The following is a 133995-nucleotide window of genomic DNA, read 5'->3' as shown; positions in this document are numbered from 1 at the left end:
ATATGATTTTTAATATAAATACATTAAAAATTATATGATAATGAGTGAAAAAAATATATTAATTTTTAATATTTTATTATTTTACAGAAAATAAACTACTTTACAAAATTATTATTCATATAATTTGACAATATAATGGATATTTTTAATTTTTCAAGTTTAGTTATTGATTAATATATAAATATAAAAAATAGATTAAAAACATGAAAATAAAATTAAATAGCATAAATTTTATTAATTTTTAAATTTTTAAAAAATCATATTGTTTGATAGTCTAATAAAATTATTAGTCATGATAAATTTTAAAAACAAACTAAATTAGTTAAATAATTTATTAAATATATTTGTGTATTGCACGTTAATTTATATGTGTTTATTAAATTATTTTATTTAAAATAAAATTATTTTTTAAATGAGTAAAAACAAAAATGATGTGCTATGAAAGAATTACCATCTTAAAAGCAAGATTTAAGTAGACATTTAGAGCAACCTAAATGTAGACTTATTTCTCAATATTAACTCATCGATACAAATGACTTGTGCACATTGAATAACAGTAGTTAAAGTCTCAAATAAACCTTTCTTAAAACACAAAGAAAAAGAATTTATTATTTTTCTTTTAAGTAGATGGTCAACAAAATTATAAAGTGCAATTATTAAAGTCCTTTCTTGAAACACAAAGAAAAAGAATTTATTATTTTTCTTTTAAGTAGATGGTCAACAAAATTATAAAGTGCAATTATCAAAATTTTTGATCAAGCTATTGCATGCAATTAATTATGTTGTAAGTGATATTATAGTAGGAGTTTATAGCTATTAAAAATATTGTGAATAATAATTGAAGCAAAATGAAATTGTTTGCCTCTTTATTGAGTATCATTTTATGTGTGTGTGTATTTGTGTGAGCAAAGGGAAAAAATAATACAAAGAGATAAAAGAAAAGAATGGTGACGATTATAAGATCCATGACATATGGACCTGCACCAAAGATGTGATTCTCAACAACTAACTTCCTCACTTCTCTTCATCATGCTGCTACTCCTCATCGGTGGTTCCAGACTATTGTTGTAACTTCATGACTCCCTCACCCCACAAGCTGGAAGGTGGAATATATCCAACATTCCAAACTTGGGAAGCAAAGAGCACAATGCAGGAGCCTTGAGTCCCATGGTAAACATGTTAGTGACTTGAAGATTAGAAGAAATAGTTAGGAGCTTCATCAAGCCTTAAGCCTACTTATGTCTTTTCCCTTACTACGTAGAAGTTTATCTCTAAATGCTTTGTACATTCATGGAAAACCAGGTTAACTACAATATGTAATGCATTTTTGTTGTTGCAAAAAATCACTGGCAATTTGGCATTCTTAACATGAAGATCATGGAGGAGAAAGGTGAGCCATTGGAGCTCATAGGTGGCTATTGTTAAGGCTTTATATTATGCTTTGGAGGATGAGTGTGAAACTATGGCTTGCTTCTTGCTCTACCATGACATAAGGGAGCTTCTAAGGAAGAAACAGAGTCTGGAGATAGATTGACGAGAGTTTGAGCATCTTGCCTCCTCAGCATCAATAAACCCCATGGAGTTTTGAGTCCCTGCTAAAGAGTATGCCACGTCCAGGGGAGCCTTTCAAGTAACACAATACGCAATGGGCTGCACAAAGATGGGCCTGAGTGAGGGACTGCATATATTGACTTAATTGCCAAGTTGCAAAACATACATCTAGTCTCATTGTGTTTAGGTATAGCAAGCAGCCTACTAGTCTTCTATAGGAAGCTGGGTCTAGAATGGACTTATCTCCCTCCTAGGTCAATCTGAAGTTGCAAACTAATGAGCTATGCATCAATTTTGAGCCCAAAAGTCCACTTTCTATAAGTAGATCAAGGCAATATCAGTGCTAATAGATTAATATTCCCATTTTGGAGTGGGCCACTTCAAGGCCCAAGAAATATTTGAGAACACCTAAGTCTTTTATTCTAAAATTGTTGTCTAGTATATGTTTGATGTCATCAAACTCCTTCAATGAATCTCCTGCAAAAAATAATGTCATCAACATATACCATAATTATAGCGACAAAATTTTTAGTTGATTTGATAAATAGAGAATGGTCACTAGTAGACTGCACATATCCATGTTTAACAAGCAAATTAGAAAGCTTTTCAAACCATTGGCTACTAGCTTGCTTAAGTCCATAAAGGGACTTAAGCAATTTGCAAACTTGAGTAGGCCTTGTGGTGGTGACCCTAAGTGGTGGTTGCATGTAAACATCCTCATGCAAATCTCTATGTAAGAATGCATTATTGACATCAAGTTGGTGGAGATGTTGTAACTCCCTAAATTTTGTAATAATATTTTGAGTATTAATAGAAATATGTGAATTGATATTTGAATATGCATTTGACTTGTGTGGTGATGTGTATATGTGTGTAAATACGTGTGGATGCATAAATATTTGTATATTATGATTGAAAGATGAATCTGGACTTGTATTTGGATTGGAAATGTAGGTTAAGTGTGTATTACAAAGACATTCTTGCTATAGCAAGAAGATCATGGGCAAAAGGTGTGATTTTGTTGTGTTCTTGCTATAGTAAGAAGGCAACAGAGAGAATGTATTTTATGGGTGCAGTCTCGTTGTAGCGAGAAGGTCTCGCTGTAGCGAGATTTTGCAGAAACCAAAGTGCAGAATCGTCTGAGAATTTCACTGCAGTGAGAGATGCCTCGTTATAGTGAGAGTATCGCAACCCTTAGAGTATTTGAAGGGTTTAGGATTTGAAAATTCATTTCTCATTCCTTTCTTCGATTTCTCTTTGATTCTCTCAACCTTCAACTCTATTTCACCGATTAAAGTGCGTCCAAAGTTGTTTGTGAGCAAGATTGAAGGTTGGGATCACGTTTGTAGCTTTTAGATGATAAAAATTAGTGTGAGGAATGTTTCCATTGTTGAGTTTCGTATTGGGTCTTCATTCTAAGGTAAGGGAGACTCTACTCTATCTCATTTTGTTAAATTTCATTTATTTTACTATGTGTGACAATGTGATTGAGATAGGATGTAGGAATATGTATATTTTGATGGATATTTCGTATTGGGCATGACGTATTAGACGTTATAGTTGATATTGTGTGTGATGAAGTGACATGATTATGGTAGAGTTTTTATGAAAATTTGATATTTGAGTGTAATGTGATTGAATGTAGGCATATGTGTCATGTGTGGAAGTGAATATCATGAGGTGAATGTGAATGTGGGTGAATGTATGTGTAGACTTGCCATTGATTGATGTTGAATAATATAAAATGGGCGAAAATGTGTGTGAATGACATGTTGAATATGATTGTGTTTGAATATGTTGGAAAACTATGAATAGTTCAATGATACATTAAGGGTGTAAAAGATAAGGGTGGTAGAAATACCTTAGGGAAGAAAAGGGTGGTGGTGACACCAATAGTGAGCGTGGGTGCACCACAAGTCACACACTCTTTTCTTGACTCGGTCTCTGACTAATACCTTTGCTTAGGGCTCAATACTACACACGTTGTATCCGTGGACCGAGAGCTATCTGGCGACCATCTATGGTATGAAACTGAGTAAGTCCTAAGGTTGAGGGCATCAGGAAACTATGATCACAGTGCCACAGTGAGCATGGCTAGCATGCAGTGAGCATACATGGGTGTTGTATGTGGATTGTTGATACTGCAGTGAATGCACCCGTATATGAATTGTGTGGAATGTTTCAAAGGCATGAGTTTTTGTGGTTTTATGAATGTTTTGAGATTAGGTTAATAAAGGTATGAAATGTGCAAGGTGAGTGATGAATTCACATTTTATAAATATTTTATTTGTCTTTTTATAGATTTTTAATAGAAAATGGACTTAAAAATTATAAATAGTATAAAAATCTCATTTAAGTCAAATATTATAGCTTTCTTAATTTTTGTCTTATTTACACTAATTTTTGGGAATATATTTTGCAATTTTGATCATTTGAATAATTATGCAGGAAATTCCAGACAAATTCCATGGATTTTTGGCTATTTGGAAAATATGAGGTGAAAGTAACTACTTTCAGAAGTGATAGTGACCACTACAACAAGCTAATTCTAAAGAACAGACCAAAGTGACCACTTTTAAAAGCAATAATGGACACTACAGAAGCCTAAAACATAACAGGTTGCGCGTAGCTACTTTCAAATCCATAGTAGCTATGCGAACTATTCGTAGTCACTTTCAAATCCATAGTGACAACTTCAGAGAAGAATGACAGGACTGGGAGGCTGTGCATAACTACTATCGTTTTCATGGTAGCTACTATGAATAACGATCACTTCACTATAAATGGATTTTTGGAAATTAGGGTTAGGGAGCTTTTTACACTTTTAGATTTTTGCCATTTTGGGAACACTTGGAGAGCCTAGGTCGGCTTTGGGTGATAGCCAAGGGTCCAACCTAGGGTTTGAATTCTATTTCTTCTTCACTTTTCTTTAGTTTTTCATCTTGATGTTATTGGTTTCTCTTTACTTTCATTTTGTAATTATTAGACCCATCCTCATGGAAAGCTAAACTTTCTTGTAATCCTTAGTAAATTCATATGGATTCTTGAATTCCTTGGCTTTTGAATGTTAATATAATTGCTTTTCTTTCATGAATTTCATTTTCCTAATCTCTTGAATTGAATTAATGGTTGAATAAGGGAGACATTGCTTAATTAACCCTAATTCATTTTAATGAGATTCTAAACTTGAATTGCTTAATTCTGAGTTTATTTCTAAGGTTGCATAATCTTGGGATAAGAGATTGGAGTCCATTGAATTGCTTAATTTGTATAGAAATATAAGGTTGATTTTCGCTTATTAAATTAACCTAATTCTAGGAGGAGAGAAAGAGTATTAAATCTTGAGAAAAATGGAGATAGAGTCGACATGAATGAACTAGGGGTTACTAAATTTTATTGATTGAACTTTGCAATTTAATTTTCTGCTTGAGTTGATTGAACTTGAAATCACAAAACTCCTTTTTTACTTGCTTTCTGAATACATTGCACACTACATTTTTTATATTTAGTTACTCATCCAATGATTCATGGGAGACGACCTAGCTTAGCACCCTAGTATTACATTAATTTCTGTTTATATTTTGATGAGGATTCGCGACAAATCTTTCGATCATCAGTGAGTCTCTATGCTTGTGTGTGATAGTGTAAAGTACTCACCCTTATATCTATTTTTCAGGTGACCAAGATGATCAGCATCAGATTCAATGAACGGGAGGGATGGAACAGCTATAAGACTTAAGATATAAATTTTGAAAATTGTGATGTATTTCAAATTAGTTTTTTAGCGTTGATTTTGATGCAAATTTGTAACTCTCCCTTATTTTGAAATACTTTATTAAAAACTATATATTGAGAACAATTTGAATGGAATTTTTTTATTATTTCCATTTTATTGCGAAATTAATTTATTTGAAAATTAAATTAAGGTGTTACAGATATCAATTCTTGATAGAGGCCAAGGCAAGTAGTAGCCTAATTGTTGTCATTTTTGCTACAGGGGAGAAGGTATCAAAGTAATCCAACCCTTTACTTTGTGTGTATCCCTTGGTTACTAAGTGAGTCTTGTACCTTTTAACTGACCGATTTGCATGACGTTTGATTTTATAGACCTACTTGCACCCAATTGGAGTAATATGAGAAGGAAGATCCACTAAAGTCCAAGTTTGATTCTGCTCTAGAGCAGCAATTTCTGTCGCCATAACCTTGTGCTAACATTCCAACTTGGTGACCTCAGTGAAATTGCCTGGCTAAATTTCTGTGATGAGTGCTATGGAATATTGAGATAAGAAGGGGAAAGATTGTTGTGAGAAACAAAAACATAGATTGGGTATGGCGTAGAAGAAGAAGAAAGCAAAAAACCTAAAGAACCGAAAGAGATGGGCCCAAGTGGCATGGCAATGGCATTGTAGCAAACATTGTCTTTTGGGTGCCGAGGTGGATGTCATAGACGTGGGCTTAGAGGCTAATCTGAAGTGGGGTTGGAGAGGGAAGACGAATGTGAGCTGTGAGTTGAATGCGTATCGAGTTGTTGAGGAGCAAGGAGAGATAGAGGTGGGCTAGGTGTTGGGTTTGCCTAAAGGGAATGATTGGGTGTATGGTTGGCATGGAGTTGTGTGGGTGGACTAAGGTCACCTGTATATGGGCTTATGGGATAGTGAAAGGTGGGTTCGGAGAACATGACATTTTGGGTAATAGAAATCTCCCAAGATTGAAGATTGTAAAAACCAAAACCCTTAACATGTTGTCTATAACCCATAAAAAATGCCTTTATCAAATTTGTGTCTCCCATTATGAAGGGTTGCATAACACAAGAGCCCAAAAGGTTTTAAATCATCATAATTTGGTGCCATGCCAAGCAATAATTCAAAGGGAGAGGAATTATTTAAAACTAGAGTGGGTACACAATTGATCAAATAAACAGCGTGTAGAATTTCAAGGACCAAAAACATTTTGGTAGGTGTGACTAGAATAAAAGGGCCCTTGCAACATTAAGAATATGTTGATGCTTGCGTTCAAAACAACCATTTTTATAACATTTTCAATTTTTTATTATAAATAAATAAATTTTTATAACAAAATGGAAAAATAGAAGAATTTTGTTCTTTTTTATATATTTAAGAATTGAATAAAAGTAAAACTTGCATTCTTCTTATAATTATTTTGTAAGATTTCAAACTATTTAAAACTTGCAAAGGAATAATTTTGAGATTTTAAAGTGATAAATAAAATTTAAATTTATGTCTAGCAAATTATTTTGTTCAAAATGCATGCATATAATTCTGAGACATAATCAATGAAACTTCAAAAAGTATTAATTATAACAAAATTTATTAAAGTATATGAAAATTTTAAAATTGACATTTAAAGTATCTACAAAACTTTGTTAACTTAAAATGTAAATCTAATAAAAATATTACAATTCTTCAAATTATTTTAATCCCTACAGAGTAGTCTTTTTTTTACAAGGTTATTGGATTTTGGACCTAGGACGGACCAACCACCTTTATCTCTTCACTTTCATTACCTGAAAAATATTAGTAAAGGTGAGTACTTCCCATCCTACTAAATCTCTTATTCGACAAAAAAAAGGTATATATATAAACATAATACCGAAAATATTATCTAATATATATGTATTGGATTAACAATAGCATTCATAGCATATAAATCATTGTCACAGCAGAGCACACACCTAAAAAATAAATCATCTTTGCAATTATTTATGACATACATTTTCATAATAATCTGTATATCATAACACATGTATTATACCACATCAATCAATATGTACAATATAAGTGTCTTAATCGCACCCGTAGATGTATTACAACACATATATCATAACAACATCAATCGATATGTTACATTGATTTGTGTGGTCTAATGAACATACCTTCTGTGAGCCCAAACAAATATTTCAACTTGTTTATTAACGATTTTATAAGAATGACATGGGTGTATTTTTATCAAGCAAAGCTCAAATTTTAATGTCTTTGAAAGGTTTAGAGCTATGGTGGAGTCTCAAAGTAGCTGAAAGATTAAAGTGTTGAGATTAGACAACGAGAAGGAGTATACCTCAAATGAATTCAATATGTTTTGGGTTGAAGTTGTCTATACAATAATGTATCTCTTGAATAGGCTTCCAATAAGAGTTGTTCAAGAGAAAACACCAATTAAAGCATGGATAAGAGTGAAGCCCTCTGCCAAATGCTTGAGGATTTTTTGTTCAATGTGTTATATTCATGTTGCAGTAGCTAAAAGAATCAAATTAGATGATAAAACTAAAATGAGAATTTTCTTAGGCTATGTTGCACACTATAAAGGTCATTGTGTACAATTTCAAGTCAAAACAAATTATGATCAGCAGGGATATTCAATTTGATGAGAATGGATATTGGGATTGGGAAAATAATGAAGTTCAAAGAAATATAAAGTATGAACAGCACTAAGATACAAATGATGATGAAGTTTAGATTGCTGAATTTGATTCCCTAGTGCTGTAAACAAAGTCTTCGGCTAAAATTTAAGAAAAATGCAATTTTGTTATGAATGAGCCTTTTAATTTTGAAGAGGCTTTAATGCAAATAGAATAGAAAGATGTAATGAAGGAGGAGCTTACTATGATAAACAAAAATGGTACTTGGGAACTTACTTCAAGACCCAAGGACAAGCATGTTATTAGTGTGAAGTGGGTTTATAGAACCAAGTTGCATCCTCATGGTTTTGTTCACAAACATAAAGCTAGACTTGTTGTGAAGGGATATTCTCAAATGGCTAAAGTTGATTATATGGATACATTTGTGCCTCTTGCAAGGTATGAAATAATTAGATAAATTATTGCTTTATCAGCTCAATATGAGTGAAAAATCTCTCACTTAGATATCAAATCAGCTTTCTTAACTAGAGTTTTAGAGGAAGAAATTTATGTTGAGTAACATGCTGGTTTTATTGTTATAAAGCATGAAGATAAAGTTTATAGACTTCACAAAGTCTTTTATAGGTTGAAACAAGCTCCAAGAGCTTGGTACAACAAAATTGAGTCACACTTTTTGCAAAATGATTTCAAGAGGAATCAAAATAAGCCCACTCTTTAACAAAATAAGCCCACTCTTTATGTTAAAGATTGTGGCAATGAGAAAAAAATTATTGTTTCACTTTATGTTGATGACTTGTTGGTTGTAGTTGATGATATTGATGAAATTGACAAATTTAAGAGGAGTGTGTTGCAAGGTTTTGAAATGACAGATCTTGAAATGATAAAATATTTTTTAAGAATGGAAGTACATGAGCTCAATGATGAAATCTTTCTCTCACAGAGAAAGTATGCTACTGATTTGCTCAGAAAATTCAAATTCGAGAGTTGTAATCTTGTTTTAACTCCCATTGCTATTAATGAAAAGCTTTCAAAGAATGATGGTGATGCAAAGACTGATGTAACTCAATATAGAAGTTTAGTTTGCAACCTTCTTTACTTGACTGCAACTAGACCAGATTTAATATTCTCTGCTAGTTTGCTTTAAAGGTTCATGCATTCACCAAGTTTAACACACTTTGATATAAGCAAAAGAGTGCTAAGATATTTGAGAAGTACAACTGATTTTAGTATTTGGTACTGCAAAGGAGATGAAAGACTTGAAGGTTATGTTGATAGTGATTGGGCTAGTTCTATTGATGATTCAAAGAACACAATCGAATTTATCTTTTCACTTGGAAGTGGGGTGTTTTCATGGAACTCTTAAAAGCAAGATATAGTTGCTTAATCTTTAGCTGAAGTAGAGTATATTGCTATAGCAACTATTTCAAATTAAGCTATTTGGATTAGAAAGGTATTGGATGAGTTAAATCATATACAAGAAGTCTACAAAGATATGGTGTGATAGTAATTCAGCCATTGCTATTGCCAAAAATCCAATTCAGTATGGTAGAACCAAGCATATTAATGTCAAATTTCATGCGATAAGAGAAGTTGAGAAGAGTGGAGATGTTCAACTGATGTGTTGTAGGTCTGAGGAGCAAATTACAAACATTTTTACTAAGGCACTTCCATGTGCTAAGTTTTAAGGAGTTTTAAATTAATGGGCTGTAAAACTTTTCTTAGTTACCATTTATTGTTTTAATCATGTTTACTTATTACAGTATGTTTGCTTGTGTTAGTAAACAGTGTTTTGATTGGCAGTTTTAGTTTACTTGTATTTTGGGAGGATTTGCACTCCTAATGTTAGTGGATGCAAGGCCTTTTGCTGACAACATGTATGAGTATTATGATGAGCTTGTATTTCTGATGCATTTACACTTAAGTATCAATGCATAGAAGCAAAATAGTATGGTTATGCAGCAAAAACAAAAATAGCTTTGTTCTTCCTTTTCTACTTTTATCCTTACATGGTTTTATATTTTATGGTATTTGTTATATTCATTTAACAAGTTTGAACCATCCCTTCCGTTGTTGCTTCTAAATCATGGTTGCTACATCAAATGGATGTGAAAAATGTTTTTCTTCATGGTGATCTCAAAAATGAAATCTACATGAAGCTGATCTCTAGTATAACTATTTCCTTTCCCAACAATGTTGGTAAACTATGACATCTTCTTTACAGGCTCAAACAAGCTCCTAAGGCTTGGTTTGAGAAGTTTCGTACTACTTTTCTTAATTTCTCTTTCACACAAAGTCAATGTGATAATTCTTTCTTCATCTATAAGTCTTCCATGGGTATAGTTCTCATCTTGGTTTATGTGGATGATCTAATCATTACAAGAACTGATAATGGGTTGATAACTATGCTTCAAGAAGTGCTACATTTAACATTTTGCATGAAAGGTCTTGGATAACTCATTTTTTTTAGGATTAGAGATACATCATCTATCCAATGGCATATTTTTAAACCAGCTTAAGTACGTTTCTTTTGTTTTTAGAAGTATGTTGCATTGTTTTTATTCTCCTAACTTTTCTATCTTGATATAATTTTTTCAACCAACATTGCTGACTAAACTTTTTACTTATAATTTTCATCTCAGATGCAAATTGTAATCATATGCACTATCATAGGAAATACCTTATTATTCTTGCAGTGGTGAGTACTTTGATACTCTCCACAACATTGGTAGTGGTAACGTCTATTATAATGAATTTTAGTGAAGGTAACCGTCTTGTTGGTGATATAATGGGATTTTATCAGATGGATCAAAGGTCCCAATTAAGAGATTAAAGTGGTCAAGCTTTTAGATGAAAAAAGAGTTCTATTCTTAAATTGGAAGGGTTGCAAGGCTTCATCATCCAAATCTGGTGGCTATGATAGGATGCTGCTATGATGTCATGACCACAACATCATTTGAGTTTGTAGCTAATGGGCCCTTCGATAAATGGCTACATCACGTACCAAGGGGAGATTGTAGATTAGATTGGGCTAAGGGTGAAAATTTCAACAACTCTTTCTCAAGGAATGGTGTATGTTCAAAATATACTTTTTCTTGATAATTTTATGTATGATAATCTAGAAATTTTTGCTCTACTAGTCAAGATGCATGTTTTTTTGCTTGATTAATGAAAAAAACTTGTGATGTAAAGTGAGTTTCATTTTTTATTTGCTGAATTGTGGACTTTTATATGTACTCCTTTGATATTTTTATGCATTCCTTGTAATTTGTATTGCATTACTACTTTCAATTATTTGTAAGCTCCAAAGCACGAGTATGTGAAAAAAATGAGCGTACCGATGCCAGGTACGTATCTAATACGAGTACGCGTTGGGTACGTAGTCGAGAAGATTTTCAAAAAAAAAAAATGTATACGTCATAGGTACATAATGGGTACTCCTAAGGTACATTTCGGATACGCGTACCCATTAAAAAGATGTCATTTTGGTCATTTAAAAAAAATTAAATTTGAATAAATCCTCGATCTCTTTTCCCGTTTTCCCCTTCATAAGTCATGTGCCCCAATCATAGAAGCTCAAGCCCTCAACTCGACTTGAGAAAACTACAGCAGTTAGGAAAGGAAGGGTTGTCATAGCATCGATGAGTTTGCACCTTCGAGTGAAGATCCCCACCTAGGTCTATCTATGGGAGAAGAAGGGCTAAGCCAGTAGTTGCTTTTGCAGTCTTTTTGGTCGTAGTCCCAAGGGCATCTAAGCTCTTTCCCTCTCAATCTAAACCGGTGAATTCTTCCCTGAAGCTGAGCCCAAGCCCACCTCTACATAAACCATAGTTCACTTCACTCAAGCTAGGTATTGATTTGATCTCTGCCCCATTATCCGATGGATGGGGTACTTCACTGCTTTAGTATTCTAATTTTCTCTCAATTGTTCGTGCTTTACCGTTGAGCCCCTACCTTGCATAAATAAACTAGTTTGCACCTCTAATTTTCTCTTCTCTAATTCTTTGTTAAAGCTTCGTTCAAGGTTGAGTCCAAGGCTATTATGCTTCTCCAAGCTCTATTTATGTTGTTCTACTCTGTTTAACTTGGTATAAGTTCTGCCCCCTTTTTCCATTCGTTGTTATTGTTGGTTGTTGTTGTGCTTCAACTTAGATGTTATTAGTTCTTGAAATGTTAGTGTTGATGTTCTAGTTAGTGTTGTTTTCTTGTTTAGGTTGAATGCTTATTGTGTGATTGAATGGTTAGGTTGATTTGTCAAAATGTCTTTTTCACACTATTCTAGTAGTGGGTTTGCAAATGCCTCTTCCAATCCTTCCATATTCAATAATAGTAAATTTGCTTCTGAAAGTGTCAAGGGTCATTGTTCTCTTTCGTCCTATGTGACATTGTACAAAGTAAGAAAGATAGAGGATGGAATGCTAGATGAAAATGCAATTTACAATGGTTCTTACTCTAGAGTTAAGAATCATTTGTTGAGGGAAAAGGGACACAGTGTAACAATTTATACAAAAGTGTCAAATGAATGTATTAAAGAAATGAAACAAGTTGAGAGAATGGCCATTGAGAAAGCTAAACCTGTGCAAATGCCTTTAACTACTGGAATAACAAGTTTGAATCCACCTGTGGATGGGAGCAAGAGAAGAAGAGGAGGACCATTGAAAAGGGCGTTTAACAATGAGGTTAAAGATCACTTAACTTGTGAAATTGCTAGAATGTTTTATTCAGTCAGTTTGTTATTCAATATCGCTTGTAAATCCATACTTTGTTAGTTCCTACACATTTGCTGCTAACACTCAGATCTTAAGTTTTCTTCCACCAGATTACAATGCTATAAGAACTTTACTTTTGCAAAAGAAAAAGACTAACATAGTAAAGTTACTCCAACCTATGAAAAACAGTTAGCTAGAAAAGGTGTGAGCATAGTTAGTGATGGTTGGACTGATGCACAGAGAAGACCACTAATTAACTTTTTGGCAGCATGTGATTCCGATCCTATGTTTTTGAAAGCTATTGATGGATCTGGTGAATACAGGACAAGAACTATATGACAAACCTCATTCTATCTTATAACACCCTACATTTCTACATTTTAAATATATTCATTTTGATAAAATCTTAGAAAGAATAATAAACATTTCCGTATAACCATTAATTAAATTTACAAAAATAAAACCTCCCATAACAGTAAATTCATATACAAAAAAAATTTAAGATAATTGCATGAAATATATTACAATTTAATATTTATATATCATTATCTATAACATATTAAAATTTAGACCAGTCATACTCATTCTCATATACTGAGGACCTGAAACTAATCATCTATGTCATGCCAACTCTTAATTTTCATCAAGTCCTCAACTGCTAATTCATCATTCTCGCCAAGATAGGCATCACCAAAGTCCGCCACTAATTCTATACTAGGGAATCTTTCAAATGTATAACTATTAGGTTTTCGTAACAAATTATGATCATGATAAATAAATATATGATTCATGATCCGAGAAGACCTTTCTATTCTTTGGAATAGATAAAAACTAAGAGATTGATGAATTTGACCACTGGTTGGAAAATTAAAAGGAACTGCATAATTATAGATTACTTATAATGTGTATTCTCCATCATTTTCAAAATATACTTTAAGATGTAAATGTACAACACGTCTATATTCCCTGAATACATAATTTAATCTACTACTAGCATAGACATCCACTATATCAATTTGCACAGGGTGTGTTATCATCTTTACTACATACAGAGTAGTGTAAGGATGAACAACTATTCTACCTTTCCAACATAACACAATTCCACCATATCACTTATCATAATAATTATAAATATGCAATAATCATCACTTCATATCACATATCAATTATTCTCTTCCTAACATATAAATTCACACAATTTAATTATATTCTTATCATTCCATTTCTAAATACGCACTTTTAGTGCACTGTGATCTTAGTCATTCGATGCCTCCATCAGTTCTCGAGGTCTTACTCAATCATGTAAATATTTGTCAGTTAATTCATGCAATACAGATACAACGTATGCAATCACGAACCCTTTATAAAGGCATAGTCAGGAGTCTAGCCGGGAAACGAGTGTGAGGTCTTGTGGCGTATTCCCACTCAACAATAATATGCGCATAATTGCAAATGTCGCTCACTGCCCTACATTTTCCTAAGATTTCCTTATTGTCTCTGGACTCTATACTCTAGTGTATCTCTATAACTATTTACACCAACCCATTCAACTCTCATATTCATTCCATCATCCAATCATAAAATCATGCTTATTAGCACTTAGACTATTTCCATATTGCTCATCACTTACTCATGATTTCAATAATCATATCATTCAACAAATTATCGATGACACATTCATCATTTTTTGACATATCTCAACAATAAGGTTATATTACATCCAGTACATTCATTAAACTTGTTGGACGATAATCATATGCTTTCTCAACATACATTTCAGACATTTCAAAGCATTTTACACACGCCATATTGAATACACTACAGATTGAAGTTTTACATACCACTAGGTGTTTCTGATGTAAATTAATGATATATTGAATACAAAGCTTCTGCCTAAGGCTGGGATTTTAATTTGCTCATTTAATTATGAAGATAATCAGCAACTAGGGAATGCAAAAATAAAGTCTATGCATGAAAATATTCAGTGTAAACATAGGATGGAGTTCTTGTTTATCTCCTTTCTGGTTTTGCTCTTTTGTAGAGAGTGTCATGATTTTTGGTTGGGTGGGCTGACTGTGAGTAGGATAGTTGAGATAATTTAGTGCAACAAACTACTGTAAACTGATTGTGTTGAGTGTAATATTCTATTAGAAAATAAAACCAAGTTTAGTTTACGACAACTCAACATTATTTATCAAATAATTCCAAGGTTAAGAAATTCAAGTTAAACATTAAAGCTTGACATGTGAAGATTCATGAAGTTTTTAGAAGATAAAAGATGGTCAAATGTTGTGGCTCTAGTTAGCAAATGTTTAATTTCAAATTGAATTTTGAATAACCAAGTTCCTTGACAAAAACTTAACTTTTACCATGTATGCTTCGCAATTATGTTATTTAATTTTATATATTATTTTAATCATTTAGTTTGACTATATAAAGAGCATGACATAAATTGTGATGTAGTGAAAAAATTGAATGAATGAAATCTTGAGTATTTGTGAATTTGTGATATCATATTCAGATACCTCCATTATAAATGGGATAATATGACACTGAAAAAATTATTTTCTTGGAAAAAAAATGAAACATAAATTAATTTTACAGTTTATAGAATGATCTTTCTGTTGCTTCTGCTACTAGTAAAAGAAATTTACAATTTCATATTATATCTTGACTTCATTGACTGTTCACCTAGGGATACTTTTAGTATTAAAGTTTGAGAGGATGACTAGGAAAAATGAAAAGTTTTGATCTAATGACGCACTCAATATGCGTAAGAAAAGCTTTTTATGCACGCCATATTGAATACACTGCAAGTTGAAGTTTTACATACTACTAGGTGTTTTTGTTGTAAATTAATGATATATTGAATACACAGCTTCTGCCCAGGGCTAGGATCTTTAATCTGCTCATTTATCTATGAAGATAATCAGCAACCAGGGAATGCAGAAATAAAGTCTATGCATGAAAATATTCAGTGTATACACAGGATGGAGTTCTTATTTATCTCCTTTTTGGTTTTGCTTTTTTGTAGAAACTTAGTCACGATTTTTGGTTGGGTGGGCTAACTGTGAGTAGGATAATTGAGATAATTTAGTGCAACAAACTACTGTAAACTGATTGTGCTGAGTGTAATATTCAGATACCTCCATTATGTTTTGGCCTGCATAGGATGTTTTACCATGACACAAATCCATGGGGTACAGAGGTGTAGGAACCTGTTCAATTTTTTAGTGATCAAGGATACAAGGTTCGCTGCATATTTGGCCCAATACAGTGAGGACTAATTTTTATCATATCTCACAGCTAGGTGTTGTTACATGGTGTGTATATTTTAGTGTTTTCAGCTTTGGAGCTGACAAAGTGAAAATCTGGTAAAATGCAATGAGACATACAACAGCGAAATGAACTGATATTTTTAATAGTTAGCAAAACCATATTTTACCAGGAAAAGACCAAGAAAATAATAAAAGCATTTAATACTAAATAGGATATTTTATTTATCAAATCCATTCAAAACATCATGACATCTATGAGGTCAAAAGACCATTATTATTATTCTCGAAAATTCTACACATACTCCTAGCACATACTAAAATCTAGTTTGTAATATTTAACTGTTGATTGTTGATTCACAAATAGCCTCGACAGCAAGCCTATTCTGTGGCACTTTGCATCCAGTAGGTCCAAGCATTTTTTCAGAAACCTGAACGAAGCAACTCTGTTTGCCAAGACAGTTCTGTCATATAAAGAAAAAATCCAAAGTTAGATTTTCCTTTACTTTTTATCCTTGTATCCATCTAAACATGCATTTTAACATTTTTTTTCCTTAAAAAAGAAAAATGTACTATTTATTGATTCCTTAAATAATGCACCAGTTATTCTGATTCCTCTGCACATCAGAATCGCACGTCTTCAACGAGTTTACGACCTAGCACGAACGATCCCACCGATCCAACCGTTTCGTATTCCCAGCACCGACTCAGCACGGAAGCATGGATGGAAATCGTAGAATCGTATGATTCTACGATCCAAAACACGATTTTGACTACCTTGATCTGAATATTACACTCAGCATAATCAGTTTACAGTAGTTTATTGCACTAAATTATCTCAACTATCCTACTCACAGTCAGCCCACCCAACCAAAAATCATGACTACGTTTCTACAAAAATGCAAAACCAGAAAGGAGATAAATAAGAACTCCATCTGGTGTTTATACTGAATATTTTCATGCATAGACTTTATTTCTGCATTCCCTGGTTGCTGATTATCTTCATAGATAAATGAGCAGATTAAAGATCCTAGCCCTGGACAAAAGCTGTATATTCAATATATCATTAATTTACAACAGAAATACCTAGTGGTATGTAAAACTTCAACCTGCAATGTATTCAATATGGCGTGCATAAAAAGCTTTTCTTACGCATATTGAGTGCGTCATTAGATCAGAACTTTTCATTTTTCTTAGTCATCCTCTCAAAATATAATACTAAAAGCATCCCTAGGTGAACAGTCAATGAAGTCAAGATATAATATGGAATTGCAAATTTCTTTTCCTGGTAGCAGAAGCAACAGAAAGATCATACTATAAACTGTAAAATTAATTTCTATTTCATTTTTTTTCCAAGAAAATAATTTTTTCAGTGTCATATTATCCCATTTATTTAACACAGACCCACAAACAAATCTGAATTACAAAGACAAATGGATATCAAATGAAGCACTTTATCACATCCCAAATTTGAGTTGCCATAGGAAATTCAATTGGCACCCAGAATAATAAGATTAAATGATACTGTGATACAATCACTAATCAAAGGCAAATGCCATGCACAAAGTATGTGTTTCCTCTATACCTAAGCATCCTAGTGCCTGCTCCAACACACCACATATGGCCCTGTAAGTCCAGATGTCCCTTCAGTCCAGCCATTTCCCAAACAAACTTGAAAAGCCCAAGCACTCGGTCCAGCTGCTTCACACTGCGCCCAACCATTTTCTCACTATCTGAAGTCAAAATTCTTCCCATAAACAAGCGAGAATCGCCATCCTTTCCATTTGCATATATACCACCACACATATCTACCTCAATGTCTGCAACTCTTCCATAGAGGTAATACAGCAACAGAGTGAATAAGCACCGCGACGAGTAACCCAGTGTTTTGGAAAGCTTCTTTCTCACCAGGTTCTCTTGATGTTGAGCTTCCTTATATCCAACACTGTTGTCCATTACAACGTCCCTTATTTGCAAAAGCCCTTCTTTCATGACCTCAGCCTTTGCTACACGCAACTTCAACCATGCTTCACTTCTACAATTCTCAATAAGATCATTGAACATGACGAGAACATCTTCCCATTTCTGGGACTCGGACGAATCAACTGTTTTAGAAGGTGAAAGCTTCATCCAAGAAGAAGACTCAGGATCAGCAAAAACAGCAGTTTGAGTCAGACACTTCGAGCAGCTATGAACAATTTGGTGACCCAATAAAGCACGTTCGCTTAACCATCCCCGAGAACCCAAACAATCCAAGTCAACAGCAAAACTATTCAGAACTTCTTTAAGTGCACCACTCCATATACGGTGCTGTGTAACCTGAGGGCACACTCTTAGACGAATCAACTTCCTTTGCTGAGCAGAAACACTGAGAAAGTTGCTAACTTTGGTTAGTGAATCAACCACCAAAGGTTCTCTTTCAGTTGCTTTGCCAAATGGGGTGAAAGGTTCATGTTGTTGTATGTTTGTGGTGGAGGTGGAGGCCAGAATATGTTTCATTTTGTGCTGAACAAATGGAGAGCCAACAAAAACCCGAACAAGGGATTTGAAGGTACCCATCTCATGCTCCATTTTATCATCAAAAACAGTGGAATTGGTATTTATATCAACGAGTCTCCCATTAATTGCATCCACATTTGCAAGCAAATGGGCCAACTCCGTGACCTTTGGAAACTCATTCTGATACCACTGCAAGTCCAAAACGTCCTTTGGAGGGTGATAAAACGTTGAATTCAGGTAGAAAGGTGATGATTTGTTGGCTCTGAAATGGGATTTTCCCAACTCCCAAAATCTACAAGCCATTACCGCCAACTTGGTACGGTTACGTGTGTTATGAGACCAATGACTGTAGAAAAGGTAACCGTTTTCTCTGAGGCATTTTATCAAACATGTTGCAGTGGTTTTCCAGCTAACGTTTTACTGATGTACCAAGGTAAAGTAGAGGTGTCATTCATTAGTGACCAGCTATACAGAAACTATATTTGATAGAGGGAGGAGACATACGCCAGCATTAATGAATGAATCGGGGAAACCCTCAAGGAACACCGTAAAATTTGATCACTGTTATGCATATAGCTGAGTCATTTGAAGAGAGCATTTGTTGCCTCTTATAAGATTGCCTTCACTGAAAGCTTCCAAGTGAAAATATTTCTGGTCTAGAAAAAAAAAAACTGACAATTTTATTTTTCAATGATTAAAAAAATTACTTAATAAGCTCTGGTAAAAAAAACCTGATAATATTTTCAAATAATTATAAAATTTTAATTTCTCACAAAACGTGTATTGGAAAATGGGTAAACCAAGTTTGCATCAGATTCTAAACATGTAGCCAAAAGTCCAATAACTTAAAAAAATAAACTTTTATATATATATATATATATATATATATATTTATTGATAAAGATATAATATTTGTTGTTTATCAAAATTGCGTATGAAAAACAGGGTTATAAAATTATTTTTTTTTATTTTTAATCATAATATTTTTCAAACAAATCAACCTTATGATTTTAACCTGAATCTTTCAATTCAGCCAACCATAGCAGGCGAATACAAGCTAATCTAACAACTTAGGATTATGCATAAATTTGGTCTTTCAAATTTTTTTAACTAATTAATTTTTTCTTTTTAAAATAAAAAATATTATTTTCTATTAATTTTCTTCAACTTAAATCCTTCAAATTTTTATGTTTGTTTAAAATTTGTATGGGATTAGAATGAATTTAGAACATAAAATGATTTTAAAAGCTGAAAAGGTAAAAAAAAAATTAACAAATTTTAAAATTTAAATGATTTTACACTATGTAAGATTAAAACTTACTATAAAATACATTTCTAAGATAGTGGAGATGTCTATGTGACTATATGTTTTCATTTTTCTCTCTATGTGTTTTTATTTAATTTAATGTAAATATATAATAATTATTAGTTATAAAAATTAAAATATCAAGTATTCAAAACATCACTCTGTGTTGTTCTTTGAATTTCTGATATTATCAACATCACCTTGTGCTTGCCAATGCATTTAGTTGTGGTCTTTATTTTTTAGCTATTATTTTCAATAACTTTTCATCCCTTTCATTTGTATTCCATATTTAATAGCACCACATAGTTATAAATTTTTATCCATCAAATTTTTATCTTTGATGTAACTATTATGAAATTAATATTTTCATTGATCTTGAATTACTTAGTTCTCACAACAATATATATGATTCTTACCCAATTAAGAGTTTAAAGAGCCCTAACTTGAATATATTATTTCTTGATGTTACCTCTTTTCTGATGTTGTTGAGCTCTTGGTATTATTTTAACTCTTTCTTCTTCTTTTAGCTTATCTATGATGATTGAGAGAAAGTTCATTTTTTGTAATTACTGTGTGACCATGAGAGTGATAGTCTAAGTAATAAAGAACCCATAACCTCTATTTGATAACGCTCTTTTATTTTATCTGAAGGGAGAGGGGAGGATTTTCTTATAATTATATTTTTAATTATACTCTCAATGACTTTATATTTTATATTTAACCACCATCACATTAAATCATTAATTAAAATCGTACTATAAGTTATATAGGTCACTATAATAAGATTATTAAAATAATCTAACACACAGTGACATTCATTTTTCTTGGAGAGAATTTGTCATACACAACTCAAGAATTGATTAGATATCCAAATTTTGAGGTTATTTTATGTGTTTATTCTTACTTGTATTTGATCTTATTATTTAGAACTTTGTATGTAGGGATGAAAATAGGCTAAGTTATCCAATAAGCACCTAACCTTTTTAAAGCCTAACCTATTTAATTAATAGGCTTAATTTAGACTTTTTAAAAGCTTAATTAATTAAATAGGCCAGAGTTGAGCTTAGAAAAAAGTCTATTATGTCCGCTAGAATGACTTATTTAAAATTCATAAAATTTATAATAATATATTAAATAATTTTATATAAAATTATAATATAATAATATATAAAAATTCAATTGACTTCGTTAGAAGTATAATTTGACAAAAAATCAAACGTAATAACTTATGAAAGTATTTTTAAAAATATTTGTAATCACTATTTTTAAAGTATTTTTATTCTAATAATATTTTTCTTTATTTTAAAGGTTGATGAATAACATAAAGAGATCTCTTTGAAAATCTGATGTCATATATGTTTCTTCCCATATGCTACGAAAAAATATTGTTATTTGTGTATTTGCTAATTTTAAGTCTGAAACTTATTTAGTTATATAGTGTTTGTTGATTTAATGTGTAAGACTTTATGCTACTAGATATACTTAATGATTTATAAATTGATGTTCATTTTATTGTATTTTTTTGTATGTGTAGAGATTTACTTATTTAAATTAAATATATGGTTTAAAAGTGATAAATAAGAATATGTAATTTTGTTTCATTTTTTTAATAATTTATTTAGATATAAGCCTTATGACTTTTAAAAAAATATACTTATTTAAATGATTTAATAGTCTATTTATAAGAAAGCTTAATAACCTATTGAATGTCTCAATATGAAATAGGTCATTAAAGAGACTAAAAGGTTAAATCAGGCTTTTAAAAAGCTTAGGCTAGACTTAAAAAAAAGCCTATGACAAGTAATAGGTCACGTTTAGGTTTCAAAATTATTAAATAAGTCAGACCTACTTATGCAAAGTCTAGTGTAGCCTAATCTATTTTATCCCTTATGGTCTTATAACATACAAATGAAATAATAAATTTTAAATCGCTATTATAAGTTAATTTTAATCATTTTATGACTAAGAACATGAATGAATTGTATAATTGATTATAATCTTTTCAATTTTAAGTCATCGCTATTATCATAAGAAATCACATTCTGATTGGTTGAAAGTAATTAATATAAAGAAAATACTCTTTTAAGTACAAAAGGGAGAAAAGAAATGTCTTTTCTATTTTATGTTAGCACAAGAAATCGTTTTTACTTTGTTCACTAATTTATTGGCCCCTTGAATAAACAATATTCTTCAATAGTTTTTAGTAATAATCTAATTTTTTTTCGTCACCTAAATATGTTTATTGTAATATTAAATATTTAGATTCATGATTTTTAGTGTCATTAAGATTTATTATCATATATTATAATAACCTTAACGCCAATCGGAACTACTAAATTCAAATAGTTTATATAGGGATGGGACACCCTAGACACCCTTTACCCGTTTATTTATAGAAACTATTACAACCATTATTAATTTATTAACTACAAAACTTATTGTAGAGAAGTATGGTGCAACAGTGGTAGAAAGAGCTGTAACTAATAACACATAATAACATTGAGGACTAACAAACCCATTCTTAATGACATGTTTGCATTAGACAAATAGCCTATTACAATTCATGACTCATTCTATTTAGAATTATAATAGTTACAACATGCTAAAATTAAAATGACAGTTGTATGACAAAAGAAAACAATTGTTTGTGTGAGAATATATAAACCTCAATTCTAACTTGTTGGTATCAATCATCATACACACATCACCCTTTCCTAGCTTAAAGAAATATCATGAGGTTTTTCATTCTCTTTTGCATCACCTTAGCTTGCAGTTTTCTTAGAAATGTTATTTCACAGCCTAATCCTCTCTCATATGAAGCCATTTTCAACTTTGGTGACTCTATAAGTGACACTGGAAATGCTGCTACTTACAACCCAGCCATGCCTAACAATAGCCCTTATGGATCAACATACTTTAAACATCCCTCTGGGCGTATGTCAAATGGACGACTCATCATAGATTTTATAGGTACTTTTTACCCTTTTCTTGATAATATCTTAGAGAATCTTTTTTTTCCATGACAGGGAGTCAAAACAACATATCTAAAGAATCACCGGCTTTTGTTGAATAAATCACTAACTCACATCCATTTTAATTGTAGCTGAAGCATATGGGTTACCTATGTTGCCAGCCTACCTAAATCTCACCAAAGGACAAGACATTATTAGGCAAGGAGTAAATTTTGCATATGCTGGTGCAACTGCACTTTGTAAGGATCATTTCATACAAAAGGAAATCAATACACCAGAGGCAGCTGCTTATTCATTAAATGTTCAGCTTGATTGGTTTAAGAAGATCAAACCTTCCCTTTGTCAAAACAAAGAAGGTTTTGTTAAAATTCATTTCATAAAGTTTCTATCAAATAATTGAAAAATTTTCATTCTATCTAACAACTTTTATTCCTTTCAATAACAGAGTGCAAAGATTTATTCAAGAAATCATTGTTTCTGGTCGGAGAGATTGGTGGGAATGATATTAATGCACTTCTACCATATAAAAATATTACAAAACTTCAAGAATTGGTTCCACTAATTATTGAAGCAATAACGAATACCACCATTGTATGTTCTTTATTTCAAATTTAATCAGTGAAATGTCTACTTCAATATGGATAGTTTATTTAGACTTTGATTTGAAACATGATTGATTAGAAATTGAATTTTGCTTTTATTTATTTCTATTTGTTAGAAAATAATAGAAGAAGGAGCAGTAGAGGTAGCAGTGCCAGGAAACTTCCCAATTGGGTGCAATTCTGCTGTTTTGACAATAATGGATAGAGATAACATAAAGGACTGATCAATTCGGGTGCTTCACTGCTTACAATACTTTCATTCAGTATTATAATGGACAACTCAAACAAGCCATAGAGACTTTAAGACAAAAGAACCCACAGGTTAACATAATATATTTTGACTATTATGGTGCTGCCAAACGTTTATTCCAGGCTCCGCAACAATATGGTAGGTCGTGTTTTTATTTTCTTTCATTATATGAGCAATAACTACAATTTTACTACAACTTATTTGTATCGTGAGCATCAAATTATGTAATGTAGGTTTTTCTTCTGATAAGAAAGAGATTTTAAGAGCATGTTGTGGAAAAGGTGAACAATACAATGTTGATATAAATATATTTTGTGGAAGTATTGCCTCCACCGTTTGTTCAGATCCTTCAAAACACATAAATTGGGATGGAGCGCACTTTACTGAAGCAGCATATAGGCAAATTGCAAAGGGACTTGTTGAGGGCCCTTTCGCAAATCCTTCTCTTAAATCCCCTATTTCAAAGATAGCGTGATTTGAAGCATATGCTAAGAAAAGACTTTTGTTGAAAAATATTTTAATGAGAATAAGTTATGTCAGTATCTTTTATTCATGTAATATTTTATATGATATTGAGGAGTTTCTCACACAAAAGAAGTGCAATCAAAATAAAATATAACTTAGAATGAATGCTCATGGATCAAGACTTGCATGTTGTCTCATTAGTACTGTTATAAGCATGAGAGGCAGATGCATGTTGTCTCAATATATTCTTAAATGCAAACTTACATGCAAAATTTCATATTTGGTCATATTTTTATTCTTTTTAGATCACTAAAAGAGACACCTATTCTGACCCTCTATTTTAGGTTAGTTGATTTGAAATTGCATAAGAAACGTAACGAGACTTTTAGAAACAATGCTAAAACAAGTATGTTTCACATTTGTCATAACCATTATTGAGAAAATTAGATGAATTGATCTGTTTGCCCTAATTCAGAATCAACTCAATAGTTTATATGTCCAGCCTTTTTTTTTGTTATATAAAGTTACCTAATCACTTGATTATAATCTGGTTGAATTGGCAAAAGTAACACTAAAAGTTTGCTACTTATTAAGAATATTTTTTTATCATATAGTGATCAGAATTTTATTGTTACTATTTATGTAGAAAAAAATTAATGTCTAATTTTTTGATAAGTAGTGATTGATTTTGAGACAAAAAATTAGATTAATAAAATAGAAATTGTTTGCTTAATCATTTATTAACCAAAAGAGTGACCGATGTTGTAAAGAAAATTAGTAACCCATTTTCTATTCTTATAAGTGACTATTTTTCAAACTAGATATTAATTATAAGATCAAAAATTGGATTAATAAAACAAAAAATGTCATGTAATAATACAACAATTAATTTCTTCAAAAAAGTTAGTGCCTAAAATTTTGGTGACTCTATAAGTGACACTAGAAATGCTGCTACTTACAACTCAGCCATGCCTAACAATAGCCCTTATGGATCAACATACTTTAAACATCCCGCCGGGCTTATGTCAAATGGAGGACTCATCATAGATTTTATAGGTATTTTTTACCCTTTTCTTAATAGTATCTTAGAGAATCGTCTTCAATTCAAGGTAAAGGAGGACTCTACCCTATCTCATTGTGTTTGAATGTCAAGTAATTTACTATGCATTGTCATGTGGATGGTTTATAATGTGTGTGTTTGGTAGAATTGATTGATTGTTGTGAAATTGTAATGGAAAGATCGTGTGGAACTCTGTACTATCGATATTGAGAAATATTGAGTATGATGAAATAAATTGTTGTAGGGATATTATGATAAAAACTGTATAATTGAACCTTGTGTGGTGAAATATGAGCATATGTGTTGTATGCTGTGAAATAATGTGGGCCTCTGTGCCGTGTGGAATATGAATATTGTATGTGGCTAAAATTTGTGTGAAAAAACATGCTAAATGTAGTTGTGAATATGTTGTGAATGGTTCAATGATACACTAGAGGTGTGAAAGATGGGGACGGTAGAAATACTTTGAGGAAGAGAGGGTGGTGGTGACACCAACAATGAGCGTGAGTGCACCACTGGTCGTACACTCTCCTCTTGACTAGACCTCCAACGAACACCTTTGCCGAGCGACTCGTGACTACACACATTGTATCTGTGAGGCCCGCGTAACTGGCGAGCATTCATGGTGTAAAACTGTAATCACAGTGCCACAGTGAGCGTGGCTACATGCAATGAACACACATATGTATAAAATGTTGTTGGTGTAGTGAGTGCATCAGTTGTGAACTGAAATAGAATGCGTGGAAAGTGTTGTTTGTGATTGATTATACTTGTGTAGAATGTGTTAGAAATTATGTGAAGTGTGTGAGGTGAGTCTCTATGTTTGCGTGTGTTGGATAGTGTAGAGTACTCACCCTTATATTTGTTTTTCAAGTGACCAAGATGATCAGAACTGGGCTAAGTGAAAGAATTGATGATACTGCTATAGGGCTTAGATTTTATTTTGAAAATATGATATATTTGGATTAGTCATGTAGCAGTTACTTGATCAAAATTGGTAAACCCTTATTATTTTAAAATATCTTGTCGAAGCTATGCGTTGGGAAAGTCTATTTAAAATAAAAAATTTACTATTCCTATTTTGTGAAATTTATTATTTTAAAATTAAATTTAAGGTGTTACATTTCTCGCTTGAGCGATAAAGCTCCAGAACGCCCTTTTCTACAAAGTTCTATCTCGCTGAAGCGAGACCTATCTCGCTTGAGCGAGAAACTGTGCACCAAAATTTCTATATTGTATCCCACACAAGGGTACAAAAATTGAGGGTGTTACAATTGAGATAAATGGAAAACAAAGAAGTATAAGTAGACAATGCAAATGGATAATTTGGCATACGATAATCACTACATCGATAGCACATACGGTGGTACAAAGATGTGAACAAAGAACTAAGGTAGTCAACAAAGAATTGCTTACAAAAATTTAACTTGAAGAACAGTTACACGTGAAATGCTCTTCAAAACATTTTTCAATTTAAAAGAGTTAATTCATATGTCAAGTGCTCTCTAAATGAGGAGTTTTAGAAAGTAGTTAATTTTTAAATGCTCTTTTAAGTAAGTTTTATAGAACGATTTTATGATAATGGTTCTCTAAGTGCTTTTAGTGCTTTTTAGATGTCAATTCTCTTTCTCTATTAATTGCTTTATAAGTTTGTAAATTATGAAGTCTAATCTAACATAGTGAGATGTGATATATCTTTGATTTATAGGAATTTATAAAAAAAATTAAAATTTTATTGAACTTAAAAAAAGTAAAACAGACTCTTATTACATTTTATTACTTTTTTTTAGGTATTATATATTGGAACAAGATCTTCTCACACTAATGTAATTCTAAAAACTTTTATATTCAATTTGAGTCTTTCATTTAACTTACATTTAACGGGTTATAATTTATTACTTCATTGACTCTTAAACGTAAGTTAAATGAAAGGCTTAGATCAAGTGTAAGAATTTTTTTGACTTACACTAGTGTGAGAATATCATGCCTCGTGTATATATATATATATAAAACAAAAATTTAAAATGATAAACATAATTTGAATAATTAAGAATCTACCGGATTAAATGTTAGTAATTAAAGTAAAAAATTAAATTATATGTAAATTAAAAAATTAAAATGCAATTAAATCTTTTTTTTTTATATAAAAAATATAACCTTTATTTAGAGGAGTGAAATATTATGTTATAATGTAAATAGATCATTCTATTTTTCAGGAAATAAAGAAACCACTTAATGGAGAATACTTGTGAAAAGCAATATAAATTAATTCCATTACGGCCATTTCATTCTAATTAATTAGCAGTTTGGGTATTTCCTGGAAACTGGGAGAATTGACCAGTTGCACCACAAACAAAGCACAAAATTGAAATGTTTTGTTATAGTACTAATAGTTGAATATTCTATTCTTCTAAACCAAAAGAAATAAAAATAAAAATAAAAATAAAAATAAAATTGAGAACCACGCAAGTATTCCTAAAGTGGATTCCGTTCATATTAATATAGACTACTTCAATTATCAAAGTCAACTTCTTTAGATACATTATATTAGTGATATGGTTCATGACATCGGAGCAATAATCAGGCATTGCCCATGCTTTCTTCAGTTTAATTATTCTTTCCATGGTCATTGTAATATTCCGTATTAAAAATTTGTTTCTAAAACTTAAAATTAGTAAAAAAAAAGTTAATAAAATGACTTTATAAGTAGAAAATAATTTATGTTTTTGTTTTTTTATTTAAAAATAAATAACTTGCTTCTAACCTGTGCGAGAGAAATTTTATTATTTTTTATACTAATTTTTCTCTTATAAAAATTTTCTAAAAATATATTTTAACAGAACCTACGTTATTAATATATTTATATTTATGATTATCTGTTTTCGGTCAATTAATTGAGTTAATTATTTTTTATCTGTTTTATTTTTCTAAAATGTTTTTCTGTCTCTTTTTTTTCTCTCTCCGTTAGATGTTATGATTTTTTAATTAACTTATTTATGAATGAAATATATATTTATTTATAAGTGTTTATATAACAATGTTTTTTGATACACATATACACTTAAAAGAACATTTGAAGAAATATTGTTTATCATAAGATGTTTGCTAATTTGATACAAGACAATGCATATTTTAAGATATTGCTAATATTTAGTTTACAACAATTACTTGTTTATTGATAACTTTTATTGATATAGTATTTGAATTTATTGACAATAAAAATCTATTTAATAATAAAATAATATGTTATTATTCAATTTAATAATTAAAATATAATTTTTTAAAACCTTTTAAAAAACCGTGTATCTCACGGTACCTACACTAGTATATGTATATATAAAGTAGAAACAAATGCTTAGAATTCAAGCATGGCAAAGATGGGAACTGAACTTAGAATTGATTCCACTGATTATAGGACCGAACTTCTTTCTCCAACAATAGCTGCAGAGAATGTGTCTATGGCTAGGCAACCTTCATGGAGGATCAACATGGATCAGCATCGCTTACCAGAAAGGCATATGGACTCTCATTTTGGCTTTGGATTCTTCCTAAGGACACTCAGTATATAATATAAATTGATCACTTTGTTATTTTACTTTTTATTGTTTTTCCCTTTCAAATTGCCCTTTTCTTTTCTAAGATAGTATTAATTTGTATCTTTATCTCTCAGAGAGACAAAGGAAACTTACTGATTATTACAAGAGACAGGAAAGGCTTCTTAAAGGGTATCAGGAAGTGGACTCGTACACTGACTTGGGCATGTTACCTGAAAATTTAACTGAGGTATGAGGGAAAAGATGAATTCACTCATTTATTGCCATTTTTTTCTTTAAAATTGTAGTTTTCATGTATATATGAATGGGAAAAAATAATTCTCAGGATGAGTTGAAGGAACTTGAAAGGGGTGAGAAGGTGGCAATATATGCATCTAACATAGGGAACATGGTGCTCTTTGTAGCAAAAGTGTATGCATCCATTGAAAGTAGATCACTGGCTGTCATTGCATCAACTTTGGACTCACTCTTGGATCTCTTGTCGGGATTTATACTTTGGTTCACTGCTTATGCTATGAGCAAACCAAATCATTATCAATACCCCATTGGCAAGAACCGGATGCAACCTGTGGTAATTGCTTCTTTTGTTTAGAAGACACTTATTTTAAATCTAAGATTCTTTAGTAAATTAGGAATTGAATGATTAATTAAATTTCCTGCAGTCTCTCATGGTTGTGCCTCTATATAGTTCACTAAAACTTATCACTGGTTTGCTCTCTCTAGCTAGTTGCTTCATAACTTAGAAAATTTGTCATATGTGGGGTTTAATACACAGTTCATCTCTAAATATGTCATTAACATTTTACATGCCAAATACTTAGTTCTTAATAAATTAAAATTACATATGTGACTTTGTCGGTGACTGACCCACAAATTTTGGGTCGTAGAAGCAAGACAATTTCTCATATTTTACATTAAAAAAAAAACATATGATAGAAATTAAGATGCCAAAACAAAGGTATAAAGTTAAATACAATAACCTAGAGTGAAAACTTAACTGTAGTAGCAAGTGAGTTCATCCTTCTGTTTTAATTCCTTAAGTTAATTCAGTTGTTTAATTGTGAAATATGGAGTGTGGGTTATGGTACATCATCGCTTTAATGCATTTTCTTACTTTTTTTTTTATTTTCTTATCCCTTTCGTCTTCCCCTTATAAGATCTATTGTGAATGTCTAGTTGAGAAAATTTAAAAACTTTACATGTGAGTTTAAAAGAATTAAGAATAGTGATCACGTTAAACTTTTAATATAAAAACTAGAGTAAACCATGTGTGATGTTATTTCTCAAAAGATCAATAAAAAATAGAATGATAAAATTGATTTAGAGATTAAAAAAACGAATTTAGGTATTTCTTTGACGTATTGGGAGTTGAATACATTCAAGCAGGGTGGAATCGGTCGTATTTTTCATTATTATAAGAATGATAGCTTCGTTTCCAATTTTTAAAAAAAAATTTAAAGTATATGCGTGACTTTTTTAAGATTCATGAAATGTCTGCTAAACTTTTAATTTTAATCATTCGTGTATGGTTATATGGTTCAAATTTAATGTTCTCATAATCTTATAATAAGAATTATTCTCACTATATGTATGTAAAGAGAAATCTATTAACATTTAGCGTTAAAATTTATATTATTTAATAATTTTTTTATAGAATACGATAGTGGTTGGTGACTAGTTCAACTATTGACATAAAAGCAAATTTGATATGTATTTTATCATATTATTTTATTTTAACACGTAATAATTATCAAAATTTGAATAATAAATTTTAAAAATATTTAAATTATATGAAATTTTATATATAAATATTATAAATTTATGCAACAATTTAATAGGTCAATCTCATGTTATATAAAAAGTTATTAAGCAATATAAGTATTTAAATTTAATACATGATGTGAATGAATCCTAACTTGTAAATAATATATGTAATTCATCACTGCTAGATCATCCATTATATCTCATTTTCTCTTAAGAGTATCACTAACGTAGACATTGTTTTTATTAAAATGTTTGGTTATTCGACATACAATTTATTTTTCTCAATTGTGCACGTATATGGTGAAGATTTTCATTCAATTTTAAATTTTGTTTACATTTGCTTTGTGTGCGCAAAATATTGACAGGGGATAGTTGTATTTGCATCAGTCATGGCAACTCTGGGATTACAAATATTATTTGAATCAGCGAGGGAACTCATCGCAAAGGTATAGATGTAAAGCATAGCTTATGCCTTATAGATTCTATGCTTTATTTTACATATGCGCTAATCTGTGCTTTATTTTATTGACAGTCTCAACCTGATAGGGATCCAGTGAAAGAAAAGTGGATGATAGGGATTATGGTCACAGCCACTTTGGTGAAAGTTTTGCTCATGACTTATTGTCGCAGGTTCAAGAATGAAATAGTGAGAGCCTATGCTCAGGACCATTTCTTCGATGTCATAACAAATTCAATTGGCCTTGCCACAGCAGTACTAGCCATCAAATTCTACTGGTGGCTTGATCCTGTTGGAGCCATCCTGGTTCGTCCTTTTTTAACTCTTTTTAACAAATTGCACTAACCCTTTTAGATCTTTAACATGTTATATCTTGTTTGTGTTGAGATATAAAATTTATTAAGAAAATTTTATAACAATTTATTTAAATAAGATATATCAAAACGTATATTAAAATATGTCAAAAAAGAGTTATAGTTGTCCATAAATTATTGTGAACCTGTCTTTTGTACTCCTTTTCTATAGTTAGACTGACTTCTCTCAGTTCATATGAAATCAATCAAGAGATCTATATTAATGGGAAAGGTACATGGTGTTATACTTAGAAGCACAAAGAATTTTAAGTGATAGTCATATTATATTATAACTGTGTTAAATATGTATTTACGTCAAATAATTGACACTTCAACTACTTTTTATTGCATTGTTATAATGCTTTCTTAAATTTTATACTAATACTAATTAAAATGATATAATAATTAGATTAATTTAACATTTTATTATGTCTAGAATGATTTATACTCATTTTGAAAATAAAAATTCTCTCTTATACTTCAAAATTATTATTTTATGTTAGTTTCAGATTAATTTTATGGATTGTATATAACATATCATGTCATATGATTTTAAAACTTTACTGTATATTTGCCAATGTTGTATTATATTTTATATCTCATGCCGTCTCTGTTTTCCAAGTGTTATGTCCTATGAATTTAAGGAGATTTATGTAAGTATTGAATATTATGGTCCGATTTGGATAAATATCTCAATAAATATTTATAAAAGTGAAAAGTTAAGTGGTAAAATGAATCAGTTTTTTTATAAGTACTTTTTTTTTCTATTTTACAAATAATAATGCAAAGCTATGACATCATAACTATGCAGATAGCTCTATATACGATTAGTAACTGGGCCAAAACAGTCATGGAGAATGTGTGGTCATTGATTGGTAAAACAGCCCCACCGGAGTACCTTGCAAAGCTAACATATCTATGTTGGAACCATCACAAGGAGATCAAGCACATAGATACAATGAGAGCCTACACATTTGGGTCGAATTACTTTGTAGAGGTAGACATAGTTGTATCAGAAGAAATGTCACTTAGTCAAGCACATGACATTGGAGAGACACTTCAAGATAAGCTTGAAAGGCTCCCAGAAATTGAGAGAGCGTTTGTTCACATTGACTTGAATACCACTCACAAGCTGGAGCACAAGCCGAAGGTGATATAGATAGAGACCCAACAAAAATTAGGAAATGTTTTAAGAGTGATTAATGATGGATTTGGATAGCATATAGTAGATTTTAGTGAGCTTCTTGTGTAATATTAATTGTCCATGTAAAACACTAAATGGAATTAGCTTGGTATCTGTCTCAATCTCGGGTAGGGATGGGTACAAACAAACTCGTTATCTATATATTCTTCATTTAACATATTAAGTATATTTTATTTTCTTTCATTTGGGTTTAGATAAAAATATGCATTTTTATTATTTTATAATAACTTATTCGTAAATGAACCCATAATACTGAAAAGTTGTTGAAAAAAATTAATATCATGATATCTGCCTTGCTCCTGAACTCGCCGTCTCCAATATACATGCGTATATTAGCTTAAATGCTATTGAAATACATGTAAATAGAAGAAGAAAAATATATATAGTGTAGTACCATTGACAAAGATGGAGTCAAGGTTGGGTTTGATAATGGGGAGTGCAGATCAAGGACTAGCAGAGGGAAATCCAACTCCGCCCCGTCCCGATGCCATCACTTAATTGAAACATAGAAAAACGAAGATTGAATAAATTTACTAAATTAAATATTATAATTTTTAATATTTAAAAATTTTAAAATGTAAATTAATATTAGATTATATATATATATCGAAAAAAAATCACTTGATATAAAAAGATTCCTAAAAGACTCACATTTTTCATGATACTCTTAAAAATGTTCTTATTCTAAAATTAGTATTCACGGTTCTTTACATGTTTTATCACCAATTCTCAATCACCTTTTCTAATGTACTAGCAATCTCAATGTCACATGTTACAAATACCTTTACTTAATTAGGACACCTAATGTGATCCATTAGGCACATTTCAAGAAAAACATATAGAACAATTTTCTTTTTTAATTATATACATGCAAAAATCGTCACTCAGAGGCTACCAAAATTTCAACAAAATTCCCCAAGTGTAGAGTAGAAATCCAAAACCAGACCTTTATTTCTTACCTTAATGAATTTTACTAATTTATTTATCCATTATTTTCATAATTTATAATGCTTCTATTAATTTAACTTAACTTGTATACACTAAAAGTTAAAATTAGACTGTGTAATAATATGAGTTTCCAAATTTAAGTATTTAGAATTGAATTAAAAAATAGTAAAAAAATTAATGAAAATATTACTCATAAAATACAAATTACATAGATAAAAGTTAAAAAAAAAAATATCAATAGTTATTTGTGATCATAAAATACTTATTAAATTAAAAAAAAATTATTGTATTACTATACGATTAACTAAAATAAAAACATTAAAATAAACAAGTAATCATACAAGAAAAGATAAAATAAAAAAGTATATATATATATATATATATATATATATATATATTAACGTGAATTAAACACATGTGAAGAAAATCATTGGAGGTATCAACGAAGAGAGAGTAGATGACATGATTTTTATCTCGTGAAAAAATATTAAAAAAGACCTAAAAAAACTTTAAAATAATTGTTAAAAGATTTAAATTTTTATCAAGTTAAATAACATCGTGAAATATTCTTGAAATATTTAGTAGAGATGGACTTCGTAATATCTATTCAGATCTCGGTTAAGATGGTGAGTAGATTGAGCGGGTGAATTTAAACGGATTTTAACTAAAACAAATATGTTAAATTTGACCTCTCATATTTTATGAAATTTGCATTTGAACGATATTTGTGATGTTAGTGTTTTTCTCTCTAATTTTTAGATGTAACAAAGCAAAGTAACAACTATTGAGTGTGTGAGAGAAGTTTATATCTGACCAGAGAATAGAAGTCATAGTTAACGAAGCCTGGTCTGAGTGGAGCAAGAAAACAAAAGATAGTTCAGTTCGGAGGAGGAGAAAAAGCAACAAAAATGAGCATTAAAGCTTGAAAAACATGTGGATATGAACATCCTTCCTTGACAGAAGTGAAAAAATAACATAAAATGTTGGAAAGGACCGGTAAAAATCTCTAGATATGATGGCGAGGTGAATGATTTAGATATTTTTTTACTATTAAAAAATAGAGATTGAATTGGCGAAGTTTTGTTGATTGAAACGTTAAGCTATTGAAAATGAGATGCTGATCGAGGTTAAACTAAGAAGCTATGAAGATTGAAAAAGGTGGGCATAGTACAGGGTCATCATTTGACTCTCTTTCGAAAAATGAAATTACTTTGTCATGGATTGTCCTTGTGTGTGATTCAGCTCTCATAGGCATGCATTTTTCGGTTCGGATCGGTTATAAAAATTAAATACAAAATGGCATCCGTCCGTATATACCCATTTTAATCTGATACCCGCTCCGACTCACCTGTTACAATTTTCTTTTCTTTTCGGCCACCGCAGGTTCAATCAGGAGGCTTAGCTTGTTTGAAGGAGTGACTCTAACTTCTCTAAGCGTGGCCTGCTTGTTTGATGTTTCACAAAGGCAACAGGAAATACTGATGACAACAGGAAATGCCATAATTAGACTAACAACCAAAATAATACATAAGAATACAATGATTTTGAATTATTTGGCCCCTTCTCCCTCGAAAACCATGACAATTGAAGCAAATTAACCATAAATATCATAACACCATGTCTTGTTTAACAATTGAGAAACAGAGAACACCAATAGTAAGAGAACAACTAATTACCATCATATTGAGACCCAAGTTGCAATATATATCGTCACCAGAAGACCCAAAGAGAAACAAAAAACGGAAGTATGTCCGAGGTTACGAATGAGACAGAATAGCAACTGAGTTGAGAACTGAGACTCCCACAACTTATGCTTAAAAGTCAAATAACCGTAACTCTTATGTAATTATGCATTAACAAAGCTGTGCCAACATGTTTCAAAAGCTAGATAACTAGAATTGTAATGCTGGCATCTCAATAAGTGCAACCTCTCATGCTTTTATCTGCATATCAATTCAATCAATGCCAACCCATCCTGTTAATCAAGATTATCCCTCATTCACAAATAGTACCCAAGATTTTAAACTGCAGTCACAAAAATTGCTGGTAAGCAGCCAATACAGCCTCAATTGCCATTGAAAGACTTCCAAAATCACAATACTGCAGTTGTGAACCATAGTAGTAGTATCATAAATACACAGCACACAGATTCATTGAGGCATACAAGATAGCAAGCGATGCCAAATGAAGCCAAACTCTAGGCATGAGATAGTAAATTTCACAGCATGTATTTTGGAATTCCCCACGTTATACCCATATGAAAAATAGTGAAGCCAAAACACCATGGTCGTCAGCACCCTCTGCAACAAGACCATATCATGTTACTAAGCAAAATAAGAAAATCCAAATTCAACAAGGAGGATTTTGTTGCAAAAATACCAAACAAAATACGTATTCGAAGAGTCATTTACATTTAAAATATCAAAAGCACATCAACCAACTACATCACCTAATTTACAAAAAGTCCAAATAATGTTTTTTAGAAAAAAAAGAACCTCTCTCATTCACTCCAATATTTCTCATCACCCTCTTTTCCCTCTCCCTCGTCACTCTCGGAACCATCCTCAAACATGCTCATCTTGAATCTCATCACATCATCCACACAAGCACTCCTAAACAGCCCCACATCCACAGCACCAGACACCATGTGATATCCACGTGACCTCATATCCTTCGCCCCATCATGCGGCATCGCAAAACCAGACAAGTAAGCCCCGACCTCAACGTCGTCGTTTCGGCTCCCCAACACTTTCCTCTCCGCCTCCCTCAACACCTCTTTCACCTTCTTGTTCCCTGGGTCCCACAAGTACCCCAAGCTTGCACTAAGATCCAGCGGCCCCATCTGCACGCAATCCACGCCATCAACGGCTGCGATCTCTTCAACATTCTCCACCCCCTCCTCCGACTCCACCTGGCACATGATCAAAAGCTCGTCCAGGTAATTACCGACGTATCCTTCGTCGATGCCGTAGTTAGATGCCCTAACGACGGGGTGGGCCGAGCCGCGAAGCCCGGCCGGGGGGAACTGGCAATAGGAGACAGCTTTTTGGGCCCATTGAGCTGAGTCGATCATCGGGAACATAATGCCCTGAGGGCCCAGATCGAGGGCCTTCTTGGCCCATGCGGCGGAGGTTTCAGGAACGCGGAGGATCGCCGCGGTCCCCGAAGCGGCCAGCGCGTGGAGGCAGGGGAGCGCATCGCTGATGCCGCCGTGGCCGTGTTCCATGTCGACTACGACGAAGTCATAGCCGGAGAGGCCGGCGATCTCGGCGAGCGTGGGGGAGAAGGAGAGGAGGAAGAGGCCGTAAAGGGTTTCGCCGTTTCGGAGGCGGGATTTAAGGTTTCGGGGTGATGCGGCGGATGTGACGGTGGTGGTGGCGGCGGCGGCATCGTCGGTGGAGGATTTGGGAATGAGTGGGGTGTGGGGTCTTGAGGAGGATAGGGATTTGAATTTGGAAATGGAAGAAGGGGTGAGAGAGTGGGGTCTTTTGAGAAGGGAAGAGAGGGGTGTGATTCTTGTTTTCGTTATTATTGGGGGCCTGAGAGTGCTCCCTGTTATGCTCCCCATTTTTTCGTTACTCTTCACTCTCCCCACAACCCCAGTGCAGGTCACTCTGTTGCCTGTCTCAGATTTGTTTTTCTTTCCTTTTTTTCCTTTTCAGATTTGTTTTCGAGTTTGTAGTGATTCTGACGGTCTCGGGTCATAGTTTGTTTTATAACTCTTAAGTCAAAATTTATTAAATAATGTGTCCCTCCTCTGTAATATAACAAATCTCATTCATGTATTTATAACTTTTAATAAATTTCAAATAGTAAATAAATAAATTTAAAAACTACGCTACTTCACTCCTCTCAAGGAAATAACATGAGTCAAACTAATACACAAACTGGGATCTCTTGTGGAATGGTAGCTGAGTCTAATTGCAGCCAAAATTTTCTTTTAAAAAAAATCATGTCGTACGCTTTTGTCATGTAAATAAGTTGAAATTGTTGTGAATTAGTTGAGCTTAATTTATTAAATGTTGGGTTAAATTTATTTAAATAATAAATAAGTTTTAATTTAAAATTAGACTTAATTATTTAAATAAATTAAGTTTAAATTTTATAAGTTTCACATATACATATAAGTTATTAATGTGAAACTAAAATTTGAGCTTAACTTTATGTAATATATTTGATTAAAAATTATGTTATTATTATGATTATTATTGTGTGTTTTATTTACCTAGTTCTAATTTTTAAAAGCTATATTTAAAAAAAAGTGACATTAATTTTAAATATATATATATATATATATTATTTTTATAATATAACTTTTTAAGATTAAATTTAAGTAATTTTCATCATCATCTACATAAATTTATATTCTAATATAATTTTATTTTACTTTTTAACATAAGAGTATTTACTAAATAGTAAATTAAGAAAAAACCTTATTTATAACTTATAAAAAAACACAAATTATAAATAAATTAATGAAGAAGTTCAAACATTAAAATTTTTAATAAGTCAAATTTAAATTTGTTTAAATGAATGAATAAATTTAAATTTCTTTTATAAGTCAAGCTTAAGTTTTAATTATTCTCAACTCTGCACTTTTATCATGTACAAGTTTAAAGTTAACTTAGTTGCTTATAGACTCATAATGTGAATAATTATTCAAATATTACTAAAATATGTATACATAATTTTTGATAATAGAATTATTTAATTTTTTAAAATATAGATAATTGTTCATCATGTTTTCAATTTAGTTGATGGATTTATAAGATAAAATAAGACAAAAAATTAAGTGAATTAAGATTAATTTTTTCTTTCAATCATTATTAAATTAATAAACTTACAGATTTTTTACTTTTTTTTTTTTTGTCTTATATAACTATTAAGTTGATAGCTTAGAGAAAAGATTACTAACATTACGTAACTATTAGGAGTATTAGTATGAGTAATTTGTAATTATAAAAAAATTAAGATTGAAATTAAATTAAAAATAAATATAAAAAGGTATAAAGATGAAACAAAAAATTATAGGTTCATTTCAAATAATTAGAAGTTGCATTGTATTCTTAATCTTTGAAATTTCAAAATTAAATTTATATAAAATATAATAAATGAAAAAAATATCTAAAATTAAATAATAATAAAAAGTTAAATAAAAACTAGTTGAACTCTTGGTTGTTAACATTATTGGTGGTGGCAACATCATCTTCATCTAACCTAAAAGAGTCATTTACGTCATTTGATGGTAAAGAGCTCTCAAAATTAGGTAAAAAAAATATAAGGCCAAAGTTTGAGGATCCTGAAGCTTGCATGTCATTTGAGAAGGTTATCACATCAATAATGATCTTTTTCTACATTTTTCTAAACTTGCTTTCTTCTTCTTCTTTTTTTCCATCTCCTCCTGCTTATGTTGTATGGACAACTTAAGCTATCAAAACTCTCTTAACTCTTGTTCCATAGGACCACTTGCTTTTAGAGTTGTTAAAGGAGTTTTATTTGTTCTTGGATTAGTTGTGTTTGCTACTACAACTTCTAGTCAAGGGTATGCACATGCTCTCTGAAGGCATCATCTCTAGTAGCTGAGTCAACGATGAAAGGTAAAATTCTACTATCAAGATAGTACCTCATTCCATATATATAACCCTTATATAAGTGTCAACTCTTGAGTTCAAACATTCTTTGGAAGTGCAGGGTTATCAACATTAAAGATTTGATATACCAAATTAATTCTTTTAGGATTAAATTGGCAACGTTAGAAAAAAAGTGATAAAAATAAAAGAATTTAACTTAACCAATAAAGTGTTAGAGAGAAATATAATTGAAATTTCATCAAATTAATTCTTAAATAAGATTAATGCGATGTTAAAAAGACTATTTTGTTACAAAAACATCGGCAGACTATAATACAATAAAGATTTAACTCCTTAAAGAATCAATTTGGTGGCTCAAATGTTTGAAAATACTATTTTGTGGTTCTTAAGTTGGAAATTTTCACTGTGATAGTTCAAAGATATGATCAATGTGCCATTCTCATCTGAACCATTTGTTGTTTTATTGGCACTGTTTTTGGTGGAACAGATTCCGATCATTCAAGACAGATACGAGGAGTGAGGAATTTTTACTCTCTACCTTTTAGAAGTTTTTTCTTTCTGTGTGATTGGATCATGCTTTTAGAAGTTGCATGGTGAACTCAAGACATGCTGCCCCTGCAATATCTCATCGCTGGTAAAGCATGTGATTTGTAACTTCAAAAAATAGCATGATTTTCTTCATTCTTAGTAAACTAGAAATTAATGTGAGCAATATGAATGTCATTATTTTGAGGCATCTTTTTTAATTGGAGAAGGTAATAGTTATTTGCCAGTTCAGTCACTTTTGTTTCTTCTCCGTTAATCCATCTTCAAATTGATTCTCCTTAGGTGCACAAAACAAGACCCAGATAAAATAACAAGTGAAGGGATACAAAGTAATTAAGTAGTTGGAATACACCCTATTTGGTGCACCACTAAGTACATTACCCTACTCATAGGATAAATAAATATTTTCTAAGACAATAATGACTTGCTTCTTAAATTGAAACCTAAAACTATGCACAGATGAAATGTGAAATAAAGATGAAAAAAATATAAGAGAAAGAACTAGAATAAACAGAAATAAAGTTGGTAAGATATGTTGTTTGAAAGAATAGAAATAAGAGTACAAGAAATAAAAGAAAATTCACTTGTTTAAATGGCAGAAAAATAAGGTAAAAAAATATTTTATTATTTAACATTAATAATGAATATTTTATCATATTAAATTAGTAAATTAAATAGGTAAAATTTTTAAAATAAAAAAAAAATTTTAATTTTTAATTAAAATTGAATTAGAAAACAAAAAAGAAAATGCTCTTATTTAAGAATTATAACCCATAAGGTTAACCATTGCAATTTTCCATATCAGAGCTAAAAGGATTATAAATTATTTATCCAAAAAATAATTTAATTTTTCAAAATTTTTTAAAATTAAGTAAAGAAAACTCATTTTTCTACTTTTATTTAACAAAAAAAAGAGATAAAAGACAAAAAAAATCATTTTCAAAATTTTAATAGAAAAATTATAATTCATCTTCATAAAATTAAGAAAAAAAATTCAAAATCAATTTTGATTAAAATGTTAGATTTAAAACCAGTTTTGGTTAAAACAACATATTTAAAATGAGTTTTGGAAAAATTAAAATTTTAAAACTAGTTTTTTTGAATAAATATTCAATTTATTACTAAAATCATATTTAAAATTTTGTTTCAGAAAAATAAAATATATTAATTTTAAATTTAGTTTGTATAATTAGTTTCTAAAATGAACTTGATTTGATTTATGCAAATTTAATCTACGCATAATTTTAGTCTTTGTATTTTGACTTATACATGCTTTTAGTTTCTCTATTTTTAACTATTCATGTTCAGTCTTTATATTTTTTTTAATTATTCAAATTAAATATTTTATTTAAAAATTTTATCTAATAATTGATAAAAATATTAAAAAAATATAATATATCATTGAACTATATAAATTGATGATAAAAAACATATAAAATAATTAAATAAAAAGTATTATAATTTACTTTATTAAAATATTTTATACATTTTATTTTACTAATTTTTACAAATCAATAAATATATCATATCTCTATTATATATTTGTTAATTAATAAATATTTTTTTTAGAAAAACTTAAGATAAGTAGTTTAAAAAATTAAAAAAATTAAATTAGAAGACAAAATCGTATATAAATTAAAAAAAAAAAAAAATCAATCGTAGGTGAAGGAAATATTTTGTACCTGAGCTCTTACAAAAATGAGCCCAAATCGTAAACCTAAAATATGGTCCAAACAAGCCGGAAGCAAGCTTACAAGTTGATTTGTGCAGAAAGAGGGTAGAGTGTTTCAAGTGAAGAAGGGTAAAACTAGGAGAAGAGAGAAGAGAAAGAGGTTTTGTTGTTATTGAGGTAGCAATGGCACATCAAGGAGAACCAATGAAGCTACGATGGGGAGAACTCGAAGAGGACGATGGAGAAGATCTTGACTTTCTTCTGCCGCCAAGGCAAGTCATAGGCCCTGACGAAAACGGCATTAAGAAGGTCATCGAGTACAAGTTCGACGACGATGGAAACAAGGTCAAGATCACCACCACCACGCGCACCCGCAAACTCGCCAACGCCCGTCTCAGCAAACGCGCCGTTGAGAGACGCTCTTGGCCCAAGTTCGGCGACGCCGTCCACGAAGACGTCGGTAGCCGCCTCACCATGGTCTCCACCGAAGAGATCCTTCTAGAACGTCCCAAGCCTCTTGGTTCTCCCTCTCTTCCATTCTCTAATTTTTTATTTATTTATGTTATTTTAAATACGTTTCCTCCACTGCTTATAATGTCTCCTTTCTAGGGATTCTGGGTTTTTTTTATTTTATTTTACTAGAAATTTTAGAATTAGTTCCGTAATTGATTATTATCTGTGCCTCTGGATTGTGTTAATGCGGTTGCTAAATGCTATTTGCTCGTGCCATTCTTGGATTGCAGGATTAGAATGTAAAACAACTATAATTAGGATGAATGATTTTTATTTGCATGTTTAATTTATGATTCACCGGAGGACATGATAAGGGTCTATTTGTTGCATTATTTTGGCCTTTCAATGTGGTTTTGTTAAACGAACGTTATATAATCTGCCTACTTTGGAGAAAATAAATTAATGGGTTTTTCTAATTAACTCTGGTTGTGTTCATGAAGGTGTCGATTTAAACTTGACCCCAATGTCTGTAGTATAGTACATAGGTACCTCAAGATTCTTTGAGTAATTGTAGTGTTGCTCAAATGGAGGATCACAAGATTAGTCTACCGTTGACGTTTAATAGCTCTGTGATTGTAAACAGGTGCAAAAACGGAAGAGCCGAAGACTGCTGGAGATCCGTTGGCTCAGTTTCAAAAAGGTGCTGTTCTCATGGTCTGCAGGACTTGTGGGAAGAAAGGTGATCACTGGACTTCAAGGTGTCCATACAAGGATCTTGCCCCACCGTCTGAGGGATTTGTTGATAAGCCTGCGGCATCTGATGTTGTGGCTGCCACAACTGGTTCAACCAAGGCAGCGTATGTGCCTCCTGGAATGAGAGCAGGTGCTGAGAGGACTGGATCAGATATGCGACGTAGGAACGATGAGAATTCTGTCCGGGTTACAAACCTCTCCGAGGACACAAGAGAGCCTGATTTGCTGGAGCTGTTCCGTCCTTTTGGTCCAGTGAGCAGAGTATATGTTGCTATTGATCAGAAAACTGGCATGAGTAGGGGGTTTGGCTTTGTTAACTTTGTCAACAGGGAAGATGCACAAAGAGCTATCAACAAACTCAATGGATATGGCTATGACAATCTCATCCTTAGAGTTGAATGGGCGACCCCCAGAACAAACTAAGTTTGCTTTAAAATGGTATTTTTGAAGGCCTATCTATTTTTGTAATCAGAGTCCTGTACTGTCTGCTTTCTTTGAGATAATTTTTTATTTGAAAGTAATTCACTCTAGATCTCTTAATGGATATTGATAAACACTTAAACAGGTATCATTCTACTTTTTACCCTTGCTTCTACTCTTATAAAGTATTATTTTGAAAGTGAAAATGGTTGATATTAGTCAGGCTGTGTGCGAAGGTTTGACTGTATGTGAAATAAAAATGGACTAAACCATCACACAAAACCTGAACCATATACAATCTCCTCGTTTTATTTATTTTTTTGGGCCAAAGTAAAAGTCACAGTTAACAACCAAATAGACACAGAGTCAAGGCAAAATATAACATCGTTTGATCATTTGCAGTCAGTAGTACGCACCAGTACATGTACTAGAGAGGGGAGCAAAAAGTTAAAAACTGGTCAACTTTCTGCTGTGTAAAATTCGTTAACTGAAATGGGCGGTGAGAGAGAGGGTTCTTCCTTTACTTCTTGTTAGCTACATTGTTTTTATGATTAATATTTTTTAGCAAATATTGCTATTAGTTAAATACTAAATGTGAGGTGAATCAAGGTGAAGGTCAAGATGCTTTTATGCAAACGTTATCTTTACGTGTTGAATGAAAAGAAAAGCACTGCTGTTATAAGCATTGAATATAATGCATTTAGTGATAATTAGGGATGGCAATGGGTAAAGTACCCGATGGGTACTCGCAAAATTTACCCTCAATGGGTAGGGTATTTACCCGCTACACGGGTATGGGGAAATACCCGCAAATTTCCATGGGGATGGGGGCGGGTATGGGTACCTAAGTACCCACCCGCCCCATACCCGCATATATTATTATTATTATTATTATGCTACTTATGTGAGGGAGGCCTTAACTCAAAAGCCCATAATGGGAAGGAATTATGGTTAATACTTTATGTTACTCAAGGCTAGGTCTCTTTTATAATCATTGATAATTATATAATTATATGAGTTGCTCCACAATTTGCCTATCGAGAGTTGTTCTTTAGGAGTGTAACTTACAGAAAGATCTCACCATCACTTCTTATAGAATTCAGAGATCAAGTACAACAAATTTTGCAAGTCTTCAACAAGTAAGCCTAAAACTCTATTATAATTATTATTGATATTTCTAATTATTTTTTATTGTTCTAATTTCATATATTATAGTTTGAATAATTTTTTACTTATAATGGAGGAACTAATAATTTAAGAAAACAAGAATCTAACCTACTTTTATATTTTAGAAAGTTTTTGTGGATGCTTTTGTAAAATTTTAGTCAAGATAAAGATTTTACTATTTATTTTATATAATTTCATGTCTTATATTTTTTACTCAGTTCAGACTTCTTTTATAGGTCATATTTATTTTATTTTATAATACTATATTTTCAAAAAAATTTCTATGCAAAATAAAAGGTTGAGAAATTTAATATAAATATTTATGTTACTCAAATAAAAGAATGCATATTTAAATATATAAAAATCTATCTAATTAAATTTATTTTATAAGATTAACATAAAAATATATTTATCAATAAAGTAAACCATAAAAATAATTTTTTTTCATATTTTTAATAGAAAAATTTATTTACTATTTTATATCGTTTAACTAGACTAATACAATTTAATTATTATATAGTTGATATGCGATTAATTTTAAAAAAAAAATTATTTCTATATGAAACATACAAAATGTTTAGAAATTTAGTGATTAAAATTATGTGATATTATATTGACTTGGGTTAAATAAATTTTTTTATTTAAGTTCTTGCTTTGATATAGGTAATAACAAATGGAAAATGTACGTGAAATAATTCCTTCAAAGGAATCTGAAAGTAGCTCTTCTCCAATTATTTTCATTACTCCCACACAACCTGAAAATGTTCCTAAAAGTACACTTAATGATTCTGGACCGAGTGACAGTTCTGATATTAGAGATCAATCTCAATCCTAGTCTGATACACTTCTTATTTCGGTGGATGGAGATGATTGTGATGCAACTCATGATGAAAAAAAAAGAAAGATGTCGATTGTATGGAATCATTTTAAGAAAAAAATTATTAATGGGGAAGAAAAAGCTATATGCAATTATTGTAACAAGCAACTGACAGGTAGAAGATCAGATGGAACAAATCATTTGCATAAACATTTTCAAACTTGTAAGAGAAGGGCATATAAGGATATAAGACAATCAATCTTATTGAGAGAACAAAAGAAAGTAGACGGATCATCCACCTATTTGAGTAATTATCACTTTGATCCAGAACAATCTAGAAGAGATCTTGCTTCTATGATAATAATTCATGAGTATCCGCTTTCTATAGTAGACCATTTGGGCTTTAGAGCATATTCTGAAGGCCTCCAACCTTTATTCAAGGTTCCTAGTTGAAACACAATAAAAGGTGACATTATCAAAATATATCTGAATGAAAAGTTGAAGACTATGGGACTCTTAGAGAAGATTGGAAGTAGAATTGCTTTAACAACAGACATGTTGACAGCTAGCAATCAAAAGAAAGGGTTTATGGTTATCACAACTCATTACATTACTGATGATTGGGATATGCAAAGTCGCATATTGAGGTATAATTTTTGTGATCATTATATGATATATTTATTTAGTAATTATTTGCATTATTTCAATTTTTTTTTATATATGTATATAATTTATTTTTACATTAATAGGTTTGTATATGTGGAATGTCCACATACAGTAGAAGTTCTGTCTAAAGTATTAATTGAATACATGCTAGATTGGAATATTGATAGAAAGTTATCTACCATCACTTTGGATAATTGTAGTACAAATGATTCTTTTGTTGGTTTGTTACTAAACAAACTTGATTGTTCTTCTCTTATGCTTGATGGTCAATTGTTTCATATGAGGTGTTGTGCACATATTCTCAATTTAATTGCTCAAGATGGTTTAAATATTCTTGGAGATGGTATAGAGAAGGTTAGAAGTAGTGTTGCTTTTTGGACAGCTACACCTAAAAGAGAACAAACCTTTAAGGAAGCAGCACGTCAAATCAAAGTTTCCATTACAAGGAAACTTGTACTTGATTGTAAAACAAGATGGAATTCTACTTATCACATGCTTGTTGTTGCATTGGCTTATAAAGATGTTTTTATTCGTTTGAAAACAAGAGAGCATATGTATACATGTATCCCTACAACAAATGACTGGGAAATTGCTAAAGAAATTTGTAGTAGGTTGGAAGTCTTTAATCGTGTGACTGAGATGTTTTCTGGGACACAATATCCTACAACAAATATTTTCTTCCCATTGGTTTGTGAAATAAAGTTATCTCTGCAACAATGGCAAATTTGTTCAATTGAGGCTATTAGAAATATGACTACAAAAATGGTAACCAAATTTGAGAAATATTGGTCTGTTATACATGGAATCATGGGAATTGCCATTTTTTTGGATCCAAGATATAAATTAAAGTTGTTAGAGTACTTCTTTCCCAAGCTCTATGGAAGTTCATCTTCTTTTCAAATTAACAATGTGAAAAAATTATGCTACTTGTTGTTTGAAGATTATCAAGCTAAAGCCATGGGAATAGTAGAAAGTTCAACTGAAAAGTCTAATGAGACGGAAATGAATTTGGATATACTTAATGTTAACAATTTTTTAAGTGATTATGATTCATTTGTTAAAGATACAAATGATATGCAATCAAAGTCTGAGTTGGATATCTACTTGGAAGAGAAGGTATTGCCTAGAAGTGCTAGTTTTGATATCCTTGGGTGGTGGAAATCAAATGGGATCAAATATTGCAAAAAATTGCCAAGGATATTTTGGCCATCCCAATTTCAACCGTTGCTTCAGAGTCTGCTTTTAGCACAGGAGGTAGATTGTTGAGTCCTCATCGTTCTCGACTCCATGAAGATACTTTAGAAGCACTCATGTGCGCACAAAGTTGGTTGAAACATGAAAATGAAGGTATTGAATACTCTATTAATATATTTATTTAATTAAATATTTTTGTTAATTTTAATTTGATAGCTTAATTATTGATTTTCTTATTATGTACTTGTATGTTTTAGTTTCTATTGGTATTATTGGACCAAAGCAATATGTAAACTTGAAAGATAAACGTTTACAGTCATTTGGAGAGTCTGATTCTGATGAAGAGGTAAAATAGCCTAACTATACTATTTTGACTTTACAATAAATAATTAACTAATGCTATTTTTTTAGGTCTTGCAGAGTGACAATACAGGAATATAAAGTTTAGGAGTTGGTTGTTTTACAAGATCTTGAAGATTATGTGTGTAATTTTGTTTGATTTTTAAGTACTTTAGTTTAGAAAATTGATGTCTTAAGATACACTTAACACTTATGATCTTTGAATATTTATTTTTTATTTATACTTAAACTTTGTTCGGTAAAATTATATAAGCATATTTTTTTTATAACTGTTTTTTTTTCTTAGACATGCGCGGGTAATAGGGGCGGGTATGGGTATGCGGGTACCCAGAGGGTACGGGTACGGGGACTAAAAGTACTACCCATGCGGGTATGGGGCTGGGTACGGATATTTTTTTAAAATACAGGTATGGGGATGAGTACTATAGTACCCTACCCATACCCTACCCATTGCCATCCCTAGATAAATTTTTTTTTTTTTAAGATTTATTCTTTAGATTGTAAAGATATTAGAATTTAGTTTTTAAATAGTAAAGATATAAAGATGTAGTCTTTATTGTCAACTTTCTTTTTGTTAATTGCTGACTTTCCTCTAATGAGATGTTTTATCTTTTGATGGGAGAGTAAATTGTTCTGACTTAGTGACTTGAGAATCATGCCCATACTTTCTATTTTAGATCTTTTAGGGTTCCCATTATCCCCTAACGAGCCTAAATCTAATTTTTACTTATTAAACTCATGGTACTTTTTATTAGCAGTATAAAGAACTTACAAAAATAAATCACTTATATTAAGTTTATACATATATAAGTAACTTGTATAAATGTTATAAATAATATGTAGCTCATCTTATATTATTAGTAATATAAAATTTCTAACATAATCAATCTAATAAAAATCAACATTAAAGATTACTACATATCATTGAGATAAAATTTATATTTTAATTGAAAAATGACACTTAAAAAATATATGGAACGTATAAAAATAATATATATATATATATATATATATATATATATATATCATTGTCTTGATTTGTAAACTTATCTTCTATATCATCTATCAATATCTATTTAATACTTTTTATTTATTTCTATCTTTATCTTCTTATCTTTCTTTGGGTGTATACATCTTAGAGGGTATCTGTAACTATTTTCATAATCATGATTTTTGACATTTATCAGAAAAACTGACAATCAATTTTCATCATTCCTAACCTAGTCCTTATAACACTTGCAACACAAATTTATGATACCAAAAATTAATTTTAAGAAATAATAATTCACCCTAATTTCTTCAATTAGAGAACTAAACAGCCTACCCCTGCATTGGTCGTTTCCCTCGTCGGTCAATTTCCGCAGTACCGGAGCTTGATGCTGTTGGAGAAGTAATATTTGTGCCATAATTGCTTAAATAAGAAGTGTATGAGTCAGAGTCATCAATATCGTAAGCAGAAGTTCCAATAGTAGAAGACATTTCAAAAGTCCCATGACTACGAGGTACACTTCTTTTGTATCTAGAACTGGGTATTCTTGGTCTTGTTGGTTCGTCCATATAGCCTTGTTTCTTCGACAACATCATCACCACACGCCCCATTGTTGGACGCAATTGAGGATCACCTTGAGTGCAGAGTAGACCCAATTTAATACACCTTTCTACTTGTTCAGTCACCACTGTAGATGCCATTATAGGGTCCACTATTTCTAAGGCCCTCCCTTTCTTGTATTGGTTGTATGCCTGTATAAGAAAAGAAAGAAAGAATTATATTGTGAAAAATGTTAGAGAATTTAAAATTAAAAGTTTGATTAAAAATCGTGACAATGTATTTATTTAAGTAATTTTTTAAAAAGTTTATTATTTATTAAGTCTTTAAATAATGTTTTTAAGATATTTGTTATCAAAATTCTTATATTGTTTATATGCACATTTTATACAAAAAAAGAATTGTAATTTTTTTTCTATTTGTTTCCATTATACCATATATTTTATTTTATATAATAATGTACAAATATAATTTCTTGAAAGGCAAAGACTATAAAGTAAAGTTATGAATGTTTGGTATTTGACACTGTGATGAAAACAAAGATCACAAGCAAATGCTCGAATAAGTTATGTCATGCTTAATTGAGACCTAGAGAATTTCACATATTTCTTATGATGTGATACACAAACTTTTTTTAGCGTTTAACTAGTAAGTATTTCTTATTATGAAATAGTAATATATATTCAAGTAGAAACTTTGTTTAGAGGTTAGTTTTAAGGAAAAAAAGGTTTATTAGATGAAACTTTTAGCTTAGGAGTTTTTAAATATAAGAGAGAGCCTTCATAAATTCTTTAGTACATTTAAAAAATTCATGTTTTTAATTTTCTTTTTAAATTTAAATTTTTTATAATTTTTATTCTTTTTCCCTTCTCATTTTTTTTATCTTTTAAATTATTTTCTCTTCTTTCAAACTTTCAAACAAAATTTAAAAAAAAACAAATATTGAGTTATTATTCCCATTGCTTACATAACATTTTCATTTATATCTTTATTACGTGACATCTATTATATTTTTAAAATAATATAAATAATTTTTCCTTTTTTCTTAGTATATATGTAAGAAAGATGTTAGAAAATTATATTTGATTTTTTTTTCTTTTAAATATGTTAGGAACCATAACAAACAAATAGTGATTGAGTTGGCCATTACATTTTGTCTATGGAAAGATGTCTTAATATTATGTCTACTAATTAAATACACATGTATATTCTCACTTTTTAAATTTTTTTCATTAGTTCTTGACATAGTAGTCTGTCACATAGCTAAGTCTCTTATTTAAATGGATGCTTGAGAAACATTAATTTTTTTGGTGACTTGTCAATACATAGGGTGCTAAAATGACGTCGTTAACACATAAGATCAAGATATAATCTGACTATTTATGTCACTATCTTTGTTGCCATCTACGACCCTCCCTTACCTATAATGTTTCCAGTCAACCACACCACCTATTCTCTCTGTGTGCTCCTTTTACTCTCTTCAACCACCATCAAGACCCAAAATATAGGAACATCATTCAATTACTAAGAGCTCATACATGATCGGCCAAAGTTGCAATTCCTGCCATCTTTCTCAATGTCCAACTACTAAGAGCTCACAAATCACAGGGGCAAAGTTGTTGTTTTTGCCATCCTCCTAAACTCATCCACCAAGAACTAAATGTACATACTCACCCACACCCATCACGAATTGCACCAGATCTCCTTCCTTAGACGTGAACCCATCCACCATCGTTCACTTCGTTGAAATCTCCATTGGACCATCTTATCCCAAGTCATTGAAGAAGGAAAGAGAGTTACAACACTTGTCTCAACGTCATGATTCAGAGGAGAGAGAGAGAGAGAAAAGGGAGGTGGGGGGGTTTAGGACAAGTGGTGGTGTAGGAGGTGGAGAGTTACAACCAGGGACAGATTTAATAGTATTAAAGTGGAGGCAATTGCCCCACTATATTTTGACTTTTCTGTACTAATATATATATATATATATATATATATATATATATATATAATATTTCGATGTCCCCTTTAATATTTTATTTTCCCCCATACTGTCACAGAAACATACGTCAATCACTTTTTGTTACATTGAAGAATTGCCTACAAATTTTACTAAATTTACTTTAATGTCACTCAGTTTTATATCTCATAAAACTTCTCCAACAAGCCAACTAAGTACACATAACAAAACTCACATTTTGTATCTTACGTGCACGTGCCTCTCTTTCTAATTCTTTCACTTCAATTGCTTTTTCTCAAATATTAACAAGGTTTCTTCCTTTTCACACAAGACGCAATAAGTCAGCAACACAATTGCTCTTATTCTCTTAGATTCTGTGATTTTTTTTTTTTGTGTCAAAGCTTCAGTTTTAGATAAACAAATTTATATCCAACAAGCTGTGAGTTGTTCAACAGTTGTTCCAGTGCATTTGTTACTTTTTTATCACTATATTATTTGCATATTTGATTTGTTCTATTTTATTAGTGAATTACTTGTATTAGTTTATTTATTATTGTTATTTTTATGTAAAATATTATCATCTTTATTATTGATTTTAGTTTTGATGAACATGAAATTAATTATAATTATATTGATTTTATTTCTAGCAATGGAAAGATTTTTCAAAAGAAAATTAACATCAGAATAACCATCTTCTCCTCAAGCACTTGATGAATGTAGAAGTAGAACCAATAAAAAATAAATTGGAATTTGATTTAGAAAAACTTCCTAATGATTTTGGTTTGAGGCCAAAAATGTTAGATTATTGTCCAAATAATAGAGACAAAATTAGGAGATATTATTTGCAAAAGGGTCCTTGTCAACCAAAAGAAATTAATTTTTCACAAAGGCAATTTGGGGATATTGTTCGTAAATTTAATCCAGATTGGCATTTAAAATATGACAATTGGTTAGAATATAGTCAAAAGGAAGATGCGGCATATTGCTTATGTTGTTATGTTATGAGATCACATGTTGGTGAACATAAAGATAGTGGTGATGCATTTATAACAGAAGATTTTACAAATTGGAAAAAAAGTGACAGGTTTCAAGTTCATGTAAGAGGCCCAAATAGTTCTCACAATCAAGCATGGAGAAATTGTGAAGCTCTAATGAAACAAAAGCAACATATTGATGTTGCCATATGTAAACAGTATCATCAAATTAAAGAGGAATACCAAATTCATTTGACTTCAATAGTTGATTGCATTCGATTTTTATTGTGCCAAAGGTTGGTTTTTCGTGATAATGATGGGTCAATGTCTTCTTGTAATAAAGGGAATTTTCTTGAACTTCTGGATTTTCTTGCTAACCACAATGAAGCTATTCATAAATTTTTGAAGAATGCTTGTGGAAATCTTAAGTTAAAAGCTCCTACAATATAAAAAGATATTGTTAGAGTTGTTGCTAGTGAAACCACTACAGTTATACTTGAAGATCTAGGAGATAATTTATTTTCTATTTTGATTGATGAATCTTGAGATATCTCTATTAAGGAACAAATGGTTGTGGCTTTACGTTATGTGAATAAGAAAGGGCAAGTTGTGGAGCGTTTTCTTGGTCTTGTTCATGTTTCTAATACTAATGCTCTATCATTAAAATCAGCTTTTGAGTCACTATTTGCAAAATATGGGCTATGCTTATCAAGATTATGTGGAAAAGGATATGATGGAGCAAGTAATATGCAAGGTGAATTCAATGGTCTCAAAAGCTTGAAATTGAGGGAGAATTGTTTTGCATTCTAAATTCATTGTTTTGCTCATCAACTCCAGTTAGCTCTTGTTATGGTAACAAAAAAGCATGTTGAAATTACATTATTTTTAAATTTAGTTGCTAATTTGTCTAATGTTGTTGGAGCATCATGTAAGCGTCAAGATATTCTTTGTGAAAGTCAAACTACAAAGGTGAAAGAAGCATTAGAAAAAGGAAAAATCTCTAGTAGACGTGGCAAACTACAATCAAGAAAGCAAGGGATACTAGATGGAGCTCACATTATGGTATATTACTTAATCTAGTTTCTTTGTTCTCTTCTATGATTGATGTGCTTGAATGCTTGAGGAAGATGGCATTAGTTTAGTTCAAAAAGTTGAAGCATGTGCTTTGTTGAATTCTATGCAATCTTTTGAATTTATTTTCATCTTGCACTTGATGAAAAATATTTTAGGGATTACTCATGAGTTATCTCAAGCATTACAAAGAAGTGATCAAGATATTGTAAATGCTATGAAATTAGTTATAGTGTCCAAACAAAGGTTACAAGCTATGCGGGATGATGGTTGACATTCTTTACTCATTGATGTTTCATTATTTTGTGAAAAGCACAATGTTGTCATTCCAAATATGAGTGATACCTTTCAAATAAGGCGCAAAATGGAAAAGTATCTAATTTACATAATTTTTAAGTTGAATTATTCTATCAAGTAATTGATCAATAACTTCAAAAGTTGAATAATCATTTTACAAAAGTGAATATTGGATTGCTTCTTTGTGTAGCATGCTTAAATCCAAGAGATTTATTTTCTGTATTTGATTAGGAGAAGTTGATTCGTCTTGCTCAATTTTATCCTTCAGAGTTTTCTCCTGTTGTACTTTTGACACTAGATAGTCAACTTGAAAATTATTTTATAGATGTATGCTCTGATAATGCATTTTCAGAACTAGGAGAGATTAGTGATGTTTCTATAAAGCTTATGGATGGTAAAAAAAATGTTGTGTATCCATTGGTCTATTTGCTTTTAGAGTTAGCTTTAATACTACCAGTGGCAACTGCAACAGTTGAAAGAGCTTTTTCTGCTATGAATATCATCAAGAATCGGATGCGAAACCGCATAGGGGATAAATGTTTGAATGATTGTTTAGTTACTTATATATATAGAAAGAGATTTTTTGTAATATTGAAAATAAAAACATTATTCAATATTTCCAGAATATGAAAGCTCGTAGAGAACAATTATGATGTGTATTTTTACTTTTAAATATTATGTTATATTTTTAATGATATAAAATTTGTACATATTGCCCCCACAACCCAAAAATTCTAGATTCGTCATTGGTTACAACACTTGTCTCAACGTCATGATTCAGAGGAGAGAGAGAGAAGGGAGGTGGGGTTCAGGACAAGCAGTGTTGTAGGAGGTGGAGCTGGTAGAGAATGAGGAGTAGGAGGTGGTAGTAGTAGTTGAGAACGTAGGATGAAACTTAGACTTAGACATGACAACATTGGCATTGATGAAAATTGATTAGATTAGTCATAAACTTGTATGAAACAATGTCATTTTAACATTTTACATGTTATTTAACATGACATGTTAGTAAAGGTTAATATTTTTTAGCTGTTATTTAACGTGAGGACCTACTGCTTAATGGTTTGTTATGTAAAGGATTACGAAAATACTTTAAAAAAATAAGAGACTAATACGTAGAATGTCACCTTTTGAGAGACTAATTTATGAGTTTATTTAATAAAAAAAAAATCTAACTCAACCAAATTATGGATAGGAAGTCAAAATCTAAACAACGATATTATTCATATAATTGATAGCCGACAAGTAATAACTATAATTATATTAAAATATAAGCTTTGTAGTTAACGTTTTTTTTACTTGTTAGTTAATATGAGAATCTAACATCCTAATGACTTGCTATGTTAAGAACTGACAAAACAATTTAAAAAAGGTAAAATATTGATATGCATGACTGTCATCATATAAGAGACTAATTTGTGAGTTTACTCAATAATAAATAAATAATCTAACTCAATTAAATTGTAGACAAAAAGTTAAAATCTAAACAACTATAATTCCTAACATTGATAAATGACGGATAATAGTTATAACTATACTAAAATATAATTTTTTTTTATATTTATTTATTTTTAATATTCCCTCTCTTATGTTTTTTATTATTTTAATAATTTTATTTTAGTTGTTTTTGTTATCATTTTATGAAATTAATAAAAAATAATATTATTTTATAATTTTATCTTTAATAATTATTTTTTTAATGAAAGTGATAAACAAGATTAATAAATATAATAGATAAATAGTATAATAAAAGGTTTAATAGTTAATAACTTTTATAAATTAAAAAAAAATAAAAAATATATATATATATATATGATAATAATACTAATAAATGGGAAGAAAAATAAGAATTATTGTTAAACTATTATTACCAAGTCTAGGAGATCGAGTGCATGGACGTCCAAATGAAACGAGGAATTTCGGTGGCCGGTGATAAACTCCAACACGAAAACCCCATAGCTAAATACGTCAGCCTTCACAGACAGATGTCCATGCATCAAATACTCGGGAGCCATATAGCCGCTGCATATTTATAGATTAGTTGACTATTGACTTGTGTGGAAGGATGAAAGATTCATACATACTTGGTTCCAGCCACACGTGTAAAGCCATGGGTTTGGTGTTGGGGAAAAAGGCGTGCGAGGCCAAAATCAGCGATCTTTGGGACCCAGTTTTGGTCAAGTAAGATGTTACTGGCCTTTATGTCACGATGGGTTATGCAATTGGGCGCGTCTTCGTGGAGATAAAGCAACCCTCTTCCCACCCCACTCATTATCTCAAATCCACGTTTCCAATCAAGCACTGCTCTCTTGTCTGATCCTGCATTGTTTTTCAACACATGAATGTTTGTCTCACCCCAACGTTATTTTAACGAGATGTTCAACCAAACTATAATAGGATTATGGATCTTCATTGATGATGTAACACTCGTCTTAGGAGATGTTTGGTGCATTGACGAAAGCTTTGAAATTTTAAGAGAATTTATTTTGTGCTTCTCTTAGACTTTGTTTAGGAGATTAGACCCAAAAAAAGAAAAAAAATTTGAAAAGTAAGAGAGAATGAGGGAAATGAGGAGAAATAAAAGTTAATACAAAATTTTTTAAATTGGAAGAACTTAAAAATATAAGATTAAAAACGTTTATAAATTATTCTCCTCTTATAAAAAACTTTCAAATATAGCTAAATATCACATAAATTTTTCTTTTTCTTCTCTCAAAAGTCAAATTCTAAATAAAACCTTCATGGCCAATATGCTAGTCTTTTACTGTTTTCCTTTCATAAACTCCAAAAGGAAGGTAAAATAGTTTTTTTGAATCTCATTTTAAAAAAGGAAGCGTGGAGTGCTATCTTTAGTATGAGTAGTTACAAGATTCATGGACCAGATGAATTTTATCATTTTTCTATAAATCTTATTGAAAAGTAGTTGAAGGATGATAAATCTCTATAGGTTGGTAACTGATAAATTGGTATTTTGTAGAGTTGTTAAAATAGGTCAAAGCCTGAGTCTTACCCAGTTAGCCCCTTATATAGCCATATATTTTTAAAGTCCTATAGTTAGTAGGTTTACATTAATCTTAAGCTCCAAAATAAAGAAAATAGTGGGTTAGGGTCAGAATTAGGATGAGTTAGCCTACTTATTTTATAAAATAAGTAATAACTATTATATAATTTTTTTATAATATTTATTAAATTATTTTATTTAATGAATTAAAAATTATATTTAAAATGTAAAAAATAATTTTAAAAATAAAAATATTTATTTAATATATTAAAATTTTATCATAAAAAATAATATCAAATATAATATTATAAAATTAAATTAAATTTAGCTTTTATATTTGTTTAATTTTATTAATTAAATTTAATATAGTATGTTAATAATTTATAATTTTAATTAAGAATTCATAATAAATATTTTTAATTAAACAATAATTAAATAATAAAATATTATTTTATAAAATACTATATAATAATTATTTTAATAAATTTTATCAATTCTAGTATATTTAAATATTCTTTAATAACTTTTAATAATTATAGATTCATTATAGATTAAGTTTATATATGGTATGGTTATTTTTAATATAAATATAAATATAAATATGTAGAATCTTAAATGATTAATTTTAATAAATTTTATATAAATATATAGGTATAGATAGATTTTTATTAAAAAATATAGTTATTAATATACAATTAAAATTTAATAATTAGTAAATATTTACATAAATTAATATATAAATAAAAAATAAATTATTAGTTAATTTATTAATTTATATATAATATATAAGTTTGTATTTTAATTTATCATATAAATATTATTTTTTATATTACATACATGTTATGGTGTACTTAATTTTATGTATATTTACGAGTTTAGAATAATAAATTAATAAAAAATAAAACTAAATATTTTATATTTTTTAATTTAATAATTAGTATTATTTTTATTATATATTTTTTAAATTTTTATATTAAGTTTTATCATAAATTTTTTATTAAGATAAAAGTTTAGAAACATAAGTTATTTTAATTTAAATATAAATTTTATTAAATTAAGATGAGTTAAATATTAAATTTATAAATATTAATTAATTTTTACTATTTTTACTTGTTACTTTTTTACATTAATAAATTTTATAATATAAAATTTTCTGTCTATAATTTCTACAATGAAGATATTTATTTACTTTTTTTAACATATTAACTTTCATAAAGTTGATTTAACAAATTTTATCAATATTATTTTTTGTCATCAATTTTATGTGTTTAATGTAACTTTATTTATTAAATATAAGATGTTTTTACACAAATAAAATATGATAATCAGAAAAAAAAAATATTTTTAATAATTTTATAAAAATAAATCAAGAAAAATAATAATATAAAAATTTTATAATATAAAAAAATTTATAGTTAATACTCAAATAATATTTTAAAATTTATTTATAAAATTATATAATAATCATTATTTTTATTAATTTTATTTAAAAATAAAAATCATTATAAATATTTGATATTATATAAATTTTATTTTTCTTTCTCTTTTTTTAAGCAATTTTGAACTACAAGTTTATACTAAAAAATGTTATATAAAAAAATATTTTTACTAGATATTCTAATAATTATTGCAATTCATATCAAATTTTTTTAAATCTAACTTTTTTAAGAACATGTTAGGTTATGATTTGATGGATTTTTTGGCCCTGAGCTATATGGGATAGGGCTAGGGCCGGGTCAAATGGGGATTTATGTTTCCTTAAATCTAAAGTGTAGAAATAGAGATTTTTGACATAAAAAACTTAGGATTATTTTCAAAACTAATTAAATACAATTTATAGCAAAAGCTCTAAACAGAATTATTTTTTGAGAAATATTATGATTTTACTAGTGAATATTGGATAATGCCAAAGTATAGGATATACGACTTTATTATTACTAAGTGTGTATATTAGATTGTATGATTGAGATAAGTCCGAAGGTGTCCGATCTTTGGCACATTCTATTATTTATGTGATATAAAATTGTTTGATGATTTTTCTGTGTTAGATGATATAATAAATATGGATGTTGTATAATAGCTAAAGTGTGTTGAAATTGGTAGATTTATATTAATGATAATAAATGTTTGAATATTCTTGGATGAAGAGAGAGTATTATAGACATAAGTGAATGACGTAATATGATCATAAAATTATAAGATGTGTGATCATAATGCGTGAATCGTAACAGATTGAGAGATGTGATTGTGATATAGGTATTGTGATACATGGTGTACTATAATACATGTATTGTAATATATTGATTTATATAATCATAACTCACAAATTATGATATGCTGATCTACAAAATATATGTGGGAAAGAAAGAGAATGATATGAGAAATATTGAAAATAAGTATAGATAGTCACAGAGATACACTAGGGGTATGAAAGATAGGGCGATTGATGAAATGCTTTTTTATGAAATGCGTATAATTAATGAAAGTAGAGGGAAAAGATACCACATGTTTCACACTCATTTCCTGACCTTAACCACTAATTACACTTTTGCTAAAAGGGGCCAGATTGGGGCAGCTATCCAATAACTGTCTATACTATGAAGTCCTCAAGGGATCCCAAGGGCAATGATTATGAAATGATGATGAATATGAAATAGTATAGAAATTGTATAATTATAATATATGTGTTGTAACATATTTATTGATGTTATGATATATGTGTTATAATACATCGATAGATGCGATTAGGACATATGTATTTTGACATATAGATTAATGTGAAAATATATGTTATAAATATTTGCAAAGATAATTGATTTATTGTGCGTGTGCTCAAAGTGTTATTGTTAATCCAATGTATATTAGATAATATTTTTGGTATTATATATATATATATATATATATATATATATATATGTATGTATGTATGTATATATCTTTCTTTTGTCGAATAAGAGATTCAGTGGGGCGAGAAATACTCACCCATACTTATATTTTCAAGAAGACCAATGAGAAGGGAATAAAGATGACTGATCCATTCTAGGATCATAGTCAAGTGACCTTGTGAAGGAAGACTGCTTTGTAGTATTTGAATTTATTGAAATGTGTAATGTTTTATTAAGTTTTCATTTCAAATAATAAGGTTATGTAATCATTTAATGTTAAATTTAGAATTTATACCACTTTGGTAAATTATGTTGTAAACATCAATTTGAAGTATGTTGATATGACTAACTGCTAACTATTTTAAATTATAGATTGTATTTATTTTATAGAAGTTTATTTTGCTAAATAACAATGCCGTTTGTATTTCAAATTTTTACGTATATATCATGAATTAAGTAAATTCTAGAAATAAAAATGTTAGCTTGCACTCTATTTGCAAATTTAACTATTATAAATACTTCCTTTGAGAATTTTGAATACCTTCAAGTTTTCACAAATTAAATTGAATAATAGAATAAAAGTAACTACAATATTTGCATTTCTTCACTACAAAGTATGTTGCAAATTAAGGATGTTACAAATTGTCTTGGACCTTTCCTATATGATTTGATATGTCCACTTTAGAGTAGTTTCATCCGACATAGAATTCTTCGGTTGCTTAAGAAATCTTAAATTGCATGCAAAGAAGTAAAACTAAAAAAAGGAAGAGTAGGTATGAAGAGTAGAGATTTTTTCTAACAAACTCTTGTTGATTTTGATATACCATATCACATTGTGTCACTTATAATGTGGTATTTGTATTTTCTTCATGTCCATTATATGGAATGATGTTCAATTTGAACGCTTTCAACCAATGAGGGGTCTCAGAAGAGGAGGAGGGATTATGAAATCACATTCATTTATTCAAGAATGACCCCAATATCACTCATATTTTATTTGTTAATATCTTCTTTTTTTTTTTGTAAAGCTAAAAACACATAGGTCCAAAATGTTTGTTAGGTTCGACGTTTAACAGTAACTCAAAAACGTAAAACAACAAGAACGGAAAGAAACTTGTTGTATTTTCTTGAGAGAGAATCCAACCCATTCTATTTCTTTCTTTACATATTTATAAGCTTTATAGAATAGAGCACCCGAACTACCAAAAAAAACCTAACAGAAAAAACTGTTTTAAGTAGTTACAACTAAAAGTATGATTTAAGAGTCTAAACATCACAATTCTCCACCTAGACTCTAAATCATGGAAGTTCTTCTTCTTTAAATGAAAAATTGATGAGTTCCAAACAATGTTTGAACTTTGACTTTGGCAAGGACTTTGTAAATACATCTGCAGGATTATCCTCTGAAACTATCTTTTCGATCCTAACCTCCCCAGACTCAACAACGTCTCTGACGAAGTGTAGCCTCACATCAATGTGTTTAGTTCTTTCATGGTAAATCTGATGATCTGCTAAGTGTATTGCACTTTGACTATCACAGTGAATAGTCACACACTCCTGTTTAATACCCAGCTCGCCTATCATCCCTTTTAACCATAGAGCCTTCTTCACTCCTTCTGTGAGTGCGATATACTCTACTTGGGTGGTTAAAGCCACTACTGATTGCACACTGGCTTTCCAGCAAACTGCAGTCCCAAACAACGTGAATACATACCCAGAAGTTGATTTTCTGGTATCAAAGTTACCTGCATAATCAGCATCCACAAACCCCTCTAAAACAGCTCCGCCATGGGTAGTCCTCCTAAACACCAGACCAGATGCTGTTGTCCCCTTCAAATATCTCAGCACCCACTTCAAAGCCTCCCAATGAGCATGTCCAAGGTCTGCCATGAATCTGCTAACTACACTCATTGCATGCGCTAGATCCGGTCTTGTACACACCATCCCATACATGATACTCCCTACTCCATTCGCATATGGAATAGTCTTCATCTCCCTTCTTTGTTCCTCTGAACTTGGTGCTTGGGAAATTGAGAGCTTCGTGTGGTGTCCCAAAGGTGTACTCACTGGTTTAGATTCATGCATCCTATACCTCTCAATTACCTTTTTGACGTAACCTTGCTGAGACAGACGCAGAGCTCCTATCTTCTGATCTCTATGTATGTCTATCCCAAGTATTCACCTCGCGGATCCAAGGTTCTTCATTTCAAACTCTGAGCTTAACTGCTCCTTGAGCTCATCTAACTCATGTTTATACTGACTGGCTATAAGGATATTGTCTACGTATAAAAGCAAGAACAACACTGACCTTTCTTCTTTTTTCTGAATATAGACGCAACCATCGTAGCTGCTCCTCTGAAACCCCGTCACTCTGAGGAAATCATCAAACCTCTTGTACCACTGCCTTGGACTTTGCTTCAAGCCATACAATGATTTCTTCAAGAGGCACACCTTTCGTCTTTCTTTAACAAACCCTTCCAGCTGCTGCATGTAGATGGTCTCCTCAAGATTTCCATGCAGAAACACTGTTTTCACGTCCAATTGTTCTAACAACAGGTTGTACTGGTTAACAATTGACAAAAAAATCCTTATCGAATAGTGTTTTACCACAGGTGAGAAGATTTCATTGTAGTTTATCCCCTCAACCTGTGAGAAACCCTTAGCCACTAATCTCGCCTTGAATCTCTCTTTCTCCACACCCGGTATCCCTCCCTTCTTCTTGAATACCCACTTGCAGCCGATCACCTTCTGACTTCGTGGTGGATCAACAAGTGTCCATGTGTGGTTCTTCTTCAGGGATTCGAGTTCCTCCTCCATGGCCTCTTGCCATTTTTGACTTTCTGCGCTTTCTGTTGCTTCTCTGGAGTTTTTAGGTTCTGCACCTTCTAGCTCTTCACCTGCAACCAACGCATGACAAATCAAGTCAGCATACCCAAACCTTTGCATAGGTTTGCTTATCCTCCTCTCCCTATCACACGTAAGCTGATAGCCTGAGTCTGGGTCTGCACATTGTGGTCTTCTCGAGTAAGAGGTAGAAGGTTGTGCTCTATCGTCTGATGCCTTATCATCTGATGCCTTATCGTCTGATCCTGCTCCAGCATTAGGAGACTCCACCTCCACGTGAACTTTCTCCTTGCCCCTTTCAGAATCCTTGTACATCATAGCCATTTGAGTCTCATCGAATATGACGTCCCTGCTAATAAAGCACCTAGCTTCACCAGCTTCCAACCTCCACAACTTATACCCCTTCACTTCTTCAGCGTATCCAATGAAGATACACTTCTCTACTCGTGCCTCCAACTTATCCTTCTTAGCGTGTGCGAATGTCAAAGTGCCAAATATCCTCAGATTTTCATAATTTGCTGGCTTCCCACTCCACATCTCCATGGGAGTCTTAAACTTCAGAGCAGATGATGGACTCATGTTTATCAAATAAACTGCAATGTTTGCAGTTTCTCCCTAGAAAGACTTAGGCAACCCAACTCCCAGTAACATGCACCTTACTCTTTCCAAAATGGTTCTGTTCATCCTCTCAGCCAGACCATTCTGTTGTGGTGTACCTGGAATTGTCTTATGCCTCCTTATTCCTTCTGTTCTACAAAACTTATTGAACTGCTCAGAGATGAACTCTAGCCCATTATCTGTCCTCAGCACCTTCAATTTGGTTTCCAATTGATTACCTACCATGGTGTGCCACTCCTTAAATCTTTGAAAAGTTTCATCCTTGCTTTTCAGAACATAAATCCACACCCGCCGTGAGTAATCATCTATAATAGAGAGGAAGTATAACGCTCCTCCATGAGTCTTTGTTCTCGTTGGACCCCACAAGTCCGCGTGAGCATACTCAAATGGTCTACTGAATACATGCTTATCGGTCTCAAACTTCAATCTATGAGACTTACCCAGAATACAATGATTACAAAACTCCAGCTTTTCCATTCTATCATCTCCAAGCAGCTTCTGTTTGTTCAACTCCACCAAACCTCTCTTGCTTATATGTCCCAGCCTCAAATGCCACAATTTCATCTTGTCTTGCATCGTTTGGCTAGCAACAGATGCATGAGCGATTACCATAGATCCCTCCAATAGGTACAGGCCATTCTTCTTTACCCCCTTGGCAACTATAGACGCTCCCTTTTGAATCTTCATCACTCCTTGTTCGATCTTGGTTGTCAAACCTATGAGATCAAACATACCCATAGACAAAAGATTTCTTTTGAGCTCTGGAACATACCTCACTTCTTGCAACAACATCTCCCGATTATCAAACATTTTTAGTCTAATCGTCCCTATGCCTTACACCTTACAGGCTTTATTGTTCCCAAGGAGAACTATTCCTCCTTCCTTCAGCTCCAAGATCTCGAAGAACTCCTTTACTGGGCACATATGATAGGTGAACCCTGAGTCCATGACCCAACTCCTTTGTGTATCAGACTCAGATGCCACCAACACTCCAGCAGACTCATAATTGTCAGACGCTACAGCTACATTAGCAGTTTCCCTCTTACCACGGGATCTCTCACCCCATTCTTTCTTCGGCTCTGGACAATCGGCAATGAAGTGACCCTTCTTGTGACAATTAAAGCATTTGTTGTTTGCTTTATCATCAGATGGTTGCTTTAATTTCTTCCCATTATTTTTCTTTTTCTTTTTATCCCTCGACTTTGATACATTAAGACTCAACCCACTATCTTTTCCCTTCGACTCTTGAATTTTCTGTAACTCCTTAGTCCGTATTGAGGTTTGAACCTCCTCCAGGGTAATGGTTTGTTCCTTCCCGAACAGCAAAGTGTCCTTGAAATGCTCAAACGTCTTGGGCAAGGCGTTGAGAAGAAGTAAAGCCTTGTCTTCATCCTCAAGTTTTACCTCGATATTCTCCAGATCATCCAGAATCTTGTTGAAATCTGCTAGCTGCTCCACCATCGTTCTTGATTCACTCATCTTGAACGAGTACAGTTGTTGTTTCAGACATAGTCTATGTGCCAGAGATTTTGTCATATATAATTACTCTAATTTCAACCACGTCGATGCGGCGGTATTCTCCTTAGCGACTTCCCTAAGTGCCTTATCTCCAAGACACAAGATTATGGCACTTCTGGCTTTGTTGATCATGTCTGTCTTCTCATTCTGAGACAGAGATGCAGGCATGTTCGACTCACCCTTCAAAGCTTCAGCGCATCCTTGCTGTTTCAAGATAGCCTCCATCTTTATCTTCCATAAACCGAAGTCATTATCGCCGAAAAACTTCTGAATGTCAAACTTGGTGGCCATCAGTAAAACTTAAAAGTCTTTCTTTCGTTCTTGTTCCCATAAACGGCGCCAATTGTTAGGTTCGACGTTTAACAGTAACTCAAAAACGTAAAAGAACAAGAACAGAAAGAAACTTGTTGTATTTTCTTGAGAGAGAATCCCACCCATTCTATTTCTTTCTTTACATATTTATAAGCTCTATAGAATAGAGCAACCGAACGTACAAGAAAAAAAAACTAACAGAAAAAACTGTTTTAGGTAGTTACAACTAAAAGTATGATTTAAGAGTCTAAACATCACAATGTTAATCATTGTAATGTAAGAATTTTGTGATGCCTCTAGTCTTAAGATCAACTTTGATAAATTCAAGACAATGTGTTTGAAGGGTTCCCTCGCCAAAGCATGATACTTTTTATGGACTCACTTCCATTCATTTTGTTTCAAATCTAGGAATCTACCTTGGCTTTCTTTTTACCAAAGGTAGACTGAATAAAATAACTTTCCTCATTTACTTGAGAAAATTCACAAAAAGGTGACAACTTGAAATGGAAAACTATTTAACGATGGTTGGAGGTTATACTATATAAGTAAAACTCAATTGATAGACATTAAAGATTTATTGTGATAATAATGTTATGCTCCTCAACCAAGGGGTTGAGACCTATGATATTTTAAAAGTTTGTTAGAACATGAAAATTGTGAGTTCTTTTAATATACTTAGTGAGAGTTTATTTCTTATGTCATTTTGTTGGACCTATTATTTTGAACATATTTGGTGTTTATTTTAAACATATTTTTTATTATATATCTTTGTATATGTGTGCATATTTGTTATATCAATTACCAAATTTAAAACTTAGTATTTTTAGAATCACCGTGCCAATGGCTAACACTATAGTGAACTTTAGTCATAGTTGTAATTTTGAACTCGGTGTTGTTGAGATCACTATGTCAATGGCCGATGCTATTTAGAGCAGAAGTCTTAATCAAAATTTGAGTTTAGTGTCATTAGAACCACTATGTTAATGGTCGATATCATTTGGAGTTAAGGTATCGTAATCAAATTTTGAGTTTGGTGTCAATGGGATCACTATGTTGATGATTGTGTCATTTGGAGCTAGAGCATTATTATCAAATTTTGAGCTTGGTGTCGTTAGAATTACTATGCTAGTAGTCGATGCCATTTAGAGGTATGGTACAATGATTTTTCAAAAGATCATGTAATTTCTCTAACTTTAAGAAATTTGAGATAAATTGTAACATATTGGAATGTTATTTTCTTGCTATAGTCCATATTAATGACTAATCTGTTGAGTTAATAATATTTATAATCATGGAAAGTTCTATAGCAATTATATATCAATAAATGATATAATTGTTGTGATTTAATATTCTTTGACTTTGATTGGATACAACCATATTTAGATTATGCTTTATGCATGTGTTTTTAAAATGTGACCACATTATAAAATTAGTGATGAGTTCGAGAGTCATTTTAAAAACATGCTTTTTTAATTAAAATTATACAATTAATTTTTTTTTCTAGTGAGAGAATGTTATAATTATCTAATAATTCTTTCTGTATTGCAAAATTATTGTTTTATTTTTAATAAAAATGTGCTAATTCACAAATCAGATAATGTGCAAATAAATAAGTCTTTAAGTGATCCATTTGTTTAGACTTGAATATCTATAATTGATTAGTGTGAATTAAATTATAGGTTTAAAGATAAGTACAACGACTTTTATTATAAAGATTATTATTATTATTAGTAGTATTAATATTTATAATTTTTTTACTATTTTAATTCATACAATCTTATGTGAATAATTTTTTACTTATTCCTAAAAGTAGAAGTGTGCTACTCTTACAAACTAGTAATATTTTAGATTATTCATTCATATGTGTAATTGAAATGAAAAATAGAAAGTAAAAAGATAATATTTAAATAAATTTATAGAGAGGTTTTTATATAAAAAAATTAGTATAAAAATAAATAAAAATTATTAAAAATAATTTTTTTAAATTTTAAAGAAATTAAATGATTGAACTTTCCATAACTTCATAAAAAAGTATAAGTTATTTTTATTTTATATGAAAAATTTTATTTATTATTTATTATTAATTTTTTTATAAGAACTTCTTGAAAAAAGAGTAAATATAATTATAATTAAGATAGAAAAATATAAATTTTATGAAATAAAGAGCTTATCAAAATTAGATATATAATTTCTTAATTAAATTTAATAAAAAATATTTTTTCTCTAATATAATTATTATATATTATTTAATAAAATGAGAAAATTGAAAATCATATTTAGAAATGACTCTAGCTTCTGGTGGTCGTAACGGGTACGGCTAAGCAAGTGAACATTATCCGTGTATACAATTAATAAATAATTTTATGTATGTCAAAGCCAAGGTCTGGACAAGAAATTACTTGGAAGACATAACATGAAAAAGTGAAGAAAAAAAAACTCATTTCTATTTACTTATTATTCGTTAAAAAATTATATATATATATATATATATATATGAATCTATTGCAAATAAAAAAACGTTTTCGGACCCACACGGTTTGTTGGAATGGCGCTTGATAATGAAAAAATCTGTATTATCAAATAATTTTAATTACACATTTATTTTAATTTGAATAGTATTCAAGTTTTTAAAGTTCTTTTCAATGAATTAATTTTCTTTAATATCAAAATTAAGCAATTTCGGCTCACTATTTTATTTTTATTTTAAATATTAAAAATATTATTTTATATTCAAATATTTGAAAACTTATGTTAAATTTCAAATATAAAATAATTTTAAAAATTTAGAAACAATGAATTTAATAAAATTTGATAAAATTTTTAAGAAAATTGTAAAATAGGAAATTAAGATTAAAAAATGGTAATTTTATTTTGAATATAATTTAATATACTGAATCTGTATATATTAATAAAAATTATAAATTTTAGCTTAAAATTTTATCAAAATATCAAATCTTACTTAATTTTAAAAATAGAAAAAATTCATTACTTTAAAAAGATTAATAATAAAATTGCACCGAAAGCAACTTAGCAGAAGAAAAGTACAATTACACCTACAAAATACCTAAACTGCATCTAGTCTAGGGATGCAGGGAAGTTGCCAGAAAAAGGCTGAGAAAAAATATATAAAAAAATAATTTTTTTTATGTTATATATAAGTTTAAAAAATTTTATACTTAATTTAAATATTTTATTTAATTTATTATAATTTATTATTTTATTAATTATTAAATATAAATAAAATAAAAGACTTAAATAAAGTATAAATTTTTTTAATTATAATTCTAATGATTTTATTATCACTTAAATTACTACTTTAGTTTAACATAAAAATTGTATTTTTATTTATTAATTCTTTAATAGTTTTAGTATTAAAAAAATAATATATTTTTTTGATGAGGAGAAATAAAATATTTATTATTATTATTATTATTATAGTTAATCTTGTTACCAAATAAATCAAGTAATAATCATTTAATTTTTTACTTTACAGTTATTTTCATTCAATGACTTATATATAAATATTTTTTAAGTTATTTTTATTCAATGACTTGTGTATAAATATTCTTTACTTTGTACATCAAATCAACTTTTTTCTCTGCAAACACTCAAATTGATCAAACGTTTTTCTTCAAAGAATACTGTTACCGTTTAATATGGTATTAGAGCAATAGAGCTCCACCACTATAGCCCTGCTTCGCATTATTATATGTTCTTTTAAGAAAAGATATATTACTTCTTCAATTTTATCCTAATTTTTATTATAAAGAGAAACTACCTAATTCACTATTTCTTGATTTATTTTATAACAAGATTAATTATTATAATATTTATTATATTTTAGATTTTATTAGTTAATAAAAAAATTATTATATACAAATTTTAAATAAGATAATTTTTAAACTTATTTTTTTTAAGAGATGTCATGAGATCTATCATATTTTAAATATTATAAAATTAATATAAATAATAGGTATAAGATGGACTATATGAGTTGTAATAGTGTTATAAAAGATTATAAAAATAAATAACTAATATAGTTTACTTCTTTTTATGAAGATGAATATGCTCTTTTATACTTAATTGAAAACAATATTTTAGAATATGCACATAATTAGATTGAAAAACTATCATATGATAATTTTAGAATTTGATTGTTTAAAATTTAAAAAGTTAACATAGTAACTCACAAATGAATTAATTTAACACTCTTGTCTAAAAATCTCTTTTACCTTCTAGATAAACTTCTATATACAATTTCTAAATATCTAATTCTAAACAGTTTCTTATTTTGTACTTTTTTTTTTGTTTTTTTTTTTAATTTGACACTCTTGACTAAAAATCTCTTTCACCTTCTAGATAAACTTCTATATACAATTTCTAAATATCTAATTCTAAACTTTGTACTTATTTTATACTTTTTTTTTCTTTATAAAAATTATTTAAACTCAATTTTTTAAAAGATTAAAGTTAATACTAATAATAATGTTATTATCATGATATGATATTTTAAAATTATATATTTATATTATTGAAAAGCTGAAATCCGTAAATTTATACCTAAGCTTAGACCTATGACTTGTATGAATTAAATAAGACAGACATTAAGATTAAGATTAGGATCAAGTTGTAAGCCTTACAAATTCTAGTTGTATTCGGTTTATTACCACAGCAGGTACAATCAAAATTAAACTCAAACAGAATGAATGCAGGTAAAAAGAAGAGGATTTGGAAACAAAAACTCACTGAAAAGAAGCTTGTCAAGACTCTGGCGAGGGACATACTCGTATACAAGAAGCTTCTCAGACCCATGGATACAATAACCATACAAATTCACCACATTACGGTGCTGAACACGACCCAACAACTTGGCCTCGTTAATGAACTGCGTCTTCTGCTGATTTGATCTTTGCGATAACCTCTTCACCGCAATCTCTCTCCCATCATTCAATTTCCCCCTTAATGAAAAAGAGACCAAATAAATAAAATCCACAAATTAAAATATGTCTCAGGTTTTATGCTTTAATATATTTTTTTCGAGTTGAAATTTCTGCAAAAATATGCAATACCAATATGGGCATATCATTTTAGGTTTAGAAAATTAATCAAGTTGATTGGTCAAAAAGTTTTTATTTTCATAATCCTCAAGGACACGGGTAAACTTTATTTATTTGTTGAAATATTCACTTGAACCAATTCAACCCTTTCTAAGACACTACAGCAAGAGATTGATTCAGTTAATACTTAATTAATACCTAACATGAAATGAAAAGTTGAAAACTGAATAAAAATAATGGTAATTGATTTACCTTGTAGACGGGTCCAAATCCCCCCTCACCTAGCTTGTTAAGAATGTAAAAATTCTTAGTAGCAGCGATCAATGTTTCGTAGGAGAATATCTTGTGCTCATGTGCAACTATGTTCTCTATGTCGTTGTCAGCATGTTCCTCTAATTAAATAAACTCAATCATATAAATTTAACGAATAAAAAACGATTTAAAAGAAAGAATTGGGTTGCGTTGGTCTACCTTTTCTGGATCCAAATTTGAAGAGCTTCACGAGGTTGTGAAAAATATTATTGGGGTTGGTCATGGCGCTCTATGGCTCCCAAAACGAGCCCATGAAACAAACGGTTGATCGAGCAAAACAGTGGGAAAGATGTGAGTTTGAGAATTGAAGCAGAAAAGTTGGTAATTTCTCGTAAGAGAAGTGAAAAAGACGAAGAATGTTTCTGAATAAGTTAGTTCCGTACAGAAACATCGATTCAAGCAAAACCAAGGCGTGTTGGTTTTCTCCGTATTGACTAAGTGACCCAAATCCAGGTCCACCTGTGAACACAACATTTGCTAAGCGTTCCACAACCGATTCTTTCTTTATATATATATATATATATATATATATATATATATATATAAATATATATATATATATATAAAACGAGAAGATAAAAAAATTAAAATTTAATTTGAAATAACATAGAAGAAGAATATATTTTTTTATTATTTTAATTAAATAAAAATATTTTTATGTTATTTATTGATTTTTATTTAAACAAACTATTAAGTTCAAGTTTAACTCATTAAATAGTAAATAAAATTTGTTTGTTTCAATAAATAAACACAAGTTTGACATTAGGTTCGATTATATAGTCAAATTCAAGTTTTTATATAATTCGCATTGTGTATATATGTAATGATAATATTAATTTGTATAAAATATAATATTATAAATTTATCTTAAAAATTATTGTTATATTATTTTTATGCTTAAATAAATTTACTTTTTTTCTTCATACTTTTATCTTATAAAATTATTTATTATACTTAATAAACTTAAAAACACAAGGAAATATTTGATAAATAAATAATAAATAAAATATAAATTAGTTAAATTAATCAATTTAATCATATATTTTTATTATAAGTTAAGTCTCAATTTAAAATTTTTATTTGATAAGAATTTTATTAAAATAAATTAACCTTACATTATCATTCAATCTTAAATTACAAAATTATTCACTTTTACAGTATATAATTTAAAATTTGTTTTTCAGGATAGCCTAATCAATTTTTTTAAATTATTATCTTTAACTAATTGTTAAAATATCAAAGAGTAAAAGAAATTGAAATTATAATTAAAACACATTGATAATACTAAATATTCTACTCTTCCATTAAAATAATAAATTGACTTATGAATTCTTAATCATTCTCCTAACAATAAAATTTAATTGTTAATAAACTCATATAATCATATACATTGCATGTTAATAAATTTTTAAAAATAGAATTTAAAGTCAATAGTTTTATATTATATAAAAGAACATTTTTAAAACCAAATAATTCCTATCGTAGTTAGTTTTTTTTTTCTGGGATAAAAGTTGTTTATAATTACAAAGTTAATATAAGATGTTTTAATGGTTGGATTTATTAATCTTATATTTTATAAAAAATTATTAAAAAGTGTAAGTGTTAGTACCAATAGATATTAACTTTTATATATAATAATAATAATAATAATAATAATAATAATAATTTCAGTAATAGTTAAATTATATCTCTCAACTTTTTCTTAAATCAATTCCTTAGACTCAGCGTGCTAAACTATTTTTAGGTGGAAAAACTCTTTGGTTTACACATTGATGATATAATTAGAAAGTAGAGAAAGACCTCAAACAAATTGTCTTCAATAAAAATGTAATTTGTTTGAGCAACCACAGAAGTCGAAGGCTATCAACCCCAAGTTTATTTTTAACTTTGTAATAAAAGATGGGTGATTGAAATTAGTTGCTCTCCAAACAAAGTCTCGTAAATTTAGAAACCTCTTCAATGCTTATAAATTGCAATAGCAAGGATTTATGCACCTAAGAAACAATATAGAAAACAATACTAAACGCTAGAAATTACATGGCTTCAAAATCTAAAAGCTTTATCATTCAGGTCGCTCTTGCTGTAGCATTCCTCAGAGCCTATGTTGTTTTATGTGATGACGCTGTGCCAATTCCTGCTGACAAGCTCCAATTAGACAAATGGTTCAATGACAATGTGACGCCCTTAGGTAAAAGAAAGGCCACCCTAGATTCTGCATTATTGACTGCAGAAGAAGGTGCTAAGGTTGTGAAGGTAATGCAAGATGGTAGTGGCCAATTCAAGACCATCACTGATGCCATTAACAGCATACCTAGCGGGAATACAAAGCGCGTGATTGTGTACATTGGAGCTGGAAATTATCATGAAAAAATCAAAATCGATAGGACAAAGCCTTTTGTCACCTTTTATGGGGTACCAAAGAACATGCCAAACCTGACCTATGGGGGAACTGCACAACAATATGGCACTGTTGATAGTGCTACATTGATCGTTGAATCAGATTACTTTGTAGCAGCTAATATCATGATCTCGGTTTGTATTCTATCTTCATTAAAAACCACTCTCTATTAAAACAAAAGCAAAATGATTTCTTGTTTAAGGTTGATCTTGTTACAACTTTTTGTAATTATTATTTTTGTTTTTGGCATAGAATTCTGCACCAAGACCTGATGGAAAGAGACCAGGAGCTCAGGCGGTTGCATTGAGAATTTCTGGTGACAAAGCAGCGTTTTATAATTGCAAGATGTTGGGATTCCAAGACACTATTTGTGATGACAGAAATAAGCATTTTTTTAAAGATTGCATGATTCAAGGCACTGTGGATTTTATTTTTGGAAGTGGGAAATCATTATATTTGGTACATATAATTTCATGAAATGCAATGTGCAAAGTGTTTTCATTAATTACTGTATACAAAATGTGATTAACTTTTGGGGATTTATTTTATAATGCAGAACACTGAATTGAGAGTCCTTGGCGATAATGGGATAACGGTGATAGTGGCACAAGCAAGAACAAGTGATACAGATGATATTATTTACTCTTTTGTACATTGTGACGTTACCGGAACTGGGACTGGAACTTTCTTGGGTAGAGCATGGATGTCTCATCCCAAAGTGATCTTTGCTTATACCACCATGAGCAATATTGTGAATCAATTGGGGTGGAGTGACAACAACCACCCTGATTATGCCAAGTAACTTGCTAATTCACCTTTGCATCAACATTCACTCTTTTACAACCCTACATTTACATCTATATATTGAACAATTAGCTCCATTAATAATATGTGAACGTGCGTCATCACATTGTATATATTGCATTATCCATATTATTTTTAAATAATTTTACACACCTTCAAAGTAGATTTTTGTCATATTGACCATCTCAGTGACTAAAACCTTATTTAAATTTATTTCATCATTGTAGAGAACCATAATACTTTTGCATGAGCAAAATGTGATTAATATATGATATTATTTACAGATCTGCATATTTTGGAGAGTATCAGAATAAGGGACCTGGTGCTAATCTCAATGGGCGTGCCAGTTTCACAAAGAAACTAACTTATGAAGAGGTCAAACCTTTCATAACGCTTGGCATGATTCAAGGCTCCAAGTGGCTGCTCCCTCCTCCAAATCCTTCACTCTAATTGATCATCATATCTTTCTATATAGCAAGACGAATGATTGTGTGCCACAAATGGTGGTGATGGAGAACTAGGAAAATAAAGTTGGTACTGGACACCATATTGCTCATGTTATGTAGTTTAGTGTAATGCAGTTTTTTTACCTTTAATTTTAGCTAGTGGTGCATTCAAACACACTCTCGTAACACCTTTGGAAAGAATGATAGAAAGCTTATAATTTTGGGTAGCTTTCAATCTTTTAGAAGGATGGTCAATAAATATCCATATATAAGTGAAAATATTTTTTAATTTCTATGATCGAATCCATTTAAACAGTTGAATTATATATAAAGTGAATATAATTCGTAGTTGATATAGATATAAAAGTTTTGTTAATGCAGAAAGGAGTTTAGTTTAGTGTCACGTAAAATATAAATCCCAAAGACCAACTTTTTTAAGAGAATATAATAAATATACATAAAAAAACCTAAGAATAAATCACAATAAAAATGACCACAAAAATAAAACTAAACAGAATATCTTACAACCATTTATAACTTTTATGCATTTCCTTTCTATTATTTTGTTTAGAAAGTTCAGGAGACGAGCTCAAACGGTGACTCTTAAAGGATAAATAAATATCAATCTCAAATTGTTAAATGTTTTTCCATTAAGATTAAAGTTGGATTCAATTATTTAAATAATTCAAGTTTTTTTTTTTTTTGAAGTTTGACTTTAAAACTTACAAATTAATAATTGTATGTATGTATACTTAGATAATTGTAATTTTTTATATTTGTTTTAAACTAATAATTTTTTTGTGATCATTTTACATATATAACATTTACTTTAATTTTTACTATTATATTTTAAACAAATAATAATATATTTTTCCAAAGAAATTCATCATTTACTTCTATTATACTTTACTTTTAGTATGAAGAGACCTGCTGAATACTAAATTAATTAATAAAATTTTATTTAATATTTACTATAGAAAAAAAAAAGACAGAAACAAGTTAAATATTTAAAATTTTTAAATAATTAAAATTTAAACTTTAAATTTAGTCTCATTTAAATGTATTAGTTAAGCTTGAGCATCTATTTTTTTTATGCAATTCAAACATAAATAGTAATCAACTTAATTTAACCCCTTTAAACTCCTGCTAACTCTAAACACTTAAACAAACCTGAAAAATAATCAAACTTTCAATATTTTTTTATCAAGCTTTCTCTTTGATTCCTAAACACTTATCTAAGTACTATTATTAGGTTATTATTATTATTATTATTTTAAAATCATGGTAATATTAATTTTTATGCTAATTTTAAGATTTAAAATTAGTAATTTTTTTATAGAAAAAAATTATTTATTATAAGAGTTTAGGTTAATGTTTTTTAAGTATTAATTAACAAAAAACAATTGATTTACCAAAATTAATTATCTTATACATGGTAAAAAAATATTTATATAAAATCAATCATACCTCAAAACTATTCAGGATAAAAACTTGTTTTAATGAAAAGAGAATACAAAACTTTTGTTAATGTTAATAAAATAGGGTTTATACTTGTTGAAAATTGATAAGTTTGAAACCAAAAGCTTGTTTTAAAAACACAATTAGGAGTTCAAAGAGAATTTTATAAAGATTTTAAAGTTTAAAAGCTAAGATATATAGATCAAGCACAATAAATTAAAACAAAGAAATATTGCACAAGTTTATCCTAATTCATCTCTAAAACCTCATAAACTACATACAAACTTCACTTAAGGTATGATTTTCTTCACTTTAAATCATTACAAATAATACCTTCCAAGCATTTTTCTGCTATTTCACATAGCTTCGTCCAACTACATACTGAATTATTAAATTAATTAACTTTGTTATCCTAATCTTTTTAGGTTTAAGCAACACACTTATCAACAATATAACTCTCACTTGTTAACTTAGTAGAAGACAACCAAAATTGGTTGCAAGGAAAAAAAGTAAAAAAAAATAAAAAAAGCTCTCTAGAATGAATAAGTTCAACGAATTAGTACTAAACTAAATATATTTATTTCTTTCTAATGTTCTAATTTGTTACACATAAACAATGAAAGTATAAAAACTTTAGAAATTTATAGTATAGTTTTAATATTGTTTTCATTTTTGCACAAAATGATTACCAATATTTGTTCTTTAATTTTCTATTTGAACTTATAGTGTAAAGAGATAACATGTTTTGCAAAAAGTGAAGCAAAATGCAATAAAGTATTTTTGATATTTTGTAAATGTATGAAATTTGATAGAAACATAGCAAACAATTTACATAAAATAAATTAATAAAAGTGACTTGAATTGCATTCACTTCTATTTGCCTCTTCTATATTAAAAGTTATCTCGTCTACTTATTACTTATGCAAGAAGGTTAAGTTCTCTAAGTTTTGGTTAGTTTTAATTCCTTGGATGAAAATTCCCTATGAAATTAACCAAAAAAAAAATTAGTTCCTTAAGCTAGCTTTGTCAAATCGATACAATTTTATATGTATTATTCCTTTTGAATTTTGTTGAATATGCTTGGATTGTATGGAGTTTCATATATTGAAATATGAATATGAAAGCTGTATGATATTGTTGATTGAAGAGATGTGCAAAAGTAGTATAGAGTGGTTGTTGTGTTTAATATCATTAAGTGTATTTGCATGTAATAACCTAAGGATAGTAGCCCAGGGCATGTATTATCTCTATTGGGAGTTCTAGATACAGAGTATCTCACTCAGGCGAGGTAATTCTCGCTCAAGCGAGGTTGAGTTGTGTTGAATTAGACATTCTGGAGTGTTCGCGCCAAAGCGAGATCAGATATGATCGCTCCAACTATCCCTTCTCCTAGGCGAGAAGGAATCTTGCACAAGTGAAACGCGACCTAGCTCAGGCGAGAGATGAGCGAAGAGTCACAAGAAAAATAGTTAGCTCTCTCGATCCAATCTTGCTCAGGCGAGAACGCTACTCACTCGGGTGAGATGCAGCTTGCTCAAGCGAGATGTTCCTCGCTCAAGTGAGAATAGTAAAAATTTAGGAAGTTCCATTGTCTGATTTTCTGGCCTAGGCGAGAGCAAAGCTTGCTCAAGCGAGAGCGCGCAGGCCTAGAGTGGTATTTAAGGAACCTCAACATAGAGAAACATCTATTTCTCACCAAATAGCCTTCCTCTCTCATTTTCTCTTTGTTCTTTCACCTTCTTCCCTTAGAGAAAACCTACTCAAGGTCAAACTTCTTCCCGATCTAAGTGGGAACCTCTATTTAGTGTGGATCTAGTGAGCTCCTGAGATCTCATTCTTCAACCTACTTCTTATTTCTTGGGTTTCTCTTCTCTAAAGTTTCTATTTCCTAATAATGAGTAGATTTGATCCCTCAAATGTAATTTCTTTCTTTGAAACTTGTGTGAAGTCCAATTTAAGGAAACTTAGTTCCAGGTAAGGGGAGCTTACCTAAATTAGCCTTATTCAATTACTAGACGCTGATATATTCGTTTTAACTAAGAATGAGTTGGTGTATGAATAAACCTTAGAGTAGAACTCAAAGTAAGCATAGCTGAGTTGATTGATTGTTGTTGATGGATGTAATGAGCCCGATGTGTGTATGATGAGATTTTCTGTTGCTTTACAATTGGTATGAAATTGTTCATATTTGAGATCATTATTGAATTGTTGTAACATAAAGTGTTGAGATTAGTTGATATATGCTGTGAATTAATATGTTAAAATGTTTACCATATGGTTTAGTTGCATTTGTATGAAATGTCGCCATACTAGGATCGAGTCACGTATTTAAAGGGGCGTAGGCATGTAACGAGTAGAAAACATGCCAAGTTGAGAGCGTAGGCATGTAACGATTAGGAAACATGTCGAGTTGAGTTGTGTTTTATCTGGATCCAGGTACTGGAATGGGTCGCGCCTAGACTGAAAGATTGTATGTTCCTTCTGGATTTACTAAGGTTGTGATGCCAATTAGAGCTAAGTTGTTGTGTTTGCATTAAATGAGTTGATAATGGACTGTATTGCTGCATTATGTGTTAAGAATTGTTGAAATAATAAGTTGTACAAATATTTTGATGGATTTTGCAAGAGTTGATCTTTGATATCAGAAAAGAGTCTTTTAAGAGAGAATATGTTTATGAGAATTTATGCAAAGATATTAATAAATCTCTATGTCTAGGGTATACTAATTTCAAACAGTTATCAACATTGTTAAAACTAGTTAACTTGAAGGGCCAAAATGGATGGATTGACAAAAATTTTAATGAATTGCTTCAATTATTGAAAGATATGCTTCCAGATGGTAATACACTTTCAGATTGTAGTTATGAAACAAATAAGATAGTGTGTCTAATGGGTATGGAGTATAAGAAGATACAAGTTTGCCTTAATGATTGCATTTTGTATACAAAAGCATATGAAGGGTTGCATGTCCTGTTTGTGGAGTTTCACGCTACAAAACAAAGGATGATGATGAAAGTTGTGATATAAGAACAAAAATACTCCTTGCTAAAGTTTTATGGTACCTCCCAATAATTCTAAAGTTCAAGCGATTATTTTCTAGTACCAATTATGTAGAGAACATTAGATAACTTATAGATGAAAGGCAAGGTAATGGAAAGTTGCGTCATCTAGATAATTCTCTGCAATGGAAGAAAATTGATTAGTTGTTTCCAGAGTTTGGCAACAAAGCAAGAAATCTTATGCTTGGATTTACTACAAATGGATTGAATTTTTATGGTAACTTAATAGTATACATAGTTCATGGTTTATTTTGTTTGTAATTTACATTTCCTCTCCTTTGTTGTGCTTGAAATGCAAAAAAATTATATTCTTGATGATTATTTCTGGCTTGAAACAACCAAGAAACGACATTGGTATTTATTTAAGGTCTTAATTGAAGACTTGAAAACTTGAAAACATCATTGGAAGAAGGTATTGATGTCTTTGATGCTTACCACAATGAATTCTTTAAGTTGTATGCTATGATTTTTTGTACGATTAATGATTTCTCAGTATATGGAAACTTAACTAGATACATTATTAAAGGACGTAATGCATGCCTATTTGTATGAAGAGCACTCAATAGACTAAAATTGCTTTAAACCCTTAACAAGAGATGAAGTATACTCGAAGGTGAAGGACATCAATATGGTGTTTGGAAAGACACAAAAGCTTCCCACAAATAAACAATTTTGGAAGAAAAGATCAATATTATTTGATCTTCCAAATTGGTGTTACCTTGATGAAAAATACAATATTGATGCCATGCACATGGAAAAAATTTGTGTAACAGTCTTATCGAAACACTCCTTAACATACAAGGAAAGATGAAGGACAAGTTTAACTCTCGCTTATATTTACTTATGATGGGTATACGGGAGGAATTAGATCCACACTTAGTATCTAAGTGGACATATTTATCACCAGCTTGTCATACTCTGTCCAAAAAACAAAGAAAAATCTTTGTGAGTGTCCATGAGGAATCAAAGTACTCTTCAAAAATTAAAAGACTTGTCTCAATGAAAGATCTAAAGTTAGTTGAGTTGAAGTCCTATCATTTTCATGTCCTTGTGCAATACCTTTTACTAGTTGCCATTTGTGACATTTTTCCTAAAATATTTAGACATACCGTAACACAATTGTGCTTTTTCTTAAACATTGTCTATAGTAAAGTTTTTGAAGTTGATTAGATGAGTTGAAATCTAAAGTTGCTTTGATATTATGTAAATTAGATATGTATTTTCCTCCACCATTTTTTGACATAATGGTATTTTGTAAATCTACAAAACAAAGATAAAAACATAGCAAACAATTTACAGAAAATTAATTAACAAAAATGATTAAGACTACATTACCAGTTAGGTGATCTAAAGCATCAAAATCCAAAATCCAAGCTCTTTTTCTAGCTAAGCTTCTCTTTCTCCCTCTTCATCACAAGTTCATTTAAAAGAAGTAAAGCCTCTTGTTCTCCCTCTTCCTGAAGCCTTTTTATTATTGTCATTATTTCATTTGTTGCTACTGAAAAAGCATTCCTTTCTTCTCTTAGTTTTGCAAAAAGAATTTTGAAGTCTTCCTTTCAAATTTTAATATTGATTTTAACTTCTTAATTGTTAACTCAACACATTCTATATCACTTATGCAACTGGAGAAAATGTATCCAAATAGTCTTGACCCTCAATTTGAGTATAACCTTTGGCAACCAATCCTGCTTTATATCTTTCAATGCTTCCATTAGTATAGTGTTTGATTTTATAGACCCACCTAAATCCTATAATAAACGTATGAGGAGGTAAGTTTGTAATAAATCATGTATTATTTCTTTCTAAAGCACTAATTTCTTCATTCATTGCCTAAATCCAATGATCATGCTTACCAGCCTTAGTGTAATGTTGGTTCAGTTTATGAAGAGATAGACATAATAAATTTGTGGTATGGAGGAGACAATATATCATATGATAAGACTAGGGATAAAGGATAGTGAATACCTGAATGATGAGAGGTAACAGTTGATGCAAACTTGGTTTGAAAGTCATTGTACTTTCCTGGTCTAAACGTTGGTCAAATAGATCTGCGAAGCTGGGGTTGATGTTCATTGGAGGATGAAGTTCAATGGATACATTAATCTGTGTATCATGGAGAATATGCTCAAGAGAAAAAGATGAAGAGGGAACAACTAAATGTGAGTGAAAGGAATTATGTCTCAGAAAGATAAAGGTGCGAACACTAGTATGAATTATTATAGGAGGGTGTGAAAGAGAAGTGAGATTATCTATGATAGAAGTAGAATCAAGATAATGGAAGGAATCTTCATAAAAAAAATGATATTTTTGAATATTTCAATAGCTCAAGTTTTGAGGTTAAAGGTTACATAACCCTTTTTGTGGGGTTTAAAGCGAAGAAAAACACATGGTAAAGCTCTTGGATCAAGTTTCTTTCTCTTAGCTATAAGAGTATTTGTGTAAGAAAGACACCCAAAGGCACAAAGCAAATAATTTTGATATGGAGAAACATTATCCAAAAAGGCGTAGGCAAATAATTGATGAGATTCGCAGTATGAAAAAGAGCATATGACCAAAAAATAGGTGGTAAATAGGACTGAAATAGAAGAGCTTAAGTAACATTCAACAGATGTTGGTGTTTCCTCTTTACAATTATAATCTGTTGAGGTGTTTCAACACAAAAAGTTTGGTACACTATACCAGTAGTAGCATAAAATTGGTTCATAATAAATTCTGCTTGTAACACCTTAATTTCCATTTTCATTTTCTTGCTTTCAAAATGGAAGAGTTTTCTAAAAAAAAAAATCCTAAAAAAAAGAATATTCCTTTTGTCCTAGAAGAATATTCTTTTTAGCTCAAGTGAAAATGTTTCGCTAAAGTAAGAATAGATAAGACTTTCTCAACTGTATTTTCGCTCAAGTGAAAATTTGCAACAAAAATGAGTAGCTCTCTGCCATGTTTTCGCTCAAGTAAAAATTTGCAACAGAAATGAGTAGCTCTCTGCCGTATTTTTGCTCAAGCGAGAATTCATGAGTTTTGAAGGGTATTTAAGAGATTTTAACTTTGAAACTTGTATTGTAATCCAAGGAACCTCTCACTCACTCCCTTCTCTGTTATCTCAATTCCTTTACTCAAAGAAACTCTTCTCAAGCTCCAAACTTCTTCGAATTCGAGCCCAGATTTCCTTTGCTCTCAACCCTAAGTTCGTTGGAGGTTAATCCTTCAAACTCATTCTATTTTTCTCCTCTTAAAGTGCTCTATCTTGTGATATATAGGAAAAACTTGGTCTTTGAACAATCTATTCCTCAAAACCCTTTGCAAAAATCGTCTCATTGAGGTAAGGAGAGCTTTATCCCATCATTAAAACATAGTAGATATTTCTGAGAGCATGGTGATGTGTTTTTCTTATTGTAAATATATGCTTTAATGAGATTTTAAATGTTAAGGAAAGCTAATGATGTATGCTTCATTGATCTTAGGTGATTGAGTTGATGTATACTTGATTATTCTCTGTATGATATGAAATATAATTGTCATAATATACAATTTGGGCTGAGTCCAGAGATGTCTAACCTCTGGCAAATTGATTGATGAATTGATTATATATGAATGACATGTTAATGTAATTATGCATCTTGATTTGGAAGTTGAGTATGATTAAAAATGGTGAAATTATATTATTATGAGAATATAATGAAAGAAGGAATATAATGGATAAAATGTGATGAAAGAATTAGTGTGAATAGTTACAGAAATACATTGAGAGTATAGAATATGAGGTTGATAGTGGTAATCTAGAGGAAATGTAGGGTAGTAAATGACATTCGCCTAAGTGTACATAATCTATCTGAGAGCGAAATGTATCACATGACTTCACACTCATTTCCTGACTAACACCTCTGCCTATACTTTTGCTAAGGAACCCTATATTGTATACATTGTATCCGTATGCAAGGGTTAACCGGTGACTATTCACCTATTTGTGTAAGACCTCATGAAATGCTAGAGGCAACTAATAACTGTGATCATTGTGCATAATGATGCGCTTATTTAAGAGAGAAACTTATTAATTAGGTGACTTAAGTATGTGTGCTTTGATTTGTTGATATAATTATTCTTTGGTTGGTATTTGTGATATTGAAAACTGCATATGTTTTAGTGATGAGAAAGGAACTCATCCTTACTAATATTTTCAAAAAACGAGGATGATAACCCTCAGAGACTCATTAGGTTGCCTAAATTGATCATAAGTAGTAGACTTAATTATGTGTTTAGGGAGTGACAGCGACTCTGTCATTGTAAATTTGTTATAAATAGTAATGATGGCTCTGGTGTTGTATTTTCTTTAGAAATGACTATAGGGTATAATGTTCCTTTTGAGTATCCTATTAGTGGTAAGATCCACCACACTCTTTGTTTGTACATGTACAGAGGTTTGGTTAGGACACCAGATGTAATGAATTATGTTTATACTTTTTTGAATCATGACCACTAGGGAAAACCAACCCAATTTACCTCAGAACAGATAACTGGCACTAAGGTTCTGGTTGACATTGAAGACCTCGGGGAGGATGAGGAGTTGATTTCGGATGATCTAACTATGATAGAGGGTTGGCACAGTGATGAAGACTAAGTTCATATTCTCAGTATCTTAGATAGGAGTGATCTACTCATTGGGACTTAGTATATTTTGATTTTATAAATTTGTAAACTAAGTCTTAATGTATTTTCGGTCAATGTTTGTAAATACGAACCTCTGTATTTAAATGATAATATATGCACTTATTTTACTATTGTTCTGATGTAAATTTATTTAACAAGTCATGGTTATTTCTTTTATCGCTTTATATGCTTTTATATTTTTGTGAATTGAATAACGAAACAAAAGTTTTAAATTTTGTCAAATGCTTATATTATGAATAAAAAGAAATTCAATTTATTTTTTGTTTTTTATATAACTTATTTCACAAATTTCATAAAGAAATTAAGGACGTTACATTGCTCCATTGTTAGATCTTATAGTTTTAGCTTTGAATTCAAATCATCTGTCAACAAAAAGAACAAATTTTTGTAATTGAGTTTATGTCTCAGCTTTAGAAGCCATAGGAAAAACCCATACAAATCCTGAATATTTATCTACAATGGTTAAAATATATATATGACCATGTATAGATGTAACTAAATTAGACCCTCAAATATTTACATGCAGTAAAGACAAAGGAGTAAAAGCACGAGAAGTACTCAAAGGAAATGTCAATTTTCTTTGCTTAGGCTTATGGCATGTATAACATACAAAGTTAGAATCAAAAAATAAAATTGGCTAATGTTGTTTCATGAAAGGCAAACCTTTCATGTGAGGGGTGGCCTAATCTATAGTGCGGTAAGTCTATGATCACTTTTTTTACAAGGAAGAGTAGAATTGGAAGTAGCAATCACATAACTAACAATAGAAACTTTACTTGACTATTTCTTCAATTTGTATAGTTCTCAACTATACCAATAACCTTCTGGTTGACTATTTCTTGAATCAAGTATTTATCAACACAGAAAGTCAATTTACAATTAAGTAAAGAAATAAGTTTGGAGATAGAAACCAAGTTAAAAGTGAAATTTAGTAAATATAAAACATTAATGAGGGTAAGGAAATAAGTGAGTTGCATTGTTCCTCAATAATTTGTCACAATTTGCTGGCCATTAGGTAACCGAATAACAATAAGATAAATTTACTTATAAGTAGTATAAAGTTGTAATGAGGAAGCCACATGATCAGCGGCACCTGAATCGAGGATCCACGTGACCTAATCATACTTGTTAATGGTCTAAATCAAACTATATTTTTTATTTAAATAATTTAGTAATTGGTCTCTAAATCTATCACTAACAGTGATCAATAAACCAACCTCTGTTATCTAAAAAAAATAGTTACTAATTTTCTTAATAACTATATTTTTAATTTCAATAATTCAGAAATCATTAATAATTATTGATAAATTGATTTGTAGTTTTCTAATACAATATGTCACTAATTTTATCAGTAAGTCAATTAATGACTATTGTTTTTTTTTTTTTTAGTAGTTTAGAAATCAATCTCTAAATTAGTAAGTAATAGTAACCAATAATTTGATCTCTAATTTTCTAAGAAAATCGATCATTATTTCAGTTGCTAAAAAACAAAATAGAATTTGAAAAAAAAACCCAACATATTTAGTCTCTAAATTTGTCACCATGGTGATTGAAAATATTCTATTTTGAAAATATTCTATCACTAAAATGATCGATAAACAATGATTTTCTTACATTGTATCTAATTAAACACAATGAATGAACATGTTGTAAAGTCTAATTTTATTTTTCTTGATCATATATGAGCATACTTTTCTAAATAAATATCTCATTTTATTTTATTGAACATGACTATGCATTTTGTAGTTTGATACTATCAAGAGATCTTATAGATTTTGCTCCTTTTACATAGAAAGGAAAATTTTCATTTAGATCATTCATGTCTCTCTGCATGTTACTGGTGATGTTTATGAGATTAAAACATAAAATTTATCATGCAAGAATCAGAGTGACTTCAAGTCAACAAATCACATATACTATATATCACATTGAAAATCATCCATGACATTTATGTAATGATCCATGCAATATTCCAATGATGAGTTAGTCCAAAACATCATTACTCTTAATGTGTATTTGTGTAGGGAATTAATGTCTCATATCCATGATTCATTAGACTTGATCATTTGTTCACTCACACACTAGACTCAATGCATACTTAATAAGAGATCTTTTACTAATTGTACTATGTAAGGTCTCACAATCAAATCATTTATTTGATATAATATGTATTCACTGCTCTAAGAATACCATTATGTTCTTATAGAAAGAATTTTTAATTTAAAATGTCTCATTTATTATAATAAACTTGTGATACAATAAAGGTATATTCATAACATAGAAGCTCATAGTAAATACACTAATAATGAATATTTGAGTGAAATGGTTGTTCCACACAAAATATGGTAGTCAATTTGACATGTTTTAATCATCAATGGTTCTAAATTAAAATTCATTACCTTGTAACAATCTTTGAAGCTATGATGAATACAACCAATGGCTAGATTTTTAAATGACCAATGATAATTGGAAAAATCAGCAAGTGCTCTGAGCCATGTCAAGTAATAAAGTAAAAGCATAAGTATCATTTTCACAAGGATTAAATTCAACTACCAATTCACAAAATTATTACTACTTGGACTTAGTAATGAATGGAAGAACATAATCATTATAACATGTACAAAGGAAAGAAAATAGAGTAAAATAGTATAAAAGAGTAAAACTAATATCCAATTAAAGATTTCACTATATTAGGATAATTTCAATTCCTTGATAACTGTCTCCTAGCTTCCTTATTAAAAGTCCTAATTCCTTAGATTTTCCTAATTAGATCAAGCATTATGCTCAAGAATTTCTTCTGAGATTACATAATCATCCAATCCTATTTCTAGCATATCAATAACTACGGTGGATTACTCCAAGACCAAATCCACTAGTTAATTTTCTAACTGTGAAAGTGAATCTAACATCAATCAATGGTTGGTCAATCTATGGAAACATTAAGAACAAAAGCAAACACTAAATTGAAGGAAAGAAAATTGAATTGAAATGTAAAAATTTGATTTACAAGAACATATTGGGAGATTCATTATCTCTAACCTACGAACCTAATTACACATGATAGAAGGAAAAAATCATAAGAGAAGAGATAATAAAGAACTTCATTACAATTAGATAAATCTATAACTTAATTCTTCAAAATTGAATCTCCACCAACCCTAATGTTGCAAAAAGAGAGTGTTGAAGAGAATGATTCCTTGCACAAAACTTAAAAATAAAAAACTAAAAACTCCCTAAATCTGAGTTTCTATACCTTTAAAAGAGTTCAAGTTGAAATCAACGATCCTTAGTGTTTTTAGCATTACTAATACTAAAGTGACAGAAATTGACATTTCTTTCCAAGATCAAGTATGTTTGACGTTGAAATCATTAACAACCATAATACATTTTGCAACATTTATCTCAATTTTAAGTTTAGTCTTGTTACTCTAAAGTTGAACTTAAACATCTTTATTATTCCATGGAATGATAAAATAAATTAGAAATGAACATTCCAATACAAATTGCATAAAACTCTATCACTAAGACTTTATTTGAGAGTTTAGAAGAAAAGGAAAAGAAAGAGTTTAAAGGGCTTAGGAGAGGAAGAGAAGAAAGGTTAAATCCCTCCCTTATTTGAATGTTTAATGTTGAGAGGAAATAGTAGTAAAAGGTTTAACATGTAATGACATTATTACCCTTTTATAGTTTTTATTCATAAATATTTTTATCTTTTTTATTTCTTTTCAAAAAATACAAAAATTAAATATTTTTCTCTCTTAAAAATTAATATTTTTAAATTGTTTATTTCTATTTTTTATAATTTCTTAAAAATTTTACTCTAACTACTAACATTTTATTTTTTTATTTTTTGAAAATAAGTGTCACATTTTACACTTCAACCCAACTTACACCATTAAAGAGAATTATGTTTACATCCAAAGACAATTCAAATGTCTAGTGAAATAGATTAAGGAATATGTAAAGTTACACCAAAGTAATTAAGAGTTCAAGTCAAGATAATATCAAAGTTATAAATGCAACAATTTTATGTGAGAAAGCATGATTTAAATCTATGACACCTACTCAAATTAAATTTTTGACACAATACTTAATGTGTATTTTAGGGTATGTGTTTCTCTTAATATCATCAAACCAAGATCACATTATTCACACTACTATATATTTCTCCTATTCTCTATCTTCACATATTATTCTTAAACATGCAAAATCAAAATAACTTAATTTAGGTTGTAACTTGATTAAGCATAAAGGAAAATATAATATAGGACAATAGCCAAGAGTTAAAGAATTTAAAGAAAAAATTAGACTATAAATTCAAACATCGAACGTAATTGTAATTTCAACACAATCCCAATAGTAACTCATTATTGTATAATATTTTTTATATGTTTTTTTTTCTTTACTCTTTTTTTTAACTTATTCCTTTTTTCTATTATATTTTTCTCAAGTATATTGCTTTTTTTTTTTTTACTTTCCTTTTCTTCTCTTTTTTTATAAGCATTTTGCAAAAAGTAAAAATAAAAATTTGTTGACCATTGGGACCTATACCTATTCCAAAACTTAATGATGTTGCTTGCCCTGGCAAGCACCTAAATTTAAGTAGATATAATATACTATTATTTCAAATTTAAATAAAAAATTTAAAATTAAAATTAAAAAATATTAAAAGCGGAATAAAAATTAACAAAAAATAAGAATGAGAATACTTTATAAAAGTGGTCACATAAAAAAAATAAGAACTTCAATTTTAAAGATAACAAAATTATTATTTTTTATAAAATAATGGTAATTTTTTAATAGAAATTTCTCTTTAGTAAATATTTGTTATTCGTATCATAAAATATTAAATTATTGTATGCAATAAATGCAAAACTATCCTAGTTTTTATAGTTAAAAAATAATGGAAAAAATTATTTGTGATAAAAAAATATTATTTATCATAATTTTTTTTATTTAGACTACAAGGATCATTTACAAAAAAAAAATAATCTTCTTGAAACTAGGTGTGTTGAACGCTTAGAAAAAATAGTCTTCTTCATGCCGAAGTCAACGTAAAAAAGACGAAAACGCATGGATTCACTTGTTAGAAAAAGATAAAATCACACTGATTTCTTCAGCAAAGCATACAGTAAGACATGATGCAAGTCTGAAATATTGGAAGTAAAGGCAAAGCATAAAAAACAAGACATGTGTTTCCAAAATGTCTTATGCAATCTCATGCATTTATCACAAGGGTGCACAACCCAAGATTTCTATGACTGATGAGAGTGCACAACCTTCTACAAAAGTCAATGCACTAGTTCTAGCAATATGGCCAATGAGGAATGTCTGTTTTTGTAACATGTTTTAGTTAAAGCTTAAAAAACATTGCTCCTTTCTTACGAAGAGTGCTCTTACTTTGTACTTGTGCAATAAATATAAGTTTTATTTGTATTTATGATGTTGGTTATAAATAGGATTGTCATGTAATGATAGCATCAAACCTACAAACACTTTCATTCAATAATACTTTATAATCACTTTCTTACTCAATCTTTCTTCTTTCTTTATACTTCTTAAACTTTCGAGTCCTTTAATCATTTCTATTAAATTTCATCTTAAAACACTAGGTAAGACAACTATAAGTGACAAAACTCTTAATTCAAGTATTTAACACAATTATATTAACTGGGACTCAAAATTTAAACTAGATCATAATTTAATTATTATTAAAATAATGTTACTTGTTAATACTAAAAATATATATGTTAATTTGAAAAAAAAAATATTTTTATTTGTAGAAAGAATATTTCAACAAAAGAATACTACAAATAAAAAATTAATTTAAAATTTTAATAAATATTAAAAAATAAATAATATGTAGTTAATAAGTTAGGTTTAACTTTCTTTACTTTACATTGAGAACTAATTTGCAATAAAAATATAAAAGATTATATATATATATAATAAGTTTTATTTAAAAATTATAAAATTTAATATAATCGAATGCCATAATATTATTAAATGTTATAATTTATAGTACAGATATACTTAAATATAGATTCTTATTACGTGCAATATTAGACAAATCATAATATAATAACAGAATTTAACTTTATCTAAGAGAAAGCTTGAAATATTTAATTAATATTTTTTTATTTTAATACAATAATTATTTTTAATATGCAATTTATTTAAAAAGTTCTTATAAAAGAGTTCGGATGGAAGGGAGTACGTTCAAAACTTTTATTTGCTTACATTCGCTAGTACAGGCAGTGAAGTCAATGATCAGCTATATTTCTTCACTGATTCGAAATTAAATACTCATCTAGTGACTAATACTCGCAAAACCAATAGCTTTCAAGTTGTGGGCCAAATCTCTTGTGTCTCTTCCAACCAGCGTATTTCGTAAATATCTACGACTTTCTCAGTTTCTCCTAGTAAAACTGCTATATCTAACCAGGAGAATGGCAAAAACATGCTCAATAGAGTGCAGAACTATCAGGAGACTTCATGACAATCATCAAATTTAACAGACGATACATCCATAACGGGGTTCAAATGTTTATTATTAGCCCACATTGCTCCACTTCAATTTTCTAGTACCCGACAAAAATGTAAAAAGGAGATTCTTTCGTGGCCACTGTCGGTGACATGGCACATTATTCAAGTGCTATATATGTGTGAACATTGTGTAATATATGCATATACGAATTTGGGAGTGGAGATATATTCAGAGAAAAAATAGAATCCCACCATTCTGTATATGTAAATATTATAAAATGGTGTTCCTATATGGCACATTCCAGAAATGATCTATCTAGCAACAAAAACCAGCTTGGTTCATCAAAATAGATTGTCTCCAGATAGGTTTCCTATAACAAGCCATTGCTTCCAAATGGATTGTTATTATGTGGGTGTGAAATGGGATTCACAGGAAACGCCCCGAATCCTGTATCCCCGAAGGGATTTGTTGGGTTCATGAACATGTGCTGCTGTTGTGGCTGATATGGTTGGTATGGACCGAATGGATTAACTTGCGGTTGAGCCATTGCTGCCATTTGTAAGTGTTGTGGGGGAGGGATGCTACTTGATATAGCAAATGGATCCTGCACTTCAAATGGATTTGGGGCTGGTACTCCATATACTGGTTGCTGTGCAGATCTATATGCTCCTTCATCGTATAAGCTGTTTAGCGTGAGAGAATCCAATCCACCAGCCTGATATTCAATGAGAAAAAAGATAAACACAACTTGAAACAAAGTGATAAAGGTTACTCATAATTTTATAAAAAAATATATTACGTGAATAACCAAACAATTAACTTCTGATTTATTAAACAATCTAGAATGTGAATAACCATAAACTAGTAAGTGCTAATTGAGGTCCAAACGGAAAGAAAACAAGGGCAAGTCACTTGAAATAACAAATGGGTTTAATTATCAATATGACATGATAATAACAAATGGGTGTAATACTAGGACCTTAACACACAAAATCATGTCACCTGATAAAATGATGTTACACAATAAAAGATTAAGGCATATCTAACAAACATAGATAGCATTGATAAAAAAAAAAAAATATTTCTTTATTCTTGCGTGTAATGCGTATTTATGCCTTGTAAAACAGTACATTCACTCCAAATCCTACACATGCAGTGTACATTACACTTGGGTAATGCTTCATAATGTGACCCCAAAGCAAATAATTTCTTGGAGATGTCATTTTCAATTATCCAAACTGTTGAAATGAGACACTACTAAGCAGATAAATCATGAAAGCCAGATTTTTTGAAAATCTGAATATTCAGCAGCATAAAATTCGAAAGTTAAAACATTTTAATATCATACAATGCATTAATCTTGCAAACTAATAATAAAATATCAATTAATTTTTTAATGATACAAAACTTCCTGAGTGTGTTCTATGACATCAGCTTTTTAATCAAACTGAATTTAGTGATTGGTCATGAAATGCACAACTTTGATTTTACAGATGTCAAATAATACCAGGCCCATATTTGGTAACTGATTATTTCTGAGAAATAATTGCTTTTTACTAAAAGCTTTCTTAGGGAACTAGTAAAAAATAATATACAAGCTAAACTAAACACGCATTATAAATGTCCAGAAGACCTACCAATTGTCTCTCATTGACTGCCGAAATGTTGGCACTTGGAGTGGAGACCAGCGCAAGCTCCCAACCGGTTGGATCAAAATCTTTGGTCTGGACAGCACTAGAATCAAAAGCTGATGTAGTGCCTAAGATGAGCAAAACATTCATATAAGAAAAACCCTCTACCAAACATTGCTGAAATGTAGAATTTACGAAGCTTAGAAACAAACGCTCACCAATTTCGGTGGGGACTATGGCTAGGGCAAGGGCATTTCTTTCTTCAATCAATGACGCATTAGATGTACTGTCATTCAACCCCTGCAACCAGAACAAAGACTGAGGAAAGTTGTAGAAAAACATAATCTGACATAACTGAACCTTGGATCAAAATTTTACCAGTAAGTCTCTAGTTTCAAAATTGTGAGATGGTGCAGGAAGAGGAGCAGGTTCAGAATTTGAGATAACATCATCATCAACAGCAACTGATGGCTCCTGTTCTTCAGATAATTTTATGTCTTCGATTGTGGGAACATCTTCTTCCGGTCTGTAAGTCAACTGCAACTGTTGATAAAGAAGATTAGTAGAACCTAATCCAAAAGCTAAACTTCCAAGGAAAATAATACAATGTCGTCTGGCTAATATCAACCAAGACCAAAATACAAAATGACAAAGAAATCATGACAATTATGCTTTTATAAACAAAATGAATTATGTATTTACCAATGGCTCACTTGGAACTGTAACCACTCGTGGTGCCTCCTTTATGTAGTCTTCCATGGTTATGAGAAAAGATTGTGGAGGCTAAATACATCAAAATGCAAACAATGAGAACACTTTAAAAATGAAACAAAGAACTTGTTACATCGAATTGATGCAAAAAGCAAAAACAAAGTCATACCTCTCTTAAAACAGGAAACTGAAAATTCCTAGCAAGTTCCAACCCTTTGCATATTTGAAAGAAATCAGAGAGACTTCCCGCCTGCAACAACTTAGGCATCACTATACAAGCATCATGAAAATATATTACAAAACCATTGACCAACTACTAATTACCTGCTGACCTGCACGTTTATAGACATCAAGAGCTTTTATAGCTTCATGTCTGGGCATCTCAAAAAACTACAAGGAAATCAATAATTATCACTCACCAATATGGACAGATTTATTTAAACTTGATACTCATTGCATAGATGAAAATATGTTAGTTTACCTTATCAACAAGATTGATAATGCCGTCATTAATAGCACAATAAACTTTAAAGCTCTCTTTTAGAACCTAATGATCATAGAACCCGATCAATAACAAACCCAAACAATATAAAAGCCATCTAATACACAATAAATTCTGAGAACAATATAACTTCAATACAACCGAACAAATGTTACAGAAGAAAAGGAGTATATAAAACCTACTTAGGAGATCAGTTAGGCTAAAGGGTATTTATGACTACAAATGAAGGATGGTTACAAACAGGTCATCACCATAACTGCTGGCCTTTCCTAAAACACTGTATTTAATGATGATTGAAAATTGAAAATTAATTCAGATATTACCAAGGACCCAACATGGAAAAGGATGTTACCAGTCCCACCATCTTTCAAGGAACCAGTAAATAATTTAGATATGTTTTTATTCTTCCTGTCAGTGCTTGAATTTCATACCCCAACAATTTACTTTTCTAGTTGTAATCCACGAAAACAGAAACAAAAGGGGAAGTGTTCCACAACTTAAAAGATCAAGTGATCAACCAATAAAGTTTCAGCCAACTGCACAATAATGTATTATAATAATTTTGCCCATCATTATGCTAAAGGTCATTTACAGAAATCTATTACAAATATATCACATTTGAAAATGTTTTTACATATGTACAAACCAAATTTTTTTCCAGTGTATCTGAAAGTTCTAAATGAATAGCTTGACACGGTACATACCAGAGCCAGGGCATATTGTATCACAAAGTTGCTAAAAGCTGCTCCTTCTGGCTGAAAATTGCATCACAATCAGTCAGGATCATTTAAAAACATATATAATATTAATACAGCAAACAATATAGTGATGCGGTGAAATTAATTAAACCAAATCAATGAGTAAGGATGTAAAATAAAGTGGTATTTACGCACTGTTTGGTTCAAATGAAAGGAGGGAAGTAGAGGAATTTTAATGGAGAGGCAAGATAACTGGTTGTCGAATTTGTTTAAAAGTTTCTCTCCCCACCAAATCACACCCCCAACTCTTGGAGGGGAGCTGAAGTTGAGTGAGGAGGGATTTTAGCTCCTTCCCCTCCTCTTCCTTGAAAATATGAACCAAACATGAAAAAAAATATAAAAATACCACCCCTCCCCTCCCCTCCAACTCCCCCCAACAAAACACTATATTTGAGAGAATAAAGAAAAAAATAATGAAAATCATTAAGTTTCAGAACATTACCCGACAACCAACAAGACGATAGAGCAGCTGCTGCAAAGCAGGCAGTTGTTCCAATAGCTCCTCACTATTTAAATCACTGGTCCTGCTGTACCCCTGCTTGGAAAACAAGCATTAAAACTTATTAATGAAAGGTTAACACAATGAAAGTGACACATTTCAAGAATTATGAGAACTTCTGTAAATTGAAGATGGCTTTCTGAGGGTTTTAGCACTTACAATAATTAAAACTTTTCAATTTCTGATTGATTACTACTGTTATTATGTCTCTTTTCTTATTTCCCTTTCTTGTCCCCTACCTAATCTCTTCTTTCAATCCTCATTTTTCTATTTTACATGAATAGCCCCCCTCCCCCCATCTTACCCAAAAACCATTCACATAAAACAAGGCAACAAGATAAAGGCGGAAACATTATTTCCATCTCTTTCCATTTTATATTCTATGCTGAGTGCCCAACTTGTCCTGCATCACTTGCACAAACGATGCCACCAATATTACGATTAAAATATTATCCATTTAATCACGAATGAAACAAACTCAAATGACTAATCATGCAGTCAAATATCAAGGTTCATGAATCAAATTAAGTGTTAAGCACAGGAAATAAAACAGAGGACTTAGTATAAAATAAATTTCCATAATATCCAGGATGGCCAAGCTTTATGCTATGGCAGACATCTGCAAATCTAGCCAGTCAGCAACAACATACAACAGTAACATAACAAACTTTTCTACATATTCAAGTTGGAACCTCTTGAGTACTGCCTTTACAAATTACAAAATTGCACCACATTGCATCTTGATTGCTTGCTTTTCAACAGTACCACCACGTAAGCACCTCTCAACCTTCCACAGCAAACCAAGCCCACGATTACCTCTTTTCTAGTATTCCTTTCTTTTCAAAATTTGGAATCATCTTCAAAATTAGATATCCACTGCTCCAAGATCAGAGCTCTAGTACCAGATGATAGAAACTGGTACCAATGATAAGAAAAATAAATCTTTATGGAGAGAAAAACCCAATTCCAGCCCTACTCCCAATGTGGAAGCAGATCAACAAATCAGTAAAATGACACAGCAATCAAAGTTGTCAAAATTGAGCTTCAAGGTTGGAGCAGAAGGAGGGTCTTGGATCGTAGGATCGATGGATCATAACGCGACTTGTAAGAGTCAACTAAAATGCAAAATTATATTTAAATGCATATCTATATGAATAAAAAATAACATATATAAAAAAAAAATCTCTTAAATCACTCCAAACAGTTAATTGAACTTCAACTAAAGATTCAGAAGGCCCCTTTAATCACAACTCAAAAGTTATAAAGTCACAAGTTTTTACCAACACAAAAAACAACAGATCATAAAGCAAAAAACACTGCCAACAGTAACACTCAAACCAGCCTCATTAACACTTCCAACAGTACCGTTGTTACCACTCATTACCATCTTTATAAAGCAAAAAACAGAATACACAGCAACAGGAAAGAGACGCAGCAATAGAGCACACATTACACAACACAAAGAAGGAGAACACAACATGCAGAGCTGCAGAGGAACACAACACTGACAGAGGGAAAAGCGGAGAGGCAGAAACAAAGAAGGATGAAGCAGAATGCAACACAAGCAGAATGGAAGAGGCAAAAAACCACGACCCATATACATTCGTGTTTTCAGAAGAGAATGTTAGGGAAAAAGTAGAAATAAGTAAACGATTTGGGAGAAGCATAGGTGGTTTCATAAAGACCAAAAAAATAAGGGTTTACATGCATGGAAAAAGCATGAATCATGGGATTCAATGCTCCAACACGTGATTTTGACAACATTGACAGCATAACTCCAGTGGATGTTCAATAGACTAAGAAACACTCCCACAACTGAATTATTATATCTCTGTGCTCTCTCTCTTTTCCTCTCTATTATTTATACTGTCTTTTATTTACAATTCTGTGACAAGTTCTCACCAACAGCCCAGTCCAACAAACTAACCAACCAACTCTAAATAACTAATTATTCTGCTAACTTATATAAATATAATCATAGTTTGACAAAGTTACCTTGCAGTTCACTTCATCGCAGTAAATTTTTTCTTTTACCCAGAGAGAGAGAGAGAGAGAGAAGGTGGAAAGAGAGAAAAAAAATTACCTTGTCCTGCCCTGGAACAGGCTTAGGTAGACGCTCAGCTTCAATATCATACTTCAGAATCCGGAAACATTCAAGTCTTTCTTCCAAATATAATGCATAAGTACGTACCCAGGCAGAACAATCCCAGGCTGCCAGCAAAAAACATCAATCTAAGATCACTTGTTACAAGTTTCAACCCAGAATAAAAAAATGACAATTGAAAAGGGATTAAGAAGTGGCCACCTCTTAGTCAGCCACATTATCAATCACAATAATGTAAAGACCAAAAACATATTTAAACCATTTGAAAACTTCTAATCTGGTCCCTTTCTAATCGGAACTGTTGACAGTAAGCTACATCCGAGGACCGATTTAAATACTAGACGACCCAATTATAAATATATTGGATCCCTATAGTTCGAAAATTTTCCTCATGTCTAGCTTACTATTAGAAATTTCTAACAATAAAAATAAGGAACTTGTCAACGATCAACTTTCCCAAACGCTCAAACTATAAAATGAAGACTCGTGAATCATTTTACAACTAACACACGACCTCACCTAAGAGCCATTTGGGCTTGAAAAGTGGACTATGCACAGGCCCACCCTACCTTCTACACATGTACTTTCTATTAGAACAATCAGGCTTGTTAGAGTAACTAGAAAATATCTCACAATATGTTGATTGTATAAAAATTATTGATATCGCATATGAATAGAATTTGTGGGCATTAGTACTTTGTATTTTGCATTACATCAATAACACAAGATCATATTATTCAAAGTATCTATTCTCTCTTTTCCTCCTTCCCTGCCTAAACCCTATATTTTCAACAAGGTATCAGAGTGGTACCATTCTTTGTAAGCTGTCCTGTTGATATTCAACTACCTAGATCCCTCTCATACACTCTATTTCCCCCAGCCTCACTCTTTGGCAACTGTCTGTTGCTTCCTCTTAATTGTTGAAAAATTCCAGTCACTAAAACCCTTGATTTTCCTCCACCAAAGTCACCTTCTGTCTTCTATGTTTCTATCAATGGTGCCCGGCCTTTGTCAACGGGATTTCACCTCACCACTGCCACTGTCAGACCTTCCAAAGGCCTACTACATGCACCTCTAGATCACCAGCCAAGCACCCACACATCTCCCTTCGGCCACATACGAGAGAGCATCCATTCATCTTTTGAATGGTTGCCACACTTGACATGCGGTCTTCTTTTTCTATATCTGGTCCCACCCTGTCCAATCAGCCATCTCTCTCTAGCCGTATCTCTCCACTGACAGTTACTGGTTAGGGTTTACACATCCTTTTTCTCGCAATTGGGACTGCATGCTCCCCATATTCTGACCATCTCTACTCAATTTTTCCTCCCTAGTCTAATAGAGATACAACCAACCCAACAAAAGACTCTTTACAAGGAATTGGAGGCCCAATGAAAAGAGAGAAGACAAAGAAAATGAACCAAGTATTGCAAGGCCAAATTATGGAGATAAAAAGGAGGATCAACTTCTGTTAACGGCTGCACCTAATTAGGTCACTTCTCCACAACTTAATGATGATATTTTGAGCCCAACTTGAAGACAAAAATTGAGAGCCCAAATCCAATGTCTAAGATGCATTTGTTGGTCACAATTTATCAATTTAATGAATTATTGTGACCTGAACGAACAATAAATAGGTCCATATTTTCTATTTTCTTTGGAACTTTCGTATCAATTTTTATGGCTGATTTTTCAGACAGCATTTGAATTTTCTAAGCCATATTTATGCCTTTGCTAGAAGTTACAAGACATGCAATTTTGCAATCATAAGATAATTAGCATTCAGTAAGCCAATTTGTAACAGTCATAAATTAATTTTGAATTGATTTTAGGGGGTTGCACTTAGCCTATAAATAGGAACCATTGTAGCCTCACAAGACACATCAATTTGAATGAAATCTGAATGTTTTTCTCATATTGAGAGAGCATTTCCTTTGTTCTTGGATTAGGTACTTTAGAAGTGTTGGTTCTACAAACAAGTCATGGTTAGGGTCACATTTTCTTTGATAACTTCGGTTTTATTGGCAGGTCGCAGTCAGGGTCAAGTTTATTATTGAGTTTTCTGCATTATCAAGACAATCCAGTTTATGAAATTTACCCCTCAACCCTGCTTGCTACCTTCCTGTGGTTGTTTCACTCAAGCAACAGTTAATTAAGCACTTATTCAATGAGTTCTTATCAAATGAGAGATTACCCGTGAAGCTAACTAATATAAGCTGAAAAGAACTTATATTGATAACCACTCCATGAAGCTTATTGAAATAAGTTAAAAAGAGGACATCGGAAAGTCACAAGCCCAAATAAGATTTTCTAAATTCCACTAACTTTTCAGTCTATAAAGACACTAGGTGATGCCTCATGAATGATTTTGTATCTAACAGACCTATTTAGAACTTTTATATATTTTATGGACCCAATTACAAACTTTATAATAGACTCAATAAAAAAAATTCAAGACAGTAAAGGAACCGATAGATTAGTTAAACCTAAAAATATAAAGACAGTCATAAAATTAACCTATTGCGCTTGAATCATCTTTGAAATTAGAAAGTTGGAGTATGCGCCCTCTCAGTGAGAAATTAAGAAGTTCTTCCCTAAAAGTAGGATCACCCTCCCTCAATAACCTATGAATGACTATCAATGTTTTCAACGCCACCTGTTAACAAACAAAAGAAAGTGAAGCATAAGCACACATAACCATTAGAAAATTATAAGCTATATAAGTAGATTCATGCAAGTAGCAATTGAAAAATGGTAAGAGGATAAAAAATAAAAATCCATAAGAATAATAATGCAGAGCACCAGGTCCAAATACAAATTACACATCACTTGACCCCAGGAACACTAAAAGAAATATGAGATACTGTGTTAAGATATTAAGAATTCAAAACTCCTTCAGCAAAATCAACAAATATTCCAATAATTCCATTTGATGCAATATTGAATTGATTTTGAGTTTCACTAAATCATGGAAAAAGAAGCTGATCACTTTTATGACCCTAGCAAGAAGTAGTGATGTTTTGCAAAATTTGATACATTAGGATTTAATTATTAAGAACTTTACTTGATTTTGTTCGACTTTGATAGGTTTTATTTAGATTTTAGTACTTTAGCTCTTCCCTCTCCTTTGTGTATTTTTGCAAGTGTAATCTTCACAATTATGGATCAATTCAGGCAAATTTTATTTACAGGCTTAAAAGGGAATTTATCCAAAGCTAAAAGATTCTAATTGGGATTAAAATCCTTATCAAGATTAAAGGAATTGAAGATCTAAGAAGAATTTGAATACCAAATAAAAACAAGAAACAAGACACTAGGTCCAAATGTCCAATTTAACAATCTAACATAACAAAAGGGGGAGCTACCATAGAAGGAATTCAAGATTAAATTTGGAGGACAATAACAAGAGAGCTCCAAGACAGTAAATGATATAAAGACCAGATGCAGAATAAAATCATAGAAGTTCTACAACTGTGTTTAATTTTTCCTTTCTTTTTCTCTTCCATTATTTATCATGAATCTATATATTTGAATTGATTTTCTTCAACCATCAAGAACTTGTTATTGATCCATGAATTACATTGGAAGGACAATTTCATTATTTGATTGAAGTATTAAACTCCATGTGTGTTTGGTGCAATTTGAGGGACAACACAAGCAGAATAGTATAGAGTATAGTACAATAGCTGAGTCAGTATACTACTTTTAATTTGTCTACTGTTAGGAAGATGATTCATAGCACAAGCAGCTTTAAGTGAAGGAAGGGGAACAAAGGATAGAGGCGTTCTGTCAGGGAAGAGAAGGGGGCTCACAAGAGGACTTCAAAAAGAAAATGAAAGAAATGGATATTTCTATCATCTAGATAGCTGTACTCTAGTTTATTGAGCAACAATTTAACACTTTTGTTTTGACCTTCATTGTTGTATGCATTGTGTCATACAAGTATTTGTCTCATAAATGCATACAGATACAACACCAAAGTGGTGTTTTCATGCTTTAGAGGGATTACTCATAAAAGACACATAATATTGTAACTAGGATCCTATTGAGAAAAGAGAACAAGAAACATAGGATGAATCCATGTGTTTTGATTACATACTGGAATATATATTTATAATAGGAACTATTGATACAGAATAAGAAGTTACTATAATTACGAAGATACTAATTTTTCTATCTATAATATTATTATAATTACATAATTCCAACACTCTCCCTCAAGCAGGAGCATATAAATCATATGCACTAAGCTTGTGGCATATATAACTAATTCGAGGACCTCTTAAAGACTTGATATAGACATCTACCAATTGATCATGGGAATTTAAAAAGCTAGTAATGATGTCTCTAGATAAAATCTTCTCTAAGGAAGTGATAATCTATCTCAATGTGTTTAGTCCCCTCATGAAAAACTAGATTTGACGCAATATGTAAAGCTGTCTGATTATCACAAATAAGTGTCATCTCTCTAGTTTCTCCAAATCTCAATTCTCTGAGTAGTTGTTTAAGCCATATAAGTTCACAAGTAACTAAAGTCATAGCTTGATACTTTGCTTCTGCACTAGACCTTGTAACTACATTTTGCTTCTTGCTTTTTCAGGAAACTAGATTTCCACCAATAAGGATGCAATAGTCAGATGTATACCTCCCATCAATAGGTGATCTTGCCCAATCTGCATCTGAATACCCCACAATCTAAGTATGCCCTTTGTCTTCATATAAGAGGCCTTTTCCTGGAGCTCCTTTAATGTATTTCAAAATGTTGATTACTGCATCCCAATGTCCATCACAAGGAGTTAAGAAAATAACTCACCACACTAACTGCAATCTGTCAGATAGTTTAGTTTTCCAACAAGTCTCCTATACCTTTCTAGATCTAAAAGTGGCTTCCTCTGACTTAGCAAAAGTTTGGTATTAGAATCCATAGGAGTATCAATAGCTTTGACCCCTACCAATCTTGTTTCCTCTAGGATATCCATTGTATACCTCCTTTGAAAAATCACAACACAATTCTTGGATTATGCCACCTTAATTTCGAAAAAGTATCGAAGTCTACCAAAATCTTTTGTTTTAAAATGCTGACAAAGGTTTTGCTTTATCTGTTTAATACCATGATGATCACTTCCTGTAATGACAATGTCATCTACATACACAATTAAGTAAATACAACTTGTTAGATCCTATGAAACTAAGGGGACAAGTCCAACAACAAATCCAGGAGGTTTCTCCATATAGACTTCCTTTTTCAACATCACTATGAAAGAAAGCATTCTTGATATCAAGCTGAAAAAAAGGCGAATGAAAAATAACAGCCATAGGTATGAGTAGCCGGACAGGTGTCATTTGGCTACTAGGGAGAAAGTGTCGTTGTAGTCCAAACCAAATATCAATGTATAACCTTTAACTACTAAACGGGCCTTAAGGAGATCAATCTTACCATTAGGACCAACCTTGACCGTATATATTTTATCAATCATCGCTTGTTTCCAACTGTAATGTGAGAAAGCATAACCTATGGACTGAGGAATAGAAACAAAGGACAAGGAAAACAAACAAGTATAATGAGAAGAGGACAACTGATGATAACTCAAAGAAACATAATGAGAGGGATTATGCGTAGAGCATATACCTTTACGAAGAACCATGAGAAGTTCATTCTTAGGAGGCAAACCCGAAGGAGAGGTGGTGAGTGGCACCGGAAGCGAGTAAAAAGTCAGACCAGCAGACATTGGCGGTATAGAGAGGGGCTGGCAACGGTGATATACCTGCAAAGGGCGTGAAAGAGGTGGTGTAGCAGAAGCATGAGATGGTTCTATTGGAACATCATAGAAAGGCACAAAATTTAGAAGAGGGGAAGGAGAAGACTCAGACTAAAACAAGAGGACTGAGTGTAAAGAAAGGAACAGATTTAAAAAAGGTGACATCAATCGAAACTAAATAGCAACGAAGAGTTATAGAGTAACACTTATAACCTTTCTGAGACCTAGTGTAACCTAGAAAAACACATTTATGAGAGCGTAGTGAGAGTTTATCAAGCCCGAGACTAAGATCATGAACAAAACAGGTGAACCCAAAGACACGAGGGGGTAAAGGGTAAAAAGACTGGTGAGGGTATAAGATAGAGTGTGGGACTTGGTTTTAAAGAATTGAAAATGGCATTCTATTAATATGGTAACATACAGTAAGAACAGCATCACTCCAAAAATGATGAGGAACTTAATTATGACACAATAGAGTACGATCAATTTCAATAAGATGTCTATCTTTTTGTTTAGCAACCCCATTTTGTTGTGGATTATGGGCACAAGTGGTCTGATGAAGGATATCATTAGAAGCCATAAAATTCTGAAATTGATTAGATAAGTACTTTCAAGCATTATCACTTTGTAAAGTATGAATTGGAACACCAAATTGAGTTTTAATTTCACAAAAGAACGTCTTAAAAATAGAAAATAACTTGGAACGATCTTTCATTAAAAATAACCTAGTATATTTAGAATAATCACCAATAAAAGTAATAAAATATTTTGAACCTAAAGTAGATACAGTACAACTTGGACCCCATACATTAGTGTGAACTAAAGAAAAGGGAGAAGTAGAACGACGATAGACAGGATTAGTAAAAGAACGACGAGTATGTTTTCCTAATTAACACGACTTACAGGACAAAGTAGATAACTTGAAAAGACTTGGTACTAAGTGTCGTAATTTGGTTAAACTAGGATGTCCTGACTGAGCATGAACAAGGAGAGATGAATCAATTACCAAACCAGCATGAGCAGAAGCATTTAAATGGTAGAGACCATGAGACTCACATTCGGTGCTAATCATCCTCCCTGAACTCCGATCCTGCAGGTAAACAGAATCTTTTGTGAAAGAGATAATATAATCAAGGGAACGAGTGAGATGACTAATGAAAAGTAAGTTAAAAAAAGATCTGGGAACATAAAGAACATTATCAATAGAGAGGGAGGGAAAAGGGTGGACAATATCAATACCCTGAGATTGTGTGAACATTAGCAGCCAGAAAAGTCGCCAAGTGTAAACAGTGGCAGTCGAAAAAAATCAGAAATTGGAGACCAGTTTCTAGAAAAAAAAAAATACACCTATGAGCAGTGGGCCCACAGGATAAGGACGGATTAGGATTTCCTCCTTGTCAGGCTCTTGATACCATATTGAGAAATACGAATAAGAAATAGGATGAACATATATTTTGTGATAGGAACTATTGATACAAAATAAGGTTACTATAATTACAAAGATACTAATTTTCCTATTTATAATATTACTATAATTACATAATTCCAACAGATCCAAGATGGCACAAATGAAAAGGAAGACTTTACTTTGGATTACTTCTTGATCCTTCAAAAAGGTAACATGCTATATAAAAAATTAAAGAATCAACATTTTTGCTATTTCAATTTCGTTCGGAGTATAATAAACATAAAAGAGATATATATAAACTAGTGAATAAATTAAATACAATTCAAAGAATATTACGGTTTCATTAACAGCATAAAGAACTAGCATTGTCAAACAATTAGTCTAGCAATTGGCATCAAATCCTTATTCAAAATTGATTTATTTTATGTTGATGGACTCAGATGATGGATGTGCTGTTTTGAGGCAATGGTCTTTACAACTACAACGCAGGTAAGGTGTGTCAAGAGGTGTTTCAGCAAGAGACACTCCAATGCTCATGTGAGTTAGGATTTTATTAGTTTTATTGTAAGGAAGAGTTGCATACCTAAGGGAGGTTTTTCCCTTGCTATTTAATAGGAACGGGTGCATCTTAGTTAGGTGGTATCCCTATTCAGTGACATCATGCCATCACATGACTAGCTTGTTTGTGTTGACATTGGCTCATCCCAATGGAGTTGAAAGGAGAAAATCAATAGTGGATAACTTGCAAATCAATTTTAACAGATTTCATTATTTTTTTATTTTTTAAGAATCAATTTTATTGAAAACCCAATCAAGCCCAACATCATGAGGCAGGTCTAGGACCTACTAGGACCATACAGGGTGGAAGGAGAAAATTGATGGTAGACATGACTTGCAAATCAATTTTAACAGATTTGATTATTTTTTATTTTTCAATAATCAATTTTTACTGAAAACCCAATTGAGCCCAACATCATGAGACACATCTAGGACCTACTAGGACCATAATGGGTTGGTATGCATTAAGCTTAGCATAGGGTTAAGGAATACTTCCTTAGGCAAGGCACCAGCATGATCAGGACAAGTCAGGATAATCCCGTAGTTCAAACTGAGGTGGATAATCTGACATACATCGTGGCAATCTAAGGTGGGACCAGGTATAGTTCAGGACGAGATGTTAGTTCCACCCATGGCAAGAGTAGTCTGGTATGGTCACCACCATGAACAGCAGTCTATGGGTCTATCCCTGATCAATTTAAATCATATATAAAGAAAATTCCTTTCATTTAGTGCCACCTAGGCTACATACAATAGAAGCTTTTGGAATGGTATCTCATCATTACTTATATCCCCATTATCTTCCTCATCTCTTAGATCTCTATAATTGCCATATCTAGATGACTCAATCTCCAACTACTAAAATGAATCTAAGCCAGACCTCAAAGTTTCCCATCTCAGCTTCAAGTATAAGTCAACATAAAGCTAATCTTCATAATTATATTTGTTAAAAATAGGTAATTATAGTAATGTTGTGAATAGGGAAGGCTATATCTTTGTAAATATGATCATTAGGAAACTATATATTCTTGTTTAATTCATGTATTAATGATTCTTATTATAAATATATACTCTGCTAGGTAGTTTAGACCTACAAATTCATCCTATATCTCTCGTTCCTCTTACTTTTCAACATGGTATCTAGAACCTAATAACAGACAACCCTTACCCTAATTCATGATCACCTAGTGAGCCCATTGGTGTTCTTTTGAAAATCGTGCTTCACATCCAATTTTCAGACTTCTCATTTCTAGTCACTATTTGCCGCCCATTTAGCAGCATCTCCAACAACTTTTCTATTGACATCTTTCTAGCAACCAACCCTTGAACAAGTGTGCTGCCACCAAATCAGCCTATCCCCAAATTGTCGTGGAAAATGGGGCCCACGTGCACCATCATCTATTTTGGGTTTCTTTCTCCTTGCCACACTACTGCTGGCACATGGCCGCATGTCTAATTCTATTTCCAGACTTGTTTATCATCTCTAAAATTCCTTATATGGTCTGAAATAGTCCCTAAGTGCATGGTCTAACAGGTTTAACCTGGTGGTTTAGTAGTTTGGTATGACTCGGAACAAAATGAAGTTGAGCACTTGATTTTCTATCGTCATTCAACCATAGATTTTATTTACTTGATTGTGTACATCAACAACATTGTCATTACAGGAAATTATCACCACGACATTGAATAGGAAAAAGCAGCATCTTGTCACTACTTCCAAACAAAAAATATTGACAAACTTAAATACTTAGTGAAAATTAAGGTAACACAATCCAAAAGTGGTATTTTGACTTCCCAAAGGAAGTATGCGATGGATATCTTAGAAGGAACAGAATTGATGGGGGATAAACTTGTGATGCTCATATAGACACAAATACCAAACTTATTCTGAGTCAAGGAAGCCCCTTTCAAATCAAGAAAGGTATAAAAGATTAATTTAAAAATTAAACTACCAAACTATTACTCGTCCAAACATCTCCTTTACAATTAGTATAGTAAGTTAGTTCCCTAACTCTCCTTATGACGGACATTGAGATATAGTAATTCTATCCTCAAATAAATTGAAGGAGATCAAGGAAAAGATTTCTTATATGAAGGCAAAGAACATACTCAAGTTATGGGGTATTTAGATGCAAGGGTAGGATCTCCTAGTGAGAGAAGGTCTACATCTGATTATTTCATCTTTATTGATGGAAATTTGATTTCTTGAAAAAACAAGAAACAAAATGTGGTTGTTAGGTCTAGTGAAGAAGAGTATCGATCATGACTTTAGTCACTTGTGAATTTATTTGGCTAAAGCCTAAATCAGTTGCACAAAGAACAAAGGCGTGGGAAAGTTATATAGATGACACTTATTTGTAATAATCAAGCACCCTTGCATATTGCCACAAATCCAATCTTCTATAAAAGAACCAAACATATTGAAATAGATTGTCATTTGATTAGAGAGAAAATCTTTTTTGGAAACATCAACACTAAACCTGTTAGTTTAAATGATCAATTAGCAAATGTTATTACCAAGTCATTAAGAGGTCCTCATAATAGTTATATGCAACAAGCTTAGTACATATAATTTATATGCTCTAGCTTGAAGAGTGTTAGAAATATCTAATTATAGTAATGTTATACATAGGGAAGGTTATATATTTGTAATTATAGTAACTAAATAATTGTATATTCTTATTTAATTCTTGTATTAATGATTCTTATTATAAATATATACTCTTCCATGTAGCTTAGACACACAGATTCATCCTTTATCTCTTGTTCCTCTTCCTTCTCAACAATATCTCTTTCAAAACAATGTTGTTAGCTCACATAAGACTACTTACTTGAGGACAATGTGACTAACAATACCTTTCATATAGTTTATTATTTCAATATCTTTTATATGAATGCAATATTCAGTACTTTCACTAAATATACCTCAAGATGTAGACAAACAGTCAGCAGAGTTCTAAGATGCACAGTAGACTGGAATATTCCAAAACAGGTTTTTGGCCAGAAAAGTCAGGATTTGAAGCATAGTCATTTACTATTTGAGCATTTGTAGGATAAGATTGCCTTCATAATTCTTTTAGTGCCAAAATCATGCATGTTTTAGAGGGCATGTACTTAATGGATACCTTAAGAGAAATTCAAGACCATTAAACAAAATGTCATAAATGATATGTCTTCATGGCTTTTGTTACCATCGTTACACGCTTCTATCTAAGGAAGATATCATATCATCATCATTTTAGTAACTTTAGTACAGTTCGATATCTTTTTTCATGATAGCATAATTTTTATTAGTGGTAAAAGAGGAAAACTACAACTGCGACCACAGAAAAGATGAATTCTCTGAAACCGAAAATTCAAGGAGCATATATTTGTCTTTGCTAAAGAAAAAAATTCTTTGAGGATTTGGCGACATTAAAGATGTTAGAAGGCTTTGGCACTGTTCTCAATTTGCAGTTATATTGCTCTGTTGTATTTATTTCTTACCCCTCTCTCTTCTTTCTTAATAAATTCTTTCTTTGTCAATAAAGAAAAAGAAAAAGAAAAATTACAGCAGCTATTGAAACAACCAACCCTTATCAAACAAGGGGGGTTATCTACATGGATTAAACAATGATATTGTGTTCAATAAAAAACTAAACTTCAGAAGAATTATTTAGATCAAGGTCTCTAAAAGTTTTCTTCAATCTTCTTCCACCCCTATTAATAAGGATCTTGTCCATTGGCAGAATTTGTCACTATATTCAACTGGGAAGCTTGGTTTTGTGAACTACTTGTTGAAAAGAAACAGTAGGGTATTTCATGACTTGGTTTTTCACTTCACTTGCCAGCCAAACCATGGGATACGATGGCTTAGATTTTCAACACTTACTCCTGATCTTAAAGATTTCACAAGAATTCAAGACCTTAAGTAGTAGCTTCACGCTTCTAGTGAAGGTGAAGGATCTAGGCAATCTTTATTATTTTTTGGGTCATGAGGTTCATTCTCAACCCAAAGGTCTCTTTCTCCATCAACACAAGTATGCTGAAGCTCTGATTTCTTTGGCTGGTCTCCACTCTGCTTCTCGTGTGGATACTCCTCTCAAAGTAAATGTCAAATATCTCCGTGATGAGGGTGAAATTCTGCTTGATCCTTTGCTGTATCAGCAGTTAGTGGATAGTTTTAATTATTTGACTATTACAAGTCTTGACATCTCATTTGCAGTCCAACAAGTTAGCCAATTTATGCACACCCCTGGCCACCTTGACCTAGCTGTTGTCCATTGTATCATCCGTTACTTGAAAGGTACTTCTCATTAGGAGTTGTTCTTTCTTACTGGGAGGTCTCTTAATTTGGAGGGTTATAATGATGCTGATTGGGCAAGCTGCCCAGATACTCAAAGATCTATCACAAGTTGGTGCATGTTTCTAGGTTTTGTGCTCATCTCTTGGAAGAGTAAAAAGAAGGCCTGGGTATCTAAGTCTTCCACTGAGTCTTAATGTCACGTATGTCTATAGCCTGCTCTGAAAATATTTGGCTTTGTGGACTTTTAGCTGAACTTGGCTTCCCTCAACCCAAGGCTATACCTCTCTATGCTGACAATACTAGCACCATACAGATTGCTGCCAATTCAGTCTTCCATGAACACACCAAACATATTGAAGTGGATTGTCATTCCATTCGTGAGGCTCTTGATACTTGTCTTGTCTTGTCTTGTCTCTCTTCCTCACATTACTTGAGAACTTAGCTAGCGGATATTTTTACCAAGGTTGTTCCTCATCCTTGGCATCAATTTCTCACTAACAAATTGATGCTCATTGACCACTCGCATCAATTTGAGGGGGAATGTCAGAGAAGGAGTCTGCTGGACCATTATTATTTTCCCTAACAATCTGCTGCTCTATTACATATTTACATGTATATTTCCCATTACAAATTAGGAACATTATTCAGCCTATTAGTTGTATATATTTAGGAATTAGGATTCCTAATTTAAGTTGTACAAATCAAGAATTAGGATCATTAATAGTTGTAAATATTGTGTATTATTTATTTAGAGGAATAGAATGAAGGAAAGAAAGCCAATTTTTTTGACAATAGCCTCTCTTGGCCTTCTCCTAACATGACTTAACCACCTCAGGAAAATCTACATCATCTCCTCAATAGGTGCTACACCAACTTTCTCCCTAACACATTAATTCTTGATCTTATCTTTTCTTACATGTCCTTGCAGGTTGCAGCCATCACAACATTATCATCTTTACTATTGTTATGTTTTGCACCTGTCAATACTTTACAGGCCAACATTCAGTACCATAGAACATCAAACTTCATAGTTGTTTGGTAAAATTTTCCTTTCAGTTTTGATAGGGCTCCATACACTTACAAGTTATGCCTGATGCATTTCTTCATTTTATCCACCCAGCTTGAATCCTAAGCATGGCATCTCTGTCAATTCCCATCATTTTTTAAGATAGAATCAAGATATCCAGAATCTTCCCATAACACTTAAAACATCCTCATGGATAACCTCACTAGCTAATCTTCCAGACAAGCAGACACGAAACTAAACTGACTGACCCACTTCATTATTTCTTTTATCAGAATAAATAAAATCCCCTTAGATGTTACTCAACAAAAAAAAAAAAAAATAGAAGAGGAAGAGAGAGAACTGCAATCTACAAGCTTTTTAATATCTTGCAAGCTATAACTCATATTTGAGTGTACCAAAAAGATTCACGACTGTGAACTGCACAAGCATAATACCGATACTAACACCCAGTAACCTAGCTAGCATCAAGAATACTGATACAAACAGAATACTGAAACTAATACCCTGTTCTCACAAGTGATTAAGGTTCATACATCAGCATAATTTCCAACGGTTCACTTAAAAAAAATAAGCATTAGATTAGTAGATTCACATTCAATCCATATTTTAACAGCCACGTCTCTAACAGGCAACGTGGAATTTTGACAACAACTTTAAATTACAATACATATAATTTCAAATTCTCGTAAGTAATAAGATTTTACACATCAGCATAGACAACCAACACTCAAACAAAAAATATAAATTCCATACATTCACTTTCAATTAAAAAAAATGCATCAAGTATTAAATTACAAAAAGAAAAAAAAGTACCGTCCAGTTTCGCGTCTTCGCCAATCGACGTGCAAGTGCATGAATGCAGTAAGCAACATCCGCTCTAGGCCGTACAGCAGAAGTTGCAAACAGAATTTCTACATCGAACAAATAAACAAAGCAATTTTATCATTAAAAAAATAAATAAATGAGCAATTTGTTGTGTGATCGTATCTACGAATAGATAAATAATATTAACCACACACTGTCTTTCACATACTTCTAAGGTGTCTCTCCTTGGGAGGACATTCGACGTGGTTGGTGGCTTTGACTACGGCAACGTCCAAATCCTAATAATAGGAAACCGATTAAACAAAAAATTAATAAATATATAAACGAATTTTTTAAAAAGAATTGAATAAAACAATGGATAGGTAGGTTTAGAGAATGGGAATGAGATACCGCATAATCGCTGTTGACATGAGCGAGACCCACTTTGGTGGTGTCTTTGAGGGCGCCGTAGGCTTTTCTCCAACTTTGAAGGGTACCCATACTCATAGAAAGCCTTTGATTCTCTCTATGTATACGTGGGTGTGTTTCTTTCTTCTGTGTGGGATTGAGAGAGCAGAAAAACAGAAATGAAGGAGTTTGAGGTTTGATCGAAGGTTTGTTGGTGTGTGAATGTACGTATGAATGAATGGAATGTTCTTTCCACAGCGGAATGGAATTTCATGACTTTTATGGCGTTTGGCGGCTGCGCTTAGCTGTGCCCCTCGTCATTGTTATTATTTTAATCATTTCAATTTAACAACTATCCTTACGTGTAATTTTAAACTTTAATAATCTGCCTTTATATTTATTTTACGGGTCATGTAAGAAAAACATCTTATATTTTTTTTAAATTAAAGGTTATAATTATTTAAATAATTTAAAAATTAAAAATATTTATATTTCTTTAAAGATAAATCATCAACCTACTATTTATTATACATATTGAATAAAATATTAATCATTATAATTATTTCAAAAAAAATAAAATACTCTTTTAATTTTCAAAATACTATAGAAATTATCTTATTTTATATTTTAAATTTAAATTTTTATTCTCAAATGAAAATATTTTTAAGCAATATTTATTTCTTTTATATTTATTATTAAAATTTTAATTATTTTTAATTTCTGTTAAATAATATTTTTTAATATTCAATTCTTTATATTTCATATCAAAATACGAATTTATTTTTTTTTAAATGAATATAATTTTAATTTATAAATTTTGAATATTGATACATCATATTAATAAAAATATAAAAATTGAATTAAATCTTAACTTTTATTTTTTATATATATTTTTAATTTAAAATTTTCATTTATTTAATTTATTTTCTCACTTAATTTGAACATGCTCCTTATCAAATTAAAATGTTTTTAATTTATATGAGAATTAGATGTTTAAATTATATTTTTGTTTAAACAATTTCATACTCACTTAGATAAATTTTGAAATTATTACTTAAGTAAGAGATGTAATTTAGCTTAAGTAGGAGTGAGGAATAGTATCAAGAATTATTTGGTAAAGAATATTTAGGAAGAGAGAAAATAATTTTAAATAAATATATTTAAAATTAATATTTAAAGTGCGCGTGTATATATATATATATATATATATATATATATATATATTGATATATTGACATAAATTTGATATATTAATTATGTATCATCATGTTATATATGATTTTTTTAATTAAAAAATATTTTATCTTTCTTCTTCTTCAAAACTTTCCTCCCAAGCATACTCCAAAAGAATTTATAAGCAACTAAACTATGAAGTAAGCGAAATTACTTAAATAGGTATTAACAATCTTAAAGAGTTGTTTGGAAAGTAAGATTTTGAAGGAGAGGGGAGGATAGAATAAAATTTATATTTTAAATAAATATATTAACAAAAACTTATTGTATTTGTCATCATAAATATTATATAATTTTTTTAATTTAAAATTAAATAATATGTCCTTCTCTTCCAAAAACTTTCTCTCAAACATAATTTTAGCGAAAATTCAACAAAGACCACAGATATTCGACACATTGATTTTGACAGAAGCAATAACATGTTTGTTTAAGTGAAATAGGAGTCACTTAAATGAAATTCAATTTTGTTAAACAAAAATTGGACACAAAGCACACCTCTCAAGTAACTCACTTAAGTAAAGCTTAAATCACTTAAGCGAAGTATGATGTTATCTAAATAGCCTACTTCGTTTAAGCAAATGTTTCACTTAAACAAATAATGCATAAAAAAATTTAATTTGCAGAAAATTAGAATTCAAATACAACAAAACAAGTAAAGGAAATTTATTACATACATTACATGAGATAATGTTAGAATATACATTTATAATATTTACATGATTAGAGAAATAAAACAAACATGAACAAAGTAAACAAGGTTCAATGATCTTACAAAAAAACATGGAGATGCTAAACAAGATAAAATACCAAAATTTTATACGAAAATAAGAAAAGATAACTTTATACTTTTAAGTTAAATGATCTCACTATCAATAACATAGTAAAACTGAGTTCAATGTTAAAAGTGTGAGGGATATCGTAACATGGAGTGGGTTCATATTCCTAAAATATTGACAAAATACATAACACATGGTTATAATCAAGATATAAAAATTAACTTATTTATTGATATATGCAATGATTATATATATACTTACTTGAGAATTTTGACTTCGTGGTAGACCTCTAATTGGAACATTACTTCTCCATTTTTCCTATAGCTCTACCCAACTTTTGAATCATCTATACTTATTCATCTTTATGCTTAGTCATTCCTTGAAACTCTTTGTTTGTGTATCATCATTGATGACTAATGTAGGGGCATCATCATCGTAACTCTCAATATTTTATGCTTATAATCAAAGGTGTGTGATTTGATGAAAAACAACATTTACACTTTTATTTATTAAGTGAGAGTATTCTTTAGAAGTAGATACCTCATATGTAAATTTAATCATTTTAGAAGCTAGTTGTTCTAGTTTAAGATTCCCTCAATTTCTATTCCTTTGACATTGTGTATAATGTTAGAACAATATTCTCTTGTCTTCTCTTAATGATATATTTTTCAAGGACATCCTAGACATCATTTGCTTCAAAAACCTTCAATTCATGGGAACAAAGTAGGTCAAATTTTTCAAATTCTCTACAATTGCATCATATAGACTAAAGCATAATCAAATGATATTATTCATTATCTCTCTCAGGGAGATGCAATCCTTTCTGCAATAGGTTAAGAATGAAGCAAATTCTTCTTGTAATAGGTTAAATACATTATGTATATAAAGTTTGCTCATTTGTATTAGTATAAGAAACGTCTCATATCTCAATATTGATAATTTACGGCGGACTCATACTCACACTTGTCTTCAATAACACGTTCAACCTGAATGGTCAAAATATTATAAGGATTGGAAGAGAGAAATGTATATTAAATATATATAATGGCGTTCAATTATCTGAAACAGAATTTCTCCAAAAATGGTTAATAGACAATATTCAGATAAAGATCTTATTTCCTTTTCGTCTGAAACCTTAGCACAAATCTAAGCTATGATCCAATGAAAAGGAAAAAGATACAATAAAAAGAAAAAAGAGATAAAATAAAAAGAAAAAAGAACTTCTATTTTTTAGCAATTTGGGGAAAGGAAGTTGAATTCCCCTTTTCTGATTCTCCCAAAAATCAATTTTCTTTTTGTGATCCTATTTTTAAAGAACTAAAAAGAAAAAATTGAAAAATTCTTTTTTTTTTAGTTTTAAAAATTTTAAATGAAAAACAAAATTGTTTCTAAATATCTCAAAAGATATTGCAAAATGGATCATCAAAAGTATTCTATTTCTAAAAAAAATAAAACAACTCTTCATTTTTAATTTTACTATTTTTCATTCTTTATTTTTATTATTTCTTAGATTCAGAAAAAATAGATGAATTGAATGAAAGCAAAAAAGATTCAACAATTTGTAAGAATAATCTAATTATTTTTTAATCAACCATTCCAATTCAATCTATAAATGAAGTGTGCAATAATTGCTTTATATCAATACGAGGCTTCATACAAACTTTGAAATTAGAATTTAAATTTTCCCTTAATTGATTACTCTGCATCTCAAGTGTGAACATTTCCTTCATACAACACGATGCTCACTTTTCCTTTATGCCTCACACTGATTTGATCCAATTATTTTTAGAAAATATTGTATTCCTTAACCATATTGGTCCAAGCTTCCTCAAAGTCAATTAATGTATCAAACTTATATATGCATTTCTTGAAATCTCTTAAAAAATAACTTTCACCTTTTATCAAATTATCAAGACGTTTTATTTCATTTTGCATCAAATGCCACATGTACAAAGCATGATCTGTCTTAGGCATGATTTCAATAAGAGCCTTAGACATTGCTTGATCTTGATCACTAAATATAATGATTGATTTTTTTTAATTATGCCCAAAACTGTCTCAAACAACTATTGAAAAGATTTACTATTTCACCATACAACAAGGCTAAACCGAATATTACAGCATCCTTATAATGTTGAAAGCCTAACAACAATGTAAGAGATCTATTTACGTGATAGGTGAAATATGTAGTTTTTCAAAAAAATTACTTTAGCAAAATATGTGTAATCTAACACACGTTTTGTGTTAGTCCAAAATACATTTGTTATTTGCTCATTTATATTTATTTGAAATTCATGAAAGAATGATGGAATATCGAATAATTGCCACTAAAAATACTACATTAGACAACCAACTTCTCCATAAATTATAGTTCTGTCTTCTTACTTTGAGTTAATTCTTTGCATCCAACCTATTATCATAACATTAGGTCTATGGTCTGCAAGTGTAGTTGACATGATGACTTTTGTTGCAATCTAGAATTCTTAGTCATATCAATCTCATAAGCTTAGACTACAATTATGTTACAATGTGAAACATGTGAGTTGTCTCTTGAAGCTTAACAAGTATTTATGTTCTTCTACAAATTCATGTATGATAAAGTTTTTGTTTTGTCCCTAAAATATTTCAATTCTGGCATAAAAATCAGTTTTAATTTTAGCTTTATGTTTGGCAACTTAGGAATCTCTTTTATCTCTCTTTCGAAGGCCTTCTTTACAACAAATACACCTACATGAAGTGATAGAATTGTCTTTTTTTTCACTTATTGAAGTATTATTTTCTAATTCCAAAATCTATCCTCTTACCATTTTACTGCAAAATTATCATGCTTCATCTATACTTTTAAAACTTCAACCTAACTCTTGGCTTCCATTTCACAGTTGTAATCGTCATGTTTTCTAACAAAATAAAGAAAAGAAATTTTTGAACTCTAGTTAATCTTCCACCATTCATTATAAACCGAAAAAAAAAAAGTATTTTTCAAAATGAAGGACTAGACTTATTGATGAAGTTGTTGGACAAGTGGAAAAAGCAAAATCAAGTATTGCTTTTGTATGCCACTAGGCCTCTTATCAGTGTAAGATGGTGTTTCTTAGGATTTTGGCAAGCATACTAAAGCTTTCATTTTATTAAAGGAGTAAGGATTGTCGTATCCACAAGAATTAGTAGATATTTTTATAATCTCTATTATCCTAATTAAAACTCTTAACAAAAAAATATAATGTTTTCACAAATATTCATGAGTTGAGAAATTTAGAGATTCAAGAATTGAATTTGACTAAGATATAAAAATATTAGAGTTTGAGCTGAAATTGGATTTCATCATTTATCATCTTGCATATTTTGATGAATAAATACCTAAAAATTATTCTATAGATATAGATGCACTCTTTTAATATTTCCTTAAATTGATTCCTCAAATATAAGGTTTCTAAGAGTATTCAATGAATAACAATTCCTCGTATATTTAAAGAATCCTCTAATATTAAAAATAAGAGTTAAAAAGCAATTGATATATTGAAATCTATTCCTACCATCACAATACATCGAGTGAGTTTCATTCATTCTAGTTCTAAGATTTGCTTTCCAACTAAACTTAGAATCCTAAATCAAAACACTATCATTAAAATTAGAATCAAACAATAAAAACAGAATGAAACCACTAGCATCTATAGAAATAGATAACTATATATAAATTTTCAAAATACTACAAAGTTGAAGATTACATCCAATCCTAAAGAAAGTTTAGCTACCCATAGTAACCATTACAACACAAGAAAGAGAGAAAAGAGATGAGGATTGATGCCAATGCTCCTTACTTTAGCTCTCCCTTCTCTGCCTTGTTTTCCGACTCTGCAATTCCTCTTTCTTTGTTGATTTTTCTTTCTTATTAATGAATTCTTGCTCAAGCTAAAAATTCTCACTTGAGTTAAAATAAGATAGCTTCCAATTTTATTTTTTGCATTTTCGCTTAAGCAATAATTTTTTGTTTGAGCAAAAATTTGACAGATCACTTCCTTTCTTTCTTCCTTGTCTTTCTTCTTTCATAAGTTCCTGTAAAATAAGGAATTCAACAAAAAAGGAATTAAAATTGAAAAAGGAATTGAAACTCAAACTACTTCATTCAAGAAAATAAGTGCTCTAATTCATGTTACAAATTACAAAGACTTGGTACTTATCAATGTTCTCTTCACTTTAGCTCTAACTTGTGCCATTGAAGTGTTCTTTTTTTAGAGAAAGAAGTTTGAGGAAGTATTTCTTGAAGCATGCATCATACTACTTTAGTTTGAGCACCAAATTATTGCATAATTCACCTAAGTGACACTTTTTCAATTAAGCGCATTTATTTTCATTTAAGAAATTTTTTTTCTCTTAAAAGAATTTCATTTGTTGAAGAAACTTATGTCACTTAAGCGAATGGTGTGGCCAGGCTTATGGTGTGGCTTAAGCTATTATGTCTTGCTTAATTGATTATCTTTGATGCTTTAGCTCCAAAGTCGCTTAAGCAACTTGATATTTATTTAAATTATCTATTGTTCACTTAAGTGAGCAAGGGAATTTTGCTTAAACAAAAGTATTGGCACAGGGCAACGTTAAAAAGAGGGAAATACCAAAAGTGAGTTGTTATTCTTGAAAATTACTTAAATTGAACAACCACCCCACTATTTGCATCCATTGCTTTCGTTCTCAAAGTTTAACCATTCCTCTCCTTCATCTCTCCAATATTCCTTTCTCAAGTATGTTATCCTTTCAATGTAAAATGATGATATTTTGATATTCTAGTTATGGGTTTGAGAAAATCTATTGTTGGAATAAGTTAAAATTTGGTTTTCAATTAATTAGAACTTACAGTTGATTGTAAAAGTTAGAAATGTTTACATCATTGTAATGTCATTAGATTATGGTTTTCTATGTTTGTCATACTTAGTTGTGATTGTACAAATTTTAGTTTGTACAGTTCACTTAAACCAAACAAATTCGCTTAAACAAATATGTCATTTTCACTTAAATAAATTCATAGTCATCTTTACTTTATATAAATTAAAAATGAAATATAATTGGATTAAAAAAATTGTTGCTTTTATATCTAAAATAGTTTCATATCAACAATTTTTAAAAGTATGACAATCAAATTAAAGACAATATCTCAATTTAAATGTTTTTTTAAATTCAAATAAAATTTCCAAATTAATAATATTATCTTTTTTACATTTTATATTTTTCCCAATCAAAATAATATAATATAATTTTTTTAAAAATTATCACAACCAGTATTACATGCATAGCTCATGAAATCAAGTCCAAAATTTTCAATCAAATCAAAGAAAAGATTTCAAACTCCATTTCAAATCAAATTAATATAAAATCTTTTGATATATAGTTTTTTTTTACTGTGTTACGAGCATAATAATTTCATTCTAAATTTTAAACTTTTAACCTAATTTGGATACTTATTTTTTATTTTTTTCTTATTTAGTTAATTATTAATATTAACTTATAGTATGTTTGGATATAAGTTGTTTATCATTGAATTCATATTTATTAAGATGCTAAAATAGTAAATTTTAACATTCTTAATATACATACGAGGAATTTTTTTAATTTAAAATAAAATAAATAAGAAACTTAAATATATTTTCTTTCTAAAATCTTGAAATACATCTTTTTTTTTATACACAAGTCTCGTAAGGGGTGCGACTTAGGCATCGAACAAGTATGCATGATCATATTAGTACAAGACTTGCTTGTTTGGAAACACAACAAAAGTCATATAATGGTGATGAAATTGTGCATTTAACATGGAAGGGACATGCTTGTCTAGAAATAAAACATTAGTTATTTAAGTCATGAATTCAACTTTTAGCACAACGCGCACAAGTTAATACAACAAACATAGATCATTTATGGATGGTGTGACTTTCAACACGGACATACTCAAGATTTTTGCAATTTTTAGCTTTATACTTTGAAGGAGTATAAATTTTTGCACATTACTTTAATTTATGCAAACTATATATTCATTTCATATAATTTTTTAAATCTATTCATTTCAAATACTTAAAAGGGATTTGGAGCAATTTTTTTTCAAAATTATAATGTTTTGCCCAATTTTTTTTATTTCTTATTATTTTTTAAGTTTTATGCTTCATAGTTTTTTCCGAAAATAAGTCTATTTTAGTCTATTTCTTTTTTATACTTGACTATGTAATATTACGATATTTTAGGTGTTGATCTCGAATTCTTTTTTACACTTGATTGCATAATATTATAATATTTCAGGTGTTGGCCTCATATATTAGTTAAGATTCAATTGATACATTTTTTTATTATTCAAAAATAAACTCATCAAAAAATCATGAATTGTATATTAATTTAATTTTAAACTAATTTAAAAAAATACTTTTTACATTAGTTATACAATAATCAATGTCAAAAAATTTATATTATTTTTAAAAATGTCATCTCATTTTTTTCATAAATTAGCTAATGTGGTGGTCGCCCCACTTTTGAGTGGCCTGCGTTTTGAATTTTAAACGTCATTTCTCCGCTAGTATCACCTTTAGACAACTTATTTGTTCCCAAGTGAACCCTGACTTATTCTTTTTTGTGAAACTAGCTAGCTACCTATTGAGTATAAACTCATGTATTTAAGATGTAAACTCTAGAAGCATGATTTTGAAGATATAAATATACACTATTAATAGATTAAATTTGAAAATATGATTTGCTTAATGTCAAAAGAGATTTTACAACATTTTCAGTAATCGCTGAATTAAGTTAAATATTGTTTTAATAATATTTTATGTTTGCCTTACGAGATTGGAGTATTTGGTTACTTTAATCTATCACAACTCCAATTTTAGTTCATTGCAATTAATTAGGGGGAGCAACAATAAAAAATATGGTTAATAATAGGCCAACCACAACAAATTTCTTGCTTCATCCCTCAGTCGTAAGGGTCAATGTTGAAACACACTCCGTGCCCACTACAAACATGGAAACGGCATAAGAAGATTGCAATAACGATGCCTAAATAGAAAGTACCCTTGAATGAAACAAATACGTATACAGTTGTATAGAAATGTACATGTGTCTGTAGATCCAATAAAAAAAATCTAACATTGCGCTGGTAAATTAAAGCTGGGGCATGTATAAACTTGAGCTTTTGGGACATGTAAGAATGTTATGTTATTAAATATAAATATTAGAACCTGGTCCCTTTAAACTTTATAATACTTTACCACAGTTCAAAGCAATTGACCAATGCTCACATGAGCAAATCATCAAGAGAAGAGTTGCTGAATGGTAACTTTATGGCTCCATAGGCTACAAGGAGTAATATAGCCCAAATTGGTAGCATCCATTGGAACATAAACATTAGAATTCCTTTTCCTGCAACAGTTTAAACAAAACAAAAAAAGAGGGAAAGAAAAGATTTATTTAGGACTGGATCGTATGAATCGTATTTAAAAATGGCTAAAACGAAATAGAAAGTTTAATTGAAAGATCAACAGCAAATGAAAGAATGAGCTGATATAAATAAAACTTCAATACCTTATACTTGAGAATGAAGTAAAAGTTAAAAGAATAACAGTGAAAGACAAGCTAAAATGAGGAATCATTAGCCATATGTTTTGTACATATTTTATCACCATCATGGCAAAATTGTGAGAAAAAAATGGAGGCATTTATGTTTGCTACCTAAAAATGCTAAAGAACTTTACGCACTATAGGTTTCATGACTTGGAATGCTAAGCACACAAATTTTAAGGGAGATGGTAACCAAATAAATTCAACAATTTGCTCCTCTAATGCCACTCAAAAAAATAAAGTTTCGCAAATTCATGTCCACCATTAAGGACACTGTCTAGGGCAATGAGTAAGATCGTTCAACATTTAAGAGCAATTGATAAAAGCTTCCCATTAGAAGGCGGATTTTGGCATCCATAAGGAAAAATTACATTTATATTTCTTGAGATTTAATTAAATTTCACCTAATATTTTTTATATTATTTTAACCTTTCTTAATTTATATAATTGTCTAAAATATCAAGGAAGATATAAATTAATATGATGGATATACAATGTTATATTATTATATAAATTGACAAAAAAAATGGTTTATGATAAAAAAAGATTATCGAATAAAATTTCATTAAATACCAATAATATGAATATAAATTGCCCACTTTGAAATGACTTTGGGATTCACAGTGCTTATTTTGTTCAAAGTAAAATTGGATTGAGAAGTGTGAATTTATTAATTTGAGCCGCACATTTTTATTGAAATGCGTGTCTTTTATTAAACAATGCAAGAATTAATTTTATAACTTCAAAATAAACAAACCCATAATCTATCTTGAAACAAACTTCAAACCTAGGTTTCAAGCTTTGATATAGTTATAACCTTTAACCTATTCTAAATTTCTTGACCAAAATAAAGTCTTAGATCTTTACCCTAGTGAAGATTTTGAGTAACTAGTAATTATTGATCATCCTAAGCGTATGTTTAGGAGTAAAATTTAATTAAAAAAAAGAGAAAAGGAAGTAGTTTTTTTTTAAAATTAAGTTAATTTTCATTTTTAAAATTTAAATTACAAAATATTAATTAAAAATAAAAATATTATTATTTCTTATTTTTCTTTTTAAAATATCTCCATTACCTAACAAGTAACAAGATAAATAATTTTAAAAAATAGTATTCTCAACTTTTAAAAAATTAACAATAGTAAAATTTTATTAAATATTTATTTATTTTAGTAAAAAATCATTTTTAATGCTTAAATTATGAGAAATTAGGTTATCACCAACCCATACCATAATTTAACTAAAATCAATTACAACTCACTAGAAGAGCGGAATTTAGGTTCAGTATTAGTAGCCAGCCACTCTCCTGTTTCCCTCATTTTCTTTTCGACTGGCCCTTCCATTGCTTGCCCCAAGAACAGGTCCATCACAGTCTTCCGCATGTCTGAACCCCTGTTCATTATTATCCATCAAATCAACAGGTAATTTCTCTCGTAAATTTTTAATTTTATATTAAATATGTATAATATAAATAATAAAATTTAATAATTTATTTAAAAATTACACAAATATCTATTAATTTTTAAAATATTAAAAAAATTAATCATAATAATTAATTTGAAGAGAATATACCATATAGTATCTTATATTTATCTTATATAATATATAACCAATCAAACCTTATTGAATAAAAATTATATTTCTCTCCTTAACAGGACTATTTAAATCGTACTGCTCAATTATACCAGATGATCCAAAATTTTCCTTATACATGTAGATCTAATTGATTTAATATTGAGAGATCCTACTTAGTTCGAGTTCATTGGTACCACCAAAATTTGATGAACAATTTGAAATAAATTAAGATTAGTTGGTGCCTTACGTCTCCTGTGTTTTCGATCGAAGAACTTTTCTTTTCATATTCTAACAAACTCTGACAGAAAACAGTCACTAAGAAGATTAACTAATTTTTTCACTGATACAAGTCCACTTTTCTTTTTCCAGACAAAAAAACGATTGAAAAATGAAATGAAGGAGCAGAGCGTGCCTGAGAGGAGGAGGATCGGAGTCTCTGAAGCTGCCAGCGCCAACAACGCGTTCCATTTGCATTACGGAGGGTTTTGGTGGCCCATTCCGAAGTCTATTTGCGCGTGGTGAACTTTTTGTGGCGGCGAGTGGCGGTTTAGGAACGTTGTTTTGTTCAGAATCGGTGTTTTGAGGAAGCGTGGCGTTAGCCACAATTGGTTTGGCCATAGAAGAAAGGTTAGATATGCAAAACATGGTGTCCTTGTGCTTACTGTTTAACGTTTACTCTTTTGCTTCACGTAAACACCTCGCCATATAAAACGGAGCAAACGGATAAGACCATTATAGTCTCTTAAAAATATCTGCAAAACTTCTAATATCTTTTGCGACCCTTTTTTTATACCCTTTATTTGCAAAAACTTAGTAATGCCTGTTTGTTTGCTTGTTCTCAGAATCGTGATACTATCTTCCTGTAAAGAGAGGGATAAAAAAATAATCAAAAGGTACAACATATATTGCTTTCTTGTAAACAAGATCGATGAAATAACTAAATTATCAATAAAATTAAAATTGATAAAATTACATGTGAAATAACTAAAAAAAATGAATTTTATTAATATAATTGTTAAATCATGTAATATTATTATTGAGACGTCTGTTTCTCTTCCCATTAATAATTCAATCTCAATTATCATGTTTAAAAATAAAATGTAGAGGCTAAAAAAAATATTCTTAAGTTAACAAACCATGACTCTCTTTCTTTTATATATAATTTTTTTTTTAAAATTACCAAAATATGGAATTTTTAGTAAAATTATAAAAATATGACTTTTTTTCAGAAATTGTCAATAGTGACTTTTCATTCCTTTTTTTAGAAATCACCAACAATAACTTTTGACTACTTTTTAAATATTTTATTATTATTTAAAAATTATTATCAGCATTTTTGAATTTTTTTATTTTAATGTTTTTAAAAAATTGTCATTAACAATTTTTAAAACTTTATTATTTTTTTAATTTTTTATCTCTGACTTTTGTAAACTTTTTTATCCATTGAAATGAAAAATAATTTCATATCTAAGGATGAGAATACTATTTTATATGAAGTGTATATATATAAAATGTGAACATATTATTTTTTATTTATTTTTTACAAGTATTAGTATAGTAATAGTGATACATAATTTTTAAAAAAAAATATTAATGTCGGCCAAGCAGATGCCAATATTTACTTATCCTGCAGCGACTCATATTTATTTACAAGGAACGATTATTAAACTATTATTTTTTATAACATATTTGTGTTATATAGTTAAGAAAGATTTATTTTAAGGTGAAATTATTGTTGTAAATTAATAAAATATACATTAAGATAAAGATATTAATAAAAAGTCATATTATTAATATCAGAAATTTAATTAACAAATTTAAGAAGAGTATACATTAATTATTATTAATGATTGATATATATTTATTATATTAAAAAAATTTAAAACTTGATTATATATCATGTACGTTGTTAAGTGGTACTTAATACATCATGTAATAGTAGAAGAGGAAGTTTATCAATAATAAGTCATATAAGCTGGTAAATGCTAATTAATTCATAAGTTGTGAATAATAATACAAATTTATTTAATTATGTCATAAAAGTTATTAAGTGCTAATTAAATGACATTGACAAAACAAATTAATATTATTCTACCATTTTAATATAAAACAACTACAATTTCATTTATTTTGCACAACAAAGGTTTAATTATAATAAGATTAATCAAAAGAATTTATTTATTTAAACAAACACTAAATAGACAATATTAAACAAATTAATTTAAAACACATGTATATTCACATACTAAATATTACCGGTATAGTTAAATTAATTTTTTTCATAACACAATTTATTTTTTTAAACAACTAATCATCACATTAAATATAAATTACAATTAATATTATTGTATTTATGTTATAATAATATACACAAACCATTATTTATATTATTATTTATACAATACTATTGTAATTACAAATAATTTGTTTCTTTCAAAATATTATTATTTAATTTAATTATTATAAAATCAATTTTAGTTACATAATATAATTAATAAAAATTCTAACCTTCAACTGCTAAAAATTGCTTTTATGAACTTCTCCAAAAATAAACTAAGAGTCTATAACATTTTGATGCAATATATATCTTTAATTTTAGGTAAAAACTGTAAAGTAAAAGAGTGAGTTGTGGTGTAAAGTAAAATGGTGAGTTGCGACGTGGTGAATGAGACAAGTGTTACTTAATTAGTGATCGACATTCATATGTCGATGTTTCAGAAATCAACACATTAGTGTTAAGCTTAAATTAGCTGACACAAAAGTGTCGATCTGTTGTTTAACAACACTAATGACACATGTCACCGTAAGATAAGTATCGACATTTGCTCAATCGATACTAATATCTTTTTATAAACTGATACTTGTAAAAATATTAAAAAATGAATGTGTTGACACTTTATATAATGACACTTCATGAAACATGACATTCTCACTCTAAATACGAAAATACTTTTTTAAATGGGCCAAATTGAGAAATTATTTCTCAATTCAAAAAGTACTCGTTAATTTATGAAATAATATCCCCTTACTTGATTTTTACTTGATTTTGATAAGGTGGTGAGTGGGTAGTGGTCTCCTCTTCCTTCAGTACTCTGAGGACTTTGTTGAAATCCTTTGTCACTCCTTATTTTAGCCTCCACAAGTGTCCAAGGAGTCCTAAAGGGTGGAGTTTCACACTTGTTTTTAAGTGGGTTACCTTGGTAAGTGTTTAGGTAGTTCTCTTCATTTTATTTTATTTTACTAATTTGGTGGAGAATATTACTTGTTTTGATGACGAAAGGCTTCTTTAGTATGTGTTTGATGTTGACAAAGGTCTTGGAAGATTTGGTTTAGCTAAAATAAGAAAATTTTGAGAGTGTTCCTCCTTTTCTCTTGGTCTTTCTTCAACTTTGCAATGGAATTTTCAAACTTTTTCTTAGCTTCCTTGGGTTAGGGAGTCACCAATATATAGAAGGACATTATGCCAAGATTTTTGCTTTTGAAGTTTACCTTCCAATCAGCTTGCATCTAGGTATAAAGTGGGTGTAAAACTCTTGCTCATAATGGACAAAATTAGCTTTTGGGGTGACACTTTCCTTATCTCTTTGTACTTGATTTGGTTAGCCTTCAATCCCTGGCTAACTAAGTCTGGTTCCCCTGTTTGCCTTAATTATTAGTTAGTTTAGAGGATAATCTAGTTGCAATTATGTTAAGTTTAATTGGATAAGATTCTTTTGTAGAATCAAGGGTCATTTCATGAACTTTTGATAACCCAAGCCATCTCTACCATTGGCTTATCCTATCCAACTCATTCATCACTCATGGCTAATTTAGCTTCTCTTTCATATCACAAACCGTGCACGATAAGTTAGATGTATAATATTACAAATTTTATAAATTTTTGGCTCAAAATTGGCCTTTTTTCACTTTATTTTCAACTTTTTTTTTTTGAGAAATTTGGTTTGAATTTTGTACTCAAACTTTTGGCTTGATTCTTTAACGTCCAGCCCACTATTTAAGTCATATATTTGTCATAAAAGTTTTAGATTTTTCCTTGGTTGTTTAGCTTGTCCAAAACGGGCCAACATTGCAAGTCCTTTTAAGGATATTCTAATCATTTGGGCCAAATTTTGCAACTTCATTTATTTTCTATTTTTGTTTCTTTCAACTCAATATAATTCTTATAATCTTTAATTTATATGATGTAAAATCATTTAAAATAATTTTGATGATTAATCTCTACTAAATTTGAGTTACTCAATACTTATGATACCTGATTCTTTCTTAATAGACTTTTTTTTTTATAGATTTTGATAAGTGTGTTTTAATTTTTAATTTTTCATGTATTATCTTATTTTAATTTAGATTGATATTATTAATAATTAATTTAAAAGTGATGAAAATTTGAGATGTTATAATTATAACAAAATCTAGATGATTTAAGCATCTATAAATATATAATTTAATGATTAATTACAGTTAAATAATGTATTGTATATGAAACTGGTATATCAGTTAATTTTAAATCATGGAAAATACTGATCCGTCTTTCTTTTTTTGTTTTACAATATCTGGGTCGTTTGAAAAACAATCCAACTTTACTCATCATCGAATTCAAGATAGCGAAATTCAGAATATTTTAAAAGAATCAAATACGTTTTCTATATAAAAAAGAGTAAATATTTTCTTGTACACATTTCAAGTAGATTATACAATATCAGGAAACTGTTTCAGGATTTGTCCCCTTGGACTCATCATGTTTGCAAATTCCTGAGTACATGAAGTGCCCGTTCCCACTGTGGCCCGTTTGATAGAATAATTCTTCTTAAGGCCGGGACAGCTCCAGCAGCCACAAGTGCTGAATGGTTCTCACTGTCAATACTCATATTATACAATATTGCCAAGCTTGCTTCAACAGCTCTTTCACTACCTTCTTCCATCAGCTTCACCAATGAATATATTGCCCCCCCAGAAATAATAGCCCCTGTAGAATCTACCACACCTTCAGATATTATTCTATTAAGTTCTACAACAGCATTTTCCTGTGCTTCTGGGGAGAATGAAGTTTTGATCTGTTCCAAGAGTCTTGGGATTGTCTCATAAAGTGTAACTTCCACATTTATTGGATCGAAACTCATGTTGTAGCCAGAGAGAGAACTTAGTTTAACTAGGCAAGCAGCTACCCAATCTTTGCTGTGGAGAGGAATACTGGACCTGAGGATTTCGCGAAGCAAACAAATGAACTGGGAAGAATCTATTTTGCGGCGAAACTGCTCACAGTCGAGTAGTCTTGTCATTAACCGGGATGCTGCAGATATTGCAAGACCAGCTTCTTCAAATTCAATTGCATACGCTTCTGAAAACTGACATTCTACATCGGATTCCATGTCCGCTGCATAGGCATAACAAATTACGAATGACATTTGGGTCTACAGACTGTAGGTTAGTGACAAATAATTAGGTTGAATAACAACAACTAAAGCCTTTTCTCATGAGCTATACTGTGTTAGAGATGTAAAACCACGTTTTGACCTTCAAAATACAGCTCCAAATATAATTATATGCATGTTTAACTACATTGTCAGGAGTTCAAAAGTTGCTGATCCATTCTAAATCTCAGCATACAGATGGATTTTGTATGAAAGGCATATTAGTGATATAAAACAAGACAATATGGAAAGTATCTCATAATATCAAAATATCTTAGAATAATTTAGAATAACTTAAAGATTATCTCCTAGGATTAGTGTCCCTATTTCCTTGGTTTTCATGTTTCATTTTACCTCATGATTTGTTTCCTTATTTCGTAAGGATTATTAGTATAAATAAGGGATAATGCTTTACGTTTCATTGTCACCTACGAAGCACAGACTGAGATAGACATGGACACATAGACATGGTTACTGTCTAAAATATAGAACACCAAGACACCACATATATATATGTTCTCAAAAAAATATTAAGAGATATGATTTTATAATATAAGCATTTGGTCTCTTTACAAAAATAATCTCAAAACAAGATAATTTTTTTATTCAAAATAATGCATATTTACCTTTTCAAACCAAATATAATAAGTTTATATTTTCTCTATGATAATATGCCCTACCAAAAACAATTGAGGCATTATTGTTTATAATTTAACCTAACTTTTCTAAAAGTTAAAAATATATATCTTTTAATAATACTTATGTGTGTCCATCTATACTGAAGTGTCAACTAAAATGTTCTAGAAGTATAGAGGTGTCAGCTCAAGTGTCTTAGCTGAAAAAAAAAATTTGATACCTTGATAGAACTGGTACATAATTACTGAAAAGAACTTCTGATTTTTGTTAACCCTAATTTCCAAATTAGTTCCAAAGTGACAGTATTAGAATTGGGTGAAGGAATTAGGTTGATTACCACAAGAGTTATTCGAGAAAAATCCCACACTCCAAACCTTCCCAATTACTAATGATAAAAACATAACTACTACACTAATCAATAGTAAGATTATTTATAACAATAACTATTACAAAATTATAGCTGTCATAACCACTAAAATCGGCTAGTTTTTGAATTTCCTGCCTATTCCCTTGTGCTTCTTTCTATTGTACACTCTCATGAACACTGGGACAAACCCTTCTTGCTGGCCTCCACCAAGCTCCACCTCATGTGCAGCTACAACAGGCACAAGGTAATTATGCTTGGTGATGGATCGCATTACCTTAAGGAAAAACATTTACAACCATATAAATAATTGGTTGTATAACAGTACTATTAAACTTCCTTTTTTAGTTTGATAAGTACTTTACAGTTACAAATAACTCTATTAACCTAGTATAACAGTACTATTAACCTAATGGTCATTACACTAACCATTTTTAACATTGGGTAGAGCTGTTGTTTTCTTCTAATCGGAAAGACAGATTAGTGGCATGATGACAATACTTGGGTGACCATTAGGTTACACCTTTTGTTAGAAGCAATGTTAATTAGAAGTACCCCACCAACAAGTAACGATCTCATGCTAGTCCCAAAATTCATTCTTTGAAGGGACAGATCATAGCATTACGCTTTAGATCGCTACTCCTGTGTGAGAGTGTGTGACTAAAATTATATTTGGAACTAAATTCCCCAAGGAAAACTGATATTATGAATTTATGACCAAAAGAGAACAATTCACATCACTGTTTAGGAAGGCTAGGCACATGTTGATGTGAAAACATCAACACCAGCAATCCGTACTTAGCAGTTTGATTTAACCATTCAAAGCACTACTGTCATTAATTGAGGTAGGGCTATTGTTTTCATAAATTCCAATTAGATGAATTTAATTCATCTTAGAAGCACAAGATTAGAGCCTACAAACATTACATGACAAACAGGTACACTACACCTTTCTTCAAAAAGCAATGTAAATCCCATGCAAAATTCCTTCTGTTTGAGGGTCCATAGCACCAAGCTAATGGATAACTAACTGTGTTTAGAGTATGAAAATTGAGAAATTATATTAACCTATTCAGCACAACCAAATTTTTTCTTCTTTGAAAAGGTAAGGCTGATATCCTGAATCAGCATCACTGCTCAATGAAAATAGTGTTAAAAGCTATGACTTGAATTGTGGAAACACAAACCACAGGTCTAGTTACTTTCAAATTCACATCTTATAAGAAAATTCATGTAACACAACAACAGAACAACCAGATCAGAACTTTATACCTCAAGATTTCTAAACACTTACTAATAAATTTCCAAACAAATTTATCTATAACGTCTCATCTTTCACTAATTAATTGCAGGTGGATTGAATCATAACAATATAACAATAGATTCTGGATCAGATAGTACTTGAGCTAGAAGAAAAAATATGGATCAAGAAAAACAAAATTAAAATGGGAACATATTGAATGCATGTAAAAGAGTTAACAGTATCATCAGTTGAATTCAAGTAACTGTTAGAGATATAATTAAATAATAAAACAGTTATATGAAGAGACAATTCACATCTCTCAAAAACAACATATATATTGAAAAAGATATGATGATGTTTGAACATTTTGATTACTTATTTTATTATACATCTACAAGAAAAGAACAAAACTTGCCTAACAGGAAAAATAATATGTATTTATAACAGATTACACATTACAGAGCAGAAGTTGAAATTGTTTACCTGAAATTTTCAAAATTTTTTGCTGAAAAACAGAATTGAGACTGGATTCAATATCTAGAGATATAATTGGGGCAAGAGATGGGTCTGTCAATGCCACAAACTCAAGCGCAGAAGCAGCTTTTTCTTGTAAACTAGGGGAAGAGGACTTCAGAATCTCAACGAGGCGAGCAATGAAACCAGAATCCAGTATGTCATTCCTGAGAAGATTTACCAACAAGAAAATAAATGTTAATATGACCTGTTGCTCAATCAAATAATATGAAGATCAATAATTGAACTTTGAAAAACCCAAGGCCCTTCTAGGAACTCTGGTTCAGGTTCACAGAGCTAACCTGGTGTTTGATTTTGATATGTCTAGCTCAGTGCTACTACAACTTACTGAAACACCATCATTGTTTGCTCCCCCAAATGCTTTCTCAGATGCATCAACTGGTCCATCATAAAACTGAAAAGAATCAATGTACTTGACAATCAAGGAGAAAAAATCAGCTGTAGATTTCCCATTAGATGTGTTAAACAAACCTTTGATTGCATCTCTTTACTGGGGTCTAATATACGAGCAAGTATGTTCAGAGACTGTAGAAGCATGTCATACCATCAGCAAACCTTGTACAGTTTTTATCCTTGTATATTCATAAACCTCGCCATAATTCATTAATACAAATGAAATAATAATACCTTTTCCACAATAGTTTCAGCTATCTCTGAGCATTTCAAAATACTAACTAAAGGACCTAAAACACCCTCGGATTCAATTACCCGGCAAATAACATTGCTGCATCAAGGAAACCACACAGTATCAATTCCAATTTAAAAAGTATGATCAGACAATCTTAAACTATTTAAACAATTCATATTATCAACAATCAAGTCTTATCCCACTCAAAGCCATGCCTTTCTCTTTTTCCAAAATATTATCTGTATGATGCAACTTTTGTCTTTCCTCAATTTTCTTATTTTCCAATCATATTTTCCTATATGCTCTATTAGAAAATACAAACTTACCATAGGGTCTACCTTTCACCTTCTAGGAAATACTTAACTACACTTTCTCAATCTATGATAGAACATTTCCTTTTCACAATGGCAACAATATCCTGAATCTTGATTTACAATATAAGATAAGTCCTTAAAGTTTTTTGGCAAGAGATTTCCAAAATATATACTCTAATTTTGAATAGCAATGAACTAATTTATATTTTGGAAAAGAACTGGCAGTTCTCCTCAATATCAAGAATAAAAACTAATGCTGCAAAGTAATTATAAAACTATAAACTAAAATTTGATGATTATAGATTACCTAACAGACAGCCTTTCTAAAGCTTGTGTTGCTGCCAACTGGACTGCGTTATCATCACAGTTCAAAAGCCTAACTAAATGCTTAATTGCTCCAGCCTCTTTGAATGCAATTCGCATATCTTCATTGATACATGCAGTAGCAATTGACTCTGCAGCCCTTATTATTGCAGACTTATCTTCCAGTTCTAGTATCAATACTAAACGAGCAACACCATCCATCCAAGGTAAAAGTGTAGACCGCTGATCATTTGAGCATTCAGAATGAGGTATTGCCATTTCTTCCACTTCTAGAGCCCCAACACGAGCAAGGAATTGCTGTTGTGTTCGTCCAATAATTGCATTGATTTTTGTTTCCTCTATGTTAGCATTTTTGTCATCAATATTTAATCCAAGAAGTAAATCTGATGCACCAAATTTGGAAGACTGACTAGAAGTCCTTTCAATTTCTATACCATCTGGTAATGTGGGCCACAAATGTAAGCCTGGAGTGAGTGACTTATAGGCTGCTGCTCCTATCAGTGGCACAGGAACCAGACCTTCCTCAATAACTAGAATTCTATAATACTTGTCCTTAGCAAGTTCCAGCAATGCATTCCTTGCTTCCTTTCTAATAACTTTAGATCCTTCCAAATTAGACGTTAGGAACTTTGCCTGAAGAAAGAATAAAGATAATCACATTCTGGACTGTAGCATCAAGAGAAAGGAAATTATCTGAGTACTATGGAAATTAAAATATCAGTAAGTTTCAGAATGCCATTCTTTCTAATTCTTCTTTCTTTTTCCATTGAACTTTTGTTGGAAGGCGTTGATGCCATTGTTTCTGTTGACATCTACGGATTATATCTAAGAGAGGATAAATAAGGACAGCAAGTGAACGATATAAAACATATTATCCCATATACAACATAACTTATGTCTCTCTCTCTCAAAAAATTATGATGTCATGTTTCTAAGAAACAGAAGAGGATCCTGGCTGACAAAGAATGGGATGCCTCACCAACTTGTCAAAGAGGCTTTGGTACCATGTGAAGAACCATATCATCCTAAAAGCATAGTGTTTTAGGTGAAAACTAATAGAGGACCAAAGGGATCAACTTATGGGTCAGCTCAATAAGTGCCCAAGGATTTGGAGAGTTTATACTCAGGAAAAAGGGACACATGGCAGCCAACAGGCAGAGGAGGCGATAATGCAAAATGAAGATTCTGTTGCAGCTCTAATGAGGATTTAAAAAGGAATTGATGGTGATACAGCCATTGGAGGTGAATCAAGTGAACCTTTAGTGCATGAAGGCAACCATGGAAGATGGGCTCGTGTTTACGTGAGGAAAAGGCATTAGAAGGGTGATTGGGTCATGACTCATGATTGTTACTTAAGGGGTATTTTGGGGTGTAGAGTGAGATATTTTGTCTTTTTTACCTTTATGGTTATTTAGTATCAGATTGGAGAGAGAAGGGGGGGATCATTCTGTTTTTTATCATCATTTTGGTAGAGGAGACCTCTCTTGTGAGGTGACTCTAAGGAGCTTGGCTCTGGGCAGATTGGGTACCCATTCCCATCTGTTTTTTCCCTGTTTTTGTTATCTTTCTCAATTCAATCAAGGTTCCCTGTTTCATTCAGTACATATATTATACTCTGTTTTTTGGTTTGCATCAGATGGTGGTGGGGAGGAGTGTGAAAAGAATTGAGAGTATAATGGCCTGAGGCTTGGGACCTACAGATCTGAAAGCTAAGGTGTTTTGTCTTGAGATTCCTCTTTCCTTTTCTACTTTCTAAATATGGAATTCTGAAGTTTCATCAAAAACTCAGGAATGGTTGTATATTTCTAGCAGAATTCATCTTAAAAGAAGGGTCCAGGGTTTCATGTTTGGAAAGAACAGTGGAGGATCCAGGGTGACATGGAATGGGACTCCTCATCGTTTGGCCAAAAAGGCATCAATACCATGTCAAGCTATATCATCCTAAAGGACTGCTTACTGTTTTAGGTGCCAACCCAGGAATGTTTGTTCATCTCAAGGCAAAGTCATCTTACCAGGAATTACATACAGCTTACAGGTCAGCATGTAAACTAGTACGGCATGCAAATATTTCTTTTACTTAAAAAATAACCACCTTCCAATTACTAAGCTCGAAGGAAGCCTCACCAATTTTGGTATAACGCCTGCTTCGACCATGATGTTGTGGTTAACATGGCGCAATGCTAAATTTGCCAAAATGCCCCCTGCAGCCTCCTTCACTCTTATATCCTCATCGTCAAGGTACTTAATGGCTAATGGCAGAATATCAGTCTTTGAAATTTTAATGCAGATCTTCTCATCAACAGATAAATTCCAAAGTGTACTCAAACACTGCTCCTTTATCTGCAAAAAAGAGTCAAACATATTCTCAATTTTCTACACCAAAGGCACATGTGCCCATGAGCCAAATTTGCTGTATCCAATTCCCATACCTCAGGAGCCATGGAAGATTGCCTCAGCAATCTGGTTATCTCTTCTATTGCTCCACTATCAGCTACAAAATTAATATATAGATTGACTGAAGACAATGATCGCAGAAGGCCTGCAGCAGCCTCGCATGCCAAACCAGACTCTGATCTGAGGAGATTGACAACAAGATTAATACAACCAGGAAACTGCATTACAGTGTCAATACACTTCTTTCCACCAAGTGAATATTTCCATAATGCAATTATAGCTTGTTCTCTATCCAGAGGATCATGATCTAGGCCTAACATACGAACAAACAAGGCCACATAACCATCACCAAGGCCAGAAGATGTACTCGTACCCTGAAAGCAAAATTCAAGAGTTCAATATCCTGTGAAATGAATTGTTGTGTTGTGGAACTCAAAAACATGTAACAACAGCCAAGGCCCAACAAGATTACAAAAAAAATCAATCAAACTTGCTATGGGGTGCATTTGTAAGAGCTTGTTGAAAACTTATGACAATAATTTGTGACTCTTGAAAATTTTTTTCAGTTTATGCCAGTAAGTTTTATAGTCAAATCTATGAAATAAACGGCTCATGCAATAAAAACTTATTGAATAAGTACTTAATAATCAGAAAATTTGCATGTATGGGAATCTCTTCTTTTTTTTTTCTTTTTGAGAAGTAATTTATTCTTTTACCCAAAAATTCTTGGAAATGAAACGATTATTCCTTAAAAATAAGCTAAATTAAACACATGACCTCCATCTTAAATCAATTAATTCAGTTACAATCTAAAACAATTTCAATTAGTGGCCAAAAAAAAAGGACATATAATTGAGACATACAGGGGAAGAGGTAGCATCAACCGCGCCATCACGGCCGTTACTAGTGGCCCTGACGAGCACAGCGAGTTTGGAGTTTGATTTGGGAGAGACTGAGACTCTGTTTCGTGGGTGAAAATCAGCGAAGTTGGTCGGTGGGACGAAATGGGAAGGGTTGAGTTTGGAGGGCGTAAGGAGTGTGGAGGCCAACATGATTTAGCCAAAGTAGAGACAACGGTAATAGCAGAAAGAGAAGAGATAAAGAAGTGAATACAGAGAGTTCCAGTGGATAGTGGATACCCACTTTTCTTTCCCTGCGGAGTTAGGGGTTCCCTTGGGAGAAACTAGATAGGTTTTTTTCTGGGCGTAAACATGGTCGGTCACTCTAACACAAATACAAATGAAACTTTCTCACACTCTTTTACTTCTTTCAGTTTCGTCTTCACGGCTTTCTATCGTTCTGCAACATCGGCGAATAATAACTAGATTAAAACTGAAATTTTAAAAATTAACTTGTTAAATTAAAATTGTTGGATAAAATTAGTGAATTAACTGATAAGTATAAAATGATAGATAAAAATATTATTGATCTTTAATTTAAAATTTAAAATTATATATTTTTAAATAATAAAATTTAATTTTACTTTACTTTAAAATATTTTAATTAAATGAATAAAATAATATGAATTAATTTATATTATTATTTTGATGACTTTATGTTGTGAAAAATTAAAATTTAATGATTTTGTTATATTTTAATAATATTTAATGACAAAATGGTTTTAAAAAATTGAACAGAGTAGTAAGATTTTTAAGTTGAGTGATAAAATATGAATTATTAAAAAATAATTGAGATAAAAATATAAAAAAAATCACTTTCAATCAGTAGTTGAAAAGTAAGTTAAAAAAAATATTAGTTAAAATAGTATATATTGAGATTAGTGAAATCTATGATAAATTAATAAAATAAGTAACTTATAAATAAGTTAGTAAAATAAT

General features: G+C 30.7%; 9 protein-coding genes and 1 pseudogene across 12 annotated transcripts; 4 read left to right on the top strand and 6 right to left on the bottom strand.

Annotated features, from left to right (window-relative positions):
• Window positions 1–17450: 17450 nt before the first annotated feature.
• On the bottom strand, window positions 17451–18804 carry LOC113868744. Its single transcript, XM_027504597.1, has one exon. It carries the CDS (start codon window positions 18708–18710, stop codon window positions 17451–17453), a length of 1260 nt encoding a protein of 419 aa, XP_027360398.1. The 5' UTR covers window positions 18711–18804.
• Window positions 18805–22445: 3641 nt separating this feature from the next.
• On the top strand, window positions 22446–24012 carry LOC113868747 (annotated as a pseudogene).
• Window positions 24013–28439: 4427 nt separating this feature from the next.
• Window positions 28440–51983, top strand: LOC113868745 (metal tolerance protein 10-like). The gene is made up of 7 exons (XM_027504598.1): window positions 28440–28623; window positions 28733–28845; window positions 28942–29187; window positions 30746–30826; window positions 30913–31143; window positions 32002–32385; window positions 51970–51983. The coding sequence occupies exons 1-6, from the start codon at window positions 28440–28442 to the stop codon at window positions 32347–32349; spliced, it is 1203 nt and encodes a 400-aa protein (XP_027360399.1). The 3' UTR covers window positions 32350–32385; window positions 51970–51983.
• LOC113868746 (2-keto-3-deoxy-L-rhamnonate aldolase) lies at window positions 34937–37019 on the bottom strand. Its single transcript, XM_027504599.1, has one exon. It carries the CDS (start codon window positions 36908–36910, stop codon window positions 35843–35845), a length of 1068 nt encoding a protein of 355 aa, XP_027360400.1. The 5' UTR covers window positions 36911–37019; the 3' UTR covers window positions 34937–35842.
• LOC113868748 (eukaryotic translation initiation factor 3 subunit G-like) lies at window positions 41139–42973 on the top strand. The gene is made up of 2 exons (XM_027504601.1): window positions 41139–41671; window positions 42248–42973. The coding sequence occupies exons 1-2, from the start codon at window positions 41335–41337 to the stop codon at window positions 42778–42780; spliced, it is 870 nt and encodes a 289-aa protein (XP_027360402.1). The 5' UTR covers window positions 41139–41334; the 3' UTR covers window positions 42781–42973.
• LOC113870054 (putative receptor-like protein kinase At4g00960) lies at window positions 48302–69667 on the bottom strand. Its single transcript, XM_027506652.1, has 6 exons — window positions 69533–69667; window positions 69315–69453; window positions 68751–68962; window positions 54911–55145; window positions 54698–54848; window positions 48302–48721 (listed from the first exon to the last, which is right to left on the bottom strand). Exons 1-6 carry the CDS (start codon window positions 69594–69596, stop codon window positions 48302–48304), a joined length of 1221 nt encoding a protein of 406 aa, XP_027362453.1. The 5' UTR covers window positions 69597–69667.
• A 1743-nt stretch (window positions 69668–71410) lies between these two features.
• Window positions 71411–73025, top strand: LOC113869723 (putative pectinesterase 63). The gene is made up of 4 exons (XM_027506182.1): window positions 71411–71905; window positions 72024–72230; window positions 72328–72569; window positions 72860–73025. The coding sequence occupies exons 1-4, from the start codon at window positions 71411–71413 to the stop codon at window positions 73023–73025; spliced, it is 1110 nt and encodes a 369-aa protein (XP_027361983.1).
• Window positions 73026–88676: 15651 nt separating this feature from the next.
• Window positions 88677–109460, bottom strand: LOC113869125 (putative clathrin assembly protein At2g01600). Of its 2 annotated transcripts, XM_027505285.1 has the most exons (16): window positions 109145–109460; window positions 108963–109032; window positions 108743–108840; window positions 101658–101741; window positions 97410–97548; window positions 94872–94999; window positions 92732–92824; window positions 92236–92286; window positions 91511–91576; window positions 91354–91419; window positions 91199–91279; window positions 91021–91101; window positions 90697–90861; window positions 90537–90618; window positions 90325–90446; window positions 88869–89402 (listed from the first exon to the last, which is right to left on the bottom strand). In XM_027505285.1, exons 1-16 carry the CDS (start codon window positions 109238–109240, stop codon window positions 89058–89060), a joined length of 1767 nt encoding a protein of 588 aa, XP_027361086.1. In that variant the 5' UTR covers window positions 109241–109460; the 3' UTR covers window positions 88869–89057. The 2 variants fall into 2 exon arrangements, with proteins under 2 accessions (XP_027361087.1, XP_027361086.1); XM_027505286.1 differs by lacking the exon at window positions 101658–101741 and having other exon boundaries at window positions 88677–89402; window positions 109145–109389.
• An 8718-nt stretch (window positions 109461–118178) lies between these two features.
• On the bottom strand, window positions 118179–121123 carry LOC113869717 (probable NAD(P)H dehydrogenase subunit CRR3, chloroplastic). The gene is made up of 3 exons (XM_027506174.1): window positions 120725–121123; window positions 119999–120129; window positions 118179–118542 (listed from the first exon to the last, which is right to left on the bottom strand). The coding sequence occupies exons 1-3, from the start codon at window positions 120955–120957 to the stop codon at window positions 118418–118420; spliced, it is 489 nt and encodes a 162-aa protein (XP_027361975.1). The 5' UTR covers window positions 120958–121123; the 3' UTR covers window positions 118179–118417.
• A 3816-nt stretch (window positions 121124–124939) lies between these two features.
• On the bottom strand, window positions 124940–133460 carry LOC113868801. Of its 3 annotated transcripts, XM_027504705.1 has the most exons (10): window positions 133021–133403; window positions 132193–132531; window positions 131888–132103; window positions 130198–130396; window positions 129747–130101; window positions 129125–129221; window positions 128969–129022; window positions 128779–128891; window positions 128447–128643; window positions 124940–125683 (listed from the first exon to the last, which is right to left on the bottom strand). In XM_027504705.1, the coding sequence occupies exons 1-10, from the start codon at window positions 133207–133209 to the stop codon at window positions 125046–125048; spliced, it is 2397 nt and encodes a 798-aa protein (XP_027360506.1). In that variant the 5' UTR covers window positions 133210–133403; the 3' UTR covers window positions 124940–125045. The 3 variants fall into 3 exon arrangements, with proteins under 3 accessions (XP_027360506.1, XP_027360504.1, XP_027360507.1); XM_027504703.1 differs by having other exon boundaries at window positions 129747–130396; window positions 133021–133460; XM_027504706.1 differs by lacking the exon at window positions 124940–125683 and adding an exon at window positions 126709–126951 and having other exon boundaries at window positions 129747–130396; window positions 133021–133443.
• Between the last annotated feature and the right edge of the window lie 535 nt (window positions 133461–133995).

This window comes from Abrus precatorius, unplaced genomic scaffold (assembly GCF_003935025.1).
Source record: "Abrus precatorius isolate BTA unplaced genomic scaffold, Abrus_2018 Scaffold6, whole genome shotgun sequence".
In the NCBI taxonomy this organism is placed as follows: domain Eukaryota; kingdom Viridiplantae; phylum Streptophyta; class Magnoliopsida; order Fabales; family Fabaceae; genus Abrus; species Abrus precatorius.
The sequence above is the reverse complement of the archived record's forward strand: the minus strand, read 5'-3'. Positions and strand labels throughout refer to the sequence as shown.

Bases quoted from the DNA above. Each gene is read 5' to 3' on its own strand.
- LOC113868744 (XM_027504597.1), bottom strand. From the start codon at position 18,710: ATGGCTTGTAGATTTTGGGAGTTGGGAAAATCCCATTTCAGAGCCAAC.
- LOC113868745 (XM_027504598.1), top strand. From the start codon at position 28,440: ATGGGAACTGAACTTAGAATTGATTCCACTGATTATAGGACCGAACTT. The intron at 28,624-28,732 runs GTATATAATATA...TTTATCTCTCAG, and splicing joins ATTCTTCCTAAGGACACTCA to AGAGACAAAGGAAACTTACT. The intron at 31,144-32,001 runs GTTCGTCCTTTT...ATAACTATGCAG, and splicing joins ATCCTGTTGGAGCCATCCTG to ATAGCTCTATATACGATTAG.
- LOC113868746 (XM_027504599.1), bottom strand. From the start codon at position 36,910: ATGGGGAGCATAACAGGGAGCACTCTCAGGCCCCCAATAATAACGAAA.
- LOC113868748 (XM_027504601.1), top strand. From the start codon at position 41,335: ATGGCACATCAAGGAGAACCAATGAAGCTACGATGGGGAGAACTCGAA. The intron at 41,672-42,247 runs GTTCTCCCTCTC...GATTGTAAACAG, and splicing joins AGAACGTCCCAAGCCTCTTG to GTGCAAAAACGGAAGAGCCG.
- LOC113870054 (XM_027506652.1), bottom strand. From the start codon at position 69,596: ATGACCAACCCCAATAATATTTTTCACAACCTCGTGAAGCTCTTCAAA. The intron at 69,454-69,532 runs GTAGACCAACGC...TTATTTAATTAG, and splicing joins CAAATTTGGATCCAGAAAAG to AGGAACATGCTGACAACGAC. The intron at 68,963-69,314 runs GGTAAATCAATT...TTTTTCATTAAG, and splicing joins GGATTTGGACCCGTCTACAA to GGGGAAATTGAATGATGGGA.
- LOC113869723 (XM_027506182.1), top strand. From the start codon at position 71,411: ATGGCTTCAAAATCTAAAAGCTTTATCATTCAGGTCGCTCTTGCTGTA. The intron at 71,906-72,023 runs GTTTGTATTCTA...TTTTTGGCATAG, and splicing joins CAGCTAATATCATGATCTCG to AATTCTGCACCAAGACCTGA. The intron at 72,231-72,327 runs GTACATATAATT...TTTATAATGCAG, and splicing joins GTGGGAAATCATTATATTTG to AACACTGAATTGAGAGTCCT.
- LOC113869125 (XM_027505285.1), bottom strand. From the start codon at position 109,240: ATGAGTATGGGTACCCTTCAAAGTTGGAGAAAAGCCTACGGCGCCCTC. The intron at 95,000-97,409 runs GTTAATTTTATG...TTTTGCTGGCAG, and splicing joins AGATGATTCAAGCGCAATAG to CCTGGGATTGTTCTGCCTGG. The intron at 92,287-92,731 runs GTAATGTTCTGA...TGCAATTTTCAG, and splicing joins ATCGTCTTGTTGGTTGTCGG to CCAGAAGGAGCAGCTTTTAG.
- LOC113869717 (XM_027506174.1), bottom strand. From the start codon at position 120,957: ATGTTTTGCATATCTAACCTTTCTTCTATGGCCAAACCAATTGTGGCT. The intron at 120,130-120,724 runs GCACGCTCTGCT...AATAATGAACAG, and splicing joins TCCGATCCTCCTCCTCTCAG to GGGTTCAGACATGCGGAAGA. The intron at 118,543-119,998 runs GTGAGTTGTAAT...AAACTGTTGCAG, and splicing joins ACCTAAATTCCGCTCTTCTA to GAAAAGGAATTCTAATGTTT.
- LOC113868801 (XM_027504703.1), bottom strand. From the start codon at position 133,209: ATGTTGGCCTCCACACTCCTTACGCCCTCCAAACTCAACCCTTCCCAT. The intron at 128,644-128,778 runs GTTAGCTCTGTG...AAATCTTCTCAG, and splicing joins ATATCAAAATCAAACACCAG to GAATGACATACTGGATTCTG. The intron at 125,684-128,446 runs GTAAACAATTTC...ATGCCTATGCAG, and splicing joins AAAAATTTTGAAAATTTCAG to CGGACATGGAATCCGATGTA.